We start from the raw sequence: 144,179 nt of genomic DNA, 5'->3' as shown, positions 1-144,179 counted from the left end.
AAACACCCTTCTTCCACTCTTTCTTCTGTTAACTGAGGCGCCATCCACTCAGGTTTAACAGTTGCCTGAGTAGCCAGGACGTCTTGTGGGTCAGGTTGGACTTTACCAGTGCCACTTTTGGAGTTCTCCCCTACTGGAGCAGAATCTCCTTGGCTTGCTGGAACCTTGGCTAAAGGTTCTCTACCTTTCCTACACTGTTTTCTTTTCTTTTTCTTCTGGGGCCTACTTGCAGTAACTGCAGGGGCAGCACCTCCCGAATCATTGGGAGAGGACTGGCACTGGACCAGTTCCTCTCTTGGGCTCTGACTAACCTCTGGATAGTCATTTCCAAGGAGACAATCAAGGGGGAGGTCTGTACTGACTACCACCCTTCTCCAGCTAAAAGTCCCACCAACTTCTATGGGCATAAAAGCCACAGGCCTATCAGTGACTCTGTCTGGGCTAACTTTTAATTTGGCAGTCTCACCTGGGATGTACTGGTTTGAGAACACCAGCCTGTCATGCACAATAGTGTGACTGGCACAAGTGTCTCTCAGGGCAGTGGCTGCGATTCCATTCACCAGTAGGTGGCGGAAGTATCTACTTCCCTCTGAAATCTCCAACTCACCTGTTGGGCCCTTTTTCCAGTTGAAGGCTATGAAGACCTCCTCATCTGAGGAGTCATCCCCAATGGCTACACTGGTCACCCCAGGGATTTTGCTAGGGGGGTTTGTTTTTGGGACACGAAGTGTCCTTGGTGTGGTGCCCTGTCTGTCTACAATTTTGGCTCCATGCCTTAGTGGCATCCCAGTTCTTACCCTGGTACCCACCTTTGTTTTGGGTTGTGTCTTGGGGCCCACCCACCTGGTCTGGTTTTTGGGGGCCTACAGAGGACTCTTTTTCTTTGTTTCTAGTGTCACCCACTTTCTCCTCGGGAGGCTTTGTAACGCCTTTCTTTTGGTCACCCCCAGTGGAAGTTTTGGTTGCCCTAGTCTTTACCCAGTGGACTGCCTTCTTTCCCAATTCTTGGGGATAAATTGGACCTAGGTCTACCAGATACTGATGCAACTTTTCATTGAAGCAGTTACTTAAAATGTGTTCTTTCATAAACAAATTATAAAGCCCAACATAGTCATGCACTTCATTTTTAGTTACCCAACCATCCAGTGTTTTCACTGATTAGTCTACAAATCAACCCAGGTGTGGCTCGAGGATTTTTGAGCCCTCCTGAACCTAATCCTGTACTCCTCAGTAGAGAATCCAAAGCCCTCAATCAGGGTTGCCTTCATGAGGTCATAAGATTCTACATCTTTACCAGGGAGTGTGAGGAGTCTATCCCTACACCTTCCAGTGAACATTTCCCAAAAGAGAGCTCCCCAGTGAGATTTGTTTTCTTTTCTGGTTGCACAAGCCCTCTCAAAAGCTGTGAACCACTTGGTGATGTCATCACCATCTTCATATTTTGTTACAATCCCTTTGGGGATTTTTAGGATGTCAGTGTTTTCTCTGACCCTATTTAAGTTGCTGCCACCATTGATGGGACTTAAACCCATCTTTTTTCTTTCCCTTTCTATGGCTAGGAGCTGTTTCTCCAAAGCCAATCTTTTGGCCATCCTGGCTAACAGGGGGTCATCTTCATTGAGGCTGCCCTCAATGTTTTCAGAGGTACTGGTCTCCCCTATGAAAGAACCAGTCTCTCTGACTATGATTTGAGGAGTCAGGGTTTAAGGGACCCTGTTCTCCCTATTTAGAACAGGAGGGGGGAATTCATCCTGTTCACTAATTTCCCCATCTGAAGGATTATCCTCAGAGGGGTGGTAGCTTTTTAACTCTACCAAAAGCTCCTGAAGCTTTACTTTGGTAGGGTTGGACCCAGTTTTTAACTTTTTCAGCTTACAGAGAGTACTTAGCTCTGACATCCTCAGGTGTCTTGATTTGGTTTGATCCTAATAAAATCTGTTTCAAGCACTGTAGGAAGTTGTCTCTGTATATACTATTTCAAAGTAAGAAATGGCGTGCATAGAGTCCAAGGGTTCCACTTAGAGGTAAGATAGTGGCAAAATTAGATAATTCTAATGCTCTATTTTATGGTAATGCGGTCGAGCAGTAGGCTTATCAGAGGGTAGTGTTAAGCATTTGTTGTACACACACAGGCAATAAATGAGGAACACACACTCAAAGACTTACTCCAGGCGGATAGGTTTTTATATCGAAAAATATATTTTATTAATTTAATTTTAGAACCACAAGTTCAGGATTTGATGTAAATACACAAAATGCAAGGTACTCCACACAGGTAAGTTTGGAACTTTGAATTAAAGCAATATCATGTACAGTTTTTGTTAAAATGGCAATAAGCTATTTTAAAAGTAGACAGTGCAAAAATCAACAGTTCCCTGGGCAGGTAAGTAATGGTTAGATTGTGAGGTAAGTAAGACACTTACAAGTCTGAGTTCCTGGGCATAGGCAGCCCACCGTTGGGGGTTCAAGGCAACCCCAAAGTTACCACACCAGCAGCTCAGGGCCGGTCAGGTGCAGAGGTCCAAGAGGTGCCCAAAACACATAGGCGCCTATGGAGAACAGGGGTGCTCTGGTTCCGGTCTGCCAGGAGGTAAGTACCTGCGTACCAGGGGGGTTTTGTAGAGCACTGGGGGGGGGGGGGGCACAAGAAAGCACACAAAACACAGCTTCAGAGGCACAGGGGCGGCCGGGTGCAGTGTGCAAAGCAGGTGTTAGGTTTTGTATTGGTTTCAATGGAGGGGCCAGGGGGTCACTCTAGCAGTGCAGGCAGGCACAGGGGGTCTTCTGGGTCAGACACCACCTGGGATAGGCAGAGGGTTGCCTGGGGGTCACTTCTGCACTGAGGTTCGGTTCCTTCAGGTCCTGGGGGCTGCGGGTGCAGTGATTGGTCCAGGCGTCTGATCCCTTGTTACAAGCAGTCGCGGTCAGGGGGAGCCTCTGGATTCTCTCTGCAGACATCGCTGTGGGGGTCCAGGGTGTCGTCTTGGGCTACTCACGGGGTCGCAGTGGCCGGAGAGTCCTCCCCATGGTGTTGGTTCTCTGGATCTCGAGCCAGGGGCGTCGGGTGCAGAGTGTGAAGTCTCACGCTTCCTGCGGAAAGAGTGAAGTCTTTAAAGTTGAAGAAAATTTGCAAGTTTGTTTCAGGTTGTTGAGCAGAGCCACTGCTCACAGGAGTTTCTTGGTCCTGGGGGTCAGGGCAGTCCTCTGAGGCTTCAGAGGTCGCTGGTCCCTGTTGGATGCGTCGCTGGTTGCATGTTTTCGACTCAGGAGACAGGCCGGTAGGGCTGGGGCCAAAGCAGTTGTTGTCTTCCGTCATCTCTGCAGGCTTGTAGGTCAGCAGCCCTTCTTCTTTAGTTCAGGTTGCAGGAATCTGATTTCCTGGGTTCTGGGGTGCCCCTAAATACTACAATTCAGGGTGTGTTTAGGTCTGGGGGGCAGTAGCCAATGGCTACTGTCCTTGAGGGTGGCCACACCCTCCTTGTGCCTCCTCCCTGCGGGGATGGGAGCACATCCCTATTCCTAGTGGGGGAATCATCCAAACCCAAGATGGAGGATTTCTAAAGGCAGGGGTCACCTTAGCTCAGGGCACCTTATGGGCTGTCCTGACTGGTAGGTGACTCCTTGTTTTTCTTATTATCTCCTCTGGACTTGCTGCCAAAATTAGGGGCTGTGTCCAGGAGGCGGGCATCTCCACTAGCTGGAGTGCCATGGGGCATTGTAACGCGAAGCCTGAGCCTAGTGTTCGCTGCTAGGTGTTCCTTCAGTGGGGAGGTGTTAAGCACCTCCACCCAGTGCAGGCTTTGTTTCTGTCCTCAGAGAGCACAAAGGCTCTCACCCCAGTGGGCAGAAACTCGTCTCTCAGCAGCAGGCTGGCACAGACCAGTCAGTCCTCCACTGAAGGATTGGGTAAAATACAGGGGGCATCTCTAAGATGCCCTCTGTGTGCATTTTTTAATAAATCTAACACTGGCATCAGTGTGGGTTTATTATTCTGAGAAGTTTGATACCAAGCTTCCCAGTATTCAGTGTAGCCATTATGGAGCTGTGGAGTTCGTTTTGACAAACTCCCAGACCATATACTTAATATGGCCACACTGTACCTACAATGTCTAAGAATAGACTTAGACACTGTAGGGGCATATTGCTCATGCAGTTATGCCCTCGCGTGTGGTATAGTGCACCCTGCCTTAGGGCTGTAAGGCCTGCTAGACTGGTGACTTACCTATGCCACAGACAGTATTTTGTGAGCATGGCATCCTGAGGGGGATGCCATGTCGACTTTGCCTTTTTCTCCCCACCAACACACACAATCTACAATGGCAGTGTGCATGTGTTAGGTGAGGGGTCCCTTAGGGTGGCACAACATATGCTGCAGCCTTTAGGGACCTTCCCTGGTCACAGGGCCCTTGGTACCACTGGTACCTTTTACAAGGGACTTATCTGTGTGCCAGGGGTGTGCCAATTGTGGAAACAATGGTACATTTTAAGTGAAAGAACACTGGTGCTGGGGCCTGGTTAGCAGGGTCCTAGCACACTTCTCAGTCAAGTCAGCATCAATATCAGGGAGAAAGTGGGGGGTAACTGCAACAGGGAGCCATTTTCCTACAAGCACACTTTAGAAGTACAAAAAGCATGCTTAGTTTTTGCTTTTCTAACTGCTGAATGCATACAGTTCATTTACAGGTGTTAACATTTTGTTTGTGTTGCAAAACAGACATCCTACAACCTTTCTTTTCACACTCCCTGTACTCCAGCAAGATTGCTACACAATTCATTTAAAAAATGGCTCTCACTTTGCAGTCAGAGAAAGAAAAGTGAACAAGTATCCCCATTTAAAAAGAATATGTAGTAATTTGACAGACAACATAGCCTGATATTTAACCTTGGTCTTTGAAGCACCAGCAAATGTGTCAAGATAAACACAGAATTTAAATGCATCTTTATATATTGCTTAGACTTTCCCAACCCACCACAAATTGGCTTGCGACCAACCCAAGGTTAGGTATATGCTGCTTTCGAGTGAGGCAAACTTATGAGAGGGAAAGTGTTAAATGGACAAAACATAACATTTATAGTCTTCCTCTCAAATAGATAAATATTTCTCTATTTGCAACCCTTCTTTCTTTGTACTGCCTTGCTGCTTCTCTTTCTTGTATTTTTCTGATCTTGTCATCTGATAGTTCTGGTGGGGATATTTCAACCTTCTCTAGTAGATAAGTGGAGGTACCATTAAATTGGGTATTTGTAACACTTGTGTGTGTTACGAAGTGGAAGAACCGCAACAATCACTATACAAAGTAAGTTATTACATCTTATGTTGCTGTTTTCCTTTATACCTTTCTGCTCTCCCTGACACATATTTGGTGCTGTCCTGGCATGTTTTGTTGCTGCCATTCATGTTTTTTTCACATTTAGCTGTCATCCGTTCTTGAATGATATTTTATAGCTTCCTGTTGCCCTTGTATTTTGCTGCTTTAACTCACTCATTTCTTTCCGCCTATTAGCCCTCATATTTACTGCTTTCTTCTGTCTCAGATGTCTGCGCCCCTCACTTTGTTGTTCAGTCTTTGATATTTCGAGGCTCTCCATGTTATATGTTTACTCATCTTCCTCTTTCATGTTGTTGTTCTGCTGTCATGTTATATTACTCCCCTCTTTTGCACCACAGTGCTTCATATCTCTGTCACTCTTATTTTGCTGCCACTCTTACCTTGGATGTTGCTGCTCAGTTTGTTAACTGCCCTCTCTCCTATCTTGCTTGTTCAACTTTACTCATATTTTGCTGCTCTCCACTCCTGCATATTGTACTGCTGTTTATGCCTCACACTGTGTGGCTCTGCATCCTTCATATTTTGCTGCAATCCATGCCTTTTAGGGTGCTGCTGTTTTTGCCTCACATCATGCTGCTCTCACTCCCTCATAGTTGCCTGCTTTTGTTCAGTGATGCACATAAGCAAAATGCAAAGTGTAATATTGAAATAAAGATAAAATGTAAAGAGGACAAATGTGAAAACAGCCTTAAGAAATTACTAAATGTTATTGCTATGAATTATAAAATTAATATTGTCTATGAGCTAAATTAGTGAAATGAGCATAAACAGACACTGTACATAAAACAAAGAAAATGAACAGGAAAACACATGTACAACAAAAAAGCAGTACAATATCAATCTAAATATTATAGCAATTGCTTGTAAAGATGGTGGCTGCAAAGAATCCCCTACGTTAAAGTGCTTTGAAGTGAGCAAAAGCTAGTCATACGTTTCAAGAAAATGACCACAGCCACTTTTGCAATGTTACAGTTTGTCAGCGCTGAAGAGTAACATTGTTTCTAAAAGAGAGAAGGAAGATGTCTCATTGATGTCAAAGTGTTTGTGACATCACTCCCTGTGATGTCATCCCATATGCTAAATAGTTCTCATTCATAAAAATTCTCAAAACATGAGAGATCTGGGATAGTGAGCTTCACTCATTAGAATGGATTTGTTGTAGCTAAACCTCAATAATTTACTGAACCTCAATATTTTATTCACCCCGCCTTTTTACGCCTTTGTCTAGCTGCAAGAGACCACCCTTGGCAACTCTAAACCCAATACATAGCAGAGTAAAATTCAAAATAGAAAATGGGACCTCCCAATAACTGGGTTCTCAATCAAAATTAAGTTGAAAAGGTGTATTATAGAATTGGTAACATAAATGATACACATAAATGCATAGTTTGTCATAAAGGCTCTGATACCGAACACAATCATGCAATCATAGTAAAATCCCTATTTAGGCAGTTACATATCTCAAGTTTCCAAATGTCTAAAGAATACTAACATCATCCTACTGGAAAAGGAAACATGTTTCAGAAAAATCAGACAGATTCTCAGGCGGGACCTTAAAAACTAAGGGTGTTTATACACATTTCATACATAAACAATTAGCAAAACTGCAGATTCAGCATGGTATGATCATGGTTAGGTTGCACTGACAATTGAAAAGCAGTGTCATAATAATTAAAACTCTTAGCACTAACCCATTTCTTAAGTTTAAAAAAAAATCTCATGGTTGCGTCCTCAGCAACTGCACTAATTTGAATAATCTAATTTGAAACATCTCTCAAACAATAGCTAATAGAATTAAATTTGTCTGCACCCCTGCATCAGAACTTCCAGAGGAAATCCTTCAAAATGCTACATCGGGTTTGTAAGGAAATGCCTCCTTGGCATGGTTACCCCCTGACTTTTTGCCTTTGCTGATGCCAAGTTATGATTTGAAAGTGTACTGAGGCCTGCTAACCAGGCCCCAGCACCAGTGTTCTTTCCCTAACCTGTACTTTTGTTTCCACAATTGGCACACCCTGGCATTCAGGTAAGTCCCTTGTAACTGGTACCCCTGGTACCAAGGGCCCTGATGCCAGGGAAGGTCTCTGAGGGCTGCAGCATGTCTTATGCCACCCTGGGGACCCCTCACACAGCACAGACACACTGCTTGCCAGCTTGTGTGTGCTAGTGGGGATAAAACGACTAAGTCGACATGGCACTCCCCTCAGGGCGCCATGCCAATCTCACACTGCCTATAGGTACAGATAAGTCACCCCTCTAGCAGGCCTTACAGCCCCAAGGCAGGGTGCACTATACCATAGGTGAGGGCATAAGTGCATGAGCACTATGCCCCTACAGTGTCTAAACAAAACCTTAGACATTGTAAGTGCAGGGTAGCCATAAGAGTATATGGCCTGGGAGTCTGTCATGCACGAATTTCACAGCACCATAAAGGCTACACTGAAAGCTGTGAAGTTTGGTATCAAACTTCTCAGCACATTAAATGCACACTGATGCCAGTGTACATTTTATTGTAACATACACCCAGGAGGGCACCTTAGAGGTGCCCCCTGAAACCTTAACCGACTACCAGTGTGGGCTGACTAGTTTTAGCAGCCTGCCACACACCAGACATGTTGCTGGCCACATGGGGAGAGTGCCTTTGTCACTCTGTGGCTAGTAACAAAGCCTGTACTAGGTGGAGGTGCTTCTCACCTCCCCCTGCAGGAACTGTAACACCTGGCGGTGAGCCTCAAAGGCTCACCCCCTTTGTTACAGCGCCCCAGGGCACTTCAGCTAGTGGAGTTGCCCGCCCCTTCCGGCCACGGACCCACTTTTGGCGGCAAGGCCGGAGGAGATAATGAGAAAAACAAGGAGGAGTCACTGGCCAGTCAGGACAGCCCCTAAGGTGTCCTGAGCTGAGGTGACTCTGACTTTTAGAAATCCTCCATCTTGCAGATGGAGGATTCCCCCAATAGGGATAGGGATGCGCCCCCCTCCCCTCAGGGAGGAGGCACAAAGAGGGTGTAGCCACTCTCAGGGCTAGTAGCCATTGGCTACTAACCCCCCAGACCTAAACACACCCCTAAATCGAGTATTTAGGGGCTCCCCAGAACCTAGGAAACTAGATTCCTGCAACCTAAGAAGAAGAAGGACTGCTGAGCTGAAAACCTGCAGAGAAGACGGAGACACCAACTGCTTTGGCCCCAGCTCTACCAGCCTGTCTCCCCACTTCTAAAGACACTGCTCCAGCGATGCGTTCCACAGGGTCCAGCGACTTCTGAAGCCTCAGAGGACTACCCTGCATCTAGAAGGACCAAGAACTCCAGAGGACAGCGGCTCTGCTCCACAAAGACTGCAACTTAGCAACAAAGAAGCAACTTTGAAAGAACACACGTTTCCCGCCGGAAGCGTGAGACTTTGCACTCTGCACCCGATGCCCCCGGCTCGACTTGTGGAGAACAAACACTACAGGGAGGACTCTCCGGCGACTGCGAGACCATGAGTAGCCAGTGTTGACTCCCCTGAGCCCCCACAGCGACGCCTGCAGAGGGAATCCCGAGGCTCCCTCTGACCGCGACTGCCTGCTTCAAAGACCCGACGCCTGGTAAAGACACTGCACCCACAGCCCCCAGGACCTGAAGGATCCGACCTCCAGAGCAGGAGCGACCCCCAGGTGGCCCTCTCCCTTGCCCAGGTGGTGGCTACCCCGAGGAGCCCCCCCTTGCCTGCCTGCATTGCTGAAGAGACCCCTTGGTCTCCCATTGAAACCTATTGCGAACCAGACACCTGTTTATGCACTGCACCCGGCCGCCCCCGTGCCGCTGAGGTTGTACTTTTTGTGCTGACTTGTGTCCCCCCCGGTGCCCTACAAAACCCCCCTGGTCTGCCCTCCGAAGACGCGGGTACTTACCTGCTGGCATACTGGAACCGGGGCACCCCCTTCTCCATTGAAGCCTATGCGTTTTGGGCACCACTTTGACCTCTGCACCTGACCGGCCCTGAGCTGCTGGTGTGGTAACTTTGGGGTTGCCCTGAACCCCCAACAGTGGGCTACCTTGGACCCAATTGTGAACCCTGTAGGTGGTTTACTTACCTGCAAATCTAACAAACACTTACCTCCCCTAGGAACTGTTGAAAATTGCAGTGTCTAGTTTTAAAATAGCTATTTGCCATTTGTGTGAAAACTGTATATGCTATTTTGCTAATTCAAAGTTCCTAAAGTTCCTAAGTGAAATACCTTTCATTTAAAGTATTGTTAGTTTATTTTAAGAACCACAGGTTCAAGATTCACAAAGAAAATATATTTTTCTATATAAAAACCTATTGGCCTGGAATTGCCTTTGAGTTTGTGTTCACCATTTATTGCCTGTGTGTGTACAACAAATGCTTAACACTACCCTCTGATAAGCCTACTGCTCGACCACACTACCACAAAATAGAGCATTAGAATTATCACTTTTTGCCACTATCTTACCTCTAAGGGGAACCCTTAGACTCTGTGCATGCTATTTCTTACTTTGAAATAGTACATACAGAGCCAACTTCCTACATTGGTGGATCAGCGGTGGGGTACAAGACTTTGCATTTGCTGGACTACTCAGCCAATACCTGATCACATGACTAAATTCCAAAAATTGTCATTAGAAACAGATTTTTGAAATTTGAGCTATTTTTCTTAGTTTTTAAAAGTCCTGCTAGGGCCTTGTGTTAGTCCCTGTTAGCATTTCTTTTAGAGTTGAAAAGTTTTGTAAAAGTTTGGATTAAGTTCTAGAGATAGTTTTAGATTCTTAAAAAGTATTCCAACTTTTAGAAACATATCAGGTCATTACAACCCTGGCGGACGGTGTTAAAGGTGCGGCAATACCGCAAACAGTCCGGCGGACAAAAAAAGGGAATTATGACCCTGACGGAAACCGCCAACAAAGACCGCAACTTTAACACACTGCCCGCCACGGCGGTACAGACAAGCAGCGCGGCGGACACCGCCAACAGACAGGCGGAAGCCAATGTACCGCCCACACTATTACAACCTACCAATCCGCCACCTTTTCCGGGGCGGATTCACCATGGATAAAAACACGGCGGAAACAGTTACTGCAATGGGAAAACGCTCACCTCAACACATCCCACAAGGAACGAGGACTCCATGGAGCCCGAATTACACATTCTACCGGCCCTTGTATTCCTACTCATCTACGAAGACCAACACCGGCGCGGCCGAAGACAACGGTGAGTACTGCACCTACGACATAGGGGAGGGGGGAGGAAAAAGTTAGGGGAACACACACGAAACACCCCCACACCCACCCTCGCATATTACAACACACACACCAATGCATGTACAAAAATCACAGTAACAACCCACAATCCCCCCGGAAGAATGCAAAGACAAAACAAAATCAGTTCAAACATTGTAATGTATCAATACACATGTGTCAAAAATATACAGATATTTTATAAAATCAGTCAGAAATATATACATTACGAGAAGTAGTGCAGATATGCACATATCAATGTCCGTGCACCACTAGTCCAGAAATGGATGGGCGAGGCCCACAGTAGATACCTGTCCACAATCGGAGAGAACACTGCTGGGGCATTAGATAGAAATACTACAGGCACCTCAGGGGGAAGGGAAGGGGGGCACCTCAGCCGGATGAGTGCAAAGCCAGATCCACGACGGGGCTCCATGCCCATTGATGTATCCTGGGGAGTGCAAAGCCACAGTCTCTCAAGTCTCTACAGTGGGTGGTTTGCCCACTGGACCATCCTGGGGAGTGCAAAGCCACAGTCTCTCAAGTCTCTACAGTGGGTGGCTTGCCCACTGGACTATCCTGGGGAGTGCAAAGCCACAGTCTCTCAAGTCTCTACAGTGGGTGGGTTGCCCACTGTTACATCCTGGGGAGTGCAAAGCCACAGTCTCTCAAGTCTCTACAGTGGGTGGGTTGCCCACTGTTACATCCTGGGGAGTGCAAAGCCACAGTCTCTCAAGTCTCTACAGTGGGTGGCTTGCCCACTGTACCATCCTGGGGAGTGCAAAGCCACAGTCTCTCAAGTCTATACAGTGGGTGGTTTGCCCACTGGACCATTCTGGGGAGTGCAAAGCCACAGTCTCTCAAGTCCTTACAGTGGGTGGGTTGCCCACTGTACCATCCTGGGGAGTGCAAAGCCACAATTTCGCAAGTAGATAACAGCCGCCACTGTCTCTGGAGGGGCACTGGTGCCCAGACTTGATTAGTCTCCCCGTGAAAGTTCCTGTCCCGTCACTGTCCCAGCAGCACATGGGATAACGATGCTTGATGTGGCGGTCTTTTCATTGTTCCCCGGTGCATGCCCTGTTCAGCGGTGCTTTGCCATGGCGGTCTCTGGACTGTTCAACAGTGCTTTGCCATGGCGGTTCTGGACTGTTCCGTGGTGCTTTGCCATGGCGGTCCCTGGACTGTTCAGCGGTCTCTGGACTGTTCAGCGGTGCTTTGCCATGGCGGTCTCTGGACTGTTCAGCGGTGCTTTGCCATGGCGGTCTCTGGACTGTTCAGCGGTGCTTTGCCATGGCGGCCCCTGGACTATTCAGCGGTGCTTTGCCATGGCGGTTCTGGACTGTTGAGCGGTGCTTTGCCATGACGGTCTCTGGACTGTTCAGCGGTGCTTTGCCATGGCGGTCTCTGGACTGTTCAGTGGTGCTTTGCCATGGCGGTCTCTGGACTGTTCAGTGGTGCTTTGCCATGGCGGTCCCTGGACTGTTCAGCTGTGCTTTGCCATGGTGGTTCTGGACTGTTCAGCGGTGCTTTGCCATGGTGGTTCTGGACTGTTCAGCGGTGCTTTGACATGGCGGTCTATGGACTGTTCAGCGGTGCTTTGCCATGGCGGTCTCTGGAACGGGCATTGGTGTGTGGCATGACGTTCCCTGGACTGGGCATTGGTGTGTGGCATGATGTTCCCTGGACTGGGCATTGGTGTGTGGCTTGACGTTCCCTCATAGCCCAGCGGGGCTGTGGCAGCCGGGGCCCTCCTGGGCACTGACTCCGGCGGTGGCGGTGGTCTCCTGACCAGTGACGATACTTGGGCCCTCCTGGGCAATGACTCCGGCGGTGGTCTCCTGACCAGTGACGATACTTGGGCCCTCCTGGGCACTGACTCCGGCGGTGGCGGTGGTCTCCTGACCAGTGACGATACTTGGGCCCTCCTGGGCACTGACTCCGGCAGTGGTCTCCTGACCAGTGACGATACTTGGGCCCTCCTGTGCCACTGACTCCGGCGGTGGTCTCCTGACCAGTGACGATACTTCGGCCCTCCTGGGCAATGACTCCGGCGGTGGTCTCCTGACCAGTGACGATACTTGGGCCCTCCTGGGCAAGGACTCTGGCGGTGGTCTCCGGATCAGTGATGACGGTGCTGGCGGTGGCGTCTCGACTGCCAGAAAGGATGCCGCCCTTCTCCGCCGTGATACTCACAACAGGCTGTGCAGACTTCCTCTGGCCCTTCCCCACCTTTGGAGGAGTCACAGCTGACTCTGCAATCGCCTTGGGAGCCCTGTGAGTTGTTTTCCCTCCAGGAGTCTTCACAGGGTCCCGTCGGCCACTTTCCAATTTCAGAGCCTTTACAGGGGGTGGGCTGCCAGTGCCTTGGCTCCGGGTCATACTGCCTGTCCTGGTGGCCGGTGCACTCCACACACCTTGAACAGGCACCACTGGTATTGGAGGCTTTTTGGCTGAGGTGCTACGACGGGACTGATGAATTCGAGGGGTGGAGGCAAAAAGGTCAACTTTACAGAGGGACAGTTTCTGACGAACACTGGGATGGGTAGTTGGAGGGGGCCTGGGAGTGGAGGAAGAGGAGGTGGTTGTAGGAGGTGTCACTTTAGGTGTTTTGGGTGCAGGTGCAGGTGCAGGTACTGGAGGCTGTCGTGAGGTGGATGGATGTTGGGTGTGTGGGTGCTCGCGTTTGTGTACTTTTGGAGGGGGCGTCACAGACACACTGGGAGAGGACACAGGGGACGTGTAAATGGGAGTGGAGGTGGTGAGTGCAGGTGAGCGGGAAGTGGTGCTGGGTGTTCTGTTGCGAGTCCTGGTGCCTGTAGATGTAGTGCATGCAGGTGAGAGTGTAGACGAGACTGGGAGGGAGGAGGGAGAAGAGGAGGAGGGGGACACAGTGGAGGCAGTGGATGTTGCTGTGTCTGTATGTGTGTGGTGCTTGCGTGAGTGCCTGTGGGTTGTGTGGTGCCTATGTTTGCTTGAGCTTCCCTTGTGTGTTGACTTGTGTGCATGCTGGTCTGTAGGTGTGCTTGGGATGGGCTGGGGTACAGGGGATTGGGTCTGGGTGGAGGAGGTTGGAGGGGGGAGGCTAGACACAGGGACAATGGCTGCCATCAGTGCTGAGGCCAGAGTTTGCAGGGTTCGCTGAAGGGCAGCCTGACCAGAATGAATGCCCTCCAGGAATGCATTACTGTGTTGCAACTCTCTTTCTACACCCTGGATGGCATTCACAATGGTAGACTGCCCAACAGTGAGTGACCTGAGGATGTCAATGGCCTCCTCACTGAGGGCAGCAGGGGTGACGGGGGCAGGGCCTGAGGTGCCTGGGGCAAAGGTGATGCCCACCCTCCTGGGTGAGTGGGCACGGGGCGAACGCTGAGGGGCTGCTGGAAGGGCGGTGCTGGTAGGGGAGGTGGCGGCTGTACCTGTAGAAGTGGGGCGCACAGATGGTGCCGCCACCACAAGGGAGCTCCCATCGGCGGACGAGTCCGTGTCGCTGCTTGGTGATCCGGTGGCAGAGGTGAAGCTCCCCTCGCCCTCCGTCCCACTGGTGCATTCTGAGTCCATGGTCTGGCCCTCCATGGCCATGTGGGATGCAGCTCCCTCATGCTCCGGTGCCACTGTACCTCCGCCTGATGATGCTGATGCACAAAAGAACAGCGAAAGCACAAAAAGGGGGGGGAAGACAGAAGAAGAACAGGTTGAGTGCATGGCATACCGCTACCGTTGGCGGACAAGACAGACACAGCAGCCCCCAGCACTACACCGTGCTCCTGGCCTCTGCAGATGCAATTCCTGGGATCTGGCCTACATGGCTATAGTGGACATCTGCACACATGGATGCCACAGGGGCATATATACCTGTACTTGGCACTCTACTGCGGTGGTGTACAGTGCAACATGGGCTGCATTACAGAGGGGCCTGGTCTAAGTATTTCTGCCTGGCCTAGGTACACCCACAGGCCTCCTCCCCCACCCAGACCCCTCCACTGCGCGCAAAGTCCCCAGAATGAGAGTGTACTCACCCCCTTGTGTCTGCTGTGATGCCCTCAAGAGCCCATCCAACTCCGGGTAGGCCACCGCCAGGATCCGGAACATCAGGGGGGTCATGGTGTGACGGGCACCCCTCCCACGGTGGGAGGCCATCCCTAGCTGAGCCTCCGCCGTCTTCTTGCTGCAGCGGCGAATGTCCTCCCATCTTTTACGGCAGTGGGTGCCCCGTCTCTGGTGGGCCCCCAGGGTCCGGACGTCCTTGGGGATGGCACGCCAAATGTCCCTCTTCTGGTGGGCGCTGACCTACATGACATGCACAAGGGAAGACGAAAAGTCATTACCAACTGCACCGTCGATGTGAGTGGCCCCCCTCCCTACTCTAGCCATGTGGCCCATTCATTCACATGCATTAATGTTCCCTGAACTCTGCCCCCTTCCCTCTTACAACCAGCCCTCTCCACCCAGGCTTAGCCCATACAACGTGCTCCATGTGTACTAACCTGTTGGTCTGGAGGACCGTAGAGTAGCGTGTACTGGGGGAGGACCCCGTCTACCAGTTTCTCCAACTCCTGAGCAGTGAAGGCAGGGGCCCTTTCCCCAGACGCAGCAGCCATTGTCTCTTCCAGTCCGAGGTCACAGCAGCACTTGCAGTGTAGGTCCTCTCCTGTCGAAGATCAGGTATCTAGTGATTGAACAGATAGAAAATGGCGGTGACGTCCGCGGCGGTGCGTATCATCACCGCCGGCGCACCTGTTCATTGGCTCAAGGGACCCATAGGGTCCTATGTTAACCAATGCAGCATTGCGCCGCGGTCTACGACCGCCTACCGCGACGGTGTTCAACGCCAGCGGTGTTACCCCACAATCCCATTGTCCCAATTTAGAGGTCAGGCAGCCGCCATTTCAGGGGCCCACATGGCTTCATTTACTTCTGCGTCACACACAGCTAGGCCTACACTCAACACACATACAGGAAGGGTTTTGTGTTTGGTGTAGTCTTCTGTGTAACTGTGGGTACATACCTGGAAAAAATTTGACTTTATCGTCGCTGTTGTCCTTTGTAGGCGCCGTCATTTGGGACATTTGAGAAGATGGCGGAATCCTCCGGTGTACCGACCGCTGGTGGACCTGTTGACAATGGAAGAGAGACATGTAATCGTCACCTACAGGTTTGACCGTGCCACAATCCAGGAACTATGTACCCAGTTGGAGCCAGACCTGATGTCACCAATCCGCCATCCCACTGGAATCCCCCCTGACGTGCAGGTGCTGTCAGTGCTCCATTTCCTTGCAAGTGGGTCTTTTCAGACAACAGTGGCCATGGCATCAGGGATGTCCCAGCCTATGTTTTCCAACGTCTTGTCCAGAGTGTTGTCTGCCCTGCTGAAACACGTAAGGAGATACATCATTTTCCCTGAGGTGGAAGATTTGGCTACAGTTAAAGCTGACTTCTATGCCCTTGGACATATCCCCAACATCATAGGTGCCATTGATGGGACCCATGTAGCTCTGCCCTCCCCCCCACAGGAGTGAACAGGTGTACAGGAACAGGAAGAGTTATCATTCCATGAATGTACAGATGGTCTGTTTGGCAGACCAGTACATCTCCCAGGTTAATGCTATGTTTCCTGGCTCAGTGCATGACGCCTACATCCTGCGGAATAGCAGCATCCCTGATATGATGGGTCAACTCCAGAGGCACCGTGTGTGGCTATTAGGGGACTCTGGTTACCCCAACCTGTCCTGGCTATTGACCCCAGTGAGGAATCCCAGGACCAGGGCAGAGGAACGCTACAATGAGGCCCATGGGCGGACTAGGAGGGTGATCGAACGCACCTTTGGCCTCCTTAAGGCCAGGTTCAGGTGCCTCCATATGACAGGTGGTTCCCTATTCTACTCACCGAAGAAGGTGTGCCAGATCATCATCGCCTGCTCGATGCTTCATAATTTGGCTTTGCGACGCCAGGTGCCTTTTCTGTAGGAGGATGGTCCAGATGACGGTGTTGTGGCAGCTGTGGAGCCTGTGGACAGTGATGAGGAGGAAGCTGAGGAAGAAGACAACGACAACAGGGAGTCAGTCATACAGCAATATTTCCAGTGACACACAGGTGAGAACATTTTCATTTTTACCATTACATTCACTGTCACACATCCTCCTCTATCCTGTGTGTTATTTCATGGGATTATTTGGTAATTGAGTTGTTTCTTTCCATTACGGTTTCACAGGTGTGGTTACCAACGTGTGTCATCTACTTGCATCCTTCAAGTACTTGTGATGTGTGACATTGGTATGTTGCCTTTTCATCTCACAACGCATTTTGACACTGTAGGAAGTTGTCTCTGTATGCACTATTTCAAAGTAAGGAATAGTATGCACAGAGTCCAAGGGTTTCCCTTAGAGGTAAGATAGTGGCAAAAAGAGATAATACTAATGCTCTATTTTGTGGTAGTGTGGTCGAGCAGTAGGCTTATCAAAGGAGTAGTGTTAGGCATTTGTTGTACATACACACAGGCAATAAATGAGGAACACACACTCAGAGACAATTCCAGGCCAATAGGTTTTTGTAAAGAAAAATATCTTTTCTTAGTTTATTTTAAGAACCACAGGTTCAAATTTTACATGTAATATCTCAAATGAAAGGTATTGCAGGTAAGTACTTTAGGAACTTTGAATAATCACAATAGCATATATACTGTTCAAATAAAACACATATAGCTATTTTAAAACTACACAGTGCAATTTTCACAGTTCCTAGGGGAGGTAAGTAATGGTTAGTTCTTGCAGGTAAGTAAACCACCTACGGGGTTCAAGTTTGGGTCCAAGGTAGCCCACCGTTGGGGGTTCATAGCAACCGCAAAGTTACCACACCAGCAGCTCAGGGCCGGTCAGGTGCAGGGTTCAAAGTGGTGCCCAAAACACATAGGCTTCAATGGAGAAGGGGGTGCCCCGGTTCCAGTCTGCCAGCAGCTAAGTACCCGCGTCTTCGGAGGGCAGACCAGGGGGGTTTTGTAGGGCACCGGGGGGGACACAAGTTAGCACAGAAAGTACACCCTCAGCAGCACGGGGCGGCCAGGTGCAGTGTGCAAACACACGTCAGGTTTTCAATTGGAATCAATGGGAGACCAAGGGGTCTCTTCAGCGATGCAGGCAGGCAAGGGGGGGGGGGGGTCCTCGGGGTAGCCACCACCTGGGCAAGGGAGAGGGCCTCCTGGGGGTCACTCCTGCACTGGAGTTCCGATCCTTCAGGTCCTGGGGGCTGCGGGTGCAGGGTCTTTTCCAGGCGTCGGGATCTGAGAGTCAGGCAGACGCGGTCAGGGGGAGCCTCGGGATTCCCTCTGCAGGCGTCGCTGTGGGGAGTCAGGGGGGGGCAACTCTGGCTACTCACGGTCTCGTAGTTGCCGGGGAGTCCTCCCTGAAGGGTTGTTTCTCCAGAAGTCGAGCCGGGGGCGTCGGGTGCAGAGTTGCAAGTCTCACGCTTCTGGCGGGAAATGCAGTTTGTCTTTAAGTTGCTCCTTTGGAAACAAAGTTGCAGTCTTGGGTGAACAGGGCCGCTGTTCTCGGGAGTTTCTTGGTCCTTTTAGAGCAGGGCAGTCCTCTGAGGATTCAGAGGTCGCTGGTCCTGGGGAAAGCGTCGCTGGAGCAGTTTCCTTCCGAAGGGGGGAGACAGGCCGGTAGAGCTGGGGCCAAGGCAGTTGGTGTCTCCGTCTTCTCTGCAGGGTTTTTCAGCTCAGCAGTCCTCTTCTTCTTAGGTTGCAGGAATCTGAGTTCCTAGGTTCTGGGGAGCCCTTAAATACTAAATTTAAGGGCGTGTTTAGGTCTGGGGGGTTAGTAGCCAATGGCTACTAGCCCTGAGGGTGGCTACACCCTCTTTGTGCCTCCTCCCAAGGGGAGGGGGTCACATTCCTATCCCTATTGGGGGAATCCTCCATCTGCAAGATGGAGGATTTCTAAAAGTTAGAGTCACCTCAGCTCAGGACACCTTAGGGGCTGTCCTGACTGGCCAGTGACTCCTCCTTGTTATTCTCATTATTTTCCCCGGCCTTGCTGCCAAAAGTGGGGCCGTGGCCGGAGGGGGCGGGCAACTCCACTAGCTGGAATGCCCTGTGGTGCTGGAACAAAGGGGGTGAGCCTTTGAGGCTCACCGCCAGGTGTTACAGCTCCTGCCTGGGGGAGGTGATAGCATCTCCACCCAGTGCAGGCTTTGTTACTAGCCACAGAGTGACAAAGGCACTCTCCCCATGTGGCCAGCTACATGTCTCGAGTGTGGCAGGCTGCTAAAACCAGTCAACCTACACGGGTAGTCGGTTAAGGTTTCAGGGGGCACCTCTAAGGTGCCCTCTGGGGTGTATTTTACAATAAAATGTACACTGGCATCAGTGTGCATTTATTGTGCTGAGAAGTTTGATACCAAACTTCCCAGTTTTCAGTGTAGCCATTATGGTGCTGTGGAGTTCGTGTTTGACAGACTCCCAGACCATATACTCTTATGGCTACCCTGCACTTACAATGTCTAAGGTTTTGCTTAGACACTGTAGGGGCACAGTGCTCATGCACTGGTGCCCTCACCTATGGTATAGTGCACCCTGCCTTAGGGCTATAAGGCCTGCTAGAGGGGTGACTTATCTATACTGCATAGGCAGTGTGAGGTTGGCATGGCACCCTGAGGGGAGTGCCATGTCGACTTACTTGTTTTGTCCTCACCAGCACACATAAGCTGGCAAGCAGTGTGTCTGTGCTGAGTGAGGGGTCCCCAGGGTGGCATAAGATATGCTGCAGCCCTTAGAGACCTTCCCTGGCATCAGGGCCCTTGTTACCAGGGGTACCAGTTACAAGGGACTTACCTGGATGCCAGGGTGTGCCAATTGTGAAAACAAAAGTACAGGTTAGGGAAAGAACACTGGTGCTGGGGCCTGGTTAGCAGGCCTCAGCACACTTTCAATTCAAAACATAGCATCAGCAAAGGCAAAAAGTCAGGGGGTAACCATGCCAAGGAGGCATTTCCTTACAGACACTGTCATAGATATTAAATGTTACCAAATCATAGACTGACTCCAGATTGTTTTGTGTTTCAAGGGTGTTTATTGAAGTGCTCAAAAATGGGAGGGGGTGGTAAAATGGTGATGGGTGATGGCGGAGGAATGTCCATGGCAGAGTCCAGTCTATTAGTCTCACAGGTGCACTGCCCATATGGGCATAGGAAGTGGAGCTGGGGCAGTTCAAGTATGGACAGGGTAACAAATTGGGACAGTGGGGGGACAATCAGGGTGGTCTCATTTCCTGGCGGGGGTCTTGCCATCCTGCTCTGTCTTGTTCCTGGCTCTCAGGGACAGCTTGCGTGGTGGTTGTCCGTCTGCAGGGGGTGGGGTGCTGGTGTGGTGGTCCTGTGGCGGGGCGTCATGTCCACTAGCGCCGGCGGAGGTGGTGGGCAGTTCATCGTCCTGGCTAGTGTCAGGGGCCCCTTGGAGTGCCACGGTGTCCCTCAGGGTCTGCTGTATGTCCTTCAGCACCACTACGATGGTGCCCAAGGCGGAGCTGATGGTCCTGAGCTCCTCCCTGAACCCCAAATACTGGTCCTCCTGCAGGCGCTGGGTCTCCTGAAACTTAACCAGGACCGTCGCCATCGTCTCCTGGGAGTGGTGGTATGCTCCCATGATGGAGGATAGGGACTCGTGGAGAGTGGGTTCCCTTGGCCTGTCCGCCCCCTGTCGCACAGCAGCCCTCCCAGTTCCCCTCTGTTCCTGTGCCTCCGTCCCCTGGACTGTGTGCCCACTGCCACTGCCCTCAGGTCCCTGTTGTTGTTGGGGTGGTGGGTTACCCTGGGTTCCCTGTAGTGGTGGACACACCGCTGATTGACCTGTCCTGGGTACGGAGGTGTGGGCCCACTGGGTGGGTGCTGTGCTGGTGTTACCAGAGGGTGGAAGGTCAGTGTTGGGCTGTGCCTGTGCAAGGGGAACCGACTGTCCCGAGACCCACGATGGTCCGGGCTGGTCATCAGGCTCCAGTAGGGCAGAGCTGCTATTGTCACTGTGGGCCTCTTCTGTGGGTGGAGTGGTGTTGTCTGGACCCTCTGGTGTGGTGACGGTCCTTCGTGATCCTGCAGGGGCATAAGAGCATGATTATTGCATGTGTGTGTGATGGTGTGCAATGGGTGGGTGTGCGTGTACCCCAGTGCAAGCATTTCTGTGTGGGGGCTTGTGTGATGATGGTTAGGGGGTTGTTCTGGGTATGTGCAGTGGGCATGCTTAGGTGATGGGTGTCCATGCTTAGTTGTGTCATGCAGGGGTTGGTGTTAGGAAGTGTAGTTTGTGTTATTAGTACATTAGTGAGGAGTTTGGGTGATAGGGGAGGGTGTGAGGGTGGGGGTATGTGATAGCATGCAGGTAGGGTGGGGGATCTGATAGTTAAGATTTGACTTACCAGTGTCCCATCCTCCACCGACTCCTCCGAGGCCCTCAGGATGCATGATGGTCAAGACTTGCTCCTCCCATGTTGTTAGTTGTGGGGGAGGAGGTGGTGGTCCGCGCCAGTCCGCTGAACTGCAATGTTGTGCCTGGAGACCGTTGAACGCACCTTCCCCCATAGGTCGATCCACCTCTTCCTGATGTCCTCCCGATTTCTTGGGTGCTGTCCCACAGCGTTGACCCTGTCCACTATTCTGCGCCATAGCTCCATCTTCCTGGCTATGGATGTGTGCTGCACCTGTGAGCCAAATAGCTGTGGCTCTACCCGGATAATTTCCTCCACCATGACCCGGAGCTCCTCCTCGGAAAAGCGGGGGTGTCTTTGGCGTGCCATGGGGTGGTGTAGGTGATGTGTGGGGCGGTGTGAGTGTTGATGTGTGTGGTGATATGTAGTGGTGTGTGGTGTTTTGTGCGTGGATGTTGTGTGGGTGATGGTGTTGTGTGCCTCTGTATGGTGGGGTTGTCTTTGCTGTGCTGTCTCTCGGCCTTTGTCTAAATTTCTGGTTGTAGGGGTTTGTGGGTTATGTGGGTGTGTGTTTTATATTGTAATGGGTGTGCGGGAGTGTTGTTTGTATGTGTATCAGGTGTGTATATTTTGAATTGTCCAATGTGGCGGTGTTTTGGAGATGTATGTGTATTTTGAGCGCAGCGGTGTGTACCGCCAATGGAATACTGCGTTTGAAAGACCGCCGCGTGGATTCGTGTGTCGTAATAGCATGGGCGTGTTTCTGTTGGTGTGGAGGTGGAGGATTTGTTTTCGCCAGTTTATCACTGACCTTTGGTGTGGCGGAGTTGTGTGGGTGTCTGAATTTCGGCGGATTCCGAGATGTGTGTCATAATAGCTGTGGAGGAATTCCGCGGCCGCAGCGGTGTATTGGCGGTCTTCTGCACGGCGGTAAGCGCCTTTTACCGCCAATGTTGTAATGACCACCATAATGTCCAATGCAGAAGAGAATGTGATGGAACTCAACGTCACCCCTTACCTGCATCTTAGGATGTCAGAGTTAAGGTCTCTCTGCAAAACCAAAAAGATTAAAACTGGTTCAAACCCTACCAAAGCACAGCTCCAGGAGCTTTTGACAGAGTTTGCTAAAAACAACCCCTCTGAGGATGCCCTCCCAGAGGAAGAAGCTAGTGAAGTGGAGGATCTCCCACCCCCACTCCTAGTTAGGGAGAACAGGGTCCCTCAAACCCTGACTCCAAATGTGATAGTCAGAGATGCTGCTTCTCTCACAGGAGAGTCCAGCAACTCTGGAAGCATTGAGGACAACCTCAATGAAGATGACCTACTGTTAGCCAGGATGGTCAAAAGATTGGCTTTAGAGAGACAGCTCCTAGCCATAGAAAAGGAAAGACAAGAGATGGGTTTTGGTTCCATCCATGGTGGCAGCAACATAAATAGGGTCAGAGATTCTCCTGACATGTTGAAAATCCCAAAAGGGATTGTAACTAAATATGAAGATGGTGATGACATCACCGAATGGTTCACAGCTTTTGAGAGGGCTTGTGCAACCAGAAAAGTAAACAGATCTCACTGGGGTGCTCTCCTTTGTGAAATGTTCACTGGAAAGTGTAGGGATATACTCCTCACACTCTCTGGAAAAGATGCAGAATCCTATGACCTCATGAAGGCTACCCTGATTCAGGACTTTGGATTCTCCACTGAGGTGTATAGAATTAGGTTCAGGGGGGCTCAAAAATCCTCGAGCCAGACCTGGGTGGATTTTGTTGACTACTCAGTGAAAACACTGGATGGTTGGATTCAAGGCAGTGGTGTAAATGATTATGATGGGCTGTACAATTTATTTGTGAAACAACACATGTTAAGTAATTGTTTCAATGATAAACTGCATCAGCATCTGGTAGACCTAGGACCAATTTCTCCCCAAGAATTGGGAAAGAAGGCGGACCATTGGGTCAAGACTAGGGTGACCAAGACTTCCACAGGGGGTGACCAAAAGAAAGGGGTCACAAAGACTCCCCAGGGGAAGAGTGTTGAGACATTCAAAGGGAAAAGTAAAGAGTCTTCTATAGGGCCCCAAAAACCTGCTCAGGAGGGAGGGTCCAGAGCCTCTTCACAATCTAATTTTGGGTACAAGGGTAAAAGCTTTGATCCCAAAAAGGCCTGGTGTCGTAGCTGTAATCACCAAGGACACCAAACTGGAGACAAGGCCTGTCCCAAGAAAGGTTCCACTTCTAACATTAGTCTCAGAGGGTGGGGTGGATTTAGCCACACTGGCTGCCTGGCCCCTTAATATGCAAAGATACAGGCAGCAGCTCTTAAATAATGGGACAAGTGTAGAAGGCCTGAGGGATACAGGTGCCAGTGTCACCATGGTGACAGAGAAACTGGTTTCCCCTGGTCAATACCTGGCTGGACAAACGTATCCAGTCACCAACGCCGACAATCAGACTAAAGTACATCCCATGGCTATGGTAACTTTAGAGTGGGGAGGGGTCAATGGCCTGAAACAGGTGGTGGTCTCCTCTAATATCCCTGTAGACTGTTTGCTTGGAAATGACCTGGAGTCCTCAGGATGGGCTGAGGTAGAGCTCAAAACCCATGCAGCCATGCTGGGTATCCTTGAACTGGTGTGAGTCAAGACAAGGGCACAGTGCAAGGCTCAGGGTGAAAAAGTGGTGTTGGAGCCTGGAAAAAGGGCCCAACCCTCCAAGACAAAAGGAAAGAAAACTGGGGAACCAGTTTCAACACAACAAGAAAAAGAGAACCTCTCTTCTCAGGAAGAGGTTCTGCCCTCTGAGGGAACTGAGCCCATGGAGTTAGAACCTTATCAGGTTGAGCTCCTAGGCCCAGGGGGACCCTCAAGGGAGCAGTTGTGTAAGGGGCAAGAAACCTGTCCCTCTCTTGAAGGCGTTAGGCAGCAAGCTGCTGAAGAGTCCAATGGAAAAATAACAGGAACACATAGAGTTTATTGGGAAGATGGACTCCTTTTCACTGAGGCAAGAGATCCCAAACCTGGTGCCACTAGGAGAGTGGTAGTGCCTCAGGAGTTTAAGGAGTTAATTCTGACCTTAGCTCATGACATTCCTCTTGCTGGGCATTTGGGACAGACCAAGACGTGGGAGAGATTAGTCAACCACTTCTATTGGCCCAACATGTCCCAGAAGGTCAAGGAGTTTTGTTCCTCCTGTGCCACCTGTCAAGCCAGTGGTAAGACAGGTGGACACCCAAAGGCCCCCCTCATTGCACTTCCAGTGGTGGGGGTCCCCTTTGAAAGAGTGGGTGTGGACATAGTGGGTCCACTTGAACCTCCCACAGCCTCAGGGAACCAATACATACTAGTAGTAGTGGATCATGCTACTAGATACCCTGAACCAATTCCCCTTAGGTTGACTACTGCCCCTGCAGTAGCCAAAGCACTCATTGGTATTTTTACCAGAGTGGGATTTCCTAGGGAGGTGGTGTCTGACAGAGGTACCAACTTCATGTCAGCATACCTGAAACATATGTGGAATGAGTGTGGGGTGACTTACAAATTCACCACACCATACCATCCACAAACCAATGGTCTTGTTGAAAGATTTAACAAGACATTGAAAGGCATGATCATGGGGCTCCCTGAAAAACTCAAAAGGAGATGGGATGTCCTCTTGCCATGTCTGCTTTTTGCCTACAGAGAGGTGCCTCAGAAGGGAATAGGGTTTTCCCCCTTTGAACTTCTGTTTGGCCATCCTGTAAGGGGACCACTAGCTCTTGTAAAAGAAGGCTGGGAGAGACCTCTTCAGGAGCCTAAACAAGATATAGTGGACTATGTACTAGGCCTACGTTCAAGGATGGCAGAGTATATGGAAAAGGCAAGCAAAAACCTTGAGGCCAGCCAACAACTCCAGAAGTTGTGGTATGACCAAAAGGCTGCTATGGTTGAGTTTCAGCCAGGGCAGAAAGTCTGGGTTCTGGAGCCTGTGGCTCCCAGGGCACTTCAGGACAGATGGAGTGGCCCTTACCCAGTGCTAGAAAGAAAGAGTCAGGTCACCTATCTGGTAGACCTAGGCACTAGCAGGACCCCCAAAAGGGTGATCCATGTGAACCGCCTCAAACTCTTCCATGACAGGGCAGGTGTGAATCTGTTGATGGTAACAGATGAGGACCAGGAAGCTGAGAGTGAACCTCTCCCTGATCTCCTCTCCACAGACCCTAAAGATGGTTCAGTAGATGGAGTGATCTATTCAGACACCCTCTCTGGCCAACAGCAATCTGACTGTAGGAAGGTCCTGCAACAGTTTGCTGAGCTCTTTACCCTAACCCCTGTTCAGACACACCTGTGTACCCATGATGTGGACACAGGAGACAGCATGCCTGTCAAAAACAACATTTTGAGACAGTCTGACCAAGTTAAGGAAAGCATCAAAGTGGAAGTCCACAAGATGCTGAATTGGAGTCATTGAGCACTCTGCCAGCCCCTTGCCTAGCCCAGTGGTCTTAGTCCCCAAACCTCACACCAAAGATGGAAAGAGAGAGATTAGGTTTTGTGTGGAATACAGAGGATTTAATTCTGTCACCAAGACAGATGCCCATCCCATTCCAAGGGCAGATGAATTGATAGACAAACTAGGTGCTGCCAAATACTTAAGTACATTTGACTTGACAGCAGGGGACTGGCAAATCAAAATGGCACCAGGAGTAAAAGAAAAGACAGCATTCTCCACACCTGATGGGCATTATCAGTTTACTGTTATGCCCTTTGGTTTAAAGAATGCCCCTGCCACCTTCCAAAGGTTGGTGAATCAAGTCCTTGCTGACTTGGAGTCCTTTAGTGCAGCTTATCTTGACGATATTGCTGTCTTTAGCTCCAACTGGCAGGATCACCTGGTCCACCTGAAGAAGGTTTTGAAGGCCCTGCAAGCAGCAGGCCTCTCTATCAAGGCATCCAAATGCCAGATAGGGCAGGGAACTGTGGTTTACTTGGGACACCTTGTAGGTGGAGGCCAAGTTCAGCCACTCCAGCATAAGATCCAGACTATTCTGGACTGGGCAGCTCCAAAAACCTAGACTCAAGTCAGTGCATTCCTTGGCTTGACTGGGTACTACAGGAGGTTTGTGAAGGGATATGGATCCATAGTGACACCCCTCACAGAACTTACGTCCAAGAAAATGCCCAAGAAGGTAAACTGGACTGTAGAATGCCAACAGGCCCTTGACACCCTGAAACAAGCAATGTGCACAGCACCAGTTCTCAAAGCTCCAGATTACTCCAAGCAGTTCATTGTGCAGACTGATGCCTCTGAACATGGGATAGGGGCAGTTTTGTCCCAAACAAATGATGATGGCCTTGACCAGCCTGTTGCTTTCATTAGCAGGAGGTTACTCCCCAGGGAGCAGTGTTGGAGTGCCATGGAGAGGGAGGCCTTTGCTGTGGTTTGGTCCCTGAAGAAGCTGAGACCATACCTCTTTCGTACTCACTTTTTAGTTCAAACTGACCACAGACCTCTCAGATGGCTAATGCAAATGAAAGGTGAAACTCCAAAACTGTTGAGGTGGTCCATCTCCCTACAGGGAATGGACTTTATAGTGGAACACAGACCTGGGACTGCCCATGCCAATGCAGATGGCCTTTCCAGGTTCTTCCACTTAGAAAATGAAGACTCTCTTGGGAAAGGTTAGTCTCATCCTCTTTCGTGTGTGTGTGGGGGGGGGTTGTGTAAGGAAATGCCTCCTTGGCATGGTTACCCCCTGACGTTTTGCCTTTGCTGATGCCAAGTTATGATTTGAAAGTGTGCTGAGGCCTGCTAACCAGGCCCCAGCACCAGTGTTCTTTCCCTAACCTGTACTTTTGTTTCCACAATTGGCACACCCTGGCATCCAGGTAAGTCCCTTGTAACTGGTATCCCTGGTACCAAGGGCCCTGATGCCAGGGAAGGTCTCTAAGGGCTGCAGCATGTCTTATGCCACCCTGGGGACCCCTCACTCAGCACAGACACACTGCTTGCCAGCTTGTGTGTCCTAGTGGGGATAAAACGACTAAGTCGACATGGCACTCCCCACGGGGTGCCATGCCAACCTCACACTGCCTATAGGTATAGATAAGTCACCCCTCTAGAAGGCCTTACAGCCCTAAGGCAGGGTGCACTATACCATAGGTGAGGGCATAAATGCATGAGTACTATGCCCCTACAGTGTCTAAACAAAACCTTAGACATTGTAAGTGCAGAGTAGCCATAAGAGTATATGGCCTGGGAGTCTGTCATGCACGAACTCCACAGCACTATAATGGCTACACTGAAAACTGTGAAGTTTAGTATCAAACTTCTCAGCACAATAAATGCACACTGATGCCAGTGTACATTTTATTGCAACATACACCCAGGAGGGCACCTTAGAGCTGCCCCCTGAAACCTTAACCGACTACCAGTGTGGGCTGACTAGTTTTAGCAGCCTGCCACACACCAGACATATTCCTGGCCACATGGGGAGAGTGCCTTTGTCACTCTGTGGCTAGTAACAAAGCCTATACTGGGTGGAGGTGCTTCTCACCTCCCCCTGCAGGAACTGTAACAGCTGGCGGTGAGCCTCAAAGGCTCACCCCCTTTGTTACAGCGCCCCAGGGCACTCCAGCTAGTGGAGTTGCCTGCTCCCTCCGGCCACGGCCCCACTTTTGGCAGCAAGGCCGGAGGAGATAATGAGAAAAACAAGGAGGAGTCACTGGCCAGTCAGGACAGTCCCTAAGGTGTCCTGAGCTGAGGTGACTCTGACTTTTAGAAATCCTCCATCTTGCAGATGGAGGATTCCCCCAATAGGGATAGGGATGTGCCCCCCTCCCCTCAGGGAGGAGGCACAAAGAGGGTGTAGCCACCCTCAGGGCTAGTAGCCATTGGCTACTAATCCCCCAGACCTAAACACACCACTAAATCGAGTATTTAGGGGCTCCCCAGAACCTAGGAAACTAGATTCCTACAACTTAAGAAGAAGAAGGACTGCGGAGCTGAAAACCTGCAGAGAAGACGGAGACACCAACTGCTTTGGCCCCAACTCTACCGGCCTGTCTCCCCACTTCTAAAGACACTGCTCCAGCGACGCGTTCCACAGGGTCCAGCGACTTCTGAAGCCTCAGAGGACTACCCTGCATCTAGAAGGACCAAGACCTCCCGAGGACAGCGGCTCTGTTCCACAAAGACTGCAACTTTGCAACAAAGAAGCAACTTTGAAAGAACACACGTTTCACGCCGGAAGCGTGAGACTTTGCACTCTGCACCCGACGCCCCCGGCTCGACTTGTGGAGAACAAACACTACAGGGAGGACTCCCCGGCGACTGCGAGACCGTGAGTAGCCAGAGTTGACCCCCCTGAGTCCCCACAGGGACGCCTGCAGAGGGAATCCCGAGGCTCCCCCTGACTGCGACTGCCTGCTTCAAAGACCCGACGCCTGGTAAAGACATTGCACTGAAGCCCCCAGGACCGGAAGGATCCGACCTCCAGTGCAGGAGCAACCCCCAGGTGGCCCTCTCCCTTGCCCAGGTGGTGGCTACCCCGAGGAGCCCCCCTTGCCTGCCTGCATCACTGAAGAGACCCCTGGGTCTCCCATTGAAACCTATTGCGAACCCGACGCCTGTTTATGCACTGCACCCGGCCGCCCCCGTGCCGCTGAGGGTGTACTTTTTGTGCTGACTTGTGTCCCCCCCGGTGCCCTACAAAACCCCCCTGGTCTGCCCTCCGATAACGCGGGTACTTACCTGCTGGCAGACTGAAACCGGGGCACCCCCTTCTCCATTGAAGCCTATGCGTTTTGGGCACCACTTTGACCTCTGCACCTGACCGGCCCTGAGCTGCTGGTGTGGTAACTTTGGGGTTGCCCTGAACCCCCAACGGTGGGCTACCTTGGACCCAATTTTGAACCCTGTAGGTGGTTTACTTACCTGCAAATCTAACAAACACTTACCTCCTCCAGGAACTGTTGAAAATTGCACTGTGTCTAGTTTTAAAATAGGTATTTGCCATTTGTGTGAAAACTGTATATGCTATTTTGCTAATTCAAAGTTCCTACGTGAAATACCTTTCATTTAAAGTATTGTTTGTGAATCTTGAACCTGTGGTTCTTAAAATAAACTAAGAAAATATATTTTTCTATATAAAAACCTATTGGCCTGGAATTGTCTTTGAGTGTGTGTTCCCCATTTATTGCCTGTGTGTGTACAACAAATGCTTAACACTATTCCTTTGATAAGCCTACTGCTCGACCACACTACCACAAAATAGAGCATTAGAATTATCTCTTTTTGCCACTATCTTACCTCTAAGGGGAACCCTTGGACTCTGTGCATGCTATTTCTTACTTTGAAATAGTACATACAGAGCCAACTTCCTACAGGGCTACTCGGTGGTAAGTTTAATTCACAATACACGCTTTCTGGTCCAATCAGCTTTTACGTCATAGCACAAATTGCGGTACAGAAACTGCGAGGAACAAAGAAGTGAAGCTGGTCTCTGATTAGGAGGGGGGAATGAGCAGTAGCAAGATGGGTAGTACATTGAAAAACTTCATCCATTCTATTAAAATGGAGTCTTGCACGGAAATGTGGCATTGCTAACCTAGCTTAAGAAGTAGTTTAAAGTGCATTTTCAGTAGATTGTCTGTTATGACTGTATGTATCATTAAAATCACGAATTCAAACAATTTGTCACCCAAATTTGCACATATAAAAAACTTTAACAACATCCCTCATCTTCACACCTAACCCACTAAAAAACAACCAGCAGACACCTTTGGCAAATTCACTCATTCTCAGCAGTGACCTATTAATCCTCTACCACCAGCCCTTTTAAAAGGTGTGAAAGAGTGCTATGTCAGACGTGTACAGGGTAATAACCAATTAAGATTTACAAGTGCAATGACGTGGATACAACAACTAGCAGGACTAGACAAATATTTGGCCTGCCTCACACCAGAGTGAACCCAACTCAACCAGTGATCCTTGTGTAGTTCAATTTACACTGCTGTCTCTGGCACCAGGATAAAGCAACGAGTAGATGATTCCCACAACATAAGCACAAAGATTTGCGTCAAGAACATGGCAGCATGATATGCAGCAACAATTTAAAGCCCATGTGGCAACAGTACTGAGTAACTGCATGTGAAGAAAAACCTGGACAAGTTGGGTGCCAAGAAGCCCAAGCATCAGTGCCAGAAGCTACAGTGTGGCTTTTGAGACCTCCATCCCCATGTGGTACTAGGAAGCTGAACAGCACCCTCTGCAGTCACTGTAATCCACGCAAATATAGGCATCTTGTAATGGTTATCGTTGCTATCCATGATCCTAGATGGCTCTCCAGTCACCAACTCAAGAGACAATCTAAGCCTGGTTGAATCTTGTGGGGAATGTTATCTGGTGACTTTACGATTCAGTCCGGGTTCTGTTCTGAAGTTCTTTATAGAACTTGTGGCAATGGAGCTAGACTAGCTAGGGTTAAAGCACTGCAGTTTGCTAAACAGGATACCACATCTGAATGTATTTCCTAAAATAAAACAATGCCAACTTTCATCTGTCAGCTGTACTCCATAAGAACAAGGAGGCCAGAAATGACATTGGGCACCCTGCATGAGCCAGCAGACTACCACTCATAGGGCAGCCCACCGCTAGCCAGGAGGTCCAATCAAACTCCAAGCAGCAGTTCACCGGCAGTGTGAGACTACAGAATGTAGGAGTGGGAGCGGGTGACCCCAACACGACCTGGAACCCACAGAGGTCGACCCACCCTTCCTCTTAGTCCTCTCAGCTTTTTCCTATTCCCAGAGGAAAACTCTCAATGAAGTGAGCAACCATCTGAAAATGGAGTCAGGGAGAGGGGCAACAAAGTTATACCTGCAAAGCCTCCGGTTTTTATATAACTCCAGTGCATATCAAGCCAACCACAACATGAATACCTCACTAACCACCACCATTCCACAGCTTAGAGGTTGCCACAGTGCCCTAATGTCCCCCTCCAGTCATTAGTACTTCCCATGCTGAATATGTAATCCTCTGATATGTGCGCCCAACCAAAGAGTATCCCCAACCTCAAACAATCACCTCCAGTGCTGTTGCTCTATCCACTGGCCAACTGCATCCACAAGAGGCAGCAAAACAGGTCATTCTCCATCGCAATGTGTTTTCCTTCCTTAAGGGGGCAGCTAGAAAATTAAAATATCCTTCACTTTATGCCCACCTCTAAAGCACCGAGTGAGAAAAATAAGTGACACTGACCGCCCTTAGAAGTGTTCGGGAGAGGGTGTTGGGGCTGAGATTTTGTCATCCTAACAACATTATTTTTGTAGGATGGCCATCTGGTGCATAAACAAGCACAACTGTTTGCTACTTTTTTACTGAAATGGCTTCCAGGAGGTCCTGAAGGAGAACTTCTGGGTCCCGGTTACAAGTTGCACAGGAGGAGGAGTAGAAAAGGTGGGAGATGTCTGCAGGCGTCGTGTGAGGGGGTGGAATCCAGAGAAGAAAGGAAGATGTTGCCTGGAAAGGAGAGCATTACCTTATGCGCCTTGGAACAGGGTCGGGTTTGAGCTGGAGACTCAGGCCAGCTACCCTACAGCCCATTCACGAGCTGACATTTCTGAGTGGTAAGATTGCGTGTGGTGTTCCTGCACCCGGGAAATCCAGGTGCGGGAATATTGGCCATTTTATTAATGTGCAGAGCGGAATTCCACATGTGAATTCAGCTCTACATAACTCGTAATCGGGCCTAGAAATAATCCCAAAAATAAAATACTACCAATGTTTTATGGCTAACCTACCCTTACGAGTGTTGGTGCTCCTTTTCTTGCTTTTCCTTCTCTCTATGTATCCCTATTTCTTTCTTCCCTGGTGTTTTCTTATTGTCTCCTTACCCTTTCTTTTTTTCCTATTTATCTTCCCATCACACCACTTGCCTTTCATCCCAGTTTTCATCCTTTCTGTTTCCCTATTTCCATCGCTGTATGTCTTTTGCCCGGTCTCGACCCCCACCTCTTTCTTCTGTTGGACTTTCCTCACAGCTGTGGTTCACGATCTTCCGTTGGAAGAGGGCCCCTAAAGCACTAATTAGACATTCGGTTTGTTCCAGTCAGCTGTGCAGATCCCTTCTCTCCTCGGTAGTGTCCCTTTAGGCGGGAAATGCCCCCCGCAACCCAGCACTGAGCAGCAATCGTATCCCATGTACTGTATTAGACCACAGTATCCCCATTGACTTTGGGCCAGCCACACACAGTCCCTCAGAACTGTGCGCTTAGTTCAGCAGCGCCCTGTCAGTGTCATAGTCATCCAGCATCGTGAGCTTTCCCCAGCAGTGCCAATCAGTACCACAGCGCTCCAGACACTGCTTTCATCAGCAGTGCCTTTTAGCACTATGGTATTCCAGCTCTGTGAGCTTCTCCTAGGAGTTCACCCTCATTATTACTCAGGCAGTGATTTGACACTACAGCAGTGTGAGCTTCTCGAAGCATTTCCATTCAGCACTCTTGTACTCCAGCACTTTGCGCTCTCTCCATCTGTGCCCATCAATGTTATAATACTACAGCAGTGCGAACGTCTTCTAGCAGTTCATACTCGTGACTAAAGTAGCCTAGTGATGCCACCATTCTCTGGCAGTGCCATCTTCTAGCCATGGTCTTCCAGCAGAGTGAATGACCTCCGTCAGCGTCCTTTCAGCGCTGTAGTACTCCAGGAATGTGAGCTTCTTCAGTCATTGCCCTTTCAGTGCTCTAGTACTCCAGCAGTGTGAACTTCCTCTGTCATTGTCTTACCAATGCTGTATTACTTAAGAAGTGTGAGTTTCCTCTGTCATCGTCTTTCCAGTGCTGTAGTACTCCAGGTGTGTGAGCTTCCTCCGTCATTGCTCTTTCAGTGCTGTAGTACTCCAGCAGCGTGAACTTCATCCGTCATTGCCATTTCAGTGCTGTAGTACTCCAGGCATGTGAGCTTCCTTCTTTATTGCTTTGCCAGTGCTGTAGTACTCCAGGTGTGTGGGCTTCCTCTGTCATTGTCTTTCCAGTGCAATATCACTCCAGGAGTGTGAGTTTCCTCCGGCATTGTCTTTCCAGTGCTGTAATACTTCAGGCGTGTGAGCTTGCTCCATCATAACCCTTACAGTTCTGTAATACTCCAGGAGTGTGAGCTTGGTCAGTCAGTATCCTTTCAGTGCTGTAGTACTTCAGGCATGTGAGCTTCCTCCCCCATTGCCCTTCCAGTGCTCTAGTACTCGAGCTGTGTGAGTTTCCTCCATCATTGCCCTTTCAGTGCTGCAGATCTCCAGGCATGTGAGCTTCTTCTGTCATTGCCCTTCCAGTGCTGTAGTCATCCAGCAGTGTGAACTTCATCCATCATAGCCCTTTCAGTGCTGTAGTACTCCAGGCGTGTGAACTTCCTCCGTCATTGCCTTGCTAGTGCTGTAGTGCTCCAGGCGTGTGAGCTTCCTCCGTCATTGTCTTTCCAGTGCTGCAGTACTCCAGGCGTGTGAGCTTGCTCTGTCATTGCCCTTCCAGTGCTGTAGTACTCCAGGAGTGTGAGCTTTCTCCGCCATTGCCCTTCCAGTGATGTAGTACTCCAGGAGTATGAGCTTTCTCCGTCATTGCCCTTCCAGTGCTTTATTACTAAAGGAGTGTGCGCTTCCCCCATCATTGCCCTTCTAGTGCTGTAGTACTCTGAGCGTGTGAGGTTCCTTCTTCATTGCCTTTCCAGGTCAGTAGTACTTCAGTTGTGTGAACTTCCTCCATCGTTGCTTTTCCAGTGCTGAAGTACTCTAGGCGTGTGGGCTTCCTCCTCCCTTACCCTTTCAGTGCTGTAGTACTCTTTGAGTGTGCGCTTCCTCCGTCATTGCCCTTCCAGTATTGTAATCCTCCAGGTGTATGAGCTTCCGCCTTTATCGCCCTTCCAGAGCTGTAATACTCAAGGCGTGTGAGCTTCCTCTGTCATTTCCCTTCCAGTGCTCTATTATTCCAGGACTGTGAACTTCTTCCGTCATTGCCCTTCCAGTGCTGTTGTTCTCCAGGAGTGTGAGCTTCCACTGTCATTGCCCTTTCAGTGTTGAAGTACTCTAGGCGTGTGCGCTTCCTCCATCATTGCCCTTCCAGTGCTTTAGTACTCCAGGAGTGTGAGCTTCCACCCTCATTGCTCTTCCATTGCTGTACTACGTCAGGCTTGTGAGCTTCCTCCTTCTTTGCCCTTTCAGTGCTGTAGTCCTCTAGCACTGTGCTCTTTTTGCAGCTATGTCTGGCAGTGCTATAGTATTCCAGTGATATCAGCTTCCGTCAACAGTGCTAGTCAGTGCCATAGTACTCCATCTGAGGGCTTTCACCAGTAGAGCTGTTTCATTGCTAAAGTACTCTATAAGTGTAAGCTTTCTCTGGCATTGCCCATCAGTGCTAAAGAGTTCCTCCAGCAGTTCTTGCCAGTGATGCAGTTTTGCAGTAGTATAAGTTTATTTCCTCAGTTCCTGTCAGTGCTAGATTGATCTAACAGTGACTGTCAGAGATACATGATTCTAGCAGATGGAACTTCCCTTTATTGACTGTCAGTGCTGCAGCACTGCAGCAATATTAAGTTTGTGAAATACATTTACTAGTCTCTTCTTGTAAGAGGCTGAATTTCTATAAGATGGAATACAAGGATTCGGATTATGCTTCAAGATAGCATTTTATTTTGCTTCAGCAGGTCACCCCAAAGACTGTCAATGACACTCTCTGGCCAAGAGCAACTGACCTCTCCCTCCCCCTTTCAATGTCTTTTATTGCAAAAACCCACTTTAACACACTATACATGCATCATAATTTCCAAACACGTTTAAGCAAACATTTACCGTAACACCGTTGAACCACAAGAACAGGATGTTCAAGCTCAGAAATAACATTTATAAGAACATGGGGCGGTTAGCCCATCTGCAAAGTTTTGAAAGCAATTCTTAGAAACCAGCACATTAGCAAGAAACGAAAATGAACAGGGCTGCTTAAGGCATACAATTTTGCTCGTAGCATAGAACAAATGGAACTGAAAGGTTAGACAAAATGGAGTCCTCACGCCAAGTTAAGAAATCCATTTTCCACAACTTTCTCCAGGAGTTCCCTCTTATTTCTATTGGGCACCAGTAGTGTAAGCCTCCTCTGTAGTATGTCAGTGCTACAGTATATCAGTAGAGTGAGTTTCCTTCATTAGGGCCCTATTGTCAGAATAGTAGCCCATCAGTCTGAGCGTGTTCCAGCAGTGCCCTTTTACTGTTATGGTAGTCCACCAGTGTGTATTTCCTAGACCCACTCTGTACTGCAGGAGTATTGCAGAGAGGGCTTTCTCCAGCAGTGCCAATATAAATAAGTAATCTCACTCGGAAGCCAACTTAGATGCAGAGCACCTACATTCTCAAGCTCTGTAAACAGTATTCAATAACTCACCAGCACAAGAATTGATGGTCCCTTTTTAGTGTCTAGTATGCAAAAGACATCTCGGGATTTTTCAGAAAGTTGACCTAGGAATGCATTCTGGCCGTTTCTTGCCATTGACTTTGTGGTTTGTAACTCTCGCTTTCTTGCTTTCCATTTGCTGGCTTAGGCTCTCCCGGTTCTCTTTGTCACTCCCATGACAAAACCTTATTTGCCAGCATCTTTCAGAGAGCTCCCTTCTATAAGCACACCTGTATATTTGTTCTTATGTTGGCACATTTGCTGTGCATTCAAATACAGAGGTCAAACTCTTCCAGAGACCTCAGTGTGCTCTATGCCATGCTTCTCAAAACCACTGCACTCCACCCAATGTACCCTACACCACTTTACTCAAAACCAATGTAGTCTAGATCAACTACTATGCACCACTTCACTCTATGCCGCTATAGTCTGGTTACAAAGTCGCTGCAGGGATGGACTGGAAGGACAGTCCAGCAGAACCCATGGGGGGGCTCGACCCTAGAGGTCATCAGGCACGTGGGGACACTATAAGTCCACTCCTCCTAGGGTGGTAGGGTGCAGTTGCAGAGGTGTCTTCTGGCATGAGGTCCAGCACTGAAGTTCCTCGCGGTTGCTGGGGGGCCTGCAGAAACACTCTGCAGGCATGGACTGGGGGGTTCAGTCCAGCTCAGCCAACAAGTGGGCTCCGGTCTTACGCGGGATGGGGAGAGACGTAGGGACACCCTTGGTTCTCCTGGTCCGGTTGGACAGGTGCAGAGGTGTACCAGGGTGTTGGGTTTTGCCTCCTGGTCACAAGTAGTTGCAGGGGGGTCTTCAGAAACAGTCAGCAGGCGCAATCAGGAAGTCCACAGTGGGCAAGCACAGGGTGGGCTTCTCTTCTGGAGGGCCTGGGGACCACGCTGGCACCTTGGCCCACTTCAACATGGGCTAGGCACCTTGGGTGCAATGGCAATGTCCGGATTCAGGTTTTTCGTGGTCTGGGTTCTCTCAATTTTTTCTTGGGTGCCTGCGGATGCAGGGGGAGCTCCAAAGAGTTCTTCTTGGTGATTTGCGTAGCACTGGCAGCTCTCCCAGTTTTTTGGAGGCTGCAGTAGCAGGGCAGGTCCATTGCTCCCCGAGGGTCAGGTGCAGCAGGCAGGGTGGTGCCAAGTCAGTTGTGCTCCTCAGTTCTCAGGTTCAGCAGGCTTCTTGTCCACTTCTCCTTTTGTGTCTAGCGAAGATCTGAGGATCTGGTATCAGGGGGTCCCATAAATACTAAATTTTGGGGGCATTAAGGGAAGTGAAGTGTAGTAGCCAATGGGCTATTTACCTTTGGGGTCACTACACCCACTAGATGACCACTTCCTGTGGGAAGTGGGCATCACCCTGTCCAGAGTCCCTCAATTCCACCACACGCAAGATGGCTGAATTTCCTAAGTGGTGTCCACTTCAGGCTGGACACCCTAAGAGTGATCCCAGGCTGCAAGTGTGACACGCCTCCTGCATAGCTAATTTTCCCACCTGTCTAGGTGCCTGGTGGGCCCTGAGGCTGTGGGGTTGGCATCTTCCTCTGTGGAAGTTCAGATCAGCATACCAAAGGCAGTGAGCTTCTTTGAAGCTCCTGCCTTGAAATCCAGATCATCCTGTGGGGAGGGGTAGGTAACACCCCAGCCCGGACAGGCTTTTGTTTCTGACTTCTCGAGAGCAGGGGCTCTCCCGCGGTACATCAGATTCTCGTCTGTTGGTGGTAGGCTGGTCAGAACTGGTCAGTGAGCAGTTGGTAGGCTTTTCATGGGGCATCTCTAAGGTGCCCTCTTGGTGCATGTATTAATAAATACATCACTGGAATCAGTGAGGGTTGAATATGAGATGTTTGATGCCAAACATCCCTAGGTTCAGAGAAGCCAACATGTAGCTGGGGAACTCGTAGTGACCAGTGTCCAACACATGTATTTAAAATGGCTTCCCTGTACACTTACTATGTCCAAGAATTGACAAAGACATACCAGGGGCATATTTGCTCATGCATATGTGCCCTCACTTGTACTATATAATGCACCCTGCCTTAGGGCTGAAGGCCTGCTGTAGAGGTGACTTGCAGATATTACAAGCTGTTTTTTAGGGGAAATGGCACACAAGTGTGTGCTATGTCATGTTTTCAGTTTTGGGAGCACCTTGTCATGAAACCTGCAATGGCAGTCTGCATAAGGTTGGTGATGGATCTCACAGAGTGTCACAAGTTGTGCTGTAGCTCTGAGGGGACCCTCTTCAGTACCCATACCCTATGTACCAGGGGTACCATTGATTAGAGACTTACAGGGGGACTGAAGGGCCTGGTCACTTTGAGATGAAGTGACCAGGTGTCTTGTTTTAGGGAAGGAACACTGGCACTGGGGACCTGGTTAGCAGGAACCCAGTGCACTTCAGTCAAAGTTGCACCTAAAAAAACAGGCAAAAAGTGTGTGTGGGGTACTGCAACCAGAACCTAGCTCCCTACATTTACTCTGCAAAACCTTATGCCACTGCTCTCTACGCCAGTCTACATCACTGCAGTCTACGCCACTCTGTTCTACTCTGCGTCACTGTACTGTATGTCACTAGGTACAGCACTCTGCAATGCTCTACGCCACTGCATCAATGCACTCTACGCTAATAAACTGCACTCTAAGACACTGTACTCTGCAAGACTGCACTCTCCGCCAGTAAACTCTATGCCACTGCACGCTACTCTACACAATTGCACTCTACATCACTCTATTTTACTCTCCACCTCTGTAATGTATGCCACTGCTCTCCTCAGCACTCTACTCTGCAGCACTCTACACCACTCCACATTATGCAGTTACAAAATAGTCAGTAAATCTTATTTATTGTGAAAATCAAATGCACTCTACACCACTGCACTCTAAGACACTCTACTCTGTAAGACTGCACTCTCTGCTACTGAACTCTATGAAACTCTGCACCCCTATTCTTTATACCACTGCACTCAGCTCTGCACCACTCATCTCTATGCCGATGCATTCAATGCCACCACACTCTACACCACTCTAATCTACTCTGCACCACTGCAATCCATGCCACTGCACTCTATGCCAATGCACAGTACGCCACCCTTTTCTACACCTCTTAATTTTACCCTGCACCACTCTACTGTACCCTCCACCACTTCACTCAACTCTGAAACAATCGATTCTTGGCCACTGCACTCTAGGCCACTCTACTCCACCTTGTGCCACTCCACTCTACGCCTTTACATTCTACACCACTGCAATCTATGCTGCAACATTCCACTCTACTCTGCACCACTCTACTCTATGCCTCTGCACTCTATGCCAATGCACTCTACACCAGTTTACTCAAAACCAATGCACTCTGTGCAACTGCACTCTCTGCCAATCTGCTCTGCATCACTGTACTTTATGACTCTTCACACTAGGCCACTCTACAACACTTTACTCCACTCTGTGCCACTCTACAACACTACTCCAGTCTACAACACAACTCCCTCTACGCCACTCCATCCCACTTTACCCCCACTCTATTCTATGACACACTACTCCACTCTACTACTCCACTCTGTGCCACTCTACGACTATGCCATTCCACTCTACTACACTCTATGTGTCTCCATAACAATCTAATCTTCTCTACACCACCCTACTCTACTGTATGCAACACCCTCAACGCCTCTCCACTGTGCTCTATACCACTCAACAACTCTACTCCAACCAGCTTTACAATGCTCTACACCCTGCCACTATACTCCCTCCACAACACTATGCTACTCCACTCCATGACAATCCACCTCACTTCACTCAACTCTACACTACTCCACAACTCTCTATGCTACTCCATAATACCTCCACTCCACTCCACTCCACTCCACTCCACTCCACTCCACTCTCATTTACTCCACTAACGTTTAGCCATGCTAAAAAGCTGCCAAGCTTGTGTACAACATGACTAAAACATGTTGGCAAAGCCAAAAGCTCTTGCGTAGGTGAGACCCATTGGTTTTGCCAATGCTTGTTTGGGTCTGGCTTTACGGTGCAGTTGTTCTAGACGTTATGCCACCACCATATAAAGAGCTTCAAGAAGCAGTACTGAGAGAGGGTCTTGGGCTCATTCTTTGAGTGGCTCTCCCTCACTACACGTTTTGGTTAATCAGGGTGTATCTGCTTATACTGAAATATAGTGTTCGTACTGCACTTTTTGACTTTTGGGAAAGCTTATGTTCCAAACAATTGGCCTAAATTGGTTACAATTACAAGCCAAATAATGTTGCTGATCTGTATATTATGAAATGTTACAACAAATGCAGTAGGCCTCACTTAATGTAAAATACATGTTGTTACTCTGTGCTAAAGCCCATAGACACTTCTTTACATGGAATCTCAGTTTACTGTATTAGGCAGGTGTTTTGATGTTGGTTACCCCACCGACAAACCCTCGGGTCGAAGATTTACACCGTCATTATCTTTGTTAACCTATCTTGCTTTCCCAAAGATCATGGTGTACACAACTATTATTGTAGGAATTAATGCCTTAAGGATGCCTTGTGGGAGCCCTTATGTGCAGTAGTTTGTCAGGGATGGATATAGTGACCAGCCAATTATAAGGTCTGTAGGCCTGATGGGTTCATTGTCATAGGGCTGATCTGTTTAATATGAAAAATTGTGATGGCAGAAGTAATGACTTGTTCATTGTGAAAAACACTTGTGAAAGCCAATAGGCCTTTAAGGATGGGCCGTTATTAACACTTGTAAAAGGCTATAGACAGTTATTTTGTTACATGGAATCTCACAGATTACGGTAGTAGGCAAGGGTTTTGGTTACCTGACAAACCCTGGAGGTCAAAGATTTACATGGTGATAGTCCCAATTAGCCCCTCTTAAGTGGTTGTATCTTTTTGTGAACTGTAATTGTGTACTTATTTGTAATTTTACAACTGCATGCCTAGCAGTTTTCCTGTGTGAACCTTTACGCTCAATATAGTAGACCTATATTGGTTAGGATGGCAAGTCAATGATAATCCCCATATACCTGTTAGAGTCTCTGGGAAAACCTATACCATATATCTAATCTGTCTATTTTGAAGTTACAAAATAGTAAGTCTTACTTATTTATTGTGAAAATCATATATCAAAGCATTAGGCTCTTAAGGGTGGATAATTATTAAACTAAGTCAAAGGATGGAGACAAATGTTCTGTTTCATGGAATATATTAAATTACCACATCTGTGTCTTTTCAGGTCGAAATGACAGTTACAGGTTTGTGTCAAGCTCTTGTAATAAAATAAATATTAAGAAATCTGTGAACATACACAGAGGGGCTTTGGATTAGCCCTCTTCATATACTGGCCTTTCCAAACGTCAGTTACATTCCGCTTGTGTCCGTGATAGCACATATTATTGGGCAATGGGTCAATTTACTTCCGGAAGTAGCTCTGTTGCTCTGTGAGTGGTGGTATTTGCTTGATCATGGGTATGCAGCCACCTGAAAATGAGTGCGCTTCTGTGCCAGAGCTGGTGTGGCGGCACTTTAGGTTTCCATTTTCTCTTTTCACAGGCCCCTTTTCATTTTTCATTTTTATTGATAATTATTTTTTTAGAGCAACTATCATCTCCTAAATCAATGTGACCAATCTGGTCGCTTGCTGCTCATTTATTTTATAATGAGTATCATCCCTCAGGACCATTATTACTTCTTACCTGGGCACCTATTCTCGTATGTTATTGTCCATGGTGTCTATTATTAGGAGGAGGGGAACAAGAGGGGTAGGTCGTCCAAAGGTTGCTTCTTCCTAGTTAAGCACTACATAATTAAAACAGGCAATCGGAACTAGAGAGTACCTTGAGAAATAATAAACATTTTTAATATATACCCACTTTTCTAATGTGTGGATTTCCTAAAAATTGAAAGCAAACTCACTGAACTCACCAATCTAAATACTTCATCACCATGCTTCATGATTAGGTAGTCCATTAGGTACTATTGTTTTATCTTCTATGATGGCCTAGACCTAATGAAGCAAAATGTCGCCTACCGTTGATTGGAAGAAGATAAAAAACAAAAAGATATGCTATGCATAACGCAATTGTAAGAGGCCCGCTGACTGGTATATGTAAATTTTACTCATTTTTATTGCAAGCATATGTTTAGGAAATTTAGGTGGTTGGCTTTTTCTACTTTCTCATTTTCTTTTTCAATCTTGCTTATGCTTATTGAGTTTAATGGGTGTTTTATCATGGATGGGTGAGTGGAACAATGCAAGAATAAATAAGTGGGTGGAGTGAGTGAAAGATTGCATGCATGATGACAATTTTGGGTGCCTAAACTCTTCAATGATTCAAGATGCACTTTCAGTATAAGCCACAACTATTGCCAATGTTAAGATTTTCTCTCGTTAGCTGTTGGACAGTTGAAACCAGGACTAAAAGATACTCCTTTATTCTCTTTAAGAAACTGTGGAACAAGCACGATTAATTAAAATACTGTGCTTGGCGGTCCTTGCATGGGCCTTTCATTTTATGTTTTGCCTTTTTAAACATTCAAAAAAAAAAAAACGTGGTTCCCCCTAGGATCTTAGGGCCAGATGTACAATGCCATTTTGCATTTCTTAACGGTCCGAATCGCTATTTCAGGCCATTAAAAAATGCAAAATTGGCTTTTCTGGTGTACAAAGCCCTTTAAGGAATCACAAATTGCGATTTCTACCCTGTAGAAATCGCAATTTGCGATCCCCTCAATAGTAAATCGCAAATAGGGATTACCTATTTGTGATTCCTATTCAGATGTACAAAGCATTTCCTAAATGCAAATTGAGCATTTAGGAAATGCAATTACCATTGACTACAAGACGATGGTAACCATGCCTAATTAAAAAAATAAAAGCACCCGTAGATGTTTTTTTTCTTTTAAAGTGCAATAGAGCACACACATGCCCCTAAGGCATATGTGTGCTCTACATGTGCACCACTATTTTTGGGGTGCACCAAGGGGGGCCTTTTGCCCATAGCCATCCTTGGTTTTGCATTTTGTAAATAGCGATTCTCTAATAGGAAATCGCTACTTGGGAAAAGCAAAACCAGACCATTGTCTCAAAAGGCATGATATTTCCTATTTGCGATTTCCTAATAGCGATTCAGAAATCACTATCTTTGGACATAGCATTTTGCATTTCCTAAATAGCGATTTCTATGAAGTTGCTATTTAAGAATGAAATGCAAAATTGCATTTTAGTACATCTGGCCCTTAGAAACTAGGAGGGGAGGAGAGTAAACGGCGTGGGAGAAATGAGTGACAAAGGTTAGATGCATGGAAAGTTATCAAAAAGACTCATTCTCCCTTAAGCCTTACTGAAAACGGCTGCAGTATGGCGTGGCCACAAAAGTGCACAAGATAAGAACAAATGGTCTAAAAAAAAAAAAAAAAAAAAAAAAATGCCTTTGTTGAGTTTTGAACTACAAAAAAAAAAAGGTGGTCCTTTATGATCGACCTGCAAAACGTGCCTGAAAGTTGTGCACTCGCTAGTTTGCATTTGGGCGAGGGACACTAATTAGCACACCTGAATCCAAGTGTGACACGCTAGAACGGGGAATAATACACGGATGTCCCAGGGTCCTTCCCGTTCCGACGTGCACAGGCAGCGCATGTGAACCATTTGCTCTTGAACCTGGCTGTAGGCTTTACCTGCTGTAACTTAGGGGCGCAAACTGTAAGGTGGTGCTTTGAAAAATCTTGCAAGAGAACTGAATGGCAAATATCTACTTGAAGCTTGAGATTTTCTAAATATTAATTATGTGACTAAAGTACCACTATTTGATCCCCCAACATGCTGCAACCCTCTCTCTCAAATCAAGAGGCCACCATGGCTCTTACTTAGCGAATTTCTTTCCCTAATAAGGGGCCCTGCAACTTTTCCCATTAATGATCGGAACGTTTCTGGCATGTCCTTGGCACCGAATTGCCTGCCTCCTTCATTGAGTGGCACAGACTTCAAAAACTACAGTTTCGAAAAAGAACTTAAGGCCACATACAAACTGTTTTTATTTCCTTTATCAACAATACTAATATACATAATAAACAAAGCATGGAAGATGATGTGAGTTTCCAGATTCTACCTTCGTGGCCCTGGGTCCCCATATCCATCTATGGGCCCGAGGGTGTCAAGTGGCATAATTCACAAAGTTGTCAGCCAACAAGATGGTGATTTCTACGGGAGCACTCTTTCCTATGAATGACAATTTTCATTCTGTGGCTTTGGGGCAATTCAGATGGAAAAGTCAGGCTTTTTAGATGTTGCAATAATGTACTGATTCAATAGTATTTACTATTAGACAACACAGGGTTCAGCATTACTTCCTGAACATGCCGAAAATTCAGCATTTTAGAAAGCAATTTCCCAAAACGTCATCATAGGGCAGAAGTGTATAATCCCATCAAGTGAAAGTCAGTTCTCAGAGCACCCAGATATTGATGCTGCCACGCTAAAAAATGTAAATCTATTGTGTTAGCTACCATATTGGTTATTTGGCTAGCAATTTCCAACAAAAGGAGTACATATTATCACTTATATATATATATATATATACACACACACACACACACACACACACACACACACACACACACACACACACACACACTATCTTGCTAGGAAAACCGTCTGTACAACCCAACACCTTTTAATTAAAGCAATTTAGATTAATATAAAACAGCAATTATTTTCTAATTTAGATTATTGTTTGTACTCTACATTGCTCAATATTTACACTAATTAAGCTCTCCATCCTAACATCTTTCAAAACTGTCCCAAAGAAAACAGCCTGGCGTTTTCTAACCGGTTAGTAAAGACCTATGTTTTTTTTGTGCATTATATCCCGAGGACCATAAAATATTTACGAGATATTTCAGTACTGAGCATTTCTCCATATTTTATTGATGTAACTGAATATACACTTTTCCTGTAGGCATTATGTGGCCTGGTGGGCGAGTGGAACTAATTCAGTAATTACAATTTTTCCAAAATTGGTTGCCACATACAATTGGTTTTACATTCTGCCAGATTTAATAATCAAAACACGTTTCAATCTATCTCGTTCATATTTTTTTTTTTTAACCAAATTGGCTGTCCTCTGTTTTTTTCAAGTTCCTGAGAGGAGGGCAGGAAGTGCAGTCTGCACATAAGTTAGAGCATCGAAAATCAAAAGCAATAAGTTGATATTTTACATCAGCCAGAAACCGCTACTATAATGGGTTTTCAGACTGAACTTCCTTTCCTGATCTGATGCCACTTCCAGTTCAGATGTTTGGGGAATTCAGATAATGCACAACAGGTTAAATGAAAAAAGCACCTGAAATAAATGTAAAATATAAAAAGAATGCAGAGATCTAACAAAGAGCAAACATTAATAGTATAAAACAATCGATCTTTCTATATTGAAAAAGGGCGTCTCCTTTATGAGAAGGGTCAAAGTATCTGACAATTGTTCATGTATTAAAATACTTGAGGAATAAAATAAATTAACAGAGTTTGCATTCCTAAATAGGGCATAGGTAACACACTGCCTTTCAACCAACATATCAGAGGAAACGTTCCAGCTCACTTAGATGTCAAACCCATGCCGCATCTTTTCCTTTGAAATGATGCATTTGTTCTTTTATACATTTTCAAAATATTCCGGCTTTGACGGGGCTCGAATCCGCCCCCTCCCCCGGCACTATTACCAGTGTGCTCTAAACATATGAGCAACTCTGTATGTGTTAATGGCAGAGGGGACCAACAAGACGCCAGACAGAGGAACTGTTGGTGAACTTTATTCATTTAGACATTTTTCCAGCCAGGAGAGGAAGAACAAGTACCTACATCGGAACACATTAAAAATGGTGGAGTGATGCTCGGTCATACCCCAACTACCCTTTGGGAGAGGGATACATCACATTTACTCAACATGGGTTTTTGAGATACACAGATAGCTTCGTTGGTGGCCCTACTCTTCTCTTCAAGTGAAGAATTTCCTTTTATGGAAAGTACATTGAATGCCAAGAGGCTAATGTCTCATTCAAGGTAAAGGAAATAGATGACAGTGGGGAGACCGTGCCACGCTGCCATGAGGTGTTCCCTGTTGCAGGCTTAAGTACTTTTGTATCTGTAGGTGGGAAGCAAGAGGTTTTAGAATGAGCAGATATGATATCTGAAAGTCCATGGCTCAACTTAAGGTCACAGTGGGACAAAAAGGGTCTGATCTGGGCTCATCCTTGCCCTCATGTGACACGCAGGCAAAACACCAGGCCATTGCGAAACAAATGATCTACCTTTTTGGAAATAAGCTAACCGAGGGCATTGAAAACTGGCATCTCTTGCCAAGAGGATAGTCCATACTTTATCTGTTCCCATAAAAGTAAGAGGAATGGCGCATTCTAAACTGTTTTCAGAAGAGAGGACATTAGGACTCTGCATTAATGAGGAGACTATTTCAGTTCAAATGGGGCAGACTGGTCTACAGCATCCTTAAAACAAGCAATGTGGGAAGACAGAAGAGGCTACAATTCGGTCAGCTAAAAAGATATTCACAGCTCCGGAACTCATCATGAAGAAAAAGATGACGGCTCTGTTCTTGAAAGAATGTCCACTCAGCTTGGTCCTACAGGGGACAAGAGGGGGCTATGCCTGTGCACTGGGATTCCGTTCGAGTGCACAAATCAGTGACTTCTGAAAGGAGGTTTTCACATTTTCTAGGGTTATGTTTTGTAATAAAAATTACTACTGCCTAGAGTTCCAATCAGTAAGTGTCTGTGTGTGCTTTTAATAAGGTAAGCTCTACTTTATAACTCTTTTGAAAAAGGTTTAAGCCTTGGGGTGATTTATGGAAATAGAAGAGACTAACAATCACACTCATAGAACTGTCCAATATTTACCAACGTTGGTTTCCATTGTTTTCACCATTGAGTATTGGCTTCTCTATAAATGGAAAGATCCAAATGCTGAGAGAGTTTGGTATCTTAATGGTGAGCAATTCAACCAATGGGAGAGTGTATAAGTTAATATAACACACTTATGGGTCAGGGAGGAGAAATCAAAATATGATGTACCCTGCAAAACTTCGCTGGGCTTTGCTTGCTTGATCCAATAGCTTCTCTCCCTGAATAACAAACGGATGTTATTTTTCCCAAGTATGAAACATTACCGTTACAGGTATTCTTTTTAAGCACTTGATAAAAAGAAAGGGTTATCCAGAAGTTAATGAGCATGACTAGAGCTAGACTGGTGCTTTGCCAACTTTAGAATCTACCATAGTAGGTTGGTTCATCTAGCTGCTGGAAAGTTTCCCAAAGCAAGGATTGTCGATCAACATAGCATGTGGAAAAAGCGGGACCTAAGACTACTCAGACTGATTGAGTCTACCAGCAGTTTTTGGTGGTAGCAGTGGAACAAGATGGGGAAGTTAAAGGAAATCTAGCTGATGGAAGAGTCTACTAAATGTCAGAGATGTATGGCGTACATACCACACAGATATGATGTGCATATAATAATGAGCAGAGCATTTACAAAAGGAGTGTCTAGCGTATACTCAGAACTGCCAGCTTTTTACCTAAAATCAATTTACAATCTGGATCTGAATTAAAAAAAATTGTTATAGTCCGTAATTCTCCTGAAACATCTGCTACATCTGACGTTCCTGTTGCTCATTTACACCTTGAGTGCTCCACAGCAGACCAGACAATGCACTGAAATTCAATTACATACACTGAAACATAAATAAAATAACGGAAATATCTAAGAATATAGTAAGATTCATCTTCCAAAGTCTAATCCAGTCTCAGTACCACTGTAACAGAAGGTCCCTCTGCAATAAACTGGCTGTTCTCATGCACAGGACAATCACTGCACATCATTGAGTTTCTTGTTGTTATCGATTGGGAGGACATGACATGAAACAAGAAAAAGGAGGGCCAGTAAGATTGCAACCAACCCTACCATGCGTGGGATCTAGGACCAGGTTTAATACACAGACTATAAGGAGGTGGACTCTACTAGTGCTAACAGCGGTGGCAAGCTTTGGGCACCTAGGAGTTAGGTCTCCACACCCATCAGTACCAATAGGCAAAGACTCTGGCTCCTACATCGAGGCATCATGAGACCCTGGGATCAGGCAACCTAAGCACCCTTCAAGACGGTACCTTCCCCCGGGAACCATTCAAGCACCCTCATATGTAAGTGCAAAACTACTTATACAAAAACTGTCACTCCTGCCCTTGTGTGTAGGAGGTTGAAGAACAGCACACAACAGTACATGCCAAAAACAGCCTAAATAAAAAACTCTCCCCTGTCCCAAACCCAATGATCAGTGCTTTTCTGTCGCGATCCTTTGGAACCCTTCTGGGTAGACACCATACCATTTAGCCCATGAAATGTGTCCAGAATGGCAGGCTACTTAAAGGCAGAACAACTGGGTGGAGGACGTGGGCCTGTGACAAAGGCAACCTGCTGCCAGTTCGTGCAAGGACATCTTGGTGCATATGTGAAAAGTGCTGCATTACCTGTACTATTTGAGAATTGGATTATCACTAAACTAACTGTGTGTGTGGTACTGAATTTCTATAATCCGAGGGCCACCCAAAAAAAAAAAAAAAAAAAAAAAAAAAAAAAGATGCATAGCCTAGGAATAGGCCTAGGATGACACCAATATCCCTGTAGAAAAAGAACAAATTTAGAAATGTGCATCATATACAAAGATTTTTCAAAATTGACAGTTTGTATGTATAATCCACGCTGTAGAAGAGAAGTTTCCCCACTGGCTCCAGACTGTGCCACATCAGTTTGTTCGTAGTTGGTAATCTAGAAGAGGAAAACAAGGCAGTCTGGGTTAGCCAAAACATTGTTTAGTGAACCAACCCCAGGGCACAATGTACTACACTCCGTGAGTACGGAAGATGCCATTCATCATAGAGCATCGATCAGAGCAAGGCCTGTCTGCATCAGAATAATGTGGACGAACAGTCCAGATTGCCATGGGAAACGAGCATTAGCAAAGCCAATAGGTCTTGTCTATGCAACGCTATTGGCTTTTCCAATGTGTTTTCGCCATGCTGTACATCAGTGTGGCTTTGGTTTCACATGGCTAAATGTTAGTGGAGGGTTGTGGAGTTTCAGAGTGGAGTGGAATGGTGTGGAGCAGGTTAGAGTAGGGTGGGGTGGCGTGGCGTGGGAAGGGGTGGCGCAGACGGGCATAGAGCACAGTGTTATAGAGTGGGCGGCGTGGAGTGTTTGGTCGGAAAGGGGGGTAAACTGTCAGAGTGGAGCCTAAAGTGGCTTAGAGTGGAATGGAGTTTCATTGAGGGGAGTAGATTGGAGTATTGTATAGTGGAGTGGCATAGAGTGTCAAAGTGTCATGAAGGAGCCTAGAGTGGAGTGAAGTAGAGTAGAGTGTTGTAGAGTGGAGAAAAGTGTTGTAGGGTGGAGAAAAGTCACACAGAATGGAGTGGCACAGAGTGGAGTACAGGAGTGGGGTACAGACAGAGTGGGGTAGACTGGAGTACTGTGGTAGTGTGGAGAGGAGTACAGTCATGGAAAGGAGAACAGTTGTAGAGTGGAGTGGCATAAAGTGTCAGGGCATATGGTGGAGTAGAGTGATGCGAGGTAAAGTGTCAGAGTGGCACAGAGTGGCTTGAAGTGTCGTAGAGTATCATATAGTGGAGTGTCAGAGCGGAGTAGAGTGGCCTAGAAGGGCATAGAGAGGAGTGGAGCAACAAGTTGTAGAGTCAAGTGGAGTGGAGTATCGTAGGGTAAAGTGGTGTAGGGTGGAATAAAGAGTCTAGTAGAGTGTATAGTGAAGTGGCATAGAGTGGAGTAGAGAACAGTGCTGAGTAGAGTGGTGTGGCCTTGATTGAAGTTGTGTGGATTGGCATAGATTGGAATGGTGTAGAGTGGTCTGGCATAGAGTGGAGTAGAGGGGAGTGGAGTAGAGGGGAGTGGAGCAGAGTAGAGTGGAGTGACATAGAGGAGAGTAGAGGGGAGTAGAGTGGCAAAGAGTAGAGTGGCACAGAATGCATGTTGCAGTAGTGCACTACCATTATAGACAACACATTTTCAATTGAGATGACCATTATACAAACAGCTTTACTGATAAAACCATAACTTGTACAAATGATAATGTGTGGAAATGGCATCACCTAGTGTATTGATTTATTTTGACCATAATAAAATACTTGTTTCCACCACACTTCAGAATTACAAAAAATGTGCCTCATTGGTGCTTTGCTAATCCTGGTATATTCTGAAATATTTGCACAGTACTTTTACAGATAATTACATTTTATTACATACTAGGGAAACGCCTTTCCTTTCATACTCCCAGACTGTCAGATAAATCCTCTCACTTTGAAGTCAGAGAACAGACAAAAAATTTAAACACCAAGCTCCCTCGGAAGATAGAGCCTGACTTTTGAGTTCTGTCTTTGAATGCACAACACATGTGACAAGATAAGAACAACATCTAAAGGTCTGTTTACATAAAGTGAGCAAGAATACAGTAAACAGGCTTTGCTCCACAGGAGGGACAAAAAGATGCTGGGCAGCCTAAAACAAATAAAGCCATCAAGTAGTAAGCAAGCAAATGTGAGTAACAAACTACAAAGCCAATGGTAAGCAATGGGTGGAATGCATTCCTAGGTCACCTTACAGGCTGTCCCTAAAAAGTCTTTAGAAATTAGACAGCTGTGTTGCCTGGTAGGCATGACCTAAAGAAACTGACTGTATTAAGGACTTCCAACTGCACTCATGCACAGTGGCTATATTATGTGAGCTATGTACAGGGCTGGACTAGGAGCCAACCAAAAACAGGAGTCAAAAGCAGCCCTGGCAAAAATGTTCAAACCAGCCCCACCACCTCCCTCCTCCCTCCTCTCTCCTCTCTAATTTCTCATTCTTTCTCCTTTTGTATTTTCTCCTCTGTTTTCTCTGTCTCTTCTAAAACACCCACTGTGCCAGCTGCAACTAACCTGTGGGAGCTGGAAAAGTAGCAAAGATGCAAGCATCAGCTCTCTGTCTCCATAACCCGGCTTAAGCCGATCGGGAAAATGCCAGATGGAGAAAATGGTAGCCCAGTGCTGGCTATGCATAGTGACCATACTTCAGGAACCAACTCAATTCACTGTAGTCCTGTTTGAAGGAGCATGTTCACGTGCAGCAGCTATGTTGAACACAAAGCTCATGCACAGTAGCCACACTTTTTTAAAACATGCCTATCCATACCAACCATGCTTCCAAAAACAATCTGATGCACAAGACCCATGTTTTAAAACCAAGCTGATATTCAGCAGCCATGTTTTAAAAAACCATGCCATGACACAGTGACTGTCTTAAGAACCAAGCCAATGCACAAGAGTCATGTTTGAAGAAACATGATCATACAAATGGCCATGAATAAAGAGCTCCTGCCCCCTATGTACAGGAGCCTGTTGCAAGACATATTTTGGGTTTATCAAGAATTCTTACGGGCATGGATTCTACCAATTGGTTGGGTTTCCTATTACACTGATTTGATTACTTCTTATTCTTGTCCCAGCTTGTCATCTTTGGTTTGTCCTCACACAGGGCATCGCTTAGGTGTGTTCACTGCTTGCTTTGCAAGCACTACTTCTTAGGTTGCAGCTGTGTGGTTTGCTTAAGACATCTTAGGAACTTTCATAAATTTGACCCAGGAATGCATTCTGTTCTGTGATTACCATTGGCTCTGTGGTTTTTTAACTCACACTTTCTAGCTTTCCATTTGCTGGCTTCATTAGCAGTCGTAGCTCGCAGTGCTAAAAAAAGGGGCAGGTTGGGTGTGGTGCAACGGTGAGGGGAAAGGGCCGAGGGGAAAGGGGGCAGGGGTAGGGGGAGCTAGTACAATAAATAACTTTTTTTTTTTTAATAAAAAAAAAACAAAAAAAAAAAAAAAAAAAAACTTACCTGATCTGTCGACCCCAACGCTCTTCTTTCAGGCGTTGCAGCAGGCACAGGCTCCCAGCCTGCCCTGCGCCAATCCTGAAGCTGCTCAAAGCAGCATTGGCTGGGAGCACCCAGCCAGTGCGCTCCAAGGCAGTCTGGAAGCCTGTGCAGGCTCTCTCTGGAGACAGCCTACTACGCATGTGTATTTGGCCGGCCCAAGACGGCCAGCCAAACACACATGCGCTCTGAAGGGGAGTGTTGATCACTCCCCCCTCAGTGCACGTCACCCCTGTTGTCCCACCCATTTAAGAACGAAAGGATAATAAACATAGTTTATTATCCTTTCAATCAATCAATCAATCAAATACTTGTAAAGCACGGCTATTCACCCGTTATGGTCACAAGGCGTGGGGGTTTTCCAGACATTTCTCTCATGTACCTCTCGTCCCATGCACTCCATGTTGCTCTCTGTTGCTCATGTGCTTTTCCCCACCCTCTCCATCTTGCACTCGATGTGGTGTTGTTGCTCAGTTTCTTTCTCAACAGTGTGATTCTACCTTGCTGTAGGAAAGTAGCCTCTTTCTAGCTTGGTTGCCCCCACTTTTGGCCTGTTTGTGTGTTTGGCTGTGTTCACTGGGATCCTGCTAACCAGGACCCCAGTGACTATACCCTCTCCTCTAAATCTGGTTGCTGGTAACTTTTTATCCCCACAATTGGCATACTGGTGCCCCCATGTAAGCCCCTAATATATGGTACCTAGGTACCCAGGACTTTAGGGTTCCAGGGGATCCCTATGAGCTACAGCAGTTATTCTGCCACCAATAGGGTGCCATGCAAAGGGTTCTGCAGGCCTGCCATTGCAGTCTGCGTGAACCGGGTGCACGCGCCCAGTTTCACTACAAGTCACTGTAAGTCACCCCTATGGTAGGCCCTCTAAGCCCAGAGGGCAGGGTGCAGATACCTGTGTGTGAGGGCACCCCTGCACTAGCCAAGGTTGGCAGGGATCTCTGGGAGCATCCGAGTGGCTAGGCCAGGCAAGGTGATGTCGGAGACACCCTCTGATAGGTAGTTACCTGATTAGGTGACCAAGCCCACTCTTTGGGCTATGTAAGGTCTTCCTCTGGGGTGGATCCTCAGATTCAGCTTGCAAGACTCCAGCAGGACTCCTCTGCTTTGACTTCTGGCCTAAGGAACCACGATCGGACCCTCCAGGAGCCTACAAGTTGCATACTCATGAGATAGACTCTTCTGCAACATTGTAGCTGGAACTCCTGCCAGCTTTGCAACATTTCCCCTGCTGTGCATCCTTAGAAGACTGCAACTCTTCAGTCTGCATAAGAAGAAGGAATCTCCCTTGGGATGAAGGCATCACTCCCCTGTAACTACAGGTACCTGGCTGCATCGATGACCGGCTGCGTGGATCTCCCCTCATCCAGAGTGGCGTGGGTCCTGCATCACGGGTGGTGTTCCGGAGAGTCTCCCTTGGTACTCTCAACTAGCTGTCGCACTTTGGTGGTGGTAAGTCCTTTCCACTCCACGCAAGACAGTACCCCCATGCACCACATCCTTTGCAGCTGCCAAGGCTTGTTGCTTCACCTCCAAGGGGAACTTCAGGCTGTCGCGTAGGCTCTCATTATTCTAATGAGACTACTGGATTTTGAGCGGCAGAATCACCTGCGGTGTGGGAGACTGAGTCTTACCCACTGCAGGTGACACCTGTCGCTCCAATCTGGGTTTTGCTCCAGCCAACTAGCAGTCCCTCATCCCTGCCCAAGGGCAGGGATGACTGGGCAGCCGAGCACATGACATAATTGATTTCTCAGGGAAGCCGTGGTCACTCAGGTCTCATCCGTTTCTCTCAGTTACCTTAGTCTCATATATTAAATGACAAACAGAGGCAGTATATGTTTCAATTATGATTTTAATAAAATGACTGCATCTTAGATAGCAAAGCATGAGCTGCAATAACCAGGAAGACACAGCATGATAGCATTAAAATTGTGACAAAGAGTGAAGCATAGAAATAACGCTATCATATTTTCACCACGGTCAATAGACTAACTCCTACCTAGGCTATGATAGAGCACAGCATGTTAAGCTCGAATTCTGCCCTTCAGGTTCCCCTGGGAAGACATCATCCCCCATACCTGAGCAAAGGCCTGTGGTCTGCCTTAGCATCTGTAGCGAAGCATTCAGCAATCAGCATACAGTTGTGGTTCTCTGGCTGGAATCTTCCTCTAACATGTAAGGGACAAGGAAGTGTTTTTATAACAACACAGCTGATGTTCTGAGAAAATGTCCCTACGTAAGGATATGTGTTTTCTACGAATGTCGGAGACTAAACTTATACCACATTCATCGGCAATGTACCGTGCTGTAGCCTTGGAAGAAGCACAGAGTGAACAAGAATGTCTTGTTTAAGAACAGAGTGCTGGCCTAGGCAAAAACAGTTAGATAAACAGAAAATAAAACAAGACCGTAAAAGTGGCTATTGTAACAATAAAATAAAGCCAAATAAAATATATCTAGGTTACAGTGCACAGCGGTTTGGCTTAGGGTGCTAAAATAACATGCATGGAGCTGTAGCTAAAATGGCTACACAACAAGGTGACGTATAGCTCCAGCCCCCAGCACTCCCTCCTGCAACTTCTGGACCGCTGCATGGTCCTCCAGTGATGCGGGAGCAACTTCTGTGGTGCTGCTTTGGCTGCTTCAGCAACTTCGGTTTCCCTGCCCTGGGGGACACCTGTGGGCGCTGCCTCTGCTCCTGTGGGCATTCTCCAATGCGGAGGGTCCCCTGTGACTCCCCCTCCTGGGTAGAGTCCTCCTGTACCTTACTGGTCCCTTGCAGCTCCTGTCTTCCTCCAACCGTGAGTTTGCCTTTGCCAAGGCTTATGGGTGGAAATCCTTCACCGACTCCCATCTGCAATCCAGCTTCCAGCGTGGGACACCTTTTGCGTGCATCAAGAACCTTTCTCCAGCTTCTGTGCTGCAGTGCTGACCTGTCTTCCTTCTTCGTCGACCAACTCCAAAAGGTACCTCTGGGTGGGTAGTATCTCCTATTCCCTCTCGACTCAATAGCCACTTCTGGACTTGGTCCCCTCTCTGCAACGGTCTCCATCTTCAGTTCTCCACTGCTGGTTCCTTGCAGGCTGTTCTCAGGGTCTTCTTTTTCTTCTTTTCATCCTTTGGGGTGGTTTTGGGGACATCCATTGTTTTACTCTTGCATTCCTGGTCGCTAGTGGGTACTATATTACTTACCTGTGTGGTTTCCTAGTACTCCCAGCTCCCCTCTACACAATTTACTTATCTAGATGGGGGCCCTGTGTTCGCATTCCACTTTCTTAGTATATAGTTTGGACTCCCCCTAGGGCTACTATTGCATATTGCTATTATACACGGTTTTCTAACCTGTTTATGCCACTTACTGTTTATTAGTGTGTGTGTGTATATATACATATTGTATTTACTTACCTCCTATTGGAGGGTTGCCTCTCTAGTATTCTCTGACACTGTGTTCCAAAAATAAAGTACCTTTATTTTTATACAATCAAGTGTTTTCTTTCTTGTATGTGAGCACTGTGTGACTGAAGTGGTATTGCATGAGCTTTGCATGTCTCATAGATAAGCCTTGGCTGCTCATCCACAGCTACCTCTAGATAGCCTGGCTTCTAGGCACTGCCTACACTTAAATGAGAGGGGATACCTGGACCTGGTATAAGGTGTAAGTACCATAGGTACCCACCACACACCAGGCCAGCTTCCTACACTTACTCACTCTGGGTCTCTCGGTCACCCTTTGTTTATCCTCGCCACCCTGGCTCTCAGTCTTCCTTCTATTTGCCCGAGTTGTATCCCCCATCCATGCCCTACTTGTGTTGGCTGTTGCTGCTCTTTCCATGCTGCTCATGTTGCTTTCACCCTACTCATGCCTCGTGTTGCCGCATCCACACCCTCCGTGTCCCCTCACCTGCACCCTTGATGTTGCTTTCCCACACGCATTTGAAAAAAAAAAAAGCTTTCATGCAGTTGGATCTGCAAATTAAAAGAAATGGAAAAAACAAAAAACAGCGGCTGTTAAAAGTGACACACACGCTTTAAAAAAATATATTTATCCATGCTGCAGTTATGGATGCTGTACAGCATGGCTAAAATCCATTTACACAAAGGAGTCTGCACTGGCTTCAAAATACAGCTCAGTCGAGAATTCTAATTGCGCATGTCGGTTTGGCCGGTCAAATTGGCATGCGCACTTAGCACTCCTCCACCCTGGTGAGGTGGGGGGTTGCTGGTCCCGCCATACAGTCCACAGAAAAATAAAAGGATATTAAAGTAATTTTATTATCCTTTTATTTTTCTGCCTTTCAGCAGTGGGGTGATGCCCCTGCAGCCAAGGTCTCAAAGGCAAGACATATTTTATTTGCTATGCTCTTTGTTTTACTAAAAGATTGCCGAAATCGAAGTACAAAGCCAGGCAATCAGGATATAATGAAATGTTTGCTAGCAACTGGACAGAACATTTGCCACCCTAGAAAGCAGATAGGAACAGGGACATCTTAACAATATTGGGGGCCCTGGGCCAAACGTATTTTGGGGGCCCTGTTCAGGACAGTTTCGAATATATGATCCAATTTCAGCTCTTTCATGCCCTGTTTGACATCTTCACTGACAGTGCACAGGCACAACTGCCCAAATTCTGAACGTTTACATCTAATATTCAGGGATAGTGATGTGTTTTTTTCAATATTGTAACACAGAAGCAGCTCAGTAATATTGCTGCAAATAATCTCTTTGACCCCCTCCCATTTCTCGTTTGTGAGGACCTATTGTGACCTAAGAAACATTTGTATGGATGTTGCTTGAAACAAACAACATTTCGCTGAAAAATGTATGTAACAGACTCACACATCACCCACAATAAAAAAAATTAAAAAGAAAACAGTATTTAAAAAAATGTGCGTTAAGAATTAATCAAGGTCATGCGGGCAAGATTCTCTGCAGAACAGAGCTGGCTCTATCAGGGTGCCCTTTGAAAGGCTGGAGCCCGGGTCCAGAGCTCACTTTGCCCATTCCTTAAAAACAGTCTGTGGATAGGAACTGAAGGAGAAACTATCGAAATGATAGTGCCGCTGGCCCCCTGGGACAGCATTCCACTTTTTTCAACACATCTTTCTGCCCTCTGGGAAATGGAGAGGCAGAGGGTTTTCACTGTTCCTTTCCATTGGAGGACAACCGGGCGGATGTCAGAAGGTCAACTTTGAACCCAGGACTGGTGCTGGAGCAGTTTTTAGAGAGGTAATGCTGGCCAATAAAGTCAACTTGCTGAGGACATAATAGATATGGAACAGTCTATTTTTGAAAGCACAAGAATTGCTGACAGAGGAAAAACATTGTAAGGGGGTCTTTATTGTTCATTCCCCCATCTAAACTATTTAAAGTTTTATGGGGGTTCTGCAGCACTTTCCGCCCCCTTAAGTCTAGCGCCACTGCCAGGATGACTGATGATATGGGGCAGACCCCCAGTCAGCCCTCTGTCACAGTCCTAAAGAGGCCCCTTTGGGTTTTTATAGACATAGACAGAACTGTTTTGTCCAACATTTCTGCAACTAACTGCAGGGGCAGCCTTGTGACCTCTCACCTTGGTACACTGTTTACTTGGTATTGACTTTGCCCAGACGCATAGCAAGTGTGTCCTTGGCCTAATGTAAGCTAGAAATGTGGACCCCCCTCCCCGTAACCCCATGTTTGAAAGTACAAGCAGTTATGGGTTGAATGCAGTGGGCCCCGGTGCCACTGCACCTGCTACACTTTTTATAGCTACGTCCCTTACATTGCCTCAAATGGACGGACCTTAACGTAACAAAGTGCTGCATTCACACCTTTTCACTCCCATTATCCAATCCACCCTGGCCTCTCTGGTCACCGGTGCTTTGGGCCTTTCCTTTAATATGTCGCCCAGACTCACCTCCACTCTGCGTGATGTATCGCACCCACGGCAACGCTTGGTACCCGCTCTTTTCGATGATCTTCATGTACCGCACCTGGAACAAAGTCAGGGTATCAACAGTGGGTCGTTCCTTTCAGGGTTACTTCAGAAAAATGGTCAGAAGGAAATGTGGCGAGGGACATGGGGCAGGAGTGACTGCCGGACAGGTAATCAGAATTGACTCAATGCAACTCTCAGTTCAATTGAGAGCAGCCAGCCTCTTCCTGTTAGCACAACCTCCTCCTTCGTAAGCACGGTGGCCCTTGCACTCACCAGTAAGATAATTTTCAATCCTAGACCAAATCCTTAAATCACTCCAATCACGCTTCTTCTTAGACCACGCCTGAGCTAACCCAAAGCTTTTTCTTTATTTAGTGTCTCAATTCATTTATGGCACAAAACACATCCTTCCTATTCTAGGCCCTATGTTTCCCTGTTTTGGCTATTCCAGTCTCTTCAGCGCCCGACCTCTTTTTTTTCGAAGCTCCAGCGATTTTCCTCGGACATCACACATTGCCTAACTAACCAATGGCCGTTACACCAACAAAACAATTTACTACAACATACCTTGCAGGCTAACACACCTCTACAACCTGCCGCAACTTTTTGTCTACGCCGCTCTCTACCCTTATTTGAAGCAAAACCTTAGCTCACAATATTTCCTTCTTACGCATATCAATCCAACCCCCCATTTGCCACATCCTTTCTCCCTACCCAACACTCCACGCCCTAGGCCAACTCCTTTCTTATGACACACGATTTCTCCCCCTACACCACACTTCATGCTATTTAGACCATTACCTATGTCTCTGTCCAAACCACAAACACGGATCTCTTCCCCGTAGCCAAATTGTTACCTATGGCATATCTTTCTCCGACACAACAATCCACCAAGTAGGCCAACCCCTTCTCAATGCCACACCCTTTCCCCCTACTCCATGCATTTGCCCTAGCCTGTTTCATATTACACACCCTTTCTCTAAAGACCACTCAAACTCCTGTGTCAGCCCCTTTGCTAAGCCACACATTTCCCACTGCACAACACTCCTCTCGACCTCTTTCCCTATGCCACACCCTCGCCCCTGCATTACTTGTTTCCCCCATTGTCCTGCCTCTTTGCTATACCACACACTTCTGCCTTCCTATCATTGCACCAACCTAAGCCAACCCCTACACTATGTCACCTCATTGCCCCCATACCTCATTCCACCACCATCTTAACATCTTCCTTATCCAACCCTTTTTGCCTCTAAACCAGGTACGGAGCAGGTGCCTAGGCCGAGCCTCACTTACCTGGACCAGTCCTCTGATCAGGTAAGGCCCTTTTGGACCCAGCTCTCTCGAATCTAAGGCTTAAGCCTCACCGGTCTTTCTCTCCGGCACTCACACCTCTCTTACTTCAGTTATCTTTCTCATTTTCACCCCATATCACTCCTTCTGGAGCTCTTCTCCTTTTGCTCCTCTGGAACCTCTTTAATTCGCCCCAATTGTGTTCCTTTTGGAGCTCATTTCTTTTTATACCTGCTTTGTGCACCTTTTTCTGCCAGCTTCTTTTGCCCTTCTCACCGTTTGTGCCTTTCTCCCAGCTTCTTCAGCTTTCTCCCCCCAGTTTGTGCCTTTTCTGACAGCTTTTGTTTCCCATTTATGCCTTTTCTGACAGCCCTTTCTAATTTTACTACTTTTGTGCCTTCTGGTGTTTCGCTCCCACTCTGTCTGTTAGACCCCGCTGCCCTTGGGCCCAAGCCTATCCCCTCCAGCCTCCTTCCACTCCTCATCTGCCTATTCCCATGTCTCAGCGTAGCCCTGCCCTCTACCACTGCCCCGCGCTCCGCTCCCCTCCTAGGACTTACTTAATGGCAGCTGCTGCACATCTGCACAATGGAGGCATGCCAAAGACAAACCTGTCTGTGGCCAACGCCACAAACCCTGGTCTGATCGTTCCCCAGTGACCCACCACAGCCCTCCTTTGATCATTCAATCCGGGACACCTCTCTTCCCTGCCTCCTGTGCCACACAGCGCAGTAGGAACTTTCACCTGCACCTACTGCTGCTTCACCTGCAGAAGCCTACCCACACAAGCACCAGTAAAATTATCAACACACCCACCTAACACCACAAGCTATAGCAAACCCGCACCTCAACACTCCATCGCATGCATGCTAATCAAAACATTATCTCTTAGCAAACATGCAACAGAGATCTGGGACCTGATGAGCAGCGATGCACTGGACCTCCTCTTCCTCACAGATACTTGTCTCAACTCCACATTGACACCCAACATCGCTGTGGCAATCGCAGCGGGCTACAAGATCACACAACAGGACATTCTTCACAAGCCAGTAAGAGGACTCGCAGTTGCCTTCAAAAACTGCACCAACTGCTTACCGTCCCCAGGGAGTGCCATCCCATTCATTGAACATATGCACTTCAAACTGCAAATCTCTGAAAACATCACCCAAAATGGAATCCTTGTGTACCGACCACCCAGACTGCGAGCTACCTTCACCAGCCTCATCCTCTTTTTCGCCATCGACTCAGAGCCTTTCTACTCCTTGGCCACCTCAGCTTCCACCTAGAAGGCAAGGCAGCATCGACCCCTGCTCCACAGGACTTCTTCAAAGATTGAACAATGTTGGACTAACCCAGCTTGTCACAGAGCCAACAGACAGACAGACAGACACACACACACACACACACACAAAAACACCTTCACCACCAGCTCAAATACAACTCCACTTCACCACTCACTTGTACTGACCACTCCATCCTCCACTTCCAAATCAACATCCTGCAGCCAATGCACCCTCAGCATCAGCCGACCAAGCCATAGCTGGAGCAAAATCTCATAAGCAGAGTAGCTCAGTGCCCTCAGCTTGGATCAACTTAACCCACGGACAACTTCAACGAGGGCACAACCAACTTCAACAACTGGATCAAGAACCATGCAGACTCCCTTGCTCCCAACAAGTAAAGAAGAACCAACAATCAGGCCAGCTGGTACACAGAGGACCTCTGAGACTCCAAACAACACTGCAAACAGCTAGAAAGAAAATGGAGATTCAATCATGAAGCCAGCAATGGAACCACCTTCAAGTCTGAACTCTCCGATCACCTATCAGACTTCTTCCACAGCAAAATCAACGAAATATACATCAATTTTGCACACCAGCCAGACCCTACCAATCTCATTGTCAAACTGTCCATCACCAGCCAAGACGGCCACTTGACTGAATGGAAAACTCTCACCAGAGTAGATACAGTGATGATAATGTAGACCATCCACTCAGGGATCCCAGCAGATCCTTGGCCCCATCAAGTATACAACCCTGGAGCATCATCAACCAGCAACACTGTCACTCACATCATCAACACTTCCATCACATCTGCAACATTCACAGAAGAGTAGAAGCATGCAGTGATCAACGCCCTCTTCAAGAAGCTGTCGGCCAACCCAAATCAACAGACCAACTTCTGACCAATCTCCCTGCTCCCCTTCCCAACCAAAGTGATGGAGAAAGTCACTAATAAGCAACTCACAAGCCACCTCGCTCTACACCACCTACTGGGCAACACTCAATCAGGTTTCAGAAAAAAAACAACACAGCACTGGAACAACCCTCATTACAGTCACTTATTAAATCCAGACCATCCCAGACTGAGTGGAAACAGCAGCCCTCCTCCTGCTCCACCTCTCTGCGGTATGCAACCGTCTCCCACAACATGTTCATCAGAAGACTCCTCAAGACCGGCATCCAAGGACCCACATTCAACTGGATCTGCTCCATCCTCACAGGAAGAGCCCAAAGAGTCTGACTGAGCTCTTGACATTGAGACTAAGAACCTGATTTATGGAGTCCCCCAAAGATCGCCCACTAGCCAGACCCTGTTCAACATCTACATGATACCGCTCACCAACGTCATCCAATCCCAAGGCATCACCATCATCTCCTGTGCCGATGACACCCAACTCATTCTCTCCCTGATGGACAAGACAACCACCACCAGACCCAACTTCACCATCTGCATGACCATGGTGGTACAATGGAAGAGAACCAACTGCTTGAAGCATAACTCCAAGAAGATGGAAGTACTGTTTTCTGAAAACAAGATCTCCCCATTAGAAGCCACCTGGTGATCGACAGAGCTATGACCAACACCCACCGATGATGCCAGAAATCTAGGGATCATCCTAGATGATAAACTCAACATGATGGCACAAGTTAACATAGTGAGCACTGCCTGATTTCACACCCTACATATGCAACAAAAAATCTTCAAGTGGCTACCACAGAACACCAGCCGTACTGTCACGGAAGAACTCATCACAAGCAGACTCGACTATGGCAACACACTATGCTGGCATCTCCAAGCAGCTCCTGCTCAGACTTCAGATCATCTAGAATGCTGTTGCAAGACTCCGACTCAACCTCTCATGGTACACCCATATCTCACCCCACATCAGAGAACTCCACTGGTTCCCCTCACACAAACTGAGACAATTCAAACTCCTCACACACACATACATACATGCAAAGCCTTGCACAGCACTGGAGCAGCATAACTGAACAGCTGCATACACTTCCACCAGCCTGTCAGACACTTATGCTCAGCCTCACTCTCACCAGTACCCACCCATCCCCCACATTCATAGATGCCGCGCAGAAGATCACTGATTCTCCTGTATCACACTCAAAACATGAACAACCTCCCACAGCACAATAGCACCTCCTCTCCACATTTTGAGTTCAGCAACAGGCTGAAGATGTGGCTCTTCCAATATCTCTGCAGGACCATCTGCCTCCACAGCTGCTCAAGTGTCTGGATACTCTCAATGGTAATTAGCATGATATATATATATATATATACATACATAGCACACTACATTTTAAAGCCCCTTTTCCTAGCCCACGCCCATCTACTGAATACTACACTTTGCCCATATGCTAGGCTCTTCTCTAGGTCACTTTATTTGCCACCATACCACACTCTACTCCGTTGCTACACCTACAGTCTAAGATCCTTGGGCTACTTTAATAGAACATTTTGACTGCTGGCGTGTTCCTGTAAAATTTTTGTGTCAATCATATCAACCCTTCACCTCCGTTTACTCACTTGAATTCCAGAGACGGTGAAGTAAGGAATTTCAAACTTCACAGAAATGGGAGGTTTCCCTTCAAGTTCTTCCTTCTCCACGCTAGGGAGGCAGAAGTGCGCTCTCATCAGGTACTCCTTTCCGCCCTGTAGTGGAAACAAATCACACATCACAGAGAGAAGAAGGAAGTCTGTTGTCCCCCAATTACTTCTTTAAGCATGTCTGGAGAGAGGGAGAAGGGCGGAAGACATGAGAGACAGTGGCAGATAAGGGGTGGGTGAGAAAAAAGAATGCCAAAATGAGAGTGAAGGCAATAAGCGGAACTCAGAGAGTGAAACGAAGCAATGGAGGGAGGCAGGAGACAAAGAAAGGGCGCTAACAAAAGAAGGGAAGAGTGGCAGCCTATGGATTGCATAAGACAGAAAAATCGGAAAACAAGAACAAAATAAAAAGGTGAAACAGAAGGTTGTCTTTTCGTTCCAACCATCGCCATAAAGCCAAACAAGGAAAAAACTTAGACTGTAGTTATGTAGATCAGCTACATGAGGCTTTGGGGAGGAGGGGGCCTTCAGCGATTCCCCAACCAGCCCAACGCCAATGAAAATCTGTGAGAAGTGGGAGACTCAGGGGCCCCTCCTCACACTCTGAAGGGTGGACGGAGATCATTTTGCATTACCTCACCAGTGGGATCAGGTGTTTCCTTTCAAGAAGGCAAAGGTGTATCTTTCAACTTAGGCAGCTCAAACTAATTCTCTTCAAGGAATAAGGCACTTAGCAACTCCAATCTCTTTTGCCATGGTTCCTTGTACTAAGAAGCATTGGCAAAGCTAATAGGTCTCGCCCATGGGCGTGATAATGGCTTTGTCAATGGGATGGAGGGGAGAACAGGAGGGTGGGTGTCAGTTAACCAGATAATTAACCGTGGAAACACAAAAGGAGCAAAAGAGAACAAGCATTTGCAATGCAATGGTCTTGCATTCACTTGAGATAGAGCTATTGGCTTTGTAAATTCATAACTGGACTTTTCTTGCCACATAAATTGGTCAACCCTGCCTTACAATTTGTTTTTTTCCTGTCACATAATTTCAGTGGCCCTGCATATAACTTGACAACTTCCATTTACCTTCTTCCTCTATCTGCAACCATAAAATGAATATGTTGCAATTAAGCCTTCTAATTTAAATCTGCCATGCTAATTGCAATAGAATATCACTTTCACCACCCCACCATCAGAGTTGGTGGCTGGCTAACACAATTCCCAAAACAAGACAGCCACGGAGGATAAACAAGAGAAATAAACTAGAAGGGTCACCCAAACATTTCAAGAGTGTTCAAACAGCCATAGTGTAATAAGAATCGTAAGTTGGCCTGAATCATGGTCATCATTGCAATATGGAGAGATTAATAAAACATATACACTTACCATATAAACCCAATAAAAACCTGCATCAGAAATACAAGTTTGGCATTAGACTGTAATGCTCAGAACAGCCCCTAGAGGACACCACAATGAAAATAGCATTTGTAAAAAACATGGTCATGTTACCATATAGTTAGCCCCTAAAGGGCATCACCACATGAAACGAAAATGACTGAAAGTACTGCAGTGTAAAAATATTTTTAACCCCTAGATGGCATAGTGTATTACACATTTTCAGGGCTAGCGGGCCTCCTGCAAAGCTATTACAAACACGACCCTTAAAACACCAACTACTTTCAGCTGTAAAACAAAAGTTCCAGCAATGAGAGAGGTTGAAAAGACACTGAATGGAGAGAGGGGTAATTATTTGGGGTCCCCACTAACCTAGTGTGTGGACCCCGAGATGATCTAGACAGAAAGAGCAGGTTGTCCTAGGACCACCACAGGCTGAGTTATGAGCAAACATGGTTTGTAAAAGGATGTCGTGCAAAGCATTAAGGGGATGACTGAGTGCAGCAAATACTGTAGTATGTTGACAGTAATGCTCAGAACAGCCCCTAGAGGACACCACAAGAAAAATATCATTTATAAGAAACACATTCATGTAACCATATAATTAGCCCCTGGAGGGCATAATCACATGAAAATAGAATGGCACAAAGTAATGTAGTGTAACCATATATTTAAACTCTAGAGGGCGTAGTGCCTTACACATTTTCAGGCCTAGCACACTTATTGCAATTCTAAAACCGTTAGAACACAAACTACTGCCAGCTGTAAAACAAAAGTTCCAACCATAAGAGCTTAAAAAGGGACTGAATGGTGGGAGGAGTTATCATTTTGGGGTCCCCATTAAACTAGTGTGGGAACCCAGAGATGACATAAACAGAAAAAGTATGTCATGCTAAACGTTCTGGTGGTCCAATAGCCCTAGGACCACCACAGACTGAGTTATGGGCAAAAATGTTTTGAAAAAGAATGCTTGAAAGCATTATCGGGTGACTTTTCCAGAGTGCAGTGAATATTGTAGTATTGGCTCTCCCACTGTGCTGGGAGAGCCACGTTTTAGATTGCAGAATTTTTTAGTAAAGCATTTTTCATTTATAGGTGTTTTTGGGAAAGCTATGAAGCGTGAAGAGGAGAGCCAAAATAAATTACTCTGATTAGGTAACAGTGTGAACAATGTGACCAGCGCTTCAATACCGCCGATGGAGTTCACACTGTTGGTGCTGTGATCACTGTGAGGGCCAGGGCTGCCATGAAGCATGAAGGGGAGAAACAAAAGAAAATAATTGTCCGCCCACGCTGAAGTATATTGGCAGTTGTGCAATAGTCCATGTAACAGGGCCAGTCTGCAAACTGGTAACAAAACCGCCGCAAGGCGGGACCAACGTAAAGCAATTACCAATGACATCAAGGGATTTTTTTAATGGAAAGGCCAAGATACTTACAACAGGTCAAAGCGCTTGCCAGTTCGACCTGAGAAAAGAAGCTTTTCGTTTATTTTTTTTTTTTTTTTTTTTTTTTTAGCAGTTTTGGCTCTAAATTCTCTGAAACAATGTAGCCAGGTTTTGGTCCCTGCCAACCATGGACGGCATTTAGAGGTTGCCAGGGGTTGCAGCTGTTACCCCTAGCTTGCCCCTTGTGACCCCCTGGCACTTCTTTTGCGGCCTCGGAGGTGGCAAAATCAATGCTGGGCACAAAGCAGCAGCTCGTCTTTATGGACATCAGCTAGGGCTACACTTTCCTCGCTTTCTGTCAATTTATTACACTAATAGTGAATAATACATTATTCCTACTAGTGTAATACATATGGGGTACAACTAGCTGCAATATGACTTTTGCTGGCAGCTAAGGTAGGTAAAAAAATGCTTTTAAATGTAGGTTGAGTGTGTGCCTTCCGGGCAAGACTGTGTTTATGTGAGAGAGAGAGAATGTGTATGTGTAGACATATCTGTGTGAGTGAAAACAAAGGTCAATGGGTGTGTGATGTCACTTCCGCTACCCCAGGCATTTTGGTGAATTGATATACATGGTGCGAAACCCGTACAATCTTAAAGAATTGTGTAACCGATACTTTAAGCTCATCATTGTAGAACATGCACTACCCATATGAAATGTTTACAACCTCCACAGTGATGAAAAGCACATTCAACAACTTGTTACATTATCACACGCTGTCAGCTGCATGTGCGATTCTATTCAACTCTCCAACACAGCACCAATCATTTACCTCTTCTGTATTATGACGCAAATAAAGACGCAATTTGAGTTCAGATTAACTCATATGATGCATTTAGGTATCAGTTCCCGAGTTATGAACTCAACACACACAGTATCAACTAATACACAGCTAAATGTGCATTGTGTTGACAAAACACACATTTTAGCACTGACTCCCTCCACCCCTTAACACTCACTGTTCCGCCTGCTAAGCACACCAGAAGTTTGTGTTTCACACCAATCTGTGTGCTCACTCTGCATTTCCGAGGGGAGGCTCTGTTTTATCAGTGTATGGCCAACCAGAGTCAACAGCTAACGTGTATGAGCAGTGGAGTGGCACTCAAGTGCACACTAACCTATCAGCACACTCATACTCACACTTGAAAGACACTCATAATGCTTTGGAAAAGGAAGGGGCAGAGCCCCTGCACCTTCAAGTATGGGCCTTGCCTGTGTTTCACATTGCCATGTACCCTCATTAGGAAGTTCTTGTGAGATTTTGCTGAAAGTATATTAGCCCCATAGCCAGATGACTAGCTATTGTTATATGATGGTGTAGCAAAGCCATTGTCATTCAGCGGGATGAATGGTGAACAAAAATGTGCAGGCACTGGACAGGACAAAACTGCCTCTTAAAAAGGTGCACTTTTGGCACAATTGTAAGTTGATTCTCCATTCCTATGATGGTTGTAAAAACCAAACAAAATGAAGAAGTGGCTTATGGAGTGGGATGGTGCATGCTGCAGTTAAAAAGAAAAAAAACAAGTACCTGTTGATTGGGGGGGGTAAAACCCTACTCAAGCAGAAACCACAATCCTTGTCAGGGTGAAGTCACAAGCAAATCCCAAATTAACCTGTACTCAACCCTCTGATATCTTGGCATCGAGCAGCCAAGCTTAACTTGGAGGCAATGTGTAAACTATTTACACAGCACTTCAAACCATAATAAAGTGAGAACACAAGAAGAGCCCCACACCAAATTATAAACATAAAGTTACTTTTAATAAATAAAATAAGACAAAAATGACAAAAAGCTGATCAGTAGAATTAGAGATATACAAGTTTAGAGATTTAAGTGAAAATAGCACCAAGAAGCACAAAGCATTAACTGTAGTTACCTTGTTGGACAGAACCATGACAAAGTCACAAATTCAGGCTGATTGCAATAAAGTGTAGGTCGGCTACAGGGACCTAGTTAGGCTCCCTGAACAAGACTAGCTTAAATCTTTGTTGTGGAGTTTTTGTTTTGAGATATACTGGCAGTCACTGAGGAACCGTCGATGTGGAGCTTGGTATGCGAGGTCATAAGCCAAGATGTGTTGCATACTGAAGTCAGTGACCATCGATGGGAGTTTGCGATCCAAGACCTGTTGTCATTGAGGAAGCTGCTGAGGCTTGTGTAGACTTATGTAGTGATGCATCAGTGCTAAGGTTGTTTTTCATCGCACTTGGTCAGTGCTGATGAAGCTGCTGGGGCTTGCATAGAAATGTGCCATGCTGCGTTGAGCTGGGCTGGTTGTCGGCATCATGATGCATCTCACCGAGTCGGGCTGGCGGACTCGCCGAGGTGATGCTGGTTCTGCGTTGGATCTGTGGGCCGCTGGGCCAGTTGTTGGCATTTAGGGGCATCATGCTGTATCAAGCTTGCAGACCAGTCAAGGCGATGCACAGTCCTGCATCGAAGATGCGTGGCACAGAGAAGCCTGCTAAGTCCCTGTGGCTTGAGAACAGGAGGTTAGCCGACTGACTTCTGGAGCACTGGGAAATGCAGGCAAGCTGATTTTAGCAAGGCAGCTCACAGCAGAAGTGTCCAGGTGCAGCAACAGTAGTCTTTGAGCATCAAAGCAGCCCTTGGGCAGCAAAGCAGGAAAGTAGGGCAGACTGCACATCTGGGCAGTCTCTTCTGGCAGAGTCTACAGGTCCAGTAGTGATCAGAGGAGTTGGTGTCTGAGGTCGAATATTTATACCTGGGGCCTTCTTTGAAGTGGGAGACACTCATAGAGAATTCCCTTTGAAGTGCTCAGGTTTCCTTGATCCCCTGCCCTGGCTTCAGACTAGCTATAGTGATATGCAATTGTTTGTGTGACAGCAGGTTCACAGCCTATTCAGGTGAAAGTGAGGCTGTGGCCAGGTCAAACTCCTCCTCCCCCACCAGTGATGGCCCATCCAGGAACACCTAAACTTGATATTGTGTGTAGCTGTCTGGGAGGGATACACAAAGACCAGCTTCCAACTACACCGAGTCATGTGACCCAGAGACAGGCTGCAGGCACTAAATGGCTAACGCAGGAAAATACCAACTTCCTAAAAGTGGCATTTTCAAAATTGTCATTTGAAATTTGACATTAACATAAGAGGATTTCTCATTACAATTCATAAGACACCAAACATGAAACTTTTACCTGTTCCCATTTGGAAGTTATTCTTATGAAATGTAATAAGGTAATTCCAATGTTATCATATGAGAGAGGTAGGCCTTGCAACAGTTAAAAATAAATGTAAGAGTTTTTCACTATGAGGAGGGATAAAACTTAAACGTGCATGCTTATTTTTCAAATACATAACACCTTACCCCGTGGGTTGTTTAGGGCCTACCCTAGGGGTGACATATATGTACTAAAAATTGAAGTTTATACCTAGCAAAAGGTTGATTTCACTAGGTCGAAGTGGCCATTTAAAATTGGACACATGCTGCAATGGTAGACCTGAGATATGTTTGCAAAGCTACTTAAATGGGTTGCACAGCAAGTGCTGCAGGACCACTAGTAGTATTTACTTTACAGGCCCTGGGCCCATATAGTACCATTTTACTAGGGACTTAGAAGTAAATTAAAATTGTCATTTGAGGATAAGCCAATGTTACCATGTTTTAAAGAGGGAGCACGCTCACTTTAGCACTGGTTATTAGTGGCAAAATGCACAAAGTCCCAAGGCCAACAAAAACAAGACCAGAAAAATATGGAGGAATAAGGCCACCATAAGGCTGACAGGTTCAACCGTGACAATCTCCAAATAGAGGGTGTAGTCTGCTGCCAAGTTGTGGGTGGTCTTGGCCTCCACTGACCATTTGCCAGAATCTGTACGTTCCTGTCTTTCCTCTTTTGCTGTTCAAGAAGTAAATAAATCAGCGCATTCCACGAGCTGCTTTAGAATGGCAAAAATATTAAAGAAGAGGTGAGGTGGGTGGTGAAGAGAGAGAGGGAGAGAGCGAGAGATTAAAACAGCAGGGAAAGTCTCCTGGTGGAAGTTAAAGTAAGAGATAATGTAAGTAATACATACACACACTAGACTAGACTTAAAGTAAGGGGATGACTAAGAAAAGGGAGAAATGAAGATAAAGCACGAAAACTAGGATAATCTGAAAAGCCCTTCACTCCAAAAGAGGGGAGAGGGCGAGTGCTCCTGGCCACAGTAAAAGCATCCACATATTACTCACTGGGAAGGACTTGACTGTCCACACCACCATGTTCTTCTCAGGTACGTATTTGGCACTTCCAACGCTGGTCTTAAACTTGGGCGAGTCGGCATCACTGGGAACAGGGACAAAGATTTCCACATTGTTGGCCACTGACTGCTTCTTAAATTGTCCTTTCGCCTAGAAAATAGAAGGGAGCCAGGACGTGAGAAACAGTCATGTATGTACAAACGAGAAGCCAAGATTTAAGGAATCATGGCACACACCGACCACCAGATGTGGATCTGATAAGGAGCAGTACCCAGCGATCTTTCCCACACTGAACCTGCCTGGCTGATAGTCTCTACTCACCGTGCCTGGTGACTGCTTGCTTTGGTGCAGAATGTAGCAAGTCAGTTAATACTCCGACCAAGTACAAATCTAGTCGGTAATCATTTAGAATTTCCCTTGTCAATAACTAACCATGAGAAACATACTGGGAGCGACTGAAATGTGTTATTATACAAAAGTGACGTTTTCCACATAATCATGAGTTTACCAAACGTGCCATATAATCCACTACCTTCTGCATAATTTGCAGGCTTCAATTATAGTTTTTAGCTTAAACGAATAAAGCGCCATAAGAGTAATTCGGTTGCAGCTGGAAAAGTGTGAATGACAATGATCTGCTGAGCAGGAAATGTATGAAAATATTGACACAAGCTGCCCAGGCTGGGAAAAGTCGATACAAGAAAACATGCAAACCACTTATTTATTGCTATGACCAATGACACTGAATAGTTGATGTGTCCTAACTCTCTCACTGTCTTACTAAAAGCCCAACTCTTGAAGCACTGATTGGACCTTGAAATGTAGATGATATATTGGTTTATTGATCGGTTTTGTTCACCTTTATGTTTTTTGAAAAAAAAAAAAAACTTGTGTTATATAAATAAATATGTATCAAAGTTTGTTTGTATTTATTAAGTACTATTTCAACAGCCCTGCATTTACAAGAATACATATTTATTTATATAAAACACGTTTTTAACATTTATTATAATTTATTATTAAGTATTATTCCCACAGCCCCGCATTCATGCGGCACGGTTTACTAACGACGAGGTGACCAACATGGCTAATGCCACTGGATAGCACCAGTTGGTGGATCTCCTAGTTTTAAATTTGAGTAAATGTTTTCATAATACTGGTCCTCATTCTAGGAGGGGGTCTTGTGAAGGTGTTGCCCTAGCCCCCACAAAAAGCTCAGACGTGCCTGCTTTGAAGACTTGAACCTGTGTCTTGCTTACCATTTACGCTTACGGATGCTTTCATCCTTCCCGAGGCTACTGGACTCAGTGTAGTAGGCCTTAAGCCCCCTGAGGTCCAGTATTTTAGGAGAAGGGCTGCAGTACTAGCACCTCGTCTGTGATTACGCACTTCCGCTGCACCAGCACGTGTCGGTTTTGTGCCTGGTTTCACTGGCTTACCTTGACCATGATCTCCACTCGGCTGTGCGAGAACTTCTCAATGACGGATTCTATCCAGATGAGCGGCTTCACCTGCAGGGGGGCGACAGATAGCACTCAGCAGGACCCACACGGGAGGCAGGGTAGCAGGGCACGAGGGGCCGGTGGGAAACAATGAAGGAGGCGGGCAATGGGAAACAAAGAGGGGACGACGCTAGAAAGAGAACAAAGGTGGTGAGGTGATGGGAATCAGACATAGGGAGATTGGAGAAACGTGAGTAAGATGGAGGAGGAACGGGCGGCACTGAGTGTTGATGGGTGGCAGGGAGGGGATGATTAGAGCGTGAAGAAAGGGGTGTCAGGCAAGAGAAATGGATGGGGGAGATGGAAGTTCAGATGACTGCGGCGGAGGGTCTTTGGGAAGAAGATGGCAGTAAAGGTAAATGGGGTGACAGGAGGAGCACAGGAATAGGAGACCGGGGACAAGGAATGGATGGGTTATACCGGCGCAAGAAAGCCACCAATGCTGCAGGCAGGTTTACACTCTCTCGTGTTTTCAGAGGCCCAGGTGTCCGCAGCTGGATATGGGAGTCCCTATGCCCCTTCTATGCGATGAAAATGCGGTGAGGGGAGAGACTGGGAGCAAGCGCGCAATCTGGTGAAGTATGAAGGGCGTCCGTGCTCCCAGGATTGTTGGACAAACAGTCAGAGGCCGAGATGTCAGTGGGTGAGGCCTACCTGCGTGTTCAGCCGGTACGACATGAGCTCGAAGTCTCCATCAGGCGGAATGAAGGAGATGGTCCGGTCGTTTTCAAAGCGCGAGAGCCGCACGCACTGGTGGAACTTTACGTCCTCCAGCTCTACAGACTTGTTCTTATTCCCTGAGAAAAGAGAGGGAGAAAAGAGAGGGAGAGAAGCGGGGAGGGAGAGAGTGATTAAGAACCTGTCACAGAACCCTTTCCACAACAGAAGTCGTGTGTGGCCCATGCCTCATAAGCAGGGGGAACCGAGACACTGAATTTTACGAGTACAGGCAAGTGCACAGATTCCGGGTGCACCCACCACCCACAAAAACAGAGGTTGAAGCAGTCCCCCCTCCCTCCAATGGAAGCACAGACTAACCCTAACATATCGTCAGGTGGGCGCTGAACACTTCTGTAAAGTAATGGTAGAGCATCTGACCTACAAAAATACCGACTGTGCCTGGACTCTGGAGAGCACCGAGTGCTCACAAACAGGAGGTTAAGGAGAATGACATCGATGCACCCAAATCAAAGGGGTTGCGAAAGTGATATCACACACCATTTAGGCCTCTGGTGACTTCACAGGGCTGGCCCCATCAACACACGCTTACCCCAAACAGATTTTAGGGTTGTCAACTGACCCTCCTCTTGAACTTCTATATTTCAGAACTATTAAGAATTCAGTATAATGTTGATCATTTTCTGCTAAATTGAAGAGCGATGTCTTGTCGGTACATTTACGTTTGGCGACAAAGTCATATTCCTGGATTTAACCCCCATCGTACTCCAAGGGGAACTTCATCACCTAAGCATGCTAATGTTAGTCATTTAAAAAGCTGTACGGCAAAAGGCAATGTTTTTGTATTTTCTAAAGTGCAAGCACTGGTAAAGTTAAGACAGTGGCTGAATGGGTCTTAGATGTGGTTAGTGGAATATTACAAATATGTGCACCTATGTGCTGGCAATTTCCTGGAAAGTAGAATGTCAAAAACAAAATGCCAAATAAAATTCTATCTTGGTAGCACTACATACTTCAATGAACAGTAGAAATATCCTTCAATGAGTAGTAGAAATATCAAGTCTCCGAGGATTATATGTGATGCAAAACTTTCCTCCTCTAATTCTATGTGGAGTTGAATGTTTTTCCTATATCATTTTTTCTAATTTTTTGCATTCAATAGAGTGGAAGAACGTTTTATCCATGCCACAGGGCATGCCTTTAAGCTTGGCTTTCTAAATATCACCATTAGAGAGCATACTCAAATGTTTACAATTATTTTATCAATTATTGGAGGGGGGCTCTATAATTTCTCTGTGCTATTTTCTGTTTACAGTGCTAGACAGGGGCAAAAAAGAAATGCTCGAGTTCAAACGTTTGATTAAACTGAAGCTCACCAGGCTCGAGTTAGTTGTTGGGTCTCATAAACGCGCCTGAAAATCTCTGAGCTGCGCTTCAAGGTAGGTCTGGCGCATTGTGGATAAAGCTGGTTAACCTGTCTTGAGGAGGCACATTGTGGACAGTCAGATGTGCGTGCATTCAAATTTAGTTAATATCTGGAGTCTAAGCACTTCAGTTACAGCAGTATCTAAGGTGATTGTGCATTTGCTTTCCTACTGACTGGGAAGCTCTGAGTCTATGGCGTAACACTGCATATCCAAAGCCTCCATGACTCTCCTGGATACTGTAGATGAGCAGTCATGTCCTAGGATGTGGTGTGAAAGTTGTCTCAGATACAGTCCAAACAATTTACTCCTACTGTTTTTCTCTCTTTCTCATGGACTACAAAATGGCCACTGTCATCTCATGAGAGATCAACACCACGGACAGCTCAAGACCAGTCCTGGGTGCTAAAAATGTTTTAACATAGGAATGCAACGACCCTCAATGACATCAAACATGGGTTTCAAGGAGAGCGGCCATTCCTCATGGTACAGTTTCTTGCATTCGCCTGTGATTCAGTGCTTTTTTGGTTATTATTTGTGACTGTCACAAACACACTCTCAAAAACGTTATCCCAATTGATGCAGTAAAAACATTATGCCCTCTATGTATTAGTGCGTCCTAGGATCTTACGGTTGGGGACAGGGTCCAGCAAAGACTACGAGGATTGGTATCTTGGCATCTCCCAGCGATATACGCAGTTCACCTTGGTTGGTGCATAGTTAGTCTGAAGTTAGGTGCCTTTTGAGAATATTAGGAACTTATCAGCAGCCCGCCTTCAGTCACACTTTGGTGTTCTCTGCATTTGTATCGGTCTGTCTTTGGCTCCACACCCAAAGCACTGGTTTGCGGCCTTGGCTGGGCAACTCTGGCCACATTCTCAGCTGCTTGGAATGACATTCGCGACGTGCACTGTTTTAAGATGGTGGAGTCTTTCTTTTCAATTCTAAGATCACATAGTCATCAAACAGATATTCCCATTCCAGCATGGTAAGCCAGCAATACGTCCTGCGTCTTGCTATGTGTGGCACATTGAAGAAGGGAATTTACCACAAGCAAGCACTCATCACAATTCAGTGCTTTTGGCTTCCTTTAGCTCGAGGGTCCTTCAGCCCCTTGTTTGCTACTTTGTCACCTTTTTTTGTATCTGTCCTGGATTGGTTGTAAGATTTTATTCCTATATGGTTTGCTTTTCAGAAATACTCACTCTGTGTTGGTCAGTTGGTGAAAGGCTGCGTTGGTGACCACTGTGTGGGAAAGTGGCCTCTTTATAGCTTGGTTACCCCACTTTTGGCCTGTTTGTCAGTGTGTTTGACTGTGTCTACTGGGATCCTGCTAACTAGGACCCCAGTAGTTACGCTCTCGCCCTTAAATTTAGTTGTTGGCAACTGTTATCACTCTGTATTTTACCCACAATTGGCACACTGGTGCCCCATTATAAGTCCCTAGTATATGGTACCTAGGAACCCAGGGCATTGGGGTTCCAGGGGACCCCATGAGCTGCAGCATATATTTTGCCACCCATAAGGAGCACAAGCAAAAGGTTCTGCAGGACAGCCATTGCAGCCTGCATGAAAGGGTGCAAACACCCTTTCACTGCCTCTTTTCACTGCACCAGGTCACTTATAAGTCACCCCCATGATAGGCCTTCCAGCCCAGAGGGCAGGGTGCAAAGTACCTGTGTGTGAGGGCACCCGTGCACTAGCAGAGGTGCACCCCACAAACTCCAGGCCCATTTTCCCGGACTTCGCAAGTGCGGGGATGCCATTTTACGTGTGCACTGCACATAGGTCAATACCTATGTCCAGCTACATAATGGTAACTCCGAACATAGGCATGTTTGGTATCAAACATGTTGGAATCATACACCAATGCTTTTGCAAGCATTGGTTGTATGATTCCATGCACCATGGGGGCTCCTTAGAGGACCCCTATTATTGCAATTACAGCCTTCTGAGGGTTTCCAGGCAGCCCACAAGCTGCTGCCACCTCCCAGACAGGTTTCTGCCATCCTGTTGCTTGAGAAGCTCGAGCCTAGGAAGGCAGAACAAAGAGGGCTGTTATACCCTCTCCCTTTGGAAATAGCTGTTACAGGCCTGGGAGGGGTAGCCTCCCCAAGCCACTGGCAATGCTTTGAAGGGCACATTTGGTGCCCTCCTTCCATAAACCAGTCTACACTGGTTCAGAGACTCCCAGTCCCTGCTCTGGCACGAAACTGGACAAAGGAAAGGAGAGTGACCGCTCCCCTGTCCATCACCACCCTAGGGGTGGTGCACACAGCTCCTACAGAGGGTACCTGGGTTTTACCATATTGGATTCAAGGTTGGCAGGAAACTCTGGGAGCATCTGAGTAGCCAGTGCCAGCAGGTGACGTCAGAGCCCCCTCCTGATAGGCGGTCAACCAACTAGGTGACTAGTTCCCCTTTCAGGGCTATTTAGGGTCTCTCCTTTGGGTAGTTCCTCAGATTCATATTGCAAGACTCCAGCAGGAATCTTCTGCACCCTCCACACTCGACTTCTGACCAAATAAACTGCACCTGGACTCTTTAGGACCCTACAAGCTGCAACAAAGAAGCAAGACACCTTCTGCAACACTGTATCCACGGCTCCTTCCAGCAAGTGCAACATTTCCCGGTCATGCATTCTTTGAGGACAGCCATCTTCAGCCTGCATCAGAAGGAAGAAAGAATCTCCCTTGGGGTGAAAAAGTCACTCCCCTGCTTCTGCAGGCACCAACTGCAGCAACGACTGGCTGTGTGGATCCCCTTTCCTGCTGAGCTGCATGGATCCTGCATCATGGTTCATGGACTGAAGTGGTCCCACCAGTCCTCTTTTCCAGCTGTCGAACTTGGGTGGAGGTGAGCCCTTGCCTGCCCACGCACAACAGTACTCCTATGCATCATGACTTTTGCAGCTACCAAGGGTTGTTGGCATCCTTTCCTCAAGATCTTCGGGCATTCTGAAGCTCCTGCCCCCAGCACTCCATTCTGCTACGCACAGCTCCCTGAGCGGTTGTCTGGTGGTGTGGGAGTGTTTTTCATAGTGCTGCGTGGGCCTCTTCCGTGACTTTCATGTCCCTGTTCTGTGGGACTCCTGTGAGTGCTGCCTGGTCTTCTGTGGGCTCTCTGTGTTGCCGAGTCCACCTGGTGCTTCCTGGTTCCCGGCAGCGCCATAACCCGCTAACCGCAAGCTTTGTGTGTGCCAAGGGTTGTTGGCAGAATCGGACGACCCAAACCCGACAGCAATCCTCCTTCCAGTGTGGGACATCTCCTGCATCCTCCAGGAATCCAGCTTCATCTTCTTGGATGCAGTGGCGACTCTTCTTCACCGATGATTCATTTCTTGCACCTTCATCCTCAAGGGTAGGAGCTCCTGCCCTTCCTGGACTCTGCTGTGCTTCTTGGACTTGGGTCCCCTTCTTCCACAGAGTTTCTTGTCCAGGAATCCACTGTTGGTGTCTTGCAGTCTCTTCTGGGTTTTGCAATAATCTTTTTTACTTCTCTGTGTGTGCTGGGAAACTTACTGTGATTTACTCCTGTTTTCCTAGTCACTGGGGTGGGTTGTGGTACTTACCTTTGGGCTTTCCTAGTACTCCCATCTCCCCTCTACATACTACACTTACCTACGTGGGGGACCTACTTTCACATTCCACTTGCTTAGGATATGGTTTCTGCTACCCCTCAGCCCATTTCTCACTATTGTGATTTTCACTAATTGCACTGTCTTCTAACAGTTTTTATGGCAATTACTGCATACTAGTGTATATCATTTGAGTATTACTTACCTCCCAAGGGAGTATAGCCTCTATGGTATTTTTGGTATTTGTGTCACCAGAATAACGTACCTTTAATTTTGTAACACTGAGTGTTTTCTTTCATGTGTGTAAGTACTAAGTGTGACTACAGTGGTATTGCATTAGCTTTGCATGTCTCCTAGATAAGCCTTGGCTGCTCATCCACAGCTACCTCTAGATAGCCTGGCTTCTAGACACGGACTACACTACACTAATAAGGGATACCTGGACCTGGTATAAGGTGTAAGTACCATAGGTACCCACCACACACCAGGCCAGCCTCCTACATTGGAGGCAGCAGTGGGATAAGTACTTGCAATTGCCTTATCACTCAGTCACCTGGGGCTTTCCACAGGAAAGACCACTCCTAAACTACAGGTATACATAGTACCTAGTGTAGGAAACTAGTCTGTAAAGTTTAGGTAATCTAGGGTACAGGCATAGCCCTTGCTCTAAACTACTTTCTGAGAGACTAAGAGTTAGGTAGGTTAGGCACACCCTACAGTATCCTAACACACACCGTGTCTGCACCTGGACATAGCTCTGAGGCCATGGAAGCTCCCTATGAGAACCTGACCTTCAAGGAATTGAAGGGGCTGTGTGCAGAAAGGACGTGGGACATGGGGGAGGAACACTAAAAGGAATTTGCTCTTCGGCCTCCTCCTCCAGGATGATCGGGATCAAACTGGTGGCTAGGAGGAGGAGGAAGGAAAATAACCTAACCCCACTGAGGTAGAAAAGGACATTCTAGACCTGGTGGAGGGTTCCTCAAAGGATCACAACATTCCTAGTAGACCACCTAGCCTTGCTGGTAGTGGGTGTGGAAGTCACTGTGGGAGGGCTCTTTTCACACCCAGAGAACAAGTAGAAAAGGTCACCACACCTATGGATAGATCCCTCATCTGCTCACTCTCACATCACTTCAGTGTCAGAAGGATCCCACTGCACAATTACGGGGGATGACTCTATAGATAGAAAGCTCGGGAAACTGAGACTGGAGGGCTCCTTGGATTCCAGAAACCTGCATAAAATTGTTCCCCCATACAAGGTGGGTAAATATATTCACAATTGGTTTGCTGCTCTTGGTGCTATGTGTGCAGAAATAAAGGCCATAGGACAGGGGACAAATCCCGTCCTGGTAAAGCCCTGAGCCTTCCACCACTAATACCTCCACTTCCACTCCTAGTGCCCCTAGTAGTAGCATTAATAGTGGTGGCAATACTGGCAAAAGTCAACCCAAAGGTGTAGTTGGCTTCACATGGTTCCATAGTAAAAAACTGGGGTAGGCATAGAAATCACCAAGGCTGCTTCTGTCTCACAGGGTGGCACGGTCCTTGTCACCCTAGCTACTTGTCCCCTTAATATGGATAAGTACAAACAGCACATTCAGATAACAGAAACTTAGAATCACCTGCATAAAACCTACTTGGTCAGAAGTACCAAGTCACTGAAGTCAACAACTTCACCCAGTCCCTCCCCTTAGCTGTAGTACAACTTAGCTGGGGTAGAGTTACTGGTCCTAAGTAGGTGGTAGTCTCACATAGCTTACCTGTTGACTGTCTTTTAGGAAATGACCTAGAGACCTCAGGTTGGGCTGAGGTAGAGTTTATTACTCATGCATCCATGCTGGGTATTCCCAAACAATTGCTCTCTTTAATCTCAAGAGAGACTAAAAAGGAAAATGGGGAAGGAGCCCTAAAGCCTCAAAGAATGGCCCAGGACACTCCTAAAAACACAGACATGCAGGATATCAAATTATCCCCTGCCCACCCTTCCACTAAGGAAACCATTCCTCTGAGGGGAATACCACCTCTAGGGTTGAGCCTGTACCAAAGGAGTCAAAAGCTACCACAGCAGGTTTCCCAGAGGTAAAAGTACCTCTCTGTGAGAAACCTAAGACAGAACAGCAAACCTGTCCTGTCCTACTAAATTTGGAGCAACCCTCCAGCTCTCCCAGAGAAACTTTAATGCAGCACCTCTGCACTACCTCTAACACCTTAGGACAACAAACTTCCGACCGCCATAATATAGCTACTGCAGGATTTTTGCCACAATAAGGGCAGAAATCCGGCAGTAGCCATGTTGGCGGTCGAGGCGCCTGGGCAGTGCTACCACCTGCACCAGGTGGATGCTGCCAGCCGCATTAAGACCATAAGTACGGCCTGGTGGTGTCCTGCTGGTGGGGCGCTGCTGGCGGTAGCAGCACCCCTTCCTTTTCCCTGCTGGACGACCACCTCACCAGACAAGGTAAGTCGGGCATCTGTGAGGGGGGTGGAGGGTGTTGTGTGTGAGTGTTGTGGTGTCTGAGTGTGTGTATGAATGTGTGTGTGTGCATGTGTCTGTGAGTGTTGTGGTGTATGTGTGGTTGTATGCATGTGAGTGAATGCATGTATGAATATTACGGTGAGTGCGTGTCTGCATGTCAGTGTGTATGCATGTGAACATGTGTGAGTGAATGCGTGTACGGATGAGTGAATGCATGTATGCATGTTACAGTGAATGTGTATCTGCATGTCAGTGTGTATGCGTGTGAGCATGTGTGAGTGAATGCATGTATGGATGGATGTGGTGGTGGTGGTGCATGGGTGCATGCGTGTGGGTGTGTGTGCATGATTGTGGGGAGGGGGGTTGGGGAGCAGTATGATTCTAGGTGGGGGTTGAGGGGACGGAGTGATTCCAGGCGGGTTTGGGGGGGTGGTGTGATTCTAGGGGGACACGGGGGCTAGGATATTGCTGAAGGGGGGGGGGGAGAGGAGCCTTCTACCGGTGACAGGGAAGCAATTCCCTGTCATCGGTAGCCCTACCGCTATGGTTTTTGTGGCAGTGGTGCAGCTGTGAAAACCATGGTGGGAGGCCGGCTCATTATACCGCTGGCAGTCATGTGTGGACCGCCGGGACGGAGATGCCCATCTCTGACCCAGCAGTTCACAGCGCCATCGCAGTATGAGTGATGATGTGGCAAGTTGGCTGCGACCAACCCACCACACACATAATGTGGCGGTATACACCGCCAGCCTGGTGGCGGTGATACCGCCACATGAACCTTGGCAGTCAAAAGACTGCCAGGGCTAAAATGAGGGCCTAAGTGCTTTTAGTGATAACACCTCTGATGCTTTTTTTCATAATGAACAACAATGCTTCTTTTCGTAATGAACAATGACTCCTAGAGAAAGTCCATGCTAGAACTAGTTTGCTAATGAGGACTACAGTATCATCAAGGATCTAGAAATGAGGCGTGTCACACTAGAACATGAAGTCTATAAATACAAAATATTTATAATGACTTCGGCTGTGACAAAGTAGATGGAGGTCTGTGTCATACTTACGTCCCGTCAACTCAAAGAGGACCTTCTCATTGAGCCCAAGCCTCAATTCTGGCATCCCAGAGAGGAAGACCTTGAGCTTCACGCTTCCTACGATCTCGCTCAGGAGGACACTTCCGTTGGCATTCACCTACAAGGTTGTGGAGCAGACAACAAAACTATTGAGTTGAGACCAGGAGAGGCAGAAGGGTAACATCGTCAACTAAACACTTTTCACAACATTCAAGTCAGTTACCTTTCAGTGGATACCCATTTCTCAGGGCACAGTCTAGGAGGACAGTCTATGGACCTCAATGAAGTGCGATTTCAATATTCTTACTCCATGGCTACTCGACTACTGGGGTATGGTATGCAGAAGATTAAAGTAAATGTTTTAGCCTTCTCATGTTTCAAAAGCAATCATCCTAAAATACATAAACACACTACATAACTATTCCTAAACGCTCCTGAGTCCGGTCTTCACACCAACGATGTTTGTCTGGCTCAGTCACACCTTACCAATACTGTGAGGATCGGTCAAGTTTCCATAGCCTTCAAGACACAGACAGACATTCAGGCTGATAGACCACAGTCACTGGTTTATGAGCCGAAAATCCTATTAAGTACAAACATCCGTTCCTCCCTGTAGCCATTCAGTTTCAAACTCCCTGCTTGGGCTAAAAGCTAGGAGCTTGAGGTTTATATTCTTTTTCGTTTTTTGCAGGCCCTAGGTATCCGATAGCATTATGTAAGAAATGAAATATGAAGACATTGGGTCAGCAAGGGAGTATTCCAACACAAACTACATGCTAGTGGTAGTTGAGAAGAAAATAAAAGAAACATTTTAAAAGGATATCCTCTGATGAATGGAGTTTTGGTGTCCTGGAACACTAAAGGATGATCTCTTCCCATTGACCCTCGCTCACCAGCAGGTTTACAGACTCTATGACATCAATGAAGACCTCGTTCTTTTTGTACTTGAGGCCTTCGGATCTCCAGGACACGGCATTGGTGACTGTGGTGGGAACACGGGACTTGGCCGTCTCTAGCTTGTTTCCCTGCTGTGTGATGTACCTGTTGATAGGCCAGATAGAAAATGAAATACACTGATGAGAAATAATGGCATGTAGATGGAAAATTGTGGCAACTTCCTTCCGTGCCCCCAATCAAAGTCAACAGAAGGAACATATTATGTGGTTTGAAAATGTAAAATTGTCTCTAAAGTTGAAGGCCAAACACAACTAAAGTTTAACACAACACTCACTCTTGCAGTATTTTGCTTTCAGTGGTTTGTGGGAAACCAAAGTCCATCAACTCGTCCAGTAGCTCGTACACGATGACAAAGTTATCCCGGATACTCTCTTCCTCTACTTCCTTGAAGTATTCAGTGAAGACCTGGAAGAAGGTTGAACTTTTGTTTCACTCATCCTCATCTATGTGTTCCCCACCATATCTATCTGCACCCACCTTCCTTCAGAATGCTCCAATTAGAAGTAATAAACACAGGAATCATGAACCAATCCTAGAGAGCCACCGTAAAATGCCACTATTGATAACCTTCCAGCATTTCCTACTGCTGTTACTTTCTGGGGCGTAGCGTCAGGGGGTTTCTGAGGTGTGACACCCGCTAAAAATGTATTCTGTAGTAAAATGTTGGGTACAAGTGCTTTCAGTGGGATAATGAGAACTGCCTGTCAGATTTCACCCGGGATTTCTACATGCCCACAATGACAAAAACAGACTCACACTCTCTCTTCTACGTTTTGAAGGCCTTAAAATGTTGATTAGTTTTAAAATGTTGATTAGTGTAAAAAATATTGCATTTTAAGTACCTCTAGTAACCCACCCTCTTTCCACTACCCCGCTGGCCCCCCTCATGTGCTGTTACTCATATAACGTGCTGTAACAAGATGTTCCAGCGTGATTGTTGGGCCATCTGAAGCTCCCTCTCCCCGCCGAATTATACTGACCAAGCTACGCCCCTTGTTACTTTGGTACTGAGTGGCACCCCAACAACCGTTACACATCCAGAAATACGATCAACCCTAGAAAAATTGTTAAAAACTCGAATTTCTGCAACTATATTATTATCTTTTATTATCAGACTCCTGGAAAATTACGAGTTGCCCTATAATACTTCTAATCCACTGGATTTCCACAGAAATAGTGAACATAGAAATAAATGCGAACAGAACTTAAAATACTCCCTATAAATCAAGAATTGTCAAAGGATTACTTCAGGGAATGCACTTATAACTCTCAAGCTGCATCCAAAATTCAATGCATCGAATATTCTAATGGTGCAGCAAAATGCTGAACAGCTGCAAAAGTATTGACTGCCTCCTCTGGAATCATATCCACATGAAATATATAAATATTCAAATAAGTCTTTGTTAAATGTGCATAAAAAGATGTTGTGCCCCCAAAGTCTGACATTTGAATGCTGGCCTCCCCGACAGTAGCACATTCAGAGAAATTATGGGGTCTCATCTATTCTCTTGCCCCTGGTATTTTCACTTCAAGCCTCTTACCTCAACCAACTTGTAGAGAAAGGAAAACACCAGAGACGCATTGGCATTCTTGTTGGTGGTAGCCACAACTGGCAGCGGATCAAGGAAAATGCAGCTAGGAGGTGGTGGACAAGACAAGCACTGAAAGTGAAGTGAAGACCTCAAATCCGGAATGCACAACTTGTCTACAACTGTGGCAACAAACATGGCAGCACAGCAACATCTGCAGCTTGAGGATGCTCACACCATGCAAGTCAGGTGGTCGCCTTGGCATGAGAAAGTGGCACTGCTTCCTGATAAACTAGCAGATGGGTGGAAGCAGTGTCACTCTGAGAACCTGGGACTACTGATCGTGAAGTGAGACTAAGTGAGCAGCTGTGTCTCTGTGGCATGAACAATAAATTGTGTTTCTCTCCTACAGGGGCGACTGATACCATCTGCTGCTTTCTTATCACCATCTGCATCACTGGCGTCTTCATCGTGGGTAAGTATCTGTCCGGGTAGAGCAAAGACTGCAGGAAGGGAGGGATCACAGGCTGGTTGCAGAGTGAGGGCAGTAACTAGGGAAATGCTTTTAAAGAATTGGGTTCGAGTATAATTAGGTACTCTTTGGTTGTATCTCTGTGGGGGTTGGGTCACAATGTACCAGATAGTAGGCTGGAACCAGTGAGACTGCAGTTAATGTCTGCAGTATCCTCAAGTGCGCCAGTCATCTGATGCTCCAGGTGCATATTTTCTCCTAGAACCACCAACTTTCGTGGAACAAGTCAATAGGTCTCATATTTGCTTGACTTAGAGCTATTGGCATTGTAAATGCATAAGTGGACCTTTCTTGCCACATAAATTGGTCAACCTTGCAGCATAATTTGGTCCTCTCTGCCTCATAATTCAAATGGCACTGCATATAACTAAAGTACTTGCTTTTACCTTCTTCCTCTTTCTGTAGTAAAAAATGGAAAAATTGCCTTTATTTTTTTTTCTCTATTATTATTGTGCTCCTCCCCCGCCAACCTAGTGTGGGGACTCAGAGATGACCTAGAGACAAAGAGCAGGTTGTGCAGCGAGTTATGGGCAAAAATGTTAGTGCAGCGAGTACTGTAGTGTCTTGACTGTAAAAATAAGAACAACCCCAAGAGGGTACCACTATAAAAATAACATTTGTAAGAAATATGGTCATGTATCTATATAGTCAGCGCCTAGAGGGCATAACGACTTAAACAGAATGGCAGAAAATAATGCAGTGTAACCATATATGTAGCCCCTAGAGGGTATAGTGCTTTACACATTTTCAGGCCTACTGCAATACTATTACAAACACAAACTTAAAACACAAACTACTCCCAGCTGTAAAACAAATAGTTACAGCCAGGAGAGAGCTCAATAAGACCCTTATTGGTGGGAGAGGTTACTATTTTGCCCCCCCCCCCCAACCTACGGTGGGAACACAGAGATGACCTAGTCAGAAAGATCTTGTCGTGCTGACCATTTTGTTGGTGGTCCCATTGTCCTAGGATCACCAACGGCGAGTTATGGGCAAACATGTTTTGTAAAAGGAATGCCCCGCAAAACATTATGGGGCGATTTTCCGACTGCAGCGAATATTGTAGTAACGTTATTGTAATGCTCAGAACAGCCCCTAGATGACACCATAATTAAAACAGCATTTGTAAGAAACATGGTCATATAATGATATGAAAACACAATTGCAGAAAGTAATGCAGTATAGCCATATGTGTAGCCCGCCCTTAGAGAGCATAGTGCCTTACACATTTTCAGACCCAGCAGGCCTACTGCAATATTATTACAAACAAGACCCCTAAAGCACAAACTACTCTCAGCTGTCCAGCCACAAGAGAGCTTAAAAAGACACTGAATGTGGGAGACATTACTATTTTGGGGTCCTCCCCCCAACCGAGGGTGCAAACCCAGAGATGACCTAGATAAAAAGAGTGCATCGTGCTGAACGTTTTGATGGTGGTCCCATTGTTGTAGGACCACCAAAGGCTGAGTCATGGACAAAAATTTTTATAAAAGAAATGCCCCGCAAAGCGTTATGGGGTGAGGTTTCCTGTGTGCAATTAATATTGTAGTATTGGCTCTCCCGCTGTTTTGGGAGAGCCCCTTTGAGGATTTCTCAATTTATTTTTGTTGTATATGCTCCAGTTTGGACATTTTTCAACTACTAAACTTGTAAAGTGGTCCTCATGGAAAGCGCTCCTCTGATGGAGGTCGCCCATACGAAACTTCATGTAATCATGTAAAGCGCTCCTCCAATCGAGCTTGCGCTATATGAACCTTTAAAGACATTTTTATAAATTAAAAAGAACCCCCTCCAGCTTGCAGCCTTTGTGCGCAGACAGCACAAAGAAACAGCAGCATACCCAAAACAAGGGAGAGGAGAAAAAAAAACCACAAAAAAAAAAAAAAAAAAAACATACAGCCACACAGCGCGAAGCAGCAAGGCAAAAGAAAAAAAATAGTGCACCACACTAAGGTATTTGGCTGATGGTGCAATAATCCATGTAAGAAGGTCAGTCTGCAAGTTGTAACAAAGCAGTCTCAAGGTGGGACAAATGTAAAGTATTTACCTACGAAATCAAGGGAATTTTGAAAGGCAAGCCCAGGAACAAATGAAAGTGATGGGCATGGGATGGGCCCGGTTAAAGCCCACACAGTATATTACAACAGGTCAAAGACCACTGCTTGCACACTTCTAAACTCAGTCTAAAAATGCAGTGTTGCACAGTCCTTCTGAGGGAGCGTAGTGTGAGTTTGGAACTCTGTCCTCCCGGGTTTATGCACTACAGCATCTCTGGCAATACTTCTGTTCTACCAGAATTTAATCTGGCCTCTTCATCTTTCTCACCTCACCTTTGCCTAGTTGGTATGCTCCCTTAAGACCTTATTTGTCCTCAGTCTGCTTTCTACCTTTCAACATATATAGTTTTATTGACTTTTACTGTATATAATATTCCACTTTAACAACCCCTTTGCTTTCTTCCTCTAGACATATTGTGGATGATTGTATGCCCTTTTACAGTATATAGTATTCCACATCGACATGAATTAATTCATTTGTTGTTCAAACAATTTTTATTTGTAACCTCTCAGCTTTGACTGCGTAAAGTGCTCTAGCTCCTTTGAGTAATGTTTGCACAATATAAAACTGCATTAATAATAATCTGGTAGCACATAAAAGGATACAGTAGAGGTTGCTGTGCTTGATCCACAGGAAGTGAACCTTGCCGTGGGTCAACAGTGGGGTCATTGCGCCTTCTTCTTCCTTCTGCATCATGAGTTGCATGAAGTGGTCAATCTCTGCCATGCTGACATCCCCTTTGTAATTCCGGGAAATCAGAGGCTGTAATGAAGGGAAAACGCACTCGTTAACATCTTCCCATCATATCATTCCCCCATCTCCTGTGTTTTTAGGAGCTGCTTCTCTCAATTAGAACACTGTTTTTATAACGCCCAGAGAGAGCAAGCGTTTTTTTTACTATCAAAAGCAAAATGTACACATAAAAACAAAAAAGTTATTAGAACTCCTCATTTTCCAGGAACACTCCACAAAATGCTCCACCCAGGGCCTGAAAGCGTACAACAGCAGATTACTGGGCTGTTAAAAAGGAAGGGAATACACCAGTTACACTTTGACAAATTACATTTTCGGCACTAAACCTTCTAAAATCTCTACATACAAGTTGTGAAAAGTAATGGCATAAAGAACAGCGCAGATGAATGAAAACAACAAAGAAAACATAGAAACAAGCATTGGAAATGCCAATAAGTCTGGCTTTTAAATGAAAGAGCCTCCTCAGTCTATAATCAGTTTAGACACCCAGTATGCCATCATACATGTACTCTGTCACACATCTTAGCACTCATGTGTCCAGTGATCCACCCACTGGCTCATTCTTGTATTCATCCACTTACACAACCACAATATATACACATATGAATTCAACAACAAAAGCAAGATATAACCCCTTCGGCACCATGGACGAGCTGGTCTCGCCCTCGGCTGCAGAAGAGCTGTGCCAAGGGCGAGACCAGCTCGTCCTGCACTTGGTTCATGGGGGGACCACTGGGCCTCCCACCCCCAGTCAGGGCTGGCAGGGGAAGCGCTTCCCCTACCACCCCCTCTCCGGGCATCTAATGATGTCAGAGCGCACCTCGCGCTGACATCGTTAGAGGCAGCTGGAGGCGCTGGAAGCATTTGAATCCAGCGCGTCGAGGAGCAAAGAGGTGAGTTTCTTCTGCAGCAGGGGGGTTCCGATGGGGAACAGGGTCAAGACTGATTTGCATATGGCTGGGTCCAAACTGGAATGCATGGCAAGCAAAAAAACTGATGGATTAAACCCAGATCTGTGACTGGGGGTGAATGTTTGATTTGCACTGCATTCCGTCCATCATCTGTTGTTTTTGCATTTGTCGCCCCAAGTGGGAAGGGTATGCCCAGACGTGGATCCCGTGCTTGCTATGCCACCAGATTCAAGCTAGCCTGGCTGATGGAGGGTGATACCCTGAAACCGGTCCCAGGATGCTTGTTTTTGGTTCAGGGAAGACCTGGCCTGGCAGTTCGGGCTGGACTGTTCCCATGGGAAACAGGATCAAGACTGATTTGCATATGGCTGGGTCCAAACTTGAATGGCATGGCAAGCAAAAAACTGATGGATTAAACCCAGATCTGTGACTGGGGGGTGAATGTTTGATTTGGTCTGCATTCCGTCCATCATCTGTTGTTTTTGCATTTGTCGCCCCAAGTGGGAAGGGTATGCCCAGACATCTGTTGTTTTTGCATTTGTCGCCCCAAGTGGGAAGGGTATGCCTAGACGTGGGTCCCATGCTTGCTATGCCACCAGATTCCAGCTAGCCTGGCTGATGAAGGGTGATACCCTGAAACCGGTCCCAGGATGCCTGTTTCTGGTCCAGGGAAGGCCTGGCAGTTCGGGCTGGACTGTTCCCATGGGGAACAGGGTCAAGACTGATTCGCATATGGCTGGGTCTAAACTGGAATGGCATGGAAAGCGAAAAAACTGATGGATTAAACCCAGATCTGTGACTGGGGGTGAATGTTTGATTTGCTGTACATTCCGTCCATCATCTGTTGTTTTTGCATCATACATGTACTCTGTCACACATCCTAGCACTCATGTGTCCAGTGATCCACCCACTGGCTCATTCTTTTATTCATCCACTTACACAACCACAATATATACACATATTAATTCAACAACATAAGCAAGATACATTAACCCCTTCGGCGCCATGGACGAGCTGGTCTCGCCCTCGGCTGCAGCACAGCTGTGCCAAGGGCAAGACCAGCTCGTCCTGCACCTGGTCCATGGGGTGAGCACCAGTCAGGGCTGGCAGGGGAAGCACTTCCCCTACCACCCCCTCTCCGGGCATCTAATGATGTCAGAGCGCACCTCGCGCTGACATCGTTAGAGGCAGCTGGAGGCACTGGAAGCATTTGATTCCAGCGCGTCAAGGAGCAAAGAGGTGAGTTTCTTCTGCAGCAGGAGGGTTCTTTCGAAAAAGGCATTGGGGCAAAGGAAAGGGTTTTCCTTTCCTTTGCGGTCTTTTTCAGCATTCCTGCTGTCCGGTTCCGTCGCAAACGCGTAGCAGGAATGCCCACTAGACACCAGGGATTTGTTTTGGGTCAGTTTCATGTGGCGGGGAGCGGTCCCTTAGGCAAGGGTCGCTCCCTTTTGGGGGGCAATATGTTTTACGCCATTTTTGCCCCTCTTGAGGGCAGAGCGGCCTATTAATTTTAGGCCGATCTGCCCCCAAGGGGGGCAGAAGCCACTGTGATGCCAGGGATTTTTTTTGGTGTGTTTGGGGGTGGCCCCTTGGGAAAAAGTTGACCCCCAAAGGAGGCACAGGACTGTTGGCCATTTCTGCCCCCTTTGGGGGCAGATCGGCACTTAGACGCCACTTAGACACCAGGGATCTTGTATGTGTTTTGTGGGGAGAGGGGGGCGGCTGCTTGGGCAAGGCTTGCTCCCCTAACGTGGCACATTACTGATGGCCATTTCTGCCCTCCTTGGGGGCAGAACGGTCTATTCTTTTTTTTTTAGGCCCATCTGCCCCTAAGGATTTTGTTTTTAGTTTTGTTTTTTTGTGTGTGTGTGGGGGTGGGGCCTTGGGCAAGGGTTGCCCCCCTTCCAAGGGGGCACACAACTGTTGGCCATTTCTGCCCCACTTGGGGGCAAGAAAGAAAGAAAGAAAAAAAGAAAAAGAAAGAAAGAAAAAAAGAAAAAGAAAGAAAGAAAAAAAGAAAGAAAAGAGAAAGAAAAAAGAAAGAGAAAGAAAGAAAAAGAAAGAAAGAAAGAAAAAAAGAAAGAAAAGAGAAAGAAAAAAGAAAGAGAAAGAAAGAAAGAGAAAGAAAGAGAGAGAGAGAAAGAAAGAGAAAGAAAGAAAGAGAAAGAAAGAAAGAGAAAGAGAAAGAAAGAGAAAGAAAGAAAGAAAGAAAGAAAGAGAATTAAAGAGAGAAAGAAGGTTTGTATTGGGGTGGCCCCTTGTGCATGCGTCGCCCCTCAAAGGGGGCACTTGATTGTTGGCAATTTATGCCCCCCTTGGGGGCAGATGGGCCTAATTATTTTTAGGCCCATCCACTAAGGCGTCAGGGATAGTTTTTTTTTGTGTGTAGGGGGACAGTCCCTTGGCCAAGGGTCGCATACCCCAAAGGGGCACATGAATGCTGGTCATTTCTTCCCCCCTTGGGGGGCAAATCAGCCTAGTTTTTTTAGGCTCTTCTGCTCCAAGGGGGCAGAAACCACTAGACACCAGGGAACATTTCTAAATGTTTGGTGGGGGGGATGTTTGCCAACTGGCGAAGTATTTGCATTTGTGATTATAATGGTTTATTTCTCCTTTTTGTTCTAGTTCACGGCTTTTGCTTCCGTTCCTGTGACTCCTTGTGGTTTTGGCAGTGGTTGACCTGTAGTTTGTGTAATTGCATGTTTTGGGTAAGAAAATACAATTTACTCCAAATGAATACTGTTGTAATGCATGAATGTCATTTTTGTAAATGGAGTACTAAATGCTGGATTGTGTTTTAAATTGTCCTTAGATTTGTGCACGATGATATTTGTGTTGTCTTATGTGTAATATTCTTTTCTTTTTCCTTTTTAGTGGGATATCATTGGTGATTGCTGTGTCTGTGCAGAGTAGTTGCTGGTGATTCTAGCTTTTTCAGGCAAGTGAGAGGTATAGTTTTTGAGTACATAACTCTTTGCGATAAAGCAACACTTTGTTTATTACTTATTTTAGACAGTGCTGGTTGTTGTTGGCGCATTTGTCAAGTTACACTTCTTAGAAAGGATCATGGCTAGAGTGACAGCAGGTTGTTGGTATGCTGTTTGAGTCGTTTTCTGACCATGATTATGAGACTGACTCTGCATCTGAGGCAGAGGAGGAAGTGCTAGATTCTGGCAGTGAATTTTTTGTCTGAGAGTGGCTTCATCATCAGATGATTCCTCTGAGTGTGGATGAAGTGCCTGTTGTAGAGGAGGGCACTGATGTGCCAATCGTGCAGCAGCCTGGGGCTGAAAGGCTTCCCATTGGAAGAACTTACCTCTGGGTTGCCCCGAACATGGAGCAGCCAGAGTTGCCTGTCTTTACTGGTCTCCCGGGGTGTAGAGTGATTACAGTAAACTTTTTGCCTATCAATTTCTTTCAGTTGTTTATGGATGATGTATTTTTGGAAGAGACTGTTGAGCAGACTAATTTGTATGCTGAGCAGTACTTGAGGGACAATGCTGCCAGACTTAGGCCACACTCTAGAACTACCCAGTGGATTCCCACAAATCTGGAAGAGTTGAAAAAGTTCTTGGGTTTAACTTTTTTTAATAGGTTGATAAGGTCCCTGTCTTCGTATTGGTCTTCCAGTCCCTTGATGGTAACAGCTATATTTCCTGCAACCATGAGTCGTAATCGGTATATGCTTCTTCTTCGGATACTGCATTTTTTGGATAATCCTTGAGCCTTGCCATGAGATCACCTTGATTCTGACCGTCATTTTAAGATTAGGCCTGTCTTTGATCATTTTGTAGATTGTTTTTTATAGGTCTATGTTCCAGGCAAAGAAATAGCTGTGGACGGTCTTCGGTCCTGTTCAGGGGTCATTTGGTTTTTAGGCAGTACATTCCTACCAAGAGGGCACAGTATGGAATGAAAACATATATGCTGTCTGAAAGTAGTACAGGATATGTTTATAATTTCAGGGTCTACACTAGTAGGGATTCCAGTATTGACCCCCCTGGTTATCCACCCACTTTTGGAGTTAGTGAGTAAATTGTGTGGGAACTTGGTAGATGACTGTTTAACAAAGGTCACCATTTGTATGTAGATAACTTCTACACTGGAGTGCAGATGTTCAGGGAATTGTTCACAGTGGACACTGTTGCTTGTGGCACAATCAGCTCTGACCGGAAAGGCTATCCAAGGGAGCTTGTCTGTATAAAACTTGAGGGGACAGTGCAGTGCCTTGCGGAATGATGAGCTGCTAGCTCTGAAATTTGCAGACAGGAGGGATGTCTATATGCTAACTACCATCCATGAGCAGAGTACTTCCCCTGTGACTGTTTAAGGTCAGCTTGCGGAAGTGCGCAAACCTGCATGCATTTTGGACTACAATAAGCACATGGGTGGTGTTGCTAGAGTAGATCAGAGGTTGGAACCTTACACAGCTGTTCGTAAGGTCTACGTTTGGTATAAGAAATTAGCAATTCATCTTTTCTATTTGAAAACTTTTAATGCTTTTGTTATGTTTAAGAATAGTTCTCCAGAGTCAAGGATGGCATTTGTTAAATTTCAGGAGTCAGTGATAGAGAGCCTTTTGTGGTGGAACAGGCAAGCCTTCCTAGAGTAGCAGTGGTGAAGGATGTGGCTAGATTGAAAGATCACCACTTTCCTGATCACATTCCTTCCATTCCCAAAAACAGACTTTCCTACTAAGAAATAAAGAGTCTGTGCCCGAAGAGGTATAAGGAGGGAGACTTGGATGTACTGCCCCAATTGTCCCTCAAAGCCTGGGCTGTATGGCTGGCTGTTTCAAGAGTTACCACACCCAAAAACATTACTTTGAACTACCGTGAGCGTTATCTGCCTGTTTTATATTTTCATATGTTCATTTTCACGGTTGGCTTTACTGTCATGTATTTAGTTAGAGCGTTTGTGTTTGTAGTTTTGTACTTATTTTATAATTAGTTAGTCGTTTCCTTGTTGTTTAAAAAAAAAAAAGTGACGGCGGTGTGCGTTGAGTGGCTGTGTAAATAGTGACTTGCTGTTGCCCACTGCAACACACTGCTAGCCAAACGCCAGTCCACAGACTCTCATCAGCTAGTGTGATTGATGTGTCAGGCATGTGGGCGTATGAAAGTGATGGGCCCTTGAGTGGCGCTGTCTTTTGATGCGAGTATTGTAATATGCTGGGCACACGGTTGGCGGTGTGAATGGTCTTGTGCATGTTATGTATAAAAAGGTGTGTGAATAGACTGTAAAGAGGTTGGTGCCTTGACACTGCTTTACAGCTCACAAGCTGTGAGTCATTGGTTCCATTTTTTGGCCTTTCAGTTATTAACAGTGCATTTATTTTTTGTGAAATCTCGTTAGTAATATTTGATCTACTGAACCATCACTCACCCTCATGCTAAATCCAACCAGTACGTGGTAAAAATGAAAAAACCTGCTCCGCTGTAATCAGGTGTCAAACCACACCCATGACATGCTAGGTGTCTTGGGTGGGACCCCGATGATGAAGCTAGGTTGGTGTGTGAGGGGTCTTTTTAACATAACCTAAGTGCATTTCTTTTCACAATTTTAGTGTCTGGAACATCACATAAGGACATGGACACATCAAAATGATCTATTACAAAACTACCTTTTTTGCAGGGGAGGGGTCCCTGCATTTTTGGTTCAGGGTGAGGCGGTCATCAAAGGAAACCTACCAAACCCAGACCTTTTGGAAAACTAGACACCCAGTGGAGTCCAGGGAGGTCTGGCTTGCGTGTATCCCCCAATATTTTCCTACCCATACTCCCTGCAAACCTCAAAATTTGCTTTAAAAAAAAAAAAGCATATTTTCCTCATTTTTCTTTGTAGGATCGCCGCGCCAGCACAAATTTCCTACCACCCAGTGTTCCCCTCAGTCTCCAAAGTAAAATGATACCTCACTTGTGTGGGTCCCCAAATCAGAGACAGCCTAAAAATGTATAAAATAAAATTGTGCTGATCAACTCTCTGTGCTATCCCCTCAATCTCTGCAAGTTTTTGGCCTTCTCCTGCTGCAGGCACCTGGGTCACCCACATAAGTGAGGTATAATTCTTTAACGGGAGACCGAGGGGAACATTGAGTGGTAGGAAATTTGTCCCGGCACGGTGATCGTACAAAGAAAAGTGTGGAAATGTGATTTTTTAGCTATACTTGAGATTTGCAGAGGAGTCTGGGTTGGACATCTTGGGGAATCCACCAAGCCACACCTCTCTGGACTCCTACTGGTGTCTAGTTTTAAAAAATGTCTGGTTTTGGTAGGTTTCCCTAGATGACCGCTGCACCTGGGACCAAAAACACAGGTGACCCCTCACCCCCTACAAAAACAGGTAGTTTTGTAAGATCATTTTGATGTGAACACGCTGTGTTTTGGGGCATTTCCTAATGTGGGCATTGTGTCTACCCATATAAGTGAGGTACCATTTTTAATCAAGAGACCTGGGAAATGCTGGGTAGAAGGAAGTTTGTGGCTCCCTTCAGATTCCATAACTTTTCATCACCGAAATGTGAGAAAAAAAGTGTTTTTTTGGCCAAATTGTGAGGTTTGCAAAGGATTCTGGGTATTAGAACCTGGTGAAAGCCCCACAGGTCACCCCATCCTGGATTCCCCTAGGTGTCTAGATTCCAAAATACACAGTTTTGCAAGGTTTCCCTAGGTGTCGGCTGAGCTAGAGGCCAAAATCCACAGCTAGGCACTTTGCAAAAAACATGTCAGTTTTCTTTGGGAAAATGTGATGTGTCCACGTTGTGTTTTGGGGCATTTCCTTTCGCGGGCGCTAGGCCTACGCCCACAAGTGAGGTACCATTTTTAATTGGGAGACATGGGGGAACACAGTATAGAAGAACAAGTGTTACTGCCCATTGTCTTTCTCTACATTTTCTCCATCCAAATGTAAGACAGTGTGTAATAAAGAAGTGTATTTGAGAAATGCACTGTAATTCACATGCTAGTATGGGGACCCCCCCCCCAAATTCAGAGATGTGCAAATAACCACTGCTTCTCAACACCTTATCTTGTGCCCACTTTGGAAATTCGAAAGTTTCCTTGATATCCATTTTTAACTCTCTATATTTTACCAAATAAATTGCTTTATACCCGGTATACAATGAAAACCCACTGAACGGTGCAGCTCATTTATTGGCTTGGGGTACCTACGGTTCTTGATGAACCTACAAGCCCTACATATCCCCACAACCAGCAGGCATAACAGTATATTGCTTTAAAAAATCTGCCATAGGTGGAAAAAGTTATAGAAGAAAACGTCGACAGAAATGGCTCTTTTTTCACCTCAATTTCAATATTTTTTTTAAATTATAGCTGTTACTTTATGTAGGAAAACCTTAAAGGATCTACACAAATGACCCCTTGCTGAATTAAAAATTTCGTCTACTTTTTAGAAATGTTTATCTGTCCAGCAACCAGCATTGGTTTCACACCCATTTCTGTCACTAACTGGAAGGAGGCTAAAAGCACAAAAATAGTAAAAATGGGGTATGTCCAAATAAAATGCCAAAATTGTGTTGAATAATGTAGTTTTCTGATTCAAGTCTGCCTGTTCCTGAAAACTGAGAAGATGGTTATTTTAGCACCGCAAACCCTTTTTTGATGCCATTTTCAGGGGGAAAAAACACATGCTTTCTTCTGCAGCCCTTTTTTGCCATTTTTCTGAAAAGAACAAAGGTTTAGCTGCATTTTGGCTAATTTCTTGGTCTCCTCCAGGGGAACCCACTAACTCTGGGTACCTCTAGAATCCCTAGGATGTTGGAAAAAAAGAACGCAAATTTGGTGTTCTTAGCTTATGTGGACAAAACGATATGAGGGCAAAGGGGTTAAAAGAGTAAAAGGAAAACATGCTACAGACTAAACATTGCAGGCATAAGCTTGCAATTAAAAATACAAATACATTTAGCAGCAGGTGGCAGTCTTGCAATGTTACATGGTGGACATGTTGATTTTGAAGTTCCAGAATGGCCACCACGTTTGGCCATCTTGGAAAGGTAAAAAAATACAACCTTAGACAGTACTACTTCATGATGGTGGCCTGGTCTAGGTGCTGGGGCCTCACTCAATTTCTTTGTTAAAACGGCACACCCTACCAGCGGGACGCTTTTTTAGACTCATGTCTATCTGGAACACTGAAAAGCATTTTGTCAGAACATTATGTGAAGCTAGATCCAGGCATCGAAGAGGTGGGAAACCAGTTGTATGAACCAGCCACTAGTATAAAGAGGGGGTCTTGCCCTCCCCCGTACACAATGCATGTGGCTGGAAAGAGGCCTCGCCTTCAGAGTAGGAAATTGAGCAGGCCAGGTACAGAGCACTGTGGAAAGTAGGAAAAACTCAGAGGAGAGTGGGCTACCAGAGAGGCAACAGGACAACTGTCCACAAAATAAGCAGCAGAAGGAGAGGGACAAATCCTAGGTTTGATGCCACACTGAAGGACTGCAGTGCTACGGGGTAGTAGAGGGCCTCCTGTTAGAAGGAGCTAATATATAGATGTGTCTCTACCATACCACACACAGACATTCTGAAGGTAGATATGGGAGGGAGGACATGTACCTTTCTGAGGCAACAACTTTCCTAGTTTATAAATTCTTGTTATTGTTTGATTGGGGTGGGAGCTGGATGGGGAGAGAGGAGGGCTCCTTTATTCCTGTGTAGGGCTTGAGGCACATGCAATGACAGTGAGGGGCAGGGTGAGTGAGGCTTCTGCACCATATGTAGTCTCACACAACCACGTTATGCTGAACATAGTGAGTCCTAATGTCAAAGGACTCAATACACCAACAAAACGGCAGGTGATTCTTATTCCTTTAACAGAAAGCGCGGACACCTGTCTCCTGATGGACTTGTTTAATGAAAAAGGATTGCCTCAAACTGAGAACAAAACAGCTCCTTGCACAGTTCTCCTCTGTGCTCTCTAAAAAGAAGGGAGAGCTATATTATGCAACCAGAACTTCCAATGGGAATGTGAGGACGGTTGCTGCAGACAAGACAGGCAGCCTGCTCAGTGTGGTGCAAATAACAGTAAACATCTGAATGACCACAATAATATATGCCCCCAACATTAAACAAGTGGATTTTTAAGACTGCACATATGAGCCAGGGGAAATATGGTTGAAGGAGTGGTCTTCAAAATGTCCATGGAGGGCAATCAGGATCGCCCTCATTAATGATATGGTGGGGGCGGGGGGGAGTCAGCCTCTTCATGTGGGGATCTCTAAAGCCTTGATGAACTCTTATAATAGAAGGCACAGGGTTTACCTTCACCACCAGTCACACACTCCATGATCACTTTTTAGTAGGCCATAGATTGCTGGCACAGATTGATAGTTTTTTATAGGTCGTACTAGCACTTCATGCACCAATCACCTTGATAATGTATGCACCTGCTCCTCTAAACCAGGGTGCAACATGGAGACTAACTGCATCTCTCCTGCATAACTCGGTGGTATGTGACGAAGTTACAACTGGAATAAGCAATTTCTTGGCAGGAGACGGCATGGGGGGTGCTCAGCTACCACACTATGGGACACGCAAAAGGGGATTCTGATGGGTACCTACATTGTGGTAGCAGCACAATAGAAAAAATGTAGTCTGGAAGTCAACATGACCATAGAGCCGTAGCTCACTTCATCAGAGACTGAACACAAATGCACCCCCTGAAACAAAGCTGCGCATGAGGTCCTGGCACTCAGATACCAGGTTCGAGCCCTACACTTGAATAAAGTTGAAAATGCTCTACTTAAGCCTAAACAGAAATACCACTCTTCTGGCAACAAGGTTGCCAAGTTGCGGTCATCCCATCTGAAAGCAAAACTCAATGGAGAAAGGGTGCAGATAGTTCAGACCACAGAAGGGAAATAGTTACTGACGGTAAGGCGATAAGTCTTATGCAACTTCTATCAAAACATCAACAGCAAGGAACTGATATCTTTCCCTGAGGTGGATGTCTGTCTGTGCACTCACCTGGGCAACAGATCACGCTAATTGTGTAGCAGTGCTTAATTTGTGCTTGTTGTTTCCGGTGCTGAGCACCGGCACTTATTTTTGGGAGCCGGGGCTTATTCTTCTGCCTCAAGCATTTTCTGCGAGCAAAAGGCACATATGTGAAAGACGGAGAAAGGGAAAAACGAAAAAACGTCACAAAGGGAGAAAGCTGCTGGAGTGAGCTGCTGAAGCGCTGGGAGTGGCTTTAAATGGATTAAAGAGGCCCGAGATTGCTTCAGGATTACGCTGCCTCCGTATTCCGTGCTCACACAGTTAACTGCAGCAGCCGCGTGTTTCAGAGGAGAGCTCTGAGCACCGGCACTTTTCTATTTACAAATTAAGCACTGTTGTGTAGAGACTCTCGGCAATCCCATCACAAAATAAGAGGTGATAAGTGCTATACACAGGCTTAAAACTGGGCATCCCACTGGCCTGGATTGATATTTCGCCATCTTTTTCAAGATGCACTGTAATGTGCTGCAACTGCATCCTAGTGAAACTCTGCAACAAGTTAGAAGCCAATCGAGGTCTCCGACACTATGCTGAATACTGCAGATGTGGCTATCCCCAAGTCAAGCAGAGACCTGATCCTGTGTTCCTCATGCAGACCAATATCTCTTCTCAACATAGATATCAAGATTTTCATGAGAATACTGTCTGTGCAAATTGGGCTTCTCTTGTGAGATCTTGTAGAACTCGACTAGTGGGCTCTCGTGCTAGGCCACCAATCCAGAGATAATACCAAGAAAATCCTGCATAATTTAAAACATACCCAGGGGAAGTGCTGAAATGACCTGCTGCTCTTGTTAGACACAGAGAAAGTGTGTGACAAAGACAGCTGATGACGGGATTAATGTTGGTAATTGGGGTTAAACTATATAAGGGTGTTAGTCCATTTAGGAATGGAATAGGTGATACAGTGATGTTTGTTGCATGTGCTAAATTGCTTCGATTAGCTACGGCTCCCCGAGAGCCCCAATCCAAATCAATGGAAACAAATCATGAGGCGTATTAATCAAGGATGGTACCCGACAGGGGTGCCTGCTTTTGCCGCCCTTTTTTGACCGGGGGCCAGCGATCACAAAAGAGTTGCATTGTCTACCCTTCATCAAAATTGGACAACATCGTGGCATCACCTTCTTTCCCTTACCCATATAAGTCATCTTATAATTCACCCTATTGATGGAGAAGCATAGATTCCACCTCTGAAGAGACAACAGGTGTATCATGGTGGGCCCACTATATGTCCTTGATCCGGTAAAAGCCTTTGAAGACCTAAAGATTCAGTACAACCTTCGGGAATCGGAAAGACTGCTCTTTCTAGCTACAGAACTGGGTGCTGCAACCCCTTAGTCAAAAGTGGAGCCTCATGACTGTTTGACTAAAGTCCAGCCAAGAGACATGGGAAAAAGAGCAGGGAAGTGACCTCACTGCCAAAGGGAGGGAACCACGACAGGACACGTATATTGGTACAGAATGTCGACGGGACAGAAACACAATATAACGTATATATTGGTATAGAATCCCAGAACAAAAATATTGACATGGGATAAGCCAGAGACACCTCCTCGAGAGTGTGCGCCAAGCCACAGGTACACTTACGGACCTACTCTGTGATTTCCATAAATAAGGTAGATACTGGTAAGGGATTCTTCAGAAGGTAGATGGGCCATTAATGGGACAGATTTCGAGGGAGACAGGAGTTGCCCTTCAAGAGATGTCACTTCTGGATGAGAGGTTCGACACGTCCTTGAGGGCAAAACAATTGAGAATAGCTCCGGTTTCGGCTATACAGTTGATTCTAGTGCTCTGGGCGAAAACAGGTTGTGTCAATGCTTAGAGACATTAGCCCCATTGCAGTTTTGAAACGCTTGCTCACGCTCTCGCCCAGAGAATATAAGGAACACATCTGCTTGCATATTTTCAAGTGTGCGTCTTATCACCTTAAGGATTCCCAGCTCACACGGTTTACAAAATGAAAGAGAAGGGATGGATCCAACTCTCATAAGCCATTTCACCTGACCCTCTCTCCGTTTAGGGCTGGAAACAATGTCTCTCTTTAAATTTGCTTAGCTCAATGCTGGGCGGGGGTGGGGGGGTTGAAATGGGATTATTGTTGCGCACCTAGGTCAGAATATATGAAGTTGTTTTATAGTCTGTAGGAATAAAACTCTTCCCTGCCGACCAGAGGGTTGTAAGCAATGGTATATGAAATTATGAAACCAATAAAAACCGTTAAAGTGAAAAACATGAGAATCGGCTGATTTCAAAAATAGAAAAGTTCTTAGATCGATCTAATATATTCCTTATTTCAAACCCTTGCTGAGCATGATCAGAGAAGAGTGCATTTCCTCATTTACACGAAGTAAGCCATAATGTATAGTGACTAATAAAAGGAACAGAGGCTGCACTCCTGGATATCTTGAACAAGTTCTCTTACCTCATGGACAATGCAATGAAAGCACATATCTCTTGTCACTACTCGATCAGTCAAACATGTTTGACATCTTAGATTGCACAGCCATGCTGAACAGTCTTAAAGAGACTGCTGGTTTGCAGAAGGCAGTCAAAGGCTGGTGCAGATCTGTATTGGAGTCTTGCTAGAGTGAACTTTAGCTGGTTGTGATCAATGCGTGGCCATAGCATCTCATGGATCGTTACAACGGGCCATACATAGACTTTACATTTTGGGGGTTATTACAACTTTGGAGGAGGTGTTAATCCGTCCCAAAAGTGACGGTAAAGTGACGTATATACCATCAGCCGTATTACGAGTCCATTATATCCTATGGAACTCGTAATACGGCTGGTGGTATATCCGTCACTTTACCGTCACTTTTGGGACGGATTAACACCTCCTCCAAAGTTGTAATAACCCCCTATGTCTTTGGTGACTTGGTTAGGTAGTTCCTTACTTCACAGAAAGCAGGCGCTGGTGCATCAGCAGCAGAAGCAACGTTTCCAGTCCTGGCATGGGATTCACAAAGAGACATGCAGCCCCACTATCTGCATTACTTTGACGCTGATGGCAGCTCTCCCTGGGTAACGCTCCACAGAGCTCTTAACACAGTGCAAGCCAGACGTGTTGGATATGACAATGCTTGATAAGACAGAGACACTCGGGGTGCATCTGGGGGAAGAAGAGTCGACTCCCTCAAGAGAAGCAAGCGGTGTTCTTTCAGGGTCTGGGCTTGCTATGACTCCTGTTGAAGGAACATGCTTAGCAACTGCTGAACATTCTTCCTTGGTCCACCATAACATTTTGTACTCAGGTCAATGATGTAATGCAAGTAATTTCTGATTTTGAAATGGACTTGAATTTTCACCAAGAATGTTATGCTAAGCTATGGTCTTTGATGAATTAGATCAACCCCAACAACCTCAAACATCTGAACACAAGTCAACAGAAAAACCTCACGACTTCTGTATTGAAATTGCATTTGTATAGCACTTACCACACTTGACCAGAAGCAAACTCCCAGTAGAATTGTATCACAGCAGAAAGGTTGCAGCCAAGAATGAGTCCTTGTTTTGTGCACTTGTTTTGTGTAGCCAAACTGACGTTTAGAGCCAGGTATTCTCAACTTCGAGGCAAGGTGAATGCTGGAGAGTCATGGTGTGACCCGAACACACATTCATTCTGTGTTCTGTGGTGTCTGGCCTGTGACGCCCAATGCTCTTCAGGGGGTCGGGCAGTGGGCAATTCTTTTCCACTCCCTTCCACACCAGATAATGAACGGGCCATATAACTTTGCACTGAATTTACTAATTGATTGCTGCAACGTGTTTATCAATTGCCTTATTATGTAGTTACGTTTAAGTTATGTGATGTTAAACGTCAGTAGGTGTTTACATAACGTGCTTATACATGTAATTTGTGTGGTGCAAAATGATTTGCATGCATAAAGTGTAACAATACTTCATAGTAGTTAAAGTACTGCTGTAATAGCTACACAAAGGTGTGCTTTCTGGGTTTGCAAGTACTTATATCTCACCTACAGGTTGGGTGATGTGCACCCACCTGTGCTCTTTACAGCGAGTAGCGTGCTACCCGGAGCCCAAAGTTAGCAGTGCTCTCAAGGAAACCATTGCATGCATTTCATCCATTTTCTTTGTGGTACAATAATGGCTTAGGTGTGGTAATTCGAGGCGGTTATGTGAGAAGCAAATGGTTGATTGATGGAATGAATGGATATTGTTAGGTTGCAGGGATATGGTTCCAAAGAAAGAGAGTCAGACAGGCATGCACATTAGAGTAGTGTATATATACAGCAGGCATGGAGAAGGCAGAAGGAAAGGAGGTGGACATTCAAACTAAATATGCTGGGGCAAAAGTTTAAACCAAAGTAAATTTTTCAAACAGCTTTTTAGGACTACAGCAGGGAGAGTTTTTTGCGACAGCTTGCAATCTGTGGATGCAAACTTGTAGAAAGAAATAATTTTTTAATTGTCCTGTAAAGGAATGTAGCTTTTATCAGTCTTTCTAAAGAAACTAACTTTTAAGAGGTGGCTTAGATACTTGCCGCCCTGCAAAAACCATCCCCAATGCAGGTTAAGACCCTTTTAATGAGTGACTGTCAAGCAGAGACATCTAGGCGCATCCCAGTACCCCAATTGACTATGACAACACCATTGACAAAGCTCTTGTTCACATCACCCAACTGTCGGTGAGATATAAATACTTGCAAACCCAGAAAGCACAGCTCGGTCTAGCTATTGCAGCAGTACATTAAATACTATGAAGTATTGCTTAACTTTATGCATGCAAAGTACTTTACTCTATACAGCTTACACATATAAACATGTTATGTAAACACCTACCAATGTATAACATCAAATAACCTAAACAGAACTATAAAATAGGGCAGTTGATAAACATGTTGCAGCAATCAATAAATTAATCAATCAATCAGATGGTATTTGTATAGCGTGGCTTGTCACCCGAGTGGGTATCCAGGCACTTGCCGCTGGTGTGTATTTGAAAAGCTGGATTTTCAGTCATTTTCTGAAAAGGGTCAGTGGGGGTGTGGTGCTGAGATGGAAGGTGTTCCAGGCTTTGGCAGTGAGGTGGAGGAAGGAGCGTGCTCCAGCGAGGCATATGCATGGTATCTTTGCGGAAGCGATGTGTGTCGAGCAAAGGTTCCTGGTCGTTTGGTGGAGGTAAAGGCTGTGGTTCTGGGAGACAGGTCCTTTGTTATGAAGGCAGTGGTGGTTCCTCTGTATGGGCGGAGGTGCGTCGCCCCCACCTCCAACAGCAACTGCTGCAAACCAATTCACAAGGAAAGGGGCATCGCTTCTATATCAGGAATCAATGGAGGTCCTTCAGGTGCTGGGTGATATGGGTTCTCTTGGGCAGGTTGAGGATCAGTCAGGCAGCTGTATTCTGGATTGTCTAGAATCTTTGCATGAATTCAGTGGTGGTGCATACATAGAGTGCGTTGCCATAGTCCAGTCGGCTGGTGATGAGGGCCTGTGTCACTGTCTTCCTCATGCAGATGGGGAGCCACTTAAAGACCTTGCAGAGCAAGCGGGCGTGTGGAAGCAGGCTGAGAAAACGGAGTTGATCTGGCGTTTCATGGACAGTTCGCTGTTGAGAATGATGCGGAGGTTGCGGGCATGATCTTTCAGTGTGGTGCTCGGTCTGAGCTCTGCTGGCCACCCAGAGTCATTCCAGAGAGTTGAGTGTCTGCCGAAGATCAGAACCTCAGTTTTGTCCATGTTGAGCTTCAGGAAGTTGTCCTTCATTTAGGCGGATATGTTCATGTAACTGTGGAAGTTGGTATTCGTCTTGGTGGGGTCTGTTGAGAGCAAAAGGATGAGCTGCATGCTGTCACCATAGGAGATGATGTTGATGTTGTGTAATCTCACAATGTCTGCGAGGGGTGTCACGTAGATGTTGAAGAGTGTTGGGCTTAGAGAGGAGCCTTTGGGGATGCCGCGAATGGTGTGCTTGACCTTTGAGGTAAAAAGTTGGCGGGGTGGCAGACTCTCTGGGTGCGCCCGGTGAGAAAGATGTTATACATCTGAGTGCAACATCTGTGATCCCACTCTGGCATAGTCAGTTGATAAGTGTGTGGTGGGAAACGGTGTCAAAGTCGGTGGAGAGGTTGAGCAGGATCAGGGCAGCTGCTTTTCCTGTCAAGCAGGGCGCAAATCTTGCCTATTGGGGTGATCAGAGCAGTCTTGGTGCTGTGATCAGCTCAGAAGCCTGATTGGAAGGGATCTAGAGGATTGTTTCTCTCCAGGTGTTTAGTAATTTGGAGGTTGATGGCCTTCTCGAGGTCTTTGGAAGGGAACAAGAGCAGAGAGATCTAGCGGTAATTCAGGAGCTTGCTGGGGTCTGCAGGGGGCTTCTTGAGGAGGTGTTTCGAGGCTTCTGGAAATGTGGCCGTGGTTAACGAGACGTTGAGGATGATGGTGAGCTGGCGGCTGATCTCGTTTCTTCCAAAGTTGAAGATCCTGTGGGGCAGGGTTGGTGGGAGCTCCAGAGTGGATGAAATGCAGAGTACGATTGTGTTTGGTGTGCTGAATTGTCCCATGCGGTGAGTGGGTGGTTGGCGGTGGAGGGTGATGGGGTACTGGGGACTGAAGTTTCTGTAGATGGTTTCAGTCTTGTTGTGGGAGTGGTCAGAGGGGGCATTGCAGAGTTCTTGAGAAGGGGGTGGAGTTTTCAATGGCTGATGGGCATGCAAACTCTCTGATGATGGTGAAGAGTGCCTTGGTTTGGTGGGCGCTGTTCTCAATCCGACGGGTCAGGGCCTCTTTTCTTGTAGCCTTGATCTGGCAGTGGTAATCTTTGAGGGCCGTTCTGAAGGTGGCTAAGTTGGCGTGGTTCTTGCTGGTGCGCCATCTTCTGTCCAGTTGTTGCCACCTGCATTTTGATTTGCTGAGTTCTGGGGCATACCAGCTGGCTTTTTGGTTGGTTCTGTGGGTCTTGGCTGGTTTGGTCAGGGTGACCAGGTGGGTAGCACTGATGATCCAGTTGTTAATGTTCTGTACTGACATATCCAAGTTGGTGATGTTGAGCTGTGAGGTGCTGACAGCGTTGGTCCATTGCTGCTGAGTGACCTTGGTCCAGTCGCAGAAGGGGGAATCTGTGGCAGATCGGGACGGTGCGGTGAGATCTGGCAAGGGTGAAGTGTACGATGTAGTGGTCCAACCATGTGAGTTCTGTGGTGTGGCTGTAGCTTATTCTGTTGCTGGACATGAAGATGTGGTCCAGTGTGTGCCCTGCTTTGTGTGTGGGGCCTGTGACCAGCTGCTTGAAACCAATATTGTCCAGTCTTTCAAGTAGGTCGGTGGAGTTGGTATCGGTGGGGTCGTCCAGGTGGTAGTTGACTTCTCCCAGGAAGATGTGGTGTTCAGATTCAATGGCAAGCAGGATGATGAATTCAGTGAGAGTGGTGCTGAGGCTGGTTCTTGATCATGGTGGTCTGTATGCAAGGATGCCTCTGATGGTGGTGTTGGCGTAGAGCTGGAAGTTTATGTGTTCCATAATGGGTGTGCTTTCATAATTTGTGAGGTACAGGTGATTGATTCCCTGTGTATGAGGGCGATGTTGCCTCCATGCCTGTTGGTGTCTTCGCAGTGTTTTATTTTGTAGCTGGGGGTGGGGTGCAGTGGTGATGTAATTTAGTAAATACAGTGCATAGTTTCTATGACCTATTCATTACGGGGTGTGGAAGGGAGTGGGAAAGAGCTGCTCATTGCCCCACCCCCTGAAGAGCACCAGGTCCACAGAATAAATATGTATTCTGGTCACACCGTGACTCTCCATAATTAATCTTGCCTGGAAGTGGAGAATACCTGGCCCTAAACTTCAGTTTAACTGTATACATGTGCAGGACATTGGAATTCATTCTGGACTCCAACCTTTCCACTGTGGTGCAATCATACTCTGAGTCTGCTCTTCGCAGGCGATCTTAAGCAGCTCATTGAATTTCTTCATTTTTTTTTAGAAACAAAACAGACACAAATACATAGATGAGCCATTCTGAGGTGAGGTATGTGTAATGTGCCAACGTTACACCGTTATAGTGCAGCTTTAACACAACTAGGATTTAACCAACCCGATTGTTTTTTTTTTTAATTAAGTTTGTATTCCGGTTTTGCTAATAACGGCGTATTAACATGCTGCAGCCCTTTCCAATAAAGATATTTTAACAAACACACTCGTCTTTCTTGCGAGTTAGCTTTCGTGAAAGCACTCTCTATGACGTTTTTTGGGGTCGTAATACATGTGAAGTCACGAAGCGTAACTGAGGTGAAGGGTCATTGCGTGTCCTTTAGAGTCAGGGACACAACTAAACCCAAACTTCAAGAGGGGTGTTAAACAGGTCAACCAACGGAGGTAGGCCTAAACATTCAAAATCGGGGTCAGAGCTATTCTTAGAAGAATACAAGATAAAAAGGTGAAGAATTCTGCATTTTAAACACGTTAGTGGAACCCAATACAATTACAACAAACATGTTTTGGCGGATTTGACAAGATTTATGGTTTACTGACAAACTTTAACAAGCATTGGCAATGACAAACGGTCTGGCCTATGTATGAAAATTTCTTTCATGTAATTGATAGGTTTATTAGCTCAATAAGTCATTATATTGTATTGCACTTATATAGCAGTTACTTCCCAGGACAGCACTGAAGTGCTTTACGTGGAGGACATGCTGCCCTGGAACCCAAGGTTAGAGGTTTAATCCAGCTTGTGCGCTCAAGTAAACCACTGCATGCATTCATTCATTCTAGTTTCTGTGTGCTAGATTAAAATAAGAGCAATTTGGTATGATCATTAGTGGGGAGACGGTATGTGAATTCATGCATATCTTTGGGGGGGGGGAGGGGTTAATACACGAGCTAGAGAAGATTATGTATTTTTCTAGATGGCATTGGTTTGAATTTCAGAGACAGTGTGGTTGTGATCTTTGAACTAGGTTGTAGACAACTTGCAGAAATTAATAGACATTAAGGAGAAGATGCATTTGACCTAGAGAGGATGCACTCAGATGAGGCATGCCACGGATGAAGGGAAGAAGAGGGCCATTTTAAAGAAAAAAAGGAGTGATGAAAATCAGAAGTTATAAGTGAAGGTAAGTTTTTCTTGCAAGATTTGGAAATATAGAGGATGCTGTTTTGAGAGAGCATCCATCTTTAGGTTGTAGGACTGTAGAAAGAAACTGCACAATTTGCATGTCAAAATAGTGATGTATTTGGTACTTTTCAGTCTGTACACTGCTAGGCTACCATCAGACCATCGTTCATGGAAGATTAGCTGATCAGTTCAGGGGTTGGATGCATTACGTGATGGCTAGAAGCATATTATGGGGAATGTCAAGAGTTTTAGGGTGTACTCGAAGGAAGCAAAAGATCACAGCAATGCGAGATAATATATGTTAAATAATGGAAACATTAAGAAGGAAAGTCTGAAAATACTGGTGTAAATATCTTGTGATGTTCATCCTCTTGTTTGGCTCACAGTGTTTCCGGTTTGTGGCACTGTGGAAAGAACAGTGGCTTCTTTTCGATATACCCTTAAACAAACCAAGAGGGTAAATGAGTTGTCATGAAATGATTTGTCATAAAATAATTTGGTATTCAACTGATGTTTGCAGGCAGTATAGAAGACATAAATTTAAAAAATATATATATATCTGGTTTTAGATGTATTATCATTGAGTCAGGCATACCTTAAATGCATTGTTATCAAGACATCTGAGAAAACAAGGTGCTACAGTGCAAGATAAAGTGAATGGTGTCGTGGTTAGTCTGGTGAAGTGTAAAGAACAGTTCAATACAAATATTATAATGTCTGCCCAGCAATCTGTAATGAGCCTCCATTTTATAGTGCTTTAATCTGTCGGAGAAGGGACAATCTAATTTTAGAAACTGGTATCAACATTTCAACCCCTGCGGCAGTCTTGGCTGAGGTCATCCTCAGGGTGATGTCTGGGACGCTAATATCATAGCATCCTTGAGAAGCAAAAAGACAAATTGTTTCAAGAGAGAGTTGTAACTCATTGTATGGATCTGGAATGTAAGTCTAAAAATTGCTTAACCTAGTGAAGAATGGACAAAGGACCCAAACAATACATCAACCACGAGCAACAGCATGGTGCTTAACCTTATGCAGTCTAAAAGGAAAAGAGAAGAGTAAAATAGAGATTTCAGAAATTACTTAAGTAATCAATAGAAAAGATAAGACCTGGTAATAGACTACTTTTTGCTCTCATATTAGGCTTATTTTGACGCACCTGTGGATAGAAAGGGGCCTGTGACAAAAGGTGCTGGAGAGAATAGCTGCATCCATGAAGTCAAACACAGGACAGAGAGAATGCTTACCTTGTCTAAACAGAAACTTTTTCGTCCTTTGCCCGATTTTAGTAGCAGAAGACGGCATTGGAAAAGCTACACGCATCCCCCGAAATTGATTCTGTAGCCAGAAAACCATGAAGACTACTACATTAAGCCCACCAAGGTCAGTAAAAAAGTGGTTGAGAGTTGATTGTCAGAAATAGGTCGTATGCACCTAGAAGAACTTTCACTGGTTCAGCGGAACGGAGGAATAACTTGTCCTCTTTGCTGCTGACAGAGGTTGTAGAGTATGAAGAAAAGGAGGGGGTAGTGCACAAGCGTGGAATGTGGTCCTGCTTACTGTGAGTGGTCTCAACAAAATTTACTACAACTAGTCTGGCCCATAGGGCTTCATATATGCACCATATCTTGAAAATGAAACCCTCTACTAAATCAAACAGTTCAAGTATGCTGAAAAGGTAACCATACGCTATGTAATCGAATGCCTTAACAGCCTGTAGGGAGGTAGCTAGTACATCCCCTGAGATGACTCTGCAATTCCAAAATAGGTGAGCCCGTAATCTCACATTGTTACGGGAGGACCGCCTGAGCACAAATCCTACATGTGAGACATGTACAGGACAGGAATGCCCTTTCTTGGTTATAGCAGCATAAAGTGACCTAATGGAGAACTTTTCAGGCTATAATCATTTCCATAGGGCGTGGAAGGTTGGTGTTGTCCTCAGTATCTAAGCATGAGTTTGATTATCTATTTAATAATTCTATGTATATGATATAATCGTAAAGAAAGAGCAAAAACAGAGCTGGTGACTACAGGAAAATGGGAGGAAAAGATAGTTCTTTCACTCTCTCTACCACCCACACCCTGCTCCCCTCCCCTCTGTTTATAGCTAATTGTGTTGACAGGGCTAGGACAAAGGTTGAGTATTATTAAAAGGCTATGAGGTTACAGGAGGTATAACAATGGGAAAACTAAGTGGGCTTTGTGGACCAAAACTGAAACTACTATTTTGTAAGCTATGTACCTTTATGAATATCATCATGACAGAAGCACAAAGACAGCTTTGCAGACTGAGGTCATGGTTTATGTAGAATTCATGTGATAATTGGTGCACACAATAATCACAACTATCCTAGGGCCTGATTTAAAAGTCGATGGAGGGGAATACTCCATCACAGAGGTAACAGATAACCCGGCAGCCACATTACGATTCCATTCTATCCTATGGGGATCATAATATGATGGACGGAATATCCGTCATGTTTGTGATGGACAATTCTCTCCACTGTGTAAAGCTATTCGTATTTAACCACCACCTCCATCTCGACCACTGACTCCATTTTGTGTTTAACTTAGCTTCATGCACCATCAGGTATTTTTCTGCACACAGCTTGTGCAAAATGTTTTCGCTCTCTTTGTCACCGAGGCAGGGACATAACATGGAGGAGTGGGGGAAAGATAAGGATGTACTAGAAGAATGTTTATGGTACGGCAGGGAATAGTTCAGTCTTGGGGAGCGCACCTTGGGATGTGGCCAAATCTCTAATGTGCTTTTTCAACACGGACTGGTACAGCCAGCATTTGAACAACTCCTCACAATATGGGAGGGGGGAAGTTTCTAGAATTCTGCCCTCTATCTTTTTTAAGGTATTTAAGAGGGAGACTCGATGACTGGAGTTAGACAGAACTCTTCCCGGGAAAGGGACGCCTTTGCCCGGTTCCCATTGAGAGTTGTTTTCTGTCTTTCAGCAGTTGTCTGGGTTCTTGACTTGAAGTTGGCAAAGAGATGATGTCCCTCTCTCGTTCCATGGTGATGCATTTTTAATTCCTATTTTCAGCTGTGCGTTGTGAATGAACATTAAATCACTGTATAGGTAGATATATTATCCATGATTGAAGTAGTGTATTTTCATTGTTTGTTTCCATGATGATTATTATCCTACTGCTGTGATTATTTTTCGAAGTGCACTTGTGTGCTGCATTTGACACTTGACATATATGCCTTCCCCATAAGAACCTTAAGAAGTGCCTTAATACATTTATTACTCAGACTACAAGCTCTTCATTGTTGGAATTCTTTATTTGTGTTTCCTCCAAGTCTGAAGTACAAGCAAAACACACCAACATCTAAATCAGGCCCCTAGTGTGGTGTGTTGGACGGATAACATAATTAACTTCTCCTGAGAGTTCCACCACAGAATGAAGCTTAGCATTCGGAATTGGTGTTTACCACACAGATCGCTACATGTTTTGCATTAATGTCTTAACATTTTATCTAATAACTTTCCTCAGGAGTTTTCTGGTGAAATCTGTTCGGGAGATTTGCAGAATGTAGTAATAGCAGTGCCTAATTTGAGCCTGTGGGGGAGTTGGGGGGGCACTGGCACTTTTTTCTCTTCATCAAACATTTTAGCAAGAGACACAGACAAACCAGGAAGACAAGGAAGAGAAAATCTGTTGCCAATGGGGATAGCAGACCTGTAAGAGTGAGATAAGGTGGAGGGAGTGCCTGGCAGAGAATTAGAGAGGCCCGAGGTGGATTCGGGGTAGCGGGCTAGTGGATTTGGCATGCTGACTTTTTATAAAGCCAGCCGTGGGTGTCGGAGCACCGCTTTATGCTTTATTATTTTACAAATATAGCACTGTGTAATTGGTGCCAAATTCTGAACAATGTTATGAGTGGAACAATCTATTTGAGCATGGATCGGAATTTGAACTCAACTTTGAATCATGATCCAAGTAAAGTCTGTATGTTTATAGGAAGCAGAGACAAGTTATGGCAATAGAGATTTACCAAGCTCTTTATGGCCATTATTATGGCCTCGCTGTGTTGTAGGGTTACAGTGTGTTGTACTGGGTTGTAATTGTATTTGTATAGTGATACATACATCTAATGAGAAGCAAAAAGACAGTAGCGGAGCGGTGCACGCTGCTCTGTGGAGTGCCACAGATGGGACAGTGTGTGTTTGTCATGTGGATCATTTAGGTAGTCTTTGATGCCATGAGTTTTGCTGCTATACCTCCGAGTGAATTTGAAGAAATAATGAGTGAGAGATAGGCTGCTTAAGAATTCAGTTGTAATTGATTGGCCTGTGTGTGTGTGTGCAGTCTGGCTTATGTTTGAAGTGTTTTGGTGTGTGCATGTGGCTGAAATTCCTGAAAATGTATCATGGACAAGTGTACTACTATTTTTACTCATGGATATATGAAACAAGTATAAGGATAGATGCTGCTCCACAAGCCAATACTTGCTGTCTATAGAGGGGTCTGTGTATAAACATACATAGAATATGGGGCTGAAAGTTTACAGCGATTAAAGGAACTACCCTTGGGAGGCACAAATTCAGGCAGTTATGAGGCTGAGAGTGAATCCAATCAACCACAAAGCCACTCCAGTGGAAGGAAAAAGCCATATAAACTTCACAGTACAATGGGGCTTGCAGCACCCAAAATATACTTTGCTTAAGACAACAATTACCTGGGATTAGGAAAGCAAGCAGACTTTGGAGGAGTAGGGCATTAATAATAATTGTTACCCATATCTTATTTTTCTGTATGTTGTAATAGTGTCTGATGATGCAAATCAGGCCCATGTTCTTTATAAGCAATTTGCATGTGGGATGAATAGGCATAGAGAGTGTAACATTGGGAGACATAAGAAGCAATTAAAAAATAAAGAAAGCCTCATCTGCCTGTAAATAGCTATTACATGACCTCAGTGGTTGAAGTGTGGGCGAGATCTACTGTATTTCAGGATTTACACAGCGCTTACTACCTCCCATGTGAGGTGCCGAAGGGCTTTCCTACATGTGTAACACGCTGCATCATAGAGGGTGTGTTGTTGGAGGATGTTACTTTTGTTTTGATCCTATGTGGGAAGCATTCCATTTTGTGCATGATGACCATAAAGACACAGTTATGTTATGGAACGCAGTGCGTAGCAGTGTGTTGGATAATGGAGTGTGAGAGACAGACACTCAGTTTTATGGGTTTCAGCATGTTGGTAGCTTTGAAACAACTCTGCAGGTCCCTTTATGGTGTTTCATAGGATATAGTCTGCTTAGCTGGTTACTGCACTGGGCTATCCAATCTAAGATTTTGTGTACAGTTGTTGTCCTGAACTGGCATGGTTAGGGGAGAGAGAGTTGGAGAGATCTGTTGGGATGCACGCTTTTTTTTCTTATCATTCAATATGTGAGTGTCTATGTGAGATGTATAGAAGTGGTCAGCTTGTCTAAATATTTAGGACCTGGTCAGTTTGTCTAAATATTTGGGACCTGCAATGACTGGACTGCATTAAAGCCCTCCACAATTATCCAGTAATATGCAATAGACCTCTTCAGTTGTTCCATGCCTGTTCATTTGGTGATGTTTGGCTGTATAATGCTGGTGATTGATAACCTTCATAGCAGATATGTTTATGTGAAATTAATTGGTATAAGTTACAATTTTATGCTGGCCACTGCATTTTATGGCTTTAGTATTATTGTGGGCTATAGCTCATAAAAGTACATATCTATATAATGTCACGGTTAACTGTAGCTCATCCCTTCTTTTTTGCTTACTTCAATAGTGAAAGCAGTTCTCTGGTTGACTTGTTTGCAATTTGGAACAACATTTTCAGTCTTTATTCAGTTTACAGCAAAAGTAATCCTACTTTGTTAGAAAAACAACTGTTCCGGAATGGCTAATGCAGACCTTCAGGTGCATCTGGCTGGAAGAGAAGGGAAGGGGGTTTCATGTTCTCTGAAGCAAAGGTAGAGGCAGACAGCAAAAAGAGAAACAAGTCTTCCTGCCAGGGTGCCCACTACCTGAAAGAAATCGAAATGTGTTCAGTTGGTTAATCAGCAAATCTAAATGCTGCTTGGTAGCCAGTATATTTCTAAATTGATTGCAACATTTGAAGCTTCATGGCAACAAAGAGTAATTCTTTTTGAGAGGTACTGTAAAGGCATTGTCAGCTGTATTCTGGAGTGTGCTCTTCCATGGGAGACATTTAAAAAAATGTTTGCTCTAGAAACAGTCTGTGCATTATTAAAAATATATATTTTTAACACACTTGTCTTATCTTAAACACTAAGGGGCGGATTTACTAACAAAAGGGATGCAACCTGGCGCAAAATGTGTATTGGGAATTTAATTTACAAATTCGAAAATTTGCCTGAAAGTAAAGCAAAGATGCCTTCCATTACTTTTCGTCATGGGGAGTGTTCCATGGACAGTACATGGATGTTCCCACACATGTACCCATGGTTTTTGATCAAAACCCCCTCTACTAACAATAGTAGAAAGAGCTTTATGTAAAAAAAAAAAAAAAAAGTCGATTTGGGGCAGATGTTAAAAGGAGAAATGTTTTTATTTTCTTCAAAGTTTTCGACTTTTCAAATGAGCTGCACTGTACAGCGCACATGCAAAGTGTGAAAAGTTCTAAGATTTGTCTAGGCTTGTTTTTTTCTACTGGAAGAGTACCTTTCCAGTACAGAATCTGTGCTAGACATGATGCATACCCCTAGATCTAGGCAGCCCGATTGTGAGCGAGGGCCAGGGAAAAAGCTTTACAATGCCATATCTTACTAGAAATGGCACTGGGCTACTGTCTCCCTCTCATGCAACGCAGCATAGCAACTTTGTTTTCTGGGCTGCATTATGGGAGTTTTTAGTAAATCTACTCCCAAATCTCCTTGCACATTTTGCAACAACCTATCTAATACTGCGTGCAATACAAATTTAAAAGAATTATATAAATTTTTCACAGTGCTTCAGTGGCAGACTTGGGCCTCGTGGCACTATGAATACACATTGTGTTCAAGAGATTGGTGTACGCGGGCCTGCTTTAGTCAGGTTCATCTCCTATCTTTCTGATCACTCCTTTCAGGTTATCATCCCCTCATATAGCTTTAATTTGCAACACAATGCTACAAGACGTTCCCCAGGGTTCCTCTCTGAACCCCATTTTTTTTTAAATACCTACATCCAACCTTTGGCTCAGGTTGTGAAATCCCTGGAGCTCGCGTTGGTGTCCTATACAAATGACACCCAGTTGGTGCTCTCGTTTTCCTGCAATCCAATGTCAGACATGGCTAACTTCCAAAGGGGAACGGTAGTCGTCACAGAGTGGATGGCGGCTGTCTGCAACTAAATACAGGCAAAACGGAGACTCTCCTTCTAAAGAAAGATACAGGCTTCTGGGGTGACCACTAATGGCTTTCCTCACTCGGAATCCCTCCTCATCCCAAGTTGGTGGTCAAAAACCTAGGTGTTTGGGTAGACAACGCTTTAAATTTTGAAGCGGAATCAGTGGCAGACATGTTGTGGATTTATGTGTGGCCGTAAACCCATTCTTGGGTTTTTTGACCATTCCATCCTTTCAGTAATCATTCAGACAGCCATCCTTTCCTGGCTGGATTATTGTAATATCCTCTAACAGGACACCAACAAGGCTGTGATTTGCAGACTCCAGCTAGCTCAAAATTCTGCAGCCAGGCTGCTGTTCTCTGTTCCAAGGCATTCACCTGTCTCCAGTCTTATTCGTAAATTGCCCCAGCTCCCTGTGGTGAAGCATGTGCACTTTAAGACCTTGTGCACCACTCAAAGTCTTCTTCTCCCACAGGTCCCACATTTTGTCCAATCTATTGTATCCATATTTACCCTCGCGGCCACTGCATTCAGCCAATCAGAATCTGGCTTGCATTCCTTGTGTTAAAAGAGCCAGAGCTGCAGGACGTTCCTTCCGTGCTAAGGCCCCTGCCCTTTGGAACACACTCCCTCTGTCTATTAGGTATCCAGAATCACTGGTCCTTTGGGGAAATTCTGAAGACACAGTTGTTCTCATTTTAGTTGTTCCTGTGACACTCTGCGATTGTACTGCCAGAAGCAAACTCTCTTTTTTAGGATTAGCACTGGGACACCCCTTCGCTGGGGCATCTATGCACTCTACAAATTGTTTAACATGACATAACATGTAACCATCTGGTTACACACACTCATTTGCAGTGATCACATTAACCAATTGAGCTTTCATAACATTAAAAATGTATTTGCCACAGACTACTTTAACATTTATTTATTTTTTTATTTCAGATGTGTGTTTTATTGTATATATATTTGTCTGAAGGTGACAGACCAACAAAATAGTTGCAGAATAATTAATTTGTATTTCGCCACTCTGGCTCTTGCATTCAGGATTACAATTCCATACTTCTTCATGCACTTCAGTCTTTGGAGGGCTTGCGGAATACTTTGTAGGGGGTAATCATTGAGTCCCCAACTTCAGCGCAGCCCAGCACACTTCAGCCAACGAATCCGGAAGCAGCAGCAGCCAGGGCTACGACATGAAGATTGGAAAGTGGTTGGCTGGGAGCGCTGAAGCCCTTTTTGTTCAATGGGCGATGCGCACCTCCATATTGATGTTGTTGGGGTCAAAATGCTACCTCTTGTAGTGTTATTGCGTGGTAGTGAGAGGGAAACAGAGTGAGTGAGAAAGGGAGAGTGAGAGAATGTGTGTGTGTTGAAAAGGCGAGTTATGTTGTCACTTCTGATAAATTTGATGTTACAGGACATTGAATATAAATTCAGGGGTAACTGTGGTCGTCGTCCATGTGAAATCACTTCCTTTGGTGTGATTAGGCTGAAGGGTAATGTGATGTTATTTTAAGTGATGCTATTGCAGTCAGAGTGGCTCGAAATTACCTCCTGTAGTGTTACTGCCGAGGCAGAGGTGGAAAGAAAAAGCTATTCAGAGGTCCTGGTGCAGAGCAGCAGCATTTTCCAGGGCTCCTGTTCCGAAGGCCTACTTGGACATTTCCAGGCCCTGTCCTCATTACCTTGGTGATCCTCAAGCAGGGCGGTAAGGCGGAGGTCGGGGTAGGCCCCCTGACTCCGTTTCCAGAGATTTTCGATTTTTTGGTCTTTTGATTAAATCGTCTGCGAGGATCGCGGGCTCCGAGCAGGGGAAGCGAGACAGTGACGAGGTGTGGAGGCAAAGACGAGCAAAGCAAGGGGCTCTGTCGGTGTTTGTATACTGCCGAGACCAGGCTCTTTCGGTGTCTGTGCGGCGGGCTCAGTCGGTGTTTGTGTGCCGTCGAGAGCGGGCTCTGTCGGTGTCTGTGTACCGTCGAGACAGCCGCATAGAGTGAGGAAGCAGCCGAGGTGGGCGGCAAAGGACAGAGCGCTTTGGAGGCATCTCGATACCTGTGTCGCCGTAGTCCCTAGAGGGGGTGCGATTGTTGGAGACTGCTGGGAAGGAGCTGGTGAAGCGCTACACAGGACTACAGCTCCCAGGAGCGCATGGGGAGCGCATGGGGAGTCTCAGCCGTGTACGTCCATCTGCCCATTGGTTGTTGACTCCCTATATTGCAGGTAGCCTACAGCTGTACCTGTGCCCAGGACGAAGCCCAGATAAAGGGCGGACAGTCTGTGACGAGGTTCTGGTTTATACAGGCTGCTGACTTTTGTGACCTGTATACCTGTACACTGTGAGAGTTCATTAAGTGTTTTTTTTTTTGGGGACTGTATGTAGGTTGTGTATATAACATTTTGTTTTCAAGCAGCCCTTATTATCTTATTATTCGTGGGTAATTTGGAAAAGCCTTATTCGATTTTAAAGTGATAATTTGTGACTGTTAAGCATGTCAAAGCAAAAAGTCCCCTCTATACCCCAGACATTGGATAATTATTTAGTGAAGATTGTTAGTAAAATTAACTGCGAGAGGAGACAATCCCTAGGGCTTAGCAGCCCCCCCCCCCATTATCTAGTGTGCAACTTTCACCTGCTCCATTGGCTCTGGATGACAATAGTAGTGTCTGCACTAATTCCGGTGTTCCTGATAGGGAAATGATTATGCAGAATACTTCTACCTTAGCCGATCTAGAGGTTTCTACTGATCCCATAGTGCAACATCCACCTACCCCACTACCTAGAGTGGTTAGAGCATGTAGAAAGACCCAGACTAAACGTGGGGGTGCTCGGCCCGCAAAAAAAAGATTAATTAGCCCCCTCAAGAATCCAGATAAGGATGAGGATAATACGGCAAATATCGACGACGTTAAACTAGATGTAGAAAAAACAAAAAACTTAGTAAGTATTATTGACTTAAAGATTAAGGGTATTGTCAAACCTCTTATGGTAAAAATTGATCAGCTAACCGCGGAGGTTAATAGATTAGGCGATCTCCTCAAAAAAACACTGGTGGAAGCAGATAGTGTGTCAGCCCCAATAACAATAAGCAATCATGATACTCAGGTTGCTCCTCCCGGTGATGTTACAGGTTTAGATATTAGTAGGAGTGTTGTACAGAACTACCCGACAGCACAGTCCTTAGCCTGTAATGATAGCCAGGTTGTTTTAATACCTGATAGAAAAGAGGATTGGACTGAGGTAAGGCGAAGGCGCGCCATTAATCTCCCTCCTGACTGCGCACCATATGTGGTAGTTTTAGCTAATGTTCCCCCTGTTGTAAAGGGGAATCATCAGGAAACCCACGAGTCTTTAAAAAATAAAACCGTTTCCTGGATGCACAGGTATTGTGGATTCCCAACTGAACTTTCAGATCAAGTTCTGACTACCAGAAGGGTAAATTGGATAGGGAGCTCTAAGAAAAGTTTTAGTGGTGACTGTCATTATAAACTTTAAACACCCTCAACATGCTGCCACTGTATTATTAAGAGCTGCCTTATTACCAATTACTGATAATAATGTGTGTGCCCGCTCGCTTGCTTTCTTTTACAGCCATCATAATAATGCCCCTTATGGGAGTAGAGGAAGTAGATTATGCCCTGCTACACACAGGCTATACCCTGATATTTCAATGCAAAACCGGTTTCAACCCCTAAGTTCTCTGGATGCAAATGATTGACTTAATGAGGGAGGGCAGTTCTTACCCCAGGTGATTATTATTCCCTGTGTGGATATCGGTATAGACAATACCATGGCCCAAGAGATGCCCAACAACACAGAAATTGAATTGGCGGTGGATATAAGGGCACCGCCCGACTGTGAGGACATAAGCAATTCAAACCAGAATGCGAATTGGGGCGAAACAATGGTATGGTGCCTGATAGTAATTGTGTTAGGGGTAAGGATACTATTACTATTGTTTGTTGGAATGTGGCAGGGCTGAAATCGAAGGAGAGGGATCCGGGATGGTTAACGTTTGTTAATGCCCATGACATTTTATGTCTTCAAGAAACATGGTGTAAAGATGAAGTTAACTATGAGGGATTCGTTTCTTACAATTTACCGGCGTTGGGAGGTGGTATAGGTAGAGCGAAAGGCGGTCTCCTTATACTTGTAACGATCTGTCGTCCTATTGTGGTTAAAAAGTATATACCTGTAGGGGACCTTGTGCAGATCCTCTGGCTTGTGGATGACAAAGACCATAATGTTTTATTGATTAACTATTATAATAACATTTTTGATGTTACCCGGGTCAAAGTAGTAACAGACTTAGCCGGCGCTGTCGAAAATCTATGTCTGGAACAGAATGTTGTATTTGACTTCATCTGGGTAGGGGACTTGAATACTACTTTGTGCGATTTGTCTACACAAAGGGTTTGTGGGGTTACTAACAGTGCCGGCTGGGATGTCCCGCATTTTGGACATAATAGTTATGGGGAAGCACTGCATAAGTTCATGGGCTGCTATGACCTGGAAATAGTGGAGTGCTGTAAAGATGTTAATGGTTTACCCATTCCCACTTTTAAAAATTGGCACACCAGCTCGGTCATTGACCATGTGATCACATCTTCTAATATTAGTTCTTACTGTGATCCACCAAGAATTGAAGTAACTACCCTAAGTGACCACAACCGTATTATTCTGGACACTACCCTTTGGGCCGGTAGTTCGGTGGATGTGGGAATTATTATTTCTAATGTAGAACCACATAGGACTAACGGTGTAAGGCTAAGATGGATTGGTGAAAGAGCCGATGATTTAACTAGCTCCATAATTAATGAGAGCCTGCTGGACATTGCTTCTATTTTAAAAAATAGTTCTGACTCTGAGAGGGTTTTATATTGTTTTAACCAAATTAATAAAGCTATTGATGCCAAGTTTACCAGTCGCAATAGTAGGCAAAGTAGGAACGGACCGAGATGGTTTAATCACCTTTGCACTTCCGCACTAACTGGCCTCAAGCAGGCTTTAGCAGCGAGGCCCAGGGACAAAAAACTGGTAAATAAATTAAGAATGGAATATAAATGTGCGCTCAAACAGAGGAAGGGTGAACTGCAGCAATAGGCTTGGGATTCCCTCAACCAAGCTGCTGAATTATCAAATTGTACATTATTTTGGGCCACGGTCAACTCGCCTTTTCTAAGGGATGAAAAAACACCACAGTTGACTTCTAATGTTTCTAGCGAGGGTTGGATTGCACATTTCTCCAGCATTTTTGACTCTGATAAAGACAATGATCCTAGTCCCAATAAGTGGCCTACTCTGCCTTTGGATATATCCGTTAGTGAGGTCAAATATGGTACACGGGCTAGCAAAGGAGGGAAAGCTCAGGGCCCGGACGGGGTACCTATAGACGTTTATAAAGCTGCGCCAGATGTCTGGGGCCCCCTTTTAACCATTGTTTTTAATGTTGCCGTGTGTGCCGAGGCCCCTGTAACTTGGGGTGAATCAATCATTGTGCCAATTCATAAAAAGGGAAGTAGATCTGATGCTAAGAATTACCGCCCGATCTCTCTCCTTGACTCTTCAGTCAAGGTTATGAGTAGAGTGATGTTAGTAAGATTAGAGGAATGGACTGAGCAGGATAGCATACTGGCTGATAGCCAGTATGGTTTTAGGAAGGGGCGAGGTACGCTCGACCAGTGCATCAATCTTGATCTACTGATCGGGAAGTATACTGAAGCGAAACCCGGTTCCCTGTATCTTTGTTTTGCTGACCTGAGCAGCGCATTCGATATGGTAGATCATTCCATTTTATGGCCAACTCTGTTAAATTTAGGAGCCCCAGAAGGCATAATCTTTTTCCTCGCTAGGTTATACGATAAATTGAAAACCAACGTACGTTTTGGAACCAGAGGAGAATGTACTCCAAAATCTGTGTTACACGAGGAATTAGACAGGGTTGTGTTTTGGCACCTCTCTTATTTATTTTATTTATTAATGGAATTGATGATATTTTAAAAAAGGTTAATGCTGATGCTCCTCAGATCAACGGTGTTCCGGTGCCGGTGTTACTATATGCCGACGACGCTGTTTTACTCTCTCGAACACCTGTCGGATTACAACGACTAATGGATAGTTTTTCCGCCTTTATTAAAGATAGAAAACTAGTAATTAACAAGGGAAAAACGCATACCATGACCTGCGGAGCTAAAGCCAAAACGTTAAATGCCTTCTTTATAGACAGCGAAAAGGTGCAACAGGTGGATACATTTTGTTACCTAGGTATTACCTTCTCTAACGACAGGAAATGGAACAATGAATTTAATAACATCCGGAATAAAATGGCAAAAAATGCTTATGGTATTTATAGATTTGCTGCAAAAGTTGGGGATCGTCGAACCAGGGATATGCTCAAGATTTACCAAGCTAGATGTGTGACTATTGCTCTGTATGGGGCAGGAGTATGGGGTTATAGCTGTACCTACAACTTACAGTTGGAGGAAAATATGTTTTTAAAAAAGCTCCTGTTTTTGCCCATCTCTGCCTCAACTGAATTAAGCCATCGCGAAACAGCCATTAATTATTTAACTGATCTGATATCACTTAAACCATTGATGGTCTGGCGGTCTTTTTGGCTTGGCGATGAGAAGCTACTTAACAGAACTATTGTTGAGGATTGCCTACGTTTGGATAAATATCGAGATATTCCCTGGGTTAAATATGTTGTTGTCTGTTTTTCAGACATTTTTAATCTGAATATTTTAAATAATCCTAGTGCAGCAACCACGATCTCCAAATCAGAAATGAAAAGTATATTTCTAACTTATGCAGAAAGGAAACGAGCAACTATAGCCGGATCATTGTCCTCCGTCATTTTTTATAATAGATACAATCTAATGGAGGGTTTTCCATCTTACCTAACTATGGTGACTAGGAATTCACATAAATTCGTGCTAACCAGACTAAGATTTGGGATGGCACATTGTTTAGTAGCCCATCCAAACATTAAGAAACACCCGATTGGGCCATGTAGGTGCGATAATGTATCTACACAGAGCACTGTGCACCTTCTGCTGTTCTGTAAACTGTATACATGTTTTCGTATAGTATTTTTGAAACCGGTGTTTGTTAAATACGGAACACGTACAGTTAAACATGCCATGGCTTTAATTTTTAATCTGCAATCAGCAGATATTTGTTTTTATACTGCCACCTTTTTAAATCAGTGCATCAATTCCAGGAAAAGTATGAGTTTTTAATGTATTTTATTATTCTTTTTATATATTTTTATATATTTATGAATGACCATATGTATTACTCAATGAGCCATTAACTATAATTAATAACTGTAAGTTTTAATTGCAATGTCTTTGTAAATATGTACTGTTGTCTTTTTTTCTCTTCTTTGTTCATGCTTTTATGGTCATTTATATGTGCCGAATAAAGCTTTATGAATTGAATTGGAAAGAAAAAGCGTGAGTGTGCTTTGTAGCTTTCAAGTGTTGGTGTGACACTTCATGGGATACAAGAGAGTGAAAAGGAATGTAATGACATTTGACAGCTTACATTGTCGGGGAGTTTCAAACCACAAATAAAGTCCGTATGCCACTGCAGGGCACTTAAAATGTCCAAAGGGCTCGACCTTTCTGTGTATCATGGAAAGTCTTCTCAGAAGCTAGCGCTGCTTATGGAGTTTAAGAAGCTGGTAGTGACATCTCATCCAATCAAGTAATAGGCGCTATATACTAATTAATAGCAACCTTTCAATGCAGAACTAGGAGGACGTCGTGATTTTTAACTCGAATAGGGCAAGATGGATCTTTAGTAACTTTTGAGTCTATGCCCAGGGCCGGACGTGCTCACCCAGGGGGAATCGATGGAATGCCCAGGACTCCAGAAACAGTATAATGTGTGACAGTACCACTAGGCACCGGGAGGGGGCACAATGTGAGTCTCGCTAATTGGACTACAAGAGCAGCGTCAGAACTCCATGTGTAGTGTCACAATGCAAGTTACTACACCAGAAACCCACAAATACCCTCGAGGATAGCGGGGGGGGGGGCAGTGGTGTAACGGAAAATGCCCCCCTTCCCCCCAAGGAACCACCCTTTGTAAAGAGGAGCCCCGAGTCTCCCATATTCAATGGCATTCGGCTGAATGGGCCCCCTGACAGGTTGGTGACACCTCATTCTCCTCCCCCACTTTACACCGCTGGAGCAAGCTGCAGTGGCCTGTATTACGCCCCAGTGGACGGTGTTAGAATGTGGGCCACACCCCACTGACTCCAGTAAAGTGTCAAGTAGTGCGAGCATACTCACAGGATTGCCAGGGGCGAAAGCCCACCCCAGGGGCATCCAGATGTAGTGTCTGGATGTGTGACCCCCATCCCACGAGACAGAGCCTGGGCGCGCGGCTCACTCAGAGGACTCAGGGGAGCGCCTCGTGCGCGCAGCCCACCCAGAGGGACAGGGCCGCACGGTGTGACGCAGCGCTCTCAACGAACCAGTCCCAGCAGCAGGGGTGCAGCTTTCGTGTCAGGAGGTGCCGTCGTTGCCCTCCGGGCTCGAGGGAGACTTACAGAAAACGGATATTTAGCTGCATCTGTCCCAGATCGTGCCGCGGCCGGGGACAGAGGGGTAAGCCTGGTATGCCGCTGTGCATCACGCCACTTCCCTTAAACAATGTGTTCTCAACACGAGTGGACACAAACTAGACACAAACTGAAGGCAGCTCAGGTTTTTATAAATTTACTTCAATCGCTGTGTACAGTAGTCAACACGTATCTGCATGCGGGAGAATTATTGCTACATAAAAGCAACTTCCTGTTACTGTGTAGGACCTTTCTTAGGTTTCTAATCTTAAAAAAAACCTTTACAGTCGTCAAAGGTAAATTATTGTGAAAAAAAAGGGCATTAACCGGAAGACGATACACGTGCTGGAAACATTCTGTTACGGACAACTAGCTTTACATCTTGCAGTTCGGGCTCTTTCTCAGCCCCATAACCTCACCTTCTTCTCTTTGGACAGGGTTTCTTCCTGCAGGATGGGTAACACTGTTCTAAAGTTATGACCCAAGAATAGCAACATGCTGAGGATCTGTTGCTACTGGTAAACAACTTCCTTCTACTGACACTTGTTTCTCTTTTTTAACTTTAGAATACCTGCCCCAGCGACAGGGATACTTCAATAAACTATTCTACGTGTTATCGTTGGAAGATGTGACGCTCATACTGGACAATATTGTTATAAGTAACAATTACCCACCATAGTTCCTCTAAGTTTCGTTACCTTAGCATAAATTCCCTGCAATCGGGATGTTCAACAAGGAGGAAAGAATACACTCTCCTGCAGGACTACTGCTACAGGTGAGCAACCTCTTCAGCACGTGACTCTCTGAAGCATCACAGGATCCTTCTGGAGGCTACGGCACCTGAGAAACACATCCTTGCCATGCCGGGTAAGTAACTTGCTTCTCTCATGCGTTAGCATTCCCACATTCAAGCAATTACGCTAGAGAAGAACCACTGTTGCAGGTAGGTAACTTCCATACTGGGGCGTCCACAGACTCGTGGCTTTATAACACCTTCCCAGTGATCGAGCATCTTACCCTATTGGAGATGTACTGTTACAATGAATGAATCCGAGAAAGGTACCTACTCTGGAGTGCTAGTGCTCGCGGGTATGTAAATGTCTTCCTGTGCATAGGATCCAAGCAGGATTTAGCACAACGGACGGTCTTTTTTGATGTTCTGTGATCCACACCGATTTCAGAAAAGGTATTCAAAATGTATGAATCTCAGACTGAAACACATACCCACCATCTGTTGTAACAGGTAAACAAATGCACAATGCCGGAGGAGAGCTCATTCAAATTCACACTTCGAATATTTTCCCAGGTTAAGGGCATCTTCTGCAACGGGTGAGAAAGCAGAGAAGGGGACGTGTATACCTGCAAGAGATGTATATCCGAAGTATTGTTTCAAATTTTCTCGAAGGGGCACCTATTCAGGCATTGGGGCTAGGGATGTTTCAGTTATAATATTGTTTTGAGATAAAACCTAAAATATCACTGTTTTGGTCTCTTGAGTTTAGGAGTCAATTACCATCGATTTGCAGGTTTGACCCAAACAGATTTACCTCTTATGTCAAAGGCAAATCTCTCGTTATTAAGTCCAGTTCTGTAGTGAAGTGGAGGCATATTTTATCCGTGTGTGTGTTTGTGTGTGTGTGGGGGGGGGAGGAAAACAAAGGAGTAAAGGGTGGGGGGGGGACGAGTAGCGGGGGGGGGGGGGGGGGCAGTAGCGGGGGGGGGCTGGCTTTTAAAGACTCCGAGTCGCCACACGCACGCGATTACATACGTAGAGAGAACAAATCGACTCTCTCCGTCAAAAGCAAGAGCCACTTTAACCCACTGAGCTAGCTCACCAGAATCTAACGCGTTTGTACCCTGCAGGATTAACCGCAGATCTCTGCATTAGGCACAATAGCTCGCTGTGCTTCCGTTCATGGATTCTGACCGCTGGTGCTTGCATTCACTGCGCTAGCTCCCAAAGTTTCGAAAAGGTGGCCGGTAGCTTACACGCTTTACTCTGCAGCCCGCACACTACCACGCCACGGTAGAACCGGCGACCTGTGGGTTCAACGCACCTGCATTAGTCCACTAAAATACCTTAAAGCATGCGACCTCCAGATCGGAAGCAGCTTTGATCTACTGACTCGTAACATGTCCTCTCTCCTAATGGGTGGAAGTGAGAGCTAATAATGCTCCCCTATTTACAACAGGTGCATTCAGCCACTGGGTTGTCTTTATAACATTCACAGTGTGACCTGCAGACTAGATACAGATTTTCACACCTGATGCATTGAGACCATTGACCATTACAAGTGGAGACTGTGACATGCTGGGTGTTTGCTTAACCCCCTCCATGGGCCCTCTACTTACCTTGCCTTTAAGGTCCAAAATGAAGACGGCCGAGGCTGACATGGTTGTGGGTTCAAGTGCTGCCTCTACTCTCGGGTGTCTGTGAACGGTGCCCTCTGTGTGTTCTAGTGATGAGTCCCGGCCTCAGCCCCCCGATCTCCCTGACACTTTTTTTTCTGCCCTTGCTCGGCTTCCTGCTTCCGGGTTGGGCTCTGGCGACGTCACCAGGCACAGGTACACTTGCTCCAGGTGGGCCAAGCCCTTAAAGGGGAAGGCGAGAGTTTTAATGTCCCCTGACAGGAATAGATCCCAGTGAGCTATCTGAGTGAGTCTAGCATTAAAACAGAAATATAAAGGATTAATGCTTCTGGCAGGTGGCTATTCCGATGTCCTCAGGTTTGAAAAGCAACCTGCTTGATATCGTTGGAAGTCGTGCAGACGGGACTCAAATATTTTCCTGCCTGGACGCGCGCCAAATGTGCACAGTTGTTAGAAGTGTTGTGTTACACTGAGTACCCGCATAGTGCTTCATTCCACCTCCAAACTACCTTCGTGCGCTCAGGTAAAGGCCGAGGATGAATTTCAATGGCTGGCAAGTGTCCTGATGAAATTGTGACACTCGCCCCATATCTTGCTTTTAAGCGAACAGTATGGTGCATTCTGGGATTCGTAGTTGCGCCCTCAACACTGTAAGTATGGGTCACAAATTTCTCAATCGCTGTTGACTGAAAATGCAATAATGGCGGATGATGTCACATATGATACAAAGCCGTATAACAGCTATATTAGTCAAAAATCAAAGATAGATAAGTACCCAGCTAGCTCCCTGTCATCATAGTCCATTTAAGTCTTAACTTTTACAAACTATTGTAATAGAGAACATTAGTGCAGCGTGCTTCAAAAATGGGAACGGGACTACAACTCCCAACATTCACTGGGTTAGTAAATAAATATTTGGAGCTGAAACATGGTGTCCCTGATGACGAGCAGTCTTCGGGTCACGTTACATAGAGCTCCGAAGGTTTTGTATTTGCATCCTAGAATTTATAATCCTGAGTTAAACAGGGTCAAATAGAACTACAACCCCCAGAATACAAAGGAAAATTCCTGGCCTGGATTAGCATCTAACACATGGAATGGAGACACTTGCAAGGTCAGTTTAGACTGAGGGAGAATCCATTAGGCTTGAATGGTCTTCCTAAAAGGCTATATTCCTACTGGTTGAGCAATGGTGCATTGTGTGTAACAGGCCTTAGGGGTCAGAACAGAGTATTTTTCAGCCAGCAATGCTATAAATGGCCTGATTACACTTATTCCTACTAACCCTCAAATCATTCATTACTCGTGAGTTCAATTCCACCACTGACACAGGAAACACCAGGGGCCATATGTACTAAAGTATTTTCCCATAGGCACAGAATGGGTAAAACCCTTTGATACATCTGGCCCCAGGAGCGCTGAAAATGCAAGCCATGCCCACCCTGAATTAGTACCATAATAGGACCTTCCAGTAGCTTTCCAAGCCAAGTCAAAGGCCTAGAAACCAGGGAGAGTAGTTCGTTATAATTGGGATGAGTAGGAGGAAGACTAAGAAAAATGAATGTTACTGGTAAGTAATCAGCAACTACTTCTACATTCCTCTTTCTTACCCCAGTCATTACTTGTGGGGTATACCAAAGCCAAAAGCCTTTGACAAGAAAAAGGGTTACAATCACTTGAATGCAGACATGATAATTTTTAAGCAGAATAGTGAAATTAATCTTACAGCAATGAATAGTGAAAAAGCACTGACAAAGCTAATAGGTCTCGCCTATTGTGATTGTGTTTTAACCATGTTGTACACCAGAGTGGATTCTGTTCAGTATGGCTAAAAGTTAGTGGCATGGAGTGGAGTGAGGTGGGGTAGACTGGAGTGGAATAGGGTAGTGTGGGTGTAGATTACAGTGGGGTAACTTGGAGTGGGGTAGATTGTAGTAGAGTGGGGTAGATTGGAGTGGGATATATTGGGGTGGAGTGGAGTGGGGCAGATTGGGGAAGAGTGGAGGACATTGTATTGGGGTAGATTGGAGTGGGATATATTGGGGTGGAGTGGAGTGGGTCAGATTTGGGAAGAGTGGAGCACATTGTATTGGGGTAGATTGGAGTGCTGTAGATTGGAGTGGAATGGGGTAGAATGAGACAGACTGGGTAAGATACATAGGAGTGGAGTAGATTGCTGTAGAGTGGAGTGGGGTAGATTGGAGTGGAGTAGTTTGGAGTAAAGTTGGCTAGAGCGGTGTGGGGTAAATTGGAATGGAACGGGGAGGACTGGAGTGGGGCAGACTGGAGTGTAGTAGATTGGGTTAAAGTGGGGTACATTGGAGTGAAGTAGAATGTGCTGGATTGGAGTGGGACAGATTGGATGAGGTAGATTGGAGTAGGGAAGTTTGGGGTAGAGTGGGTATAGTAAATTGGAGTGGTGTGGATTTGGTGAAGTGGGTTAAATTGGACTGGAGCGGAGGTAGACTTGAGTGGTATATGGTAGTATGAAGTGAAGTGGAGTAGAGTAGATTGGATAGAATAGAATGGAGTGTGTAGATTGGGATAGAGTGGAGTGGGGTGGGGTAGATTAGATTGGATTAGAGTGGGGTAGATTGGTGGTAGAGTGGAGTGAAGTAGCTTGGAGTGGGTTGGCGTGGAATTGGATAGATTGGAGTGGAGTCAAGTTTGGAATAGAATAAGATAGATTGGGTAAGAGTGTAGTGTAGTGGGGCAGATTAGGACGGAGTGGGGTTGATTGGGTGGACTGAGTAGGGTAGATTGGAAAGGGATGGGGTAGATTGGAGTGGGGAAGATTAAAGAGGGATTACTGGCATGAGGTAGATTGAAGGGGGATGATTTGAGTGGGGTAGAATGGGGTGGGGTAGATTAAAGTGGGGTAGAATGGGGTGGGGTAGATTGGGGTCAGGTAGAGTGGTGTGAGAGTAAATTGGATTGGGATAGATCATGGTAGAGTGGCGTGAGATATAGTGGGATAGATTGGAGCTGAGTGGGGTAGACTGGGGAAGAGTGGAGTGCAGTAGATGGAGGTAGATTGGAGTGCGGTAGATTGGAGTGGAGTAGATTGGAGTAGACTGGAGTAGAATGGGGTCACTTGGGGTGGAGAGGAGTACCTCAAGTAGTGTGAGATAGGTTGAAGTAGAGTGGGGTAGATCATGGTGGAGTGGAGTAGATTGGGTGGATTATGGTGGGGTAGGTTGGAGTGAAGTGGAGTAAATTGGAGCTGGGTAAATTGGAGTGGGATAGATTGTATGGGGTAAATTGGAGTTGGGTAGTTTGGGGGGTGGAGTGGGGTAGGGTCGATTGGAGTGGGATGGCTGGGGTGGAATGGGTTAGATTGGACTGGAGTGGAATAGGTTTGAATGGTATGCGGTAGATTAGAGTGAAGTGGAGTGGAGTAGATTGGATAGAGTGAAATGGAGTGTGGTAGATTGGGGAGAGTGGTTTGGGGTACATTTGTAGTGAGGTAGATTGTAGTGGAGTGGGGTAGACTGGATCATAATGGAGTGGATTAGGGTAGTTTTGGTTTCAGTGGGGTAGAATCGGTTAGAGTGAGGTAGGCTGGGTTAGAGTGCGGTAGATTGGAGTGGTGTTGGGTAAACTGCGGTGGGGTGGGTAAATTGAGGTGGGGTAGATTGGAGTGGAGTAGGATAGACTGGAGTGGGGTAGATTGGGTGGAGTGGGGTAGATTGGGGTGGAGTAGATTGGGGTAGATTGGAGTAGGATAGAGTGAAGTGGGGTAGATTGGAGTGGTGTAGAATGGAGTGGGGTAAGTAGTGTGGAGTGGAGAGATGCAGAGTGGAGTAGCGTGTTGTATCATGGAATGAGTGGAGTAGATTGGAGTGGCATGGAGTCAAGTGGCGTGGCATAGAGTCTCCTAGAATGGAGGGGTGTAGAGTGGAGTGGCATGTCGTAGATTGGAGAGGAGTGTTTCAGAATGGCGTGGCACGGCACAGAGTGGAAGGGCATAGAGTGAAGTGGAGTGGTGTAGTGTGGAGAATGCATGGTGTGGTAGAGCACTGGCATTACAGTAACTCATATCAATTGAAATGATCATTACATTTGTAGTGAAATATGATTTTACGGCGCACACACATGATAAAGTGTGCAAATGTCATCACCTGGTGTAGTGATATTAAACTCAAGACAAAAAGATGAAAGTGGCCCTTCGATGCCACCACAACAAAGTCAGTTGCCCTCTCAGGCTTAAAATTTCACAGTCTTATACTAAATTTGTTGGGCGCATAAACAATAAAGTCAAACATTTTTACTTTCAGTTTTTCCTTTTATTTCTAACATAGAGTGAACATTTTTCACACATACAGGCAGACGATTGTCTTGAGTATTTCCATGAGATCATGTCAATATAAAGTAAATAACCAACTAAACATCATTGTATTTTAAAATATTAGCTTGATAATTTTTAGCCAAAACATGTTTCACAGAATATTATGCCGCTTCTTCAGGGCTGAAAAGAAATAATACATTAAATTAACAACCTCATTTTACATAGACCAATAAGAAAAGAGGACAAAAAGAAAAAGAAAAAAAGGGCAGCCAAAAAGTAAATTCAATACTATAAAGAACAGTAGTCAAAATGTCATATTGCAGTCATACATTCTCAACTATGTATACTGATTTTAATCACTTTGCCCAATAAAAATGTACATTTTTAAAGGAATTATGTTTGTTAAAGAAAACAAACCATTTGACACATCTACAATACATAAAACCAATAGGTACTCTCATATTTATCAAAAGATCCATCCATAAGGCCACATCCCTATGACTAAAAGACAGATGTAGGTACACTCACCCTCTCAAGGAAATTCCCCAATGTTATTTTCCCTTGTGACAATATAAGTGGACTATGTGATCAATTCGTTTTCCCAGGCAGTCTACATACATACAGCTGAAATATGATACTCAATGCAATTCTCTTAACTAGTGACTCCTGAAAAAAAGAATATATATATATCATCTTTGTTTCAGTTCTGTGGTTCATATTGAGGAAGATTAGGTTTAATGACTCATATGGTCTTACTATTGATCCATGCTCGTAATTTGTGCTCTAGAAGGTAAGCTGAACACAGGGCAAATGAAATATACATGTAGATTTATTACAAGAGTCACTACTTAAAATAATTACATTGAGTATCATATTTCAGCTGTATGTATATGTTAGAAATAAAAGGAAAAACTGAAAGTAACCGTTTTTGACTTTATTGTTTATGCACCTAACAAATTTAGTATAAGATAGTGTACTGATGTGTTTTGATCATATTAAAATATTTGTTTCACCCCCACACTTCAGAATTACAAAAAGAATGTGCTTCTGTGGTGAATCCAATTTAGTTTTTATTGTTTCTTAGGAGATTAGTTTAGCCCTTTGACCTGCAGGCCTGTCCCCCGTCACCTAGTGACTTTTAACCTTCTTAGCATGCTCTGTTTTAGCGCATTTACTTTATTATTTCTTTTAAGATGGGTGCCATTGTATATAGTTATAGAAATGTTTTGATTTGAATTATAAGTGCCCCTCTGTGAAGGCGTCCTTATCAACATCATGATCAAGTGGTGTACATAGGTATTAACATCATGTCCCTTTTCACTTACGTGTGATATGAACATAATATACACTTGTTGAGGTTTATTATATATAATTGCTGACAGAATTATGCATCCTTATCAGTTGTTTGGGAACATACCTGTGTCAGGGGTCCTACATGACCTGTATAAATACATCTCACACAGACACGGTTATCAGAGGGATTCCTCCCAGATGCCATCTATGGTGCACGTCACCTCGCTGCAGAGCTCAGCCTTTGTGCCACCATGCAGTCTGGCTTAGAGACCTCATTCCAAGGTAGCGAGGGTTGGGGGCGCTTCTCATGGACATGGTACTGGCAGGTTAAGTTTATCATACCTAGCTCTAATTAGGTTAGGATTAGGTTCTCTCTGTTAGGAATTTTACTCTCATGTTTATTGTAAGATAGTTTTTTTTGTATTCACAAATCTTATCTTCACAATTATGCGTTTCCTGTTTGTTATCCCAATCTTTGCAGCTCATGCATTTTACCGTAGATTGCAGTCTTTTCAATAAACCTATTGAAAACTTTCCTGCATCCCCTTCATTGCCTGCATGTGACTGAGACTTATTGCTAACAAGAGAAAAGGATAACTTCCGTTCCTCCACGACTTCCCTGAGAGGTCTTATCTAGAGTCCATGCTTAAGGCTGCCAGAAATCACCTTTTACTGTTTCAGTTTTTGGTGAGGTATTGCGTGTGAGCCCAGGAGGGTTGGGCTGACAGTTGCGACTTGTAGGAGTGACTCGGACACCTACAAACAAAAATGCTGTCATCCCTAAACCAGCAGTCTCGCTTAGAAGCAAGAGTCCAACTACACACTTCATTTGTACTAATTCTGATACATTCTGAAACATCAGCACAGTTCATTTTTTTGTTGTGCACTAGAAAAAAATAGAACACCCAATCTCGTTTTAAATGGGTACTCAGCAAGATTATCACATAGATACTCTAATTTTGGAGTCATAGAGAAAAACATAAACCCCTAGCTCCTGGAAGAGAGAGCCTGACATTTGTCCTCTGTCTTTGAAAGCACAGCAAATGTGACAAGATAAGAACAAGATTTAAAGGCCTGTTTTCAGAAAGCAAGTTAGTGGAAGAGTACAGTAAACACGGTTTGGCGAAAGGGAGGGAAAAACTCAAGCTGGACAGCCTACAGCAAATAAAGCCAACAAATAGAAAGCTAGAAAATGTGATTTACAGACTTCAAAGCCAATGGTAAGCAAATGGGAAGAATGCATTTCTAGGTCATTTTTCTGGATGTCCCCAAGATGGCCTTATGCTACAACTTTAAAATCACGATAGTTACTTTCTTGCAGAGGTACGAGCCCCATAACAAAATTTTCATCAGTATCCACAATTTTCCACCAACAATAATGTTTCACAAAATTATGTTGAGGTCCACATCCCAGTTCTACATAACTCTAACGGTAAGACTCCGTTAAACTACCCAAGAGGCAGCAGCTCCTCTTACTGATCATTCTTGATTTCCACTGGGAATCAATTTGTTTCGTCTTGTCTAAGTCAAAGCAAAGGTTGCTTTAATCCATCGACTTCTAAGCATTTTAGATGTCTTCTTACCTTACTATGTTAGTCCAAAAGTAATCTATGATTTGACCCTCTGAACACACTAGACCTGGTCAAATGAATTGAAAAGTCTCTTAACATTGAGAGAATGCAAAACTCGTTCTCTTCAGCAGTAACAGAAGGAAAGAATGTTGGAAGAACACTATCCTGGGAAACAGGAGAGTTAAAATACACTCTAGTGATGAAAAAAGGGCCAGGCCTTAGAAACCCCATCCTTAAAAAATTCCAAAGGAGAAGGACGGCACAATAAAGCTAATAGCTCACTTACTCTCTGAGACAATGTGATAGTTAACAAGGAGGGAATCTTGTAAGAGAGAACTTTTAGATCCATGGAAATCAAAAGTTTCAAAGATGTGACCGAAGAGCCCTAAAAACCAATGGAAGATCCCAATGAGGAGGCGGCGAAGGATAGCAAGATGGTCTAGAAGGAGCAAACCTCACAAATAGCTTAGAGACCTGGACATCAACATCCTGAAAGGACTGATCACATATACAAAAAGAGTTAATCACAAACCACTGAGTCTTCAACAAAATGGAGAGGGATAGATTGAGATGGAAACCACACCACAGAAATTGTAAAACAAAAGCAAGTGAACATGATGTAACTGACAATCAATGAGAGAACACCATTTGTGAAAAGAAGACCACTGCCTAGAATAAGACTTCAAAGTTGAATGTCTTTTAGAGGTTTGTATAGCACCTACCAGATGGGGGGATGGCCTTTATCTGTATACTTCGATTTTCAACCTTCCAGCCCACAGAGATAACTTGAGAGGCAGCAACACAGTTGAGGATCTGAAAGGAGATGGAATATGGAAGGATTCATCAAGGAAGGCTAGCTAGAGACTGAAGGAGAAGGAAACAAGCTCTGCATGAGAAAAACAGCATTATCACATCCTATTATGTCTCCTTAATTTTGCAAAGGACCCTTGGAATGAGAGGAATGAAAGAAATTCACACAATAATCTCCTGGGCAACTTCGCCCCTTGGGTATTCACTCCTAGGCTACTACCCTCGCTGGAAACCAGGAGGATAATCATTGTCTGTGAAGCAAAATGGTCCAGAAATGGGGTGCAAAACCTCCTGCACTCCTTCTGAAATGTTGCTGGAGATAAATACAGGTTCTGAGAAGATGGCAACAACCTGCTCTGTTGTCCACCACTCTGATGTGAACTACTAATAAAAACAGAAAGTAAGTCTCTGCCCAAGTCCCTAGTTGAGCTGCACACAGTTCAATGATTTGAATGAGTGCTCTTATGGTGGTTGAAATAAACTTTTGTGACAGTATTGTGTGACCTCACCAGGATGTTGTAATGAAGTATTTGTTGCAGAAAATGCTGTAACGCTCTCAACTCTTAAGTGAACTCTCTCCATTTTGAGGACTTGCGACTCTCCATTGCTGGCCATCTGACTTGACAGGCATTGAAGCCCAACTTTAAACCACCACCCCCATCCTAGATAGCTGGTGTCAGTTGTGAAAATCAATGGAGATCTTCAAAACCCCCTGCAACAATTCAATGGCTCTCACTAACACTGAAGTAAATAAAAATACATCTTAAAAGAAAATCTAAATCTTAAAATTAAATCATATCTTGTGAACCAGACATCAAAGGGGAGCAAAAGGTTTGCCACATTGATGAGTTAGGGGATATGGCGTAGGTGCTAATTTTGGAACCTGGAGATCTGCGCTCTAAACCCTACTTCATTTCCCTGCCCTTAATAAAAGTAAGATAAAATATTGCACATATGTTAAAATGAGGAAAACACATTTGTTAAAACTCACTTGATGTATATGATTTTGGATCATCCCCGTCCCTTTGTACCCCAAATTGATGTACAATGCTCAGCTGCGGCCCAGCAGGGCTTGCACTCTATAATTATCAACTCATACACACAATGATGATGAATGGATTTGCAGTCTGTTGGGACAGGAATGTCCTCTGCATGTATATAGACATTTACCCCTTTCCTCAATGCCCAACTGTATGTGAAACCAGTACCTGGACATTTATTTTGTTCAGGCCAGCATGCTAATCTAGCTTGTGCGCTAAGGCCTAGGCAAGTCCATGGTAAAGCCAGAACCTGCTCTGTAACACAGAAGGATGCACCAAGTCATTGGTTGTTATCATACAGCAGAGGTGGGAGCATATTGGTTTTGAGGATTCACATTTGGGCAGTTTGTTTTGTCTGACTCAAGAGTGCAGCCTACCACTTCTATCATGCAATGTTCTGATGGGAAGTGACAACCCAACCCTTGCACTGACATGTTCATGTATGTTTTGAGTGTGTGTGCATAGTGATTTATGGGACATTTGCTATAGCAGGACTCTGTGTGTACATGTGTAGTGTTAGTATGGTTGGTGTGACAGTGGGATCCATTTTAGATGCTGCTGGTTTAGCATGGCACAAGATGGAGGATGAGGGCAGCTTCCCAGACGGTGGAAGTGCATTGCCTGCCTTCCTGGGACTAGAAGGTCGAGACTGGGATGTTGAAGTAAGGAAGGATAGAGACTGGGCTACACTGAGACACTCTTTGAGGATTTTTAGCAAGGGATTGTTGTTTAGATATCCTTGCCATTTGTTGGATGATGGAGGACGGGGTGGATCAGCAGATTCCATTGTTATATTTGAGACCGTTTCAAGTCAGGGCCTCCTAAATTGTCTGTCCTGGATTATCAGTTTAGGAAGGGTGATGACATCCTGTAGCAGAGATTTCACACTTCATTGTGCCCGTGTCTTGGACACTCCTGCTTGGAGCCAGCATCAGTACTACCTGCTGTGACAGCCAACACCTTGCACAAAGGCTGTGCCTGTACGAGGCTGAGAAAATTCAATTTGAAAGCGAATCACCTCAAACTGTTTGCAGGACCTTAGACTTTGGCTTTACATCCCCTGTCTGGGAAATGAATAGAAATGTGGGATCCAAGCCACTCTACTTTGTTCAATTTCAAAGTTCTTCTTGACCAAGGGAGGCAGTGCTCCACAGGGTACACAAAGAGCTGCTGTGTGACCAGTTTGGGGACATCAGCTAGTCTGCACAACTTGTTGGAGAAGCTGCGGATCTTCCCCGCAAATAGAAGCCTCCCTGGTCATGGAGGAAACGAGGGTGCCTGTCTCTTCAGGAGGCGACACACAGCCTTGGTCCTGGTATAAGGATCACCCAGCAGAAGCAAACTTGTGTGTTGGGTGGTGCCAGTTGCCAACCTGAGCTGAGCAAAGTCCCACCCTTCCTAGCCTCCCTTTTTGTTTCCTTTTGTCAATTACATGAAGCACTTTTAACTTTCATTAGCAGTGAATGTAGTGCTTTTGCTCTTATCTAGTTTTTAGCACTTACATAATACACCAGAAATGCACTTCTGAGTTCAAAGAAGACTTTTATTGTTGTTAATTCTTCCCCAACCGCAATGTAACTGACGGATTAGTGGATTTCAAGCGCACGTCAATGCACAGTTTGCAATATACACAGCAGGTTATATTGATAAGATATTGAATGCAAAGCAAAACAAATACTTCACCGTGTGGGAAACTATTTACAGCTTCATCTTTCTAGGGTCTGCAAGCTGATGACTCCCTGTCAGCTGCGAGAAAGAGATTCATCTACCCACACGGGATGCTGGCAACTGGCGCCAAGCTCCAGCACGAAGTCAGGCAGATCCGAATCTGAATCTCTGCAGCCTGTGACATTCGTTACAAAGGTGTGCCCCCTCCTCTCAGACTCGGGAAAACTGAGCCAGCCTTTGGAGACTGGCCAGGTCTCCGAGACTACTCCTCTTCCCAAGCTCAAGCGGAGAAAAACAACCAGTGTACCCTCTCTTATCATGTCTAGTCTACTGTGAGAAAAACATCTTGGTTCATCTTGTGCAAAAACACAGCTTGTAAAAATACAGCTTGGATTCTCAACTGCAATGTCTAACTCCACGTTAAAGGCAATAGGCAGCTAACCTAAATATCAAATGCAATGTCTAGTGTCATGTCAAAGCCAATAGGCAGCTGAGCTGAATACAAAATGCAATGTATAATATCATGTCAAAGCCAATAGGCAGTTAAGCTGAATACAAAATGCAATGTATAATATCATGTCAAAGCCAATAGGCGGCGAAACTGGATACAGAAAGTAATGGCTAATGCCATGTCAAAGCCAATAGGCGGCTCAACTGAACAAAACATACAATGTGCTACTGGTGAACATTGAGCAACTAATATGCGCAGTGGTGAAACACAAAGTCATTGGTCAAAACAAAATGAAGCCAATAGGCAGGACATTCCGCCCTTTGACCAATGAATTTTTGTTTCACATATCTCTTGTTTCAAACAAAAACAAAAAACAAAAAAACATCGGCACAAAAAAAAAAAACATTATCCGCAAGTCACATTTGAATGATCAAAGCAATCCCTGTAAAGCAATAGAAGTGAATTAAAACATTGATTTCATAACCTTTCACATCAGATACATCTACACAGAAAAGACTGAGCAATTTGTACTCTGAATGAGTCTCTAATTCAACAGTGTTAGCAATTTGATGTGGCATGAGTTCTACTCATGTAAAGATGCACGGTCCACCTGAAAGGTTTTCTAGAAGATAAGCAAAAGTCAGAGTTCCATACGAGAAGGGGGAAAAAAAACAAAAAAAACACAGCTTAGTTCCAGTGGAAGAATGCAATCAAACAAGTTGAACTTGAACTGAAGGCGCAGTTTGCGCAAAATGGATCCATGGTGTTGGCACTTTACTCAGCCAGGTTCAGGTTGGGGGTTCGGTCCCTTCCCCGACCCAACACGCACACACCGGAAGGGGGACCATACAGCACACTCAGGGACAGTGGTGAAACGTGGTTGGATCTGCAAAAGAAACAAGTATGACTTTTCTCGCAAATAACATTTGTCATTTAAACTGCACCCTTCCTCTTTCTTTCCCTGTTTTATAATCAGCAGGACGTTTTTGGGGCCCTTTGTTATATTTTCTGCAGGTTCTGGAGGGTCAACTGGGGCTTCAGCCCACACATCAGCACTGAGGTTTTTATCTGCTGCGCCACAGCTTCCCTTTTCTTGCACTTTCAGAAGGGCTGGGGCAGACTCATTCTTTACCAAACCTCCATTCACTGCACTTTTGCCAATTTGGGCCATTCTGTATCCAATTTGTTTGAATGAATCAGATTCTTTTCTAGGTATCAGCATAATTTCGATTTCTCCTTGGTAATTTGCAGCAATCACTCTCCCTAAAACCTGATCAATTTGCCATTTCTGTCCTGGTAACTTTCCTCGCCCCAACTGCTCTGTGACTGCTTGCATGACAGATTGCTTTTGTGCGTGCTGCACAGTTTTTATCAAATCTAGGGGAATGTGCATCCCTCTCATCTCTGCCCACCTGTAAGTGGCTTTTTCTCTCAGCTGTTCACATTTCTGGGGCACCCACTTAGCCATCCCCACTAAGGCAGAATTCTGGGTGAACACTTCTCTCTCTGAATTTTTCTCATTAACATCTGCAAGGTAATTGAACCAGTTAGGTGCAAGCCATGTGGTAAAACAAACAGCTAAAACATTAGCAATGAACCAAGAATCAGCGTAAAAATGACACATCTCACGTAGCTCTTGCTTTAAAATCTGGCACACATTGTACAACGCTGTTCCTTCTCCTGTGTCATAAAATAACATTTCAGTCAATAAATCATTAGTCAAACAAACATGCTTTTTATCCTCAGTGGACACGAGTTCAAATGGTGCACTCAATTTCACTAGTGACTCTTTTACCTGTGGTACTCTAGCCCTGTCTTGCAAGTACCAGATCCAGTGTATGATTCTAGCTAGGGGCACTATTTTCTTCCCTTGTTCTTGAATTACATGTACATCAGTGTTTGCACTCAATTTCACTGCGCAGAAACCTGAAGTCTGAATTATTTAATTTGCCAAATCACAAGCGCGCAGCTGCATATTATTTTTCACAGTGACCATATACAAAAGTGTTAGGATTTCACTCAAATGAGGGCTATTCAGTTTCCAAAAATCAAACAAGCTAATGAAACTCTGTGTCTCTTGCTCTAAAATCTTTCGTTTTACTTGTGCATTTTGCAACTGTAACTCGTAAATCACATTCTGAGCTCTCTCGTCCGTGTTATCAGTTAAGGAATGCGCTTTCACTGCCAAAAACCCTGGCTCACACGGCTCAAAGCAGCTCGGAGCTGTCTTAACCCCCTCATTACTGGAATGGGAAAAGAAAGATTCTTCTAAAACAGCATTTTTATAACTTTCAGTCTGGCTAATTTGCTCACGTAAATTCCTATTTTCATGTTCCAACTGCCTACATTTCTCCTGCATTTCTCTGTAAGCAGATAAAGGTATCCAAACCTTTCTGTCATCATTACTTCCAAAAGGCACATTTTCTTCATCACAATAACAAATATTTCTCAAAGCACCATCGGGCAGTTTAACAACACATGCATTTTCAGACATGGTCTGCCGTGCCTCTGTGATTCTCCAAACAACAAAAAACAATTCCTGTAATTCTCCAAACAACAAAATCAATTACACTTTTAAAGTGTGCACGTAGAAATCTACTAATTCGTCAATACCCCACTTCTGGTACCAAATGTAGTGCTTTTGCTTTTATCTAGTTTTTAGCACTTACATAATACACCAGAAATGCACTTCTGAGTTCAAAGAAGACTTTTATTGTTGTTAATTCTTCCCCAACCGCAATGTAACTGACGGATTAGTGGATTTCAAGCGCACGTCAATGCACAGTTTGCAATATACACAGCAGGTTATATTGATAAGATATTGAATGCAAAGCAAAACAAATACTTCACCGTGTGGGAAACTATTTACAGCTTCATCTTTCTAGGGTCTGCAAGCTGATGACTCCCTGTCAGCTGCGAGAAAGAGATTCATCTACCCACACGGGATGCTGGCAACTGGCGCCAAGCTCCAGCACGAAGTCAGGCAGATCCGAATCTGAATCTCTGCAGCCTGTGACATTCGTTACAAAGGTGTGCCCCCTCCTCTCAGACTCGGGAAAACTGAGCCAGCCTTTGGAGACTGGCCAGGTCTCCGAGACTACTCCTCTTCCCAAGCTCAAGCGGAGAAAAACAACCAGTGTACCCTCTCTTATCATGTCTAGTCTACTGTGAGAAAAACATCTTGGTTCATCTTGTGCAAAAACACAGCTTGTAAAAATACAGCTTGGATTCTCAACTGCAATGTCTAACTCCACGTTAAAGGCAATAGGCAGCTAACCTAAATATCAAATGCAATGTCTAGTGTCATGTCAAAGCCAATAGGCAGCTGAGCTGAATACAAAATGCAATGTATAATATCATGTCAAAGCCAATAGGCAGTTAAGCTGAATACAAAATGCAATGTATAATATCATGTCAAAGCCAATAGGCGGCGAAACTGGATACAGAAAGTAATGGCTAATGCCATGTCAAAGCCAATAGGCGGCTCAACTGAACAAAACATACAATGTGCTACTGGTGAACATTGAGCAACTAATATGCGCAGTGGTGAAACACAAAGTCATTGGTCAAAACAAAATTAAGCCAATAGGCAGGACAGTGAGCCAGCTGACATCGGTGCTGTGAGTTGTGGTCAGCTAACTGCTGCCAGCAATGAGCTGTGTGAGCATAATGATTTATGGGAGACATCATCGCTGCTGAAATTAAGGAATCCCTTATGGTCCAGAGGACACAACAGCCAAATGGAGGCCACCACTGATCTAGACCTACCGACGAGCATCTCTGTCATAATTAGAGGGGTCTGTCTGCCCTTGTCACCAACCTGTGTGTCCAGACATCATTGGCGCTGCAGCTGAAGTCTTCCCCAACAGCCTGGAGGCTGCACTTGTCACAGAAGGATCACTTCTGAGCCAACCATGCCGTGCCGTAACTCCGACCCTGCTCCAGCTGCCAATGGTCTCTGGCATGTTATCAAGACCCAGTACTTATGTGGGAGTAGATTGGCACCACACGCCGCACGCACTTTAGAGCACCAGCTGTGAGTGGAACAACACTGGGAACCACATTAAGGTTTGGAGGGGGTTAGGATATGGACAGCGGGGAAGAGATCCTACGAAGACCGGGGATGGCACCATCATGGGCTTCTTTAATGTCAAGTCTTAACGGTCTATTACATCTGCTTGTGTAATGTGAAGCTCTCTGCCTGCAGGTTGCGCTGCATTTACTCGCGGCTGAGTACATGCTTTGAGGAGTGATCCTCACTGGAAAGTTTGGACTGGGACAAATACTACAGTGCAACAGAGAAACACAATTGTTAACATGTTAGATACTCCATACATACTATTTTTATTATCAGAGGATTGGACTCACATCAGTTTCTCAGTTAGAACCCAATGGTAAAAATTCATTTTCGAGACTGTTGATTCCGCAGTCAAGGAAGAAAACAGGTAGCGTCTTTACAAGTTGTAGGAAGTTGGCTCTGTATGTGCTATTTCAAAGTAAGGAATAGCATGCACAGAGTCCAAGGGTTCCCCTTAGAGGTAAAATAGTGGTAAAAAGAGATAATACTAATGCTCTATTTTGTGGTAGTGTGGTCGAGCAGTAGGCTTATCCAAGGAGTAGTGTTAAGCATTTGTTGTACATACACACAGAGACAAATCCAGCCAATAGGTTTTGTTATAGAAAAATATCTTTTCTTAGTTTATTTTAAGAACCACAGGTTCAAATTTAACATGTAATATCTTGTTTGAAAGGTATTGCAGGTAAGTACATTAGGAACTTTGAATCATTTCAATTGCATGTATACTTTTCAAGTTATTCACAAATAGCTATTTCAAAAGTGGACACAGTGCAATTTTCACAGTTCCTGGGGGAGGTAAGTTTTTGTTAGTTTTACCAGGTAAGTAAGACACTTACAGGGTTCAGTTCTTGGTCCAAGGTAGCCCACCATTGGGGGTTCAGAGCGACCCCAAAGTCACCACACCAGCAGCTCAGGGCCGGTCAGGTGCAGAGTTCAAAGTGGTGCCCAAAACGCATAGGCTAGAATGGAGAGAAGGGAGTGCCCCGGTTCCGGTCTGCTTGCAGGTAAGTACCCGCGTCTTCGGAGGGCAGACCAGGGGGGTTTTGTAGGGCACCGGGGGGGGACACAAGCCCACACAGAAATTTCACCCTCAGCAGCGCGGGGGCGGCCGGGTGCAGTGTAGAAACAAGCGTCGGGTTTGCAATGTTAGTCTATGAGAGATCAACGGATCTCTTCAGCGCTGCAGGCAGGCAAGGGGGGGCTTCCTCGGGGAAACCTCCACTTGGGCAAGGGAGAGGGACTCCTGGGGGTCACTTCTCCAGTGAAAGTCCGGTCCTTCAGGTCCTGGGGGCTGCGGGTGCAGGGTCTTTTCCAGGCGTCGGGACTTAGGTTTCAGAGAGTCGCGGTCAGGGGAAGCCTCGGGATTCCCTCTGCAGGCGGCGCTGTGGGGGCTCAGGGGGGACAGGTTTTGGTACTCACAGTCGGAGAGTAGTCCGGGGGTCCTCCCTGAGGTGTTGGTTCTCCACCAGCCGAGTCGGGGTCGCCGGGTGCAGTGTTGCAAGTCTCACGCTTCCTGCGGGGAGTTGCAGGGTTCTTTAAAGCTGCTTCTGGAAACAAAGTTGCAGTCTTTTTGGAGCAGGTCCGCTGTCCTCGGGAGTTTCTTGTCGTCGAAGCAGGGCAGTCCTCAGAGGAGTCAGAGGTCGCTGGTCCCTTTGGAAGGCGTCGCTGGAGCAGAGTTCTTTGGAAGGCAGGAGACAGGCCGGTGAGTTTCTGGAGCCAAGGCAGTTGTTGTCTTCTGGTCTTCCTCTGCAGGGATTTTCAGCTAGGCAGTCCTTCTTCTTGTTGTTGCAGGAATCTGATTTTCTAGGGTTCAGGGTAGCCCTTAAATACTAAATTTAAGGGCGTGTTTAGGTCTGGGGGGTTAGTAGCCAATGGCTACTAGCCCTGAGGGTGGGTACACCCTCTTTGTGCCTCCTCCCAAGGGGAGGGGGTCACATTCCTATCCCTATTGGGGGAATCCTCCTTCTACAAGATGGAGGATTTCTAAAAGTCAGAGTCACCTCAGCTCAGGACACCTTAGGGGCTGTCCTGACTGGCCAGTGACTCCTCCTTGTTTTTCTCATTATCTCTCCTGGACTTGCCGCCAAAAGTGGGGGCTGGGTCCAGGAGGCGGGCATCTCCACTAGCTGGAGTGCCCTGGGGCATTGTAACACGAAGCTTGAGCCTTTGAAGCTCACTGCTAGGTGTTACAGTTCCTGCAGGGGGGAGGTGTGAAGCACCTCCACCCAGAGCAGGCTTTGTTTCTGTCCTCAGAGAGCACAAAGGCTCTCACCGCATGAGGTCAGACACTCGTCTCTCAGCAGCAGGCTGGCACAGACCAGTCAGTCCTGCACTGAACAATTGGGTAAAATACAGGGGGTATCTCTAAGATGCCCTCTGTGTGCATTTTTTAATAAATCCAACACTGGCATCAGTGTGGGTTTATTATTCTGAGAAGTTTGATACTAAACTTCCCAGTATTCAGTGTAGCCATTATGGAGCTGAGGAGTTCGTTTTTGACAGACTCCCAGCCCATATACTCTTATGGCTACCCTGTACTTACAATGTCTAAGGTTTTGCTTAGACACTGTAGGGGCATAGTGCTCATGCACATATGCCCTCACCTGTGGTATAGTGCACCCTGCCTTAGGGCTGTAAGGCCTACTAGAGGGGTGACTTACCTATGCCACAGGCAGTGGGAGGTTGGCATGGCACCCTGAGGGGAGTGCCATGTCGACTTAGTCATTTTCTCCCCATCAGCACACACAAGCTGGCAAGCAGTGTGTCTGTGCTGAGTGAGGGGTCCGTAGGGTGGCATAAGACATGCTGCAGCCCTTAGAGACCTTCCCTGGCATCAGGGCCCTTGGTACCAGGGGTACCAGTTACAAGGGACTTACCTAGGTGCCAGGGTTGTGCCAATTGTGGAAACAATGGTACATTTTAGGTGAAAGAACACTGGTGCTGGGGCCTGGTTAGCAGGGTCCCAGCACACTTCTCAGTCAAGTCAGCATCAGTATCAGGCAAAAAGTGGGGGGTAACTGCAACAGGGAGCCATTTCTTTACACAAGCCCCCCCCCCAGCCCACAGGCCAGGAGACTCAGCCAAAGCTGGGAGAGTCTTCCTAGTCTGTCAGGCGAGGAAGAGTAGAGGAAATAGGCTGGTTTGTTGCAGGGCCTACTCTGCCTTACATCCTCCTGCTCAGGTCATTCCCTCTGGGGAATTGACCCACTTCCACAGTGATAGGACCTAGTCTGAACTGCCTCTTGTCTGTGCTTTTTATGTCTTTACCCATTCTCTCTATTTTGAGGTCAGAGGTATCCACCTCTGCTAATCTTATGTTAGCCAGGGTCACCCCTAGCTTACCCAAAGAGGTTACCCAGAGCTGGAGTAACCCCACCATGACCAACAGGGTCAGGGGGCCTAACTTGTTATTTGGCATGGGGTCAGACCACCATGCCAAGGATAGTGCAGCCATAAAGGCTAACACCCAGCAGAGGCCACTGACAGCTGTCAGTGCCCAGAACCACACCTTTAGCTCTTCACCTACAAGGGAAGGGGCTAAGTTACAGGCTTCTTTGGGTTCAGGGTGCCTGTGTGCTGTATTAGAGGGGGGGGGTTACCACATCTTGTAGTAACCACCCTTCTTCCACTCTTTCTTCTGTTAGCTGAGGAGCCACCCACTCAGGCTTAACAGTTGCCTGACTAGCCAGGACTTCTTGTGGGTCAGGTTGGACTTTATCAGAGCCATTTTTGGAGTTCTCCCCTACTGGAGCAGAATCTCCTTGGCTTGCTGGAACCTTGGCTAAAGGTTGTCCACCCCTCCTACTCTGTTTCCTTTTCTTTTTCTTCTGGGGCCTACTTGCATTTACTGCAGAGGCAGGCACTCCAGAATCCTTGGGAGAGGACTGGCCCTGGACCAGTTCTTCTCTTGGGCTCTGACTAACCTCTGGGTAGTCATTCCCAAGGAGACAATCAAGGGGGAGGTCTGTACTGACTACCACCCTTCTCCAGCTAAAAGTTCCACCCACTTCTATGGGCACAAAAGCCACAGGCCTATTAGTGACCCTGTCTGGGCTAACTCTTACTCTGGCCATCTCACCTGGGATGTACTGGTTTGAGAACACCAGCCTGTCATGCACAATAGTGTGACTGGCACAAGTGTCTCTCAGGGCAGTGGCTGGGATTCCATTCACCTGTAGGTGGTGGAAGTGTCTACTTCCCTCTGGAATCTCCAACTCACCTGTTGGGCCCTTTTTCCAGTTGAAGGCTATGAAGACCTCCTCATCTGAGGAGTCATCCCCAAGGGCTACACTGGTCACACCTGGGATTTTGCTAGGGGGTTTGTTTTTGGGACAAGAAGTGTCCTTGGTGTGGTGCCCTGTCTGTTTACAGTTATGGCACCATGCCTTAGTGGCATCCCAGCTCTTACCCTGGTACCCACCTTTGTTTTGGGTTGTGTCTCTGGGCCCACCCACCTGGTCTGGTTTTTGGGGGCCTACAGGGGACTCTTTTTCTTTGTTTCTAGTGTCACCCACTTTCTCCTGGGGAGGCTTTGTAACCCCTTTCTTTTGGTCACCCCCAGTGGAAGTTTTGGTTACCCTAGTCTTGACCCAGTGGTCTGCCTTCTTTCCCAATTCTTGGGGAGAAATTGGACCTAGGTCTA

At 45.8% G+C, this 144,179-nt stretch overlaps 1 protein-coding gene across 1 annotated transcript; it reads right to left on the bottom strand.

Moving 5' to 3' along the window:
* Positions 1–44,289: 44,289 nt before the first annotated feature.
* Positions 44,290–124,514, bottom strand: AP1M2 (adaptor related protein complex 1 subunit mu 2). Its single transcript, XM_069230395.1, has 12 exons — positions 124,321–124,514; positions 85,885–86,041; positions 82,702–82,769; positions 81,435–81,565; positions 81,097–81,244; positions 80,195–80,321; positions 71,630–71,772; positions 70,913–70,984; positions 69,465–69,623; positions 62,406–62,531; positions 57,273–57,348; positions 44,290–48,214 (listed from the first exon to the last, which is right to left on the bottom strand). The coding sequence occupies exons 1-12, from the start codon at positions 124,360–124,362 to the stop codon at positions 48,192–48,194; spliced, it is 1,272 nt and encodes a 423-aa protein (XP_069086496.1). The 5' UTR covers positions 124,363–124,514; the 3' UTR covers positions 44,290–48,191.
* Between the last annotated feature and the right edge of the window lie 19,665 nt (positions 124,515–144,179).

This window comes from Pleurodeles waltl, chromosome 4_2 (genome assembly GCF_031143425.1).
Source record: "Pleurodeles waltl isolate 20211129_DDA chromosome 4_2, aPleWal1.hap1.20221129, whole genome shotgun sequence".
NCBI classification, from domain to species: Eukaryota; Metazoa; Chordata; class Amphibia; order Caudata; family Salamandridae; genus Pleurodeles; species Pleurodeles waltl.
Note: the sequence above shows the minus strand (reverse complement) of the source record. Positions and strands in the feature narration are given on the sequence as shown.

Coding starts and splice junctions, on each gene's coding strand:
- AP1M2 (XM_069230395.1), bottom strand. CDS start 124,362: ATGTCAGCCTCGGCCGTCTTCATTTTGGACCTTAAAGGCAAG. Junction 86,042..124,320: donor TTTTGGACCTTAAAGGCAAG/GTAAGTAGAGGG, acceptor CCTTCATTACAG/CCTCTGATTTCCCGGAATTA. Junction 81,566..82,701: donor TTCTCTACAAGTTGGTTGAG/GTAAGAGGCTTG, acceptor ACCTTCTTCCAG/GTCTTCACTGAATACTTCAA.